Below are 144,179 nucleotides of genomic sequence, written 5' to 3' on the forward strand. Positions count from 1 at the left end.
GGATTTGCAGGATTGTAAAACATTACCGTAATCCTTTTTCAGAACATTTCAGTCACCTCAGAGAGTCCCACATGTGCATCTGTAGGCAATCCCCATGGCCCCCAGTCCCAGGCACCCGCTCTTCTCCCTCCTGCTGCTATATAGTTGCCACTTCTAGACGCCGCTGGTCACGGGATCCCACAGCCCGTGGTCTTTGGCCTCGGGCCTCCGTCACTCGGCCTGGGGGGGCCAAGGCTCACCGTGGGGGAGGCCGTCAGCGGTTGGGCCTCTTCGTTGCTGAATGATATCCCGGTCGGGTGGCTACTTAAAAGATGATGCTGATTGAATGAAAGATGGGAAGAGGAGGGAGTGCAAAGCCAGGGCACCTGCTAGACAAAGAAGGTCCGATGGGGCCCCTGGGTGGCCCAGTGGTTGAGCGTCTGCCTTCGGCGCAGGGCATGACCCCTGGTCCCAGGCTCGAGTCCCGCATTGGGCTCCCTGTAGGGAGCCTCTCTCTCTCTGTCTCATGAGGAGGAGGAGGAGGAAAGAAGAGGAGGAGGAGGAGGAAGAAGAAGAAGAAGGAGGAGGAGGAGGAGGAAGAGGAGAGAGGAGGAGGAGGAGGAGGAGGAGGGGAAGGAAGAGGAGGAGGAGGAGGAGGAAGTCTGAGCCACAGTGACAGTGGGGCTGGAGGGAGGGAGGGCCTCCAGGCCCTGGAGACTATGTGGGGGACGGGAGGAGCAGGGAGGTTGAGAGAGGGGTGGGGTGAGCTGATAGCACCCCAGGCTGAGGGGCAGGGGCCCGCGGACAGGCTGGCTCCTTAGCCCGGTGGGATGCAGACACAGAATGTGTCCGTCAACTGAGCTGAGGACGCAGAGCTGCGAGGGACAGCACGTCGGGGATGCCAAATTCAAAAAGAAAAAAAAAAAATCTTAGCGGCCTCAAATGATGAGCCTTCGGGACTGTGCTCTTCGGGATCCTGGCCTGACTTCCTGGGTGCCAGGAGCTTTGTGAGAACCCGGACTGCGCCTGCAGGGGTGCGAGGGGCATCGCGAGACACTGACCCCCGTAGCTGGCTCTGGGTTGCGGGGGGGCCTCCTCTTCCCAGCTTCCTAGGGCACCAAGAGCCCCTCTGCTCCAGCAAGAGGGTCTGGGCCTGCCTGAAGCTCCCACAGGTCCCCGAGGTTCCCAAGTGTAAGGCGACTGCTTTCCTCCACCCGACGAGCCTCGCTTGGTGGCTTGGTGGCCGCTCCATGGGACATTGGGAAGATGGGCACCTCGCGTCTCTCGTTGGTCTTTCCTTGCAGGTTTCCCCCCTTAAGCCTGTTCCTTACCCCTTCCAGTGTTGTGTGCGGGAATTCATCCCGGGCCCTGGGGCCCGCAGGGTAGCGACAGCAGCACAGGAGTGGTTCCCTTGCCCAGGCCAAGTGTTCAGTAGACAGCGGCGGGCAGGTGAGCTCTCAAGCCACCCGGATGAGGGACACCTGCCTTTCAAGAAGTCAGTTCCCATTTGCAAGTAGCAGGCGGGGATCCTAGCGCTCTCATGTAGTCATCGTGCCCTAATCCTTGAACATTGGAAATTCCGATAACGTTGACTGCAAATTTTGACCATAGAAGTAGCACATGCTCTCCAGGGCAGATGTAGAAACTCAAAGTTAACTCTGCAATGTTAACTTTTTGATTGATTTCTTTCTTTCTCAGTAGAGAATGTATGTTCAGAATATTCCTTCCTTCACACACGTATGTAGTATACGTCCACACAGCCCACCGATCTCTACTACATAACTGGGTCAATGGCAGGCTTCTCACTTTCAACAGAACATTTTTCTGTCATTAAAACTCTTTGGGGGACGCCTGGGTGGCTCAGTGGTTGAGCGTCTGTCTTCAGCTCAGGGCATGACTCCGGGGTCCTGGGATTGAGTCCCTCATCGGGCTCCCCGCAGGGAGCCTGCTTCTGCCTGTGTCTTTGCCTCTCTCTGTGTCTTTCATGAATAAGTAAATAAAATCTTTACAAAACTAAAAATAAAAAAAAAATAAGACTTTTTGGAAATGGCTTTTATAATCAGAACAAAATGTCCCATTACACATAGGTTACATGATTGGCACATTCCCCTCTCACTGCCTCTGTAGGTTGCTTCTGGGTCTGGGGACCATCTTGGGGGACCCCTGGGCCTGTGTTCCCTGCGTGGGGCTCATGAGTCCTTCCTCATGATTCTCTCGCCTTCAACCAACCTGCTCTTAGTACCAGCAAACCTTGCTCAGAGTGGAGGAGCAGCCCCTGCCTCACCCTGCTCCCCGCTGCAGAGGCCACTTTGCTTGGGTTCCCGTTTCCTCCCACCAGCTGGTTTCCAGAACTGCACACCTCCACAGTCCTGGAGGCCACGCTGGTCGTTCCTGGCTCTCTCCTGCCATCTCCTGCCCACTAGCGACATGTCGGGCGGCAGGCTTAACTCCCATAATGCTGGAACTAACCAGGAAAGGACAGGCCTGAGCCACCATGATGACATTTGATATTCACACTACAAGAGGCCTGATATCATTGTCCTTGAAAGTAGTCCTACAGGCTTTACTTGGTACTAAACCCAGGACGAATCAATAACGGAGTGTGGCTGTCAAAAAAAAAAACAAAAAAACAAAAACAAAAACAAAAAACTAATCCCATTTCATTCAGGAAATGGCATTTTTTTTTTTTTTTAAGCTCAGGACCCACAGGGGGATGTCGTGGGAAGGCGGTTTCAAGTCAAAATAAAGAAAAAGCTTTGTGACAGGAGTTGTCCTCCAATGACATGGGCTGGTGGTAAGTTGCCCAGAACTGGCCATGTTCAAGAAAAAATGAGATTCCCTATGCCTCCAAGATTCTATTGCTACCACCCCACACACATGCTTCTTAAGTGACTACAGAGAGAGAGAGAGAGAGAGAGAGAGAGAGAGAGAGAGGAGTGGTTCCTTTACCTTCTGGCCATCTGCACCAGCAGAGGGCCTGGCCCAGGCCAAGTGTTTGGTAGACAGCCGACGGGCACGTGAGCTCACAAGCCACCTGGATGAGGGATACCTGCCTTACAAGAAGTCAGTTCCCATTTTCCAACATCCATGGAAAGTGTGAGCTCTGGATGAATCTTTCATTTTGCAGCCCATGCCCTAGAGTCATAAGGGCTGGGAGCCCTTGGAAAGCCCCATGAGGTAGGGTTGTTGTTCCCCCGAGGCAGGTCCTTAGCAAGCCCTTGGCAGGCTCTTCAGGAGCTGCTGAGCCTCCCCAGAGTGGGGCAGCATCGGGTCTCATTCACCAGGACAATCCTGGGGTGGGGGGGGGGCACCGTGTCCTCCCCTCTCTCTGGCCCCAGCAAGCAGAGCTCCCAGGCCCTACATCCCCTCCCCATTGCCTCGGTGATGCCTTGTGGCTGTCCCAGCGCGGCCTGTGCTCAAAGCCCCAGCAGCTCCAGCTGACACTTGCCTACTGTTCACTCAACACATATTTCCTTCCTCTGGGCCTGTTGGATAGAACCATCTAGGGTAGTAGTAGCTCAGTGCCTAAGAGGACGGCTCTGTTTCCCTTGGGAAGAGGGATCAAGAGAACAAAATCAGAATGGCAGGGCAGAGGACCCGTGAAAGAATGTATATGCCACATGCAAAAGTGGGGGGAGGGCAGAGGGGCTTGGGACAGGTTGTTGGAGGAGAAAGCATTCAATATAGTGAGTAGCTGCCTGGCTGGAGCTGAGGTGGGCAAGACGTGAGGCCAAAGGGGCAGACGGGCTCCGAACGAGAACAGCCATGCTAAGGAACCTGGATCTCAGTCTAAAGGCCATGGGGAGCCACGGGCAGAGAGTAGTAGGAAAAGCCTGAAGAAATCAAGGAGCACGAGGTGAGTGGTTCCTTCTAAGGGTGAAGATCAATTGAAAGAATGAAAAGCATTGATTCCTTACATGCTTTTTAATTTTTTTTTTAAGTAGGCTCCACACCCAGTGGGGCTTGAACTCACAACCCTGAGACGAAGACCTGAGCTGAGATCTAGAGTCGGACGCTCAATGGACTGAGCCACCCAGGTGCCCCTGACTCCCATATTCTCGACCTCATGGGCCCGACTTGCCAGCAGTGACCAACCTGAGATGTCATACAGCACCATATAGAGAGGGCGATGCTTTGTTCTCACCAAAACACATTTGGATTTGCCCTCTATGGCCGTGGTGCTTCTGCCAGCATGGCCATCTGGAGACTCACCTTCTACACAGACTTCATAGCAAAGACAACCTCACTTCTAAGGAACTCATTTTTCTGCAAAATTAGAAAATTGGTCAATCTCGGGTCTTCATTCATTGGTTTTTACCATGTACCAAATCACCCAGAGGCAGTTGGCCTTACGGTTGGCCTATTGAAAACTCCAGTTTCAGCGCCGTTGGAGGAACAACACCTTTCAGCTGAGGGTGCTGATCAATAGTACACAATATATGTCTTGAACCGGCAACCCATACCTGGGGCCTGGAACCATGCAGCGGATGTGGAACTAGCACTTCCTGGCAGTGTCATGCCTACTGACCCATTCACAAGCTGTTTGCTTCCCATTCCTATAACTCAGAGCTCTTTTGAGTTGGTTGAAAGCTTTTCATCTTGAGAGAAGAATGTTTCCATCAGGAGACGAAGCAATGGCTTCAAGTACTTGACCATTTCACCTCCACCCACTGCTGTAACACGGCCGCTGCATAATGCAGGAGAACAGTAAAGAGAGAGCACAGAAGATCCCATGGGACTCCTCTTGACACTGCAATGATCAGTGGTAAAAGTGAATGGAAACTACAGCCGGTGGTAGTATTGTAGTGCTTGCATTTCCTTAGCGGAAAAACACCTACCGTGGCCAAGGTCAAGCTACTGATATGACATTACTGCATTAGGAACGTGTAAGTGGGGAAACAGGAGCGGAATGCTAGCACACCATTATATGGCATTTCTACCACGTACAGAAAAGATATAAACGATCTCCAAAGGATAGAGCCTAGTAAAATAATTAGGAAGAGGGTCAGCCTGGGTGGCTCAGCAGTTTAGCACCGCCTTCAGCCCAGGGCACGATCCTGGAGACCCAGGATCAAGTCCCATGTCAGGCTCCCTGTGTGGAGCCTGCTTCTCCCTCTGCCTGTGTCTCTGCCTCTCTCTCTCTTTCTGTATCTCTCATGAATAAATAAATAAAATCTTAAAAAAAAAAAGAAATCCTTAAAAAAATAATTAGGAAGGGATGTGTTTGGGGGATTTATTACATTGTTTTTAGTATAATGTGTTGCATTGTGATTTTATAGAATTTAACTATTAATAATGGCTGCTTTTAATGACTCTCTACATGGCCAAAAATACACCAGTCTACCTTGGGAGAACAAGGCAGGACAAGGTAAGTCCAGCACGCCACTGATAAGTAATTCCCTTGGAAGAAGGGTCATCGGCCTCAGATCCCTTGGAAATGAAAGTTTGGATTCACCTTTCCTGGTTAAGTAATCCAACCGAGGCTCTAGCTGAAGGCAAAGAGAATCTTAAATATTGTGTGGGAGAGAAGTCACAAACACCAAATCCAGCCTTGGGTTCGTTTGCAAAAACTAAGGCTGGACAAGGCCACCCATTTTTCCTTTCAGGCCATGTATGCATTTGTGGGTTGTAATCCTCGTCCTTGTCTTTGCTCCCTTGTCCTCAGCTGGGGTAGTTAACTTCACAGGTTAGTCTCAAGGTCAGGTCACAGAAGGGTGGGAAGAATGTGACAGGACTGGCAGAGGAGGGCATCCCCAGAGACCTGGGGTGTGGACTTGGGATTGAGGCACCTGATGGTCTGCCCTTGACAGATGGATGAATGCAATTTTTATCATATGAGGTGAGGACTGGGAGAGTTTTGTTTTGTCGTACTTTGTTTTTGAAGCAAAAATGTGCAAAGGAGGAATAATGTTGATATGCAATAACACACAATGACGCAGACCTGGATATAGCACGATTAGTAATTGCCCTGTCTTCCACCCAACCTCTGTTCTCAAATGGGGGCAGCTGTACCTTATCTTCTGTTTCTGCAGCAGGACTCGAGGAACACGGAAGGAGCATGAGGTCAAGCAGAGAAACAGCAGGCTACCCCCCCATAGAGTAAAGGAGAGAGATGGAGGGTATACTCCTCCATCATTGGTGTTCGTTCCAGAATAGGACAATGAAACAGGAACCAACTAAGTGAGGGGAATTTTAGAATCCCTGTGACTGTTCTGGAATCCCCTCCTGCTGCAGCATCCAGAATTATTCCCTTGATATTTAAGCTGGAGCAGACCCCAGCCCCAAATGGCACTGTATGGCCCCCGGGACCTAGACTCAGGTGAGTCACCTGATGGGGCTCTCAGAACTGCCACCCCTACTAACACACAACTCTCGCCCTGTTATGTAAGTTGTTTCCTGGTCATACAGCTCACACCTGACAAGGCTGAATTTTCTTGAGAATGTGTTTACATTTAGTGTACAATGGTATACACAGTATTACAACAGGGCTTATGGGATTGGACACCAAAGGGAAGTTAGTGGATACTTGTGTTCTGTTTGATTTTTGGCTTCCCAAAACTTGAGCCCCTTTCTAGAATTGATTCTTAGTTTGAGATGGTGCTGATGCCGCCCAGGACCCGATTTCCAGCCTCCATCCCACTTAGCACAGGCAGGGGCAGCCAGGATGCAAGCCCACCTGGGACCAGGCACTGTGATAACGGCAGTGGCATCAACACTCAACCAATTCTCCAACGTGGTTTGGCTACATAGGCTTTACACTTCGTCTTTCCATCTTTCCAGTGATTCTATAAGCTTCTTCATAGAATTTTTTTTCAATAAATTATGTTTATTCTTCAGTCAGACAACTGTGCTTGTAACCAAAACCCTTGGTGGATACTTATACATAATTTCTAAAGAGAAGTAGAAGAATCTCATTCTAACTTTCAGACTAGTGGCCCAGGACATAGGACATAGGGCCACCCCCCAACAGAGTTCTGGGTTCAAATGAAATGATGAGTCCCTTTGAGCTACTATGGAAACTTTTTTGAACGAGTCTGCTTCCAGCATCAATTTGCTACTTCCTTAGTGAGCTCTATGAACCCTCTGGCTTTAATCTCTCCTTCTTTTATATGGCTTGTCTCCCAGCCAGTATTGCAGAGGCAGGGGAGAAGCTCTTCCATCTGTAGCAGCTTACTTCTCCCCTGAATTTTTCATCTCTTGGTTAATGCACACAAGCAAGGAGTGACTGCATAACACCAGTGCTGTGGGGTTCATAGACATGCAAGCAAGCACACATACATCTCAACCAAAGTGTCAGAAACAGCAACCTGAAATCCATAACTCAGAACAGTAAGAGCATGATTGGTCCCAATGCCAAACCGACCAACAATTGCTCCAGGAATAGAATCTTTTCTATTAAAAGTAAGACCTTTATGCTGAGAAGTACTTTTGTAATAATCAAACCATCTCTTCTCCATTCAGGACTAGACACTGGAGTTATTTATCCAAGGTCACATCAATCGATCGTCAAGAGTGTACCCAAGACCCAGCAGCAAGTCTTGCTTACATCTATACATTCCACAGACTGCATGCATTTTCATCATTAAATGTGTTAGATATTGGGTCGCCTGGGTGGCTCAATGGTTGAGCCTCTGCGTTTGGCTCAAGTCTTAATCCCACATCCTGGGATCAAGTTCCGCATCAGGCTCTTCTCTGGGAGCCTGCTTCTCCCTCTGGCTATGTCTCTGCCTCTCTCTCTGTGTCTCTCATGAATAAATAAATAAAATCCTTTTTAAAAAAGTGTTAGATATTATCTAATGTGGTCACATACACACATAATTGTGACCAGTAAGATGAAAACACTTTCTACAGAAAGGCAAGTCCAACTTCCTGCTGAGCCCAATAATCTTTAAAAGACACGCCTCACCTGATTTACAGTTAATTTCTCTCCCCTAGACATGAAAGTCTTCTCCAACACAGTGTCATTTTGGAAGGATCTCAGCAAGCTTGGCACTTTGGAAATTTTACTGGGCTAGTTTTTCCACCATGGGGGCCTTGGCTCTTCCTGCTGCCCATTATAGCCACGGCAAAAATTGAGCCATCCAAGCTCTTCGGTACACCTGGATCCCGACACAGAAAAGCAAGGATTGACATAGGCCAACGTTTTCAATGTAACATGAAATGACAGAAAAGGCTCTTTGATTCACCCAGGTCCTAAAGGCATTGTCCTCTGGATCAGAGAAGTAGCTCAAGGGAAACAGAAAGCCCTAACAGACTAGTTTTCCTTTGGCCTTTAGGAAGCTCAGAGCTGATTTTGCTGGTGAAGTTTAGTTCTGATATGAGGACTTAACCCCTACCTTATCTTAACCCTCAATTTCCTACTGTAATTACCTTTACTTTGTCATATATGTTCGAGTCATTGCTCACTTTTCTAAAAAACATAGTGAATTTATTTTTATGGTTTCAACATCACGAAATAATTACAGAGTCACTAAAAGTTTTAAAGATATTACAGAGAGGTTCTGCTTACATTTACCTAATTTCCTCTGGCAGTTACACTTAATGTAAATACAATATTTTTGTATTTTATGTAAATACAGTAAAGTATCACAACGAAGAACTTGATGTTGGTACAATGTGTGTATATAGCTCCAGATCACATTATCGTGTGTGTGGATCCACGTGACTATCTAACTTCCCTGGCAGTCAAGGCACAGAACATTCCACCCCCACAGAGATCTCCTTTGCCCTACCCCTTTCTACTCACCTCCCCACTACTAACCCCAACCCCTGGCAACCACTTCTGTGTTCTCCATTGCTGTAATTTCGTCAATCTGAGAAAGTTGTATAAATGGCTTCATGCAGTATGGGAAGTGAATGTATTTTTAAAGTACATTTATTTGTTCACTCATCTAGTTCTCTAGATCATTTTCACTTGATATTTTATTCATACATTCACTTATTCAAGTGAATAAGTTTCTGGGCTGGGGAAGCCACTGCTAACAGAGATTCAAAGTTTTCTGAGTACCCCTACTGCCCAGAAGTTCATAATTTGGTTTTAGGAGACCAAAGCCAGTAAAACAACTTTGGACTTCTGGCTCCAGAACTGTGACAGAACAAATGTCTATTGTTCTAAGCCACTGTGTTTACAGTCATTTGTTATAGCAACCATAGGAAATTGTTATATGCCCCATCGACTTGGACAGCGCCTTTCTAATACATGGGAAGTACTCAAGAAATGTTTCATGGTTGTCTTTGAGTTCAGAATAAAAGGAAAGACTCTTCCAAAAGGGAATTCCTGAAAGCCTTCATGGAAATAGGATTTGGGTTGTTCCTTAAAGAATCAGGTGAATTATAATGGGAATAAATGGAGGAGGAGATATGTCAAGTGGCAGGATTAAGATGGGCAAAGCAAGGAGGCGGGCAAGCCCAGGACTATGAGGGCAATGGCACTGGCCCAGTTTGGCTGGGATGGAAGAGTACAGATGCTCTGGCTCCCTCATTTATTAGCCTATGTATGGGTTTTCAATGGCTTTCCTCCAACACAATCAATTCTACCAATGTGGGAAATGTGTACAGATTATTCTAAGCATTCTAAAAACCTAAGCATAAGCAAGGGTATTCTGTGGTGTGCTACAGAAATCCAAGCGGGTCTCCTTGACTCCCCTTCAAGAAAAGCTATTTGGAACCTAGTAGGACAGAAAGAAATTTTTCCCTCCTCTGGGAACTGGCTCTGTCAATTACTGACCAATTGTTTATGATGGTTTAGCTAGCGTTCTGTAATAGTTCTAACTCACAAACTCTATTCATCAGCTTCGTGTAGATGTGGTAATTCTCACAGCAAACTGGACTCGTCCTGTCTCCAAGGACCCCTAATACTCACTTCACTCCCAGCATCCAAAAAGGAAAATATAGTCAATTCTATTTTATCCAGTATTCTTCTCAGACTCTGTTAACAAGAACATCAGTGTATCTAATGATAGTACGTGTAGTACTGCTCATGACCCTGAGATACCGTAAGGTCTTGACAGGTCTTATGAATTCTCAAAGTCAAAATCCAATTAATTCAATGCAATTGCTTATTTACAAGAATTCTGCATTAACCAGTTCCATTCCATTAAAGAACAGAGTTTTCCACAATGGTAACCCCTAATTGATAGATTCCCCCAAACTCCAACATTGTCTCCCTGCCCCTCACCCCAAGAGCAACTGCAGAATGATTTGGAACTTGAGGGAATATATAGATTTTGAAGTGGAAGTAAGAGATAGGTAGGCCAATGGAACAGAACGAAAAGTCAAAAAACAGCCCCAGACAGGAATTTAGCACACTCCCAAGGTGGCATTAGAAATCAGTAGTGAAAACAAATTACTGCATTGAAGATGAAAGATAATTGAATTAATCAAACTGGATAGCAACATAAATAATAATTAAGCTGAATCTGTATGTCACATGATATAGTAAAACAAATTCTCAGTGGATTGTTTAATAGAAACAATACCATAAAAGCACTAGATAAAATGTAGATCTATATGTTGTCAAACGATGTTTAAAGCATGACATCAAAGCCACAAACCATAAAAGATGGACAAATTTGCAAAATTTAAACTTCAGAATGGGAGAAAAAACAAAACTAAAGTACAATGGACAAAATTAAAAGGGAAAAAAGGTCGACCTACATAGCAAAGAATTAACAGCCTTTTGTAGATGATTCTTTCATTACCTACAGGGCTTAAAAGCAATTCCTGCACACACAGTCCAACTCAATTAAGCACTCTTAACCCCAGATTCTTAAAACAAATGTAGGAAGGCTATTTATTGGATTCCCCATACAAGGAATAAAGTGGCCCCCCCAAAGAATCCCAGATCATTATTTTCCCACAGCACAGTCTTCCTTGGGATGGATGCATACAATGGTAGTAGAAGCATTAACAGTGTTTATATCTGTGTTGGGGTGAATTATGTTTTCCTTTTTCCTGACTATATTTTCTAAGTTTCTAAATTGAATATACTTTGCTTTGGAAATAAGGGAGGAAATTTTTATATTGGCCTGACTTAATTGCAAGAAACAGAAACCAATCCTGCCTGTTTTAAGCAAATAGGGGATTTATCATTTATCTCGAATATACTAGGTAGCTCACTGAATTATAGAGAAGGCGGGAGACCAGGCTCGGGCCCAAGCAGACAGAAAGAGCTTCCAAATCATACTCCAAAGTCTGTCTGGGGAGAAAACAGCAGCTGTCCCACCAAGCAATAGATGCTAATCTTCAGGCCACCTTTACCTCTGTACCAGGAACTTGATCTCAGAACAAACCCAACTGTCCCTGCTACAAGAAAGAGGTCAGTATCACCTCTGCCTCTTACCGTCATTTAGTCGAGGGCACAGTCAGCAAAATGAACTGGCCTAAGTCGTGTGCCTCCATCCCAAGATGTCAGGGAAAAGAAACATCTGGCATTTTAAGCCTCTATAGCAGGTGGATGTCTTTTCATCTTGTTAAGGCTCATAAGACAGACAACTCCCTAAACATAGAAAGATGGTTCATATGTTGGGTGGTCAAGAGGACAGTGGATATCCACTTCTTAATACACTTTAAAGAATTGATTTTGGGGGCACCTGGGTGGCTCAGTGGTTGAGTGTCTGCCTTCGGCTCAGGTCGTGATCCGAGGGTCCTAGGATCGAGTCCCACATCGGGCTTCCTGCAGGGAGCCTGCTTCTCCCTCTGCCTATGTCTCTGCCTCTCTCTGTGTCTCTCCTGAGTAAATAAAATCTTTTATAAAAAAAGAGATTTTCATCAAAAATATAGGGGGAGGCAGAAATCTGTGAAAAGTGGTAATAGAGGGAATCGTGAAGACAGGGTGAGCATAATTCAGGGAAGGATGGAGGCCTCCTCCACCTGCTGCAAACTCTCTTCCTCTTCCCTTAAAATGGGATTTCCCTTTAATTTTATTATTCCTCTAAGATTCTGTAATTAATACATTATTGGGAGTTAAACATGCTTTCTCTAAAGTAAAAATTCATTTGTAATAGTTACCAGGTTATCAATAATGAATAATGTGTGAATTGATCATAGTGTTTTTTTAATACACCTGCCTAAAAAAATGGCCCCATTTCCTATCTTGGAACGGAGGGGAGGGAGATGAAGGGAAACAGGAGTATGCAGCAGGCCAGGATGAGGGGTGCCAAAGAAGGGTTCAGAGTATGGTGAGAGCAGAAGAGGCCTGAAGGGACACAGATGATAAATGCAGAGAGAGCAGAAAGGAAAGTAAAAAATACTGGAGACACATCCCCACTTCGGAAATTTTCTTGAAACATCTGGAGATCAAGAGTAAGATGAGAGAAAAAACATCTTCACGGACTCAAATGGACCCCAAATGTGGGCTCTTATTGCTGAGTCAGTTATCTCACGGGCTACAAACGATTCCAGACTAAAAAGGTTATCCTGACCTAGCTTCCGTTTCCTACCATCCAGTCTGATGGAGCACTGTCCAATCCACTGGCTGCATCCCCAGGGGAGCGCACACTAGGGTCTGAGATGTACTGTGGGGGAAAGGCTGCCCAGCCTCGGAACCAGGGATAACTGTGCTCTTTATAGCGGATGCTACGTGCCTCATGCATGTGATGCTGTCCTTGCACCGGCTGCTAGGAAGTTGAGTCACATGGAGGCCAGCTCCAGAAAAGCGAGCGGTATATTATGGTGTCTATGACATGTTTTCTGGATTCCAAGCTGCTGCTTATTTTTCCTATCCTTTTTGGTATTTGCCATCCCCCTTCTCCTCTCCCATATTAAGGAAAACATTGCAAGCCACCTTAATTTCCTTTTTGTCATGAGGCAGGGCGAAAACAATAAATATGCATATTGACATTTGCTTGGGAACCTCGAATGGAAATTCAAGGCTCTTTATTCTGGTTAGACATCAGATCACAATTAAATCTTCCTCCAATTCTCTGTCGTCCTGGTAACTGCTCTCTACTTAGAACATGAGGGCGAGATTACCCAAAAGGGTCTGGAAGGGGAGCAAGAGCTTATTAAGGAGCTCTTTCGGATGCTCAGAACCACGCAAGCTGTGCCAGAATGGTAGCGTGGAGTCGGAGAAAAGCCCCCCTTCAGGTTATCCCAATCGCTGTGATGTATTTGGGCTTTGCTGCCGTTAAGTAGTTATGTACATTATAATAACAAGATTGGCTATGGCACACCAAAAATATTGACAATGAATAGTATTTTGGATAATCACAGATTGCAAATCCTCTTAAACGCATTCAACTCTAACAGATATATTTAGACTTAGATGAACAGTAGCTGGAGGAATTTCTTAAAGTGTCAATTGGTGTGAATGAATAAAGATGGTTTTAAAGGAGCCATATTGCTTAGGGATTAAGGCCAACTGGAACAATTCACGTTAAAAAAAAAAAAAAGCCTCCAAGCTCAAGAGAGCAGCTCCCCTTTATTCAATTGAGGCACATACACTGGAGTCCTTGAGGCCTGGTGCTGGCAGCACTGCCATGACGGTTCAGCTCTCTCCATCCATAGAAGAGTTTTTAATTGTGCATAAACGGGAACGCACAGCTCCTGTGAGACAATGTTTGTAGCAAGGAGGAGGAAAACAAAATTTAAGTAGCAGTCATTTTTATTTTGGCTTAACAGATTTTAGCAGGAAGACTCTGAATATGAATCGGCTTCATTTTTAAATCCTGAAGACAAATTCTGAAGCAGCCCATAAGGTGCCACTTTAGTCTGAGGCAATTAAAAAAAGCCTAGAATAGCAAGCAAGAAAAATCACACAATTTGTTTGGACATTGCAGGGGAAAAGTTACAAATTATATGAGCTCCATTCCTATATCCTCCCTACATCTCTTTGCTTTTATCCTCTTCCAGGGTTTTGGAGGTGGGAATGGGACAGGAGACATGGGCATAAAGCGTTAAGAAACGAAGAAACGTTTATAATACTTAAGATACTGCTTGTCGTGTTTTAATTGCCGTAATATAAAGCATGTTACAAGCACTTAATAAGGATTTATCCCCATAAGTGAGTGGGTCTTCTCAAGAGTTGATTCCCCTCTTTGGGGCACTTGATGGGATGAGCACTGGGTGTTATGCTATATGCTGGTAAATTGAACTCTAATAAAAAAAAAAAAAAGAGTTGATCCCCTCTTTGATAATTTGGGGCAACACTAAAAAAAATAAAGACTTACTAGAAGTCATTTCTCTCTTTTTTTTCCTTTCATGGTCCTTAAGGACCACCAGAGAAGGCATTTTCGAACTTACATTCTTTGTTATCTAGAGTGACCTGGAAACTACTAGGAACGTAGTTTCTCAAAGTGAACTACTGAGGGAGGGTGCCCAGGTACTGGGATTTCCTGTAGGTTCCACTTTTAATGTCGCCTTCACCATCTTCCTGTAGCCTGTAAGAAAGCCACTTAATGATGAACAAAACTCATTAGTATAAAATCAGGCTGAGTCTGTATAGTAGCTGTTCACAATGTGGAAAATCACTTTTTCATGGCTTATTTTCTTTTAAAATGTATGCCCCTTTCCCATCCTTAATGTGTTCTGTATATATGAAACAAATACTCTTCACAGCGGGACCTGGACTCAGGGGCCTCAAAACCCAATAAAAGAGTCCTGGAGCTTAATGGTCCTTAAACGCTCGACATCTTTGTCACTTAATGTAAAATCCATCTGATCTAATAGCCGTGACTGAATTATAGATATATAATTTTTTTTCTATTAAATGTTAATCTTCTGACTTGGCAGAGCAATAGAAGCTCTAAATTATTAAGAAGGCAATAACCTCTCTAAACTCTTTCCTGAATTCAGAATATTCCCAGGACTGCTATCGTGAAAAACAAATTGCAAAGCTGTTTAAAATATAAAAATCAGGCCCACTCAGTACAATTTGATGCCAAATATCTATTATAATGGGCATTATTTTTATTGATGTCTCTTCCAGTATTTCACAGAGTAGAACATATATAGGTAGGTACAGATACAGACATAGACGCACACACGTAGACACACACCACTACTGGGGAAGCAACCCTCACAAGTCTTGGCTCTTTCTCATTTACATATGACATTTTTGTAACCTTCCCTTTTTGGTTGAATCCATTCATCATCGATGTTTGTTCACGCGGGCATAAATAATGAACATGCCCCCTAATGCATAAGTGATGTCACATGACCAATTATGCTAACCACGAGTGCTCTTAAAGCCCAGGGAGCTTCCCTGGAATGCCACCTCTGCGGCAGCTTCTTCTTTCTTTCTTTCTTTTTTTTTTTTAAATCTCTACAATCATGGCTCTTGTGAGGCAGAGGCCCCTATATGTGGTCAGAAACAGAAGCCCTAAGAAGCAGGTTATTATTAATCTGGAGAGGTCCAATCTAGGCAGCTTCAAATAGCCAAGGCTGGGGCATGGAAATAATTTCCAACAACAAAGTCTTGGGATCCAGTTTAGGCGGGGTTATCACTGAATGAAAGGGAGCAGAGATGCCCATTTCCCGTTTTGTATTTTGTACATAATATGTTTTACAGTGCCATTTTTCTTCCTGCTTTCTGAAACGTAGTCACTGCTGAATATCGCTCACCACATTTAGCAGCCAGGAGTGAGGCCCAGTCTCTTCCTTCTCTGGCAGGCGCGTACCACCATATTTTTGCATGCTCATCGCAGGCAATTCTCTTTCCATCCTTATTTTGGTGCCAGAGGTACTGCTATTACTTTGATGCACAGAACTTGCAAGAAGAAAAAAGATCACGCGAAGTTGCAGAGTCCAGCGATGGGAATAAAGAGGCAGTAAGAAGTTTTCTTCCACTGTAGTGAAGTGGATGTCCGGAGAAGCTTGTAGCCACTGCCATCTAAGATTTAGCTTCAGTGGGAGTGGAGACTAATATACCTCATCATCCTGGGCACCCGAAATTAATGTGAAACTCTTCCCTTTTCTAGCTTGAAACAAGTAAACCAAGAACACGAACCCTTCAGGTAGATAAGAAGCATGTGTATGAGAACAGTTTTTATTTTTTTTTTATTTTTTAAATATTTTTTTTAAGATTTTATTTATTTATTCATGATAGTCACAGAGAGAGAGAGAGAGAGAGAGGCAGAGACACAGGCAGAGGGAGAAGCAGGCTCCATGCAGGGAGCCCGACGTGGGATTCGATCCTGGGTCTCCAGGATCGCGCCCTGGGCCAAAGGCAGGCGCCAAACCGCTGCGCCACCCAGGGATCCCTATGAGAACAGTTTTTAGATGTTTGTTCGAGGAAAGCTGGTAACAGTGGGGGGTGGGGAAGCACTCATGTTGGGAAGCTGCAAGGTTTTCAAAGCAGCAGCAATGATCCAATGCAGAAGAGAGTTTTAAACCATGTAATATTTGGCTAGGGTCAAGAGCAAAGGCTGAAATAAAAAGCAAGCCAGCAGAAAGATTTGGCTGCATTTATCTGGGGTTTTAGAACAGTGCAGGTATAGCTAGTGAATAGTCACTGTAATATTCAAATTTTAAGATGGTCATTAAATGAATATTCAATTTTAATAGTTATTTTATAACATGGACCCTCTGGCAAAAAGAATGAGCTTTCCTGATGAAGCAGGAATGATAAGAATGAAACTGAACAGTGGGAGAGTAATAGAGCTTTCAACAAAGGGACACATCCCAATAGGAATCTGGTGATTCTTTCAGAGAGCACTCACATCGCAGACACAACTCATCTTCCTTCAGATGTCATAATTTTTCTGAACACAGAATAGCAGAGAGACCAGCATTGCCCACTGTATATTCTACTTGTTTACCATCTAAAAAGCTTTAGCCTTCGGTGTTATAAATGCAATGTCTGCCTCTGATATCAAAATGTGGGTGAGAGAAACACTGGGATTAATTCAAGGAGGTTACTCGCTCCTCCACTCTGTATCACAGACCAAAAATGGGCAATACCATCTGTACGCTGGACCCCAACACTCCCTATTCCAAATTCTCCAAAGTGGCACATGCCAAAATTGGCCTTGTAAATCTTTTATGAGGATGTTCAAAACAATATTCTACGGAAAACATTTTATTAGTGATTGAAAACAAAATAAAGTACACACAAGATTCCCCTCCCACTTCTATTAAGGAAAATACAACACTGAAATGTGAGTATTCAGTAAAGAACATTCTCTACTTCAGAGCTTCAAAGGAGACCTAAATAAAACTCCCAACACAGAACTCATGCATAAGAACATGAAATATAAAAATCAAAGAATCCAAATATTACTCATGTAAACTATCTAAAGAATTAAAAATAAATCCAATTCTGATTTTTCACTGTTTCTACACTGAAGAAATATGATGGCTTCTGGTGGGAGAGGCTATTTTGAGGGCTGTTTGCCTTGTTATTACACAAAATCGGAACAAAAAAAATCTGGTTCTGGATGTTCAAAGATTATTGCTGGCATGGTCAGCGGAATATGCGACTCTTGATCTCGGGGTGGTTAGTTTGAGCCCCATGTTGGGCACAGAAAAATAAGAAATCTGGTTCAGGACGCTCAAAGATTATTGCTAAGGCATATTTTGCAATTAAAAGAAAATGTGTTTGAAAAGATTAATTTGTTCAGTTTATTTGCTAATGGTCAAAATAGTGATGTTTAATCTGGATGGTAAACAAAATACTAATAAAAAGAGCAAAAGATATAACTTTCCTTAATGAATGTACTCAGTAAAAATGGTTGGTTACAATAGAGTATTTACTAAAACATGGACAATTTTATTATTTCCTTGCAATCTACATTTTTACAGTTTATTATTGCGTTTTGTCTAAAACCTAAAAAATCTGTTTTCTAAAATCAGTTCTCTAATGTTGCAAGAAAACTGCATTTCACATTATTAATTTCATTAGTGCAATTTTCCTATAAATAATTACAAAGCATTTGGAGGATGTGTGTATAATGACTGTTTGGTTTGGTTACTATAGTAGCAAATGTCAACGTAATTGGTAAAAAAAAAAAAAAAAAGCCTAAAATTTTTGACAGTTTTTGAAAAATCTACTATCCCATTTATCATAGTTCTCAAAATACTGTGGCAAGAGAAATCACCACAATTGAAAATTAAGGTACTGTTGTGGATATTATGAGGCCATTTTAATACAAATTCCTGATACATTCTACCCTCATCTGTTTTTAATCTAAATGTAATTTAGCACTGCACACCACTTTATGAAAAGAAATGTATTTAAAGGGGCATAAAAGTTACTAGTATAAGAAGAAAAAATCTGTACTTCCAAAAGAAGTCAAAGGCACTCAGAAGTTACTTCAATAAAAATGCAACTTGGCTGGCCAAGTTACGTATGATGCGTTCCTTAAAATCACATTCAGTCTCATGGCTCAACCGAAGACCTGAAAGATCTTTTGATCCACTTACCAAATTAATTTCCCTGAAAGAAATCTTTAAACAATTATTTCAGCCTACCCCCTCTTCACATGCTCCTACAAAGGTGGCTTATGTTTTACTGGGGACTCAGCAGCTTAAAAATATGTAGCCTATCCAAGGCAAACTGTTACATTGTTTGCCTAACCATAAAATTAACCTATATCGAATATAAGATTTAAACCGATATGGAAAAACTCAGTAACATACCCATCTAATTAAAAAAAAAAAAACTTGCTGATGAAACAAAATATATTTTATTTCAATTATACTAGCACAAGGCCCAGAAAGGCCATGGAGTTGCAAGGGGAATGCTTGGCACCATCAGCCAAAGCACACACCAGCCAGTCAGCACTGCCTGCTAGCACACGAGCCCCTGCCTCATCTGTATGATCTGGAGTAAGGCCGCCTGCACATCTTCATCCATGTGACCCTTGAGAGAAAGAAGAAAGGCAGAAATATTTTATGTCATCTTCATTTATGCAAGAACTCTGAAGACTGAGGCTTTGAAACAGGGCCTATGTGGTTGTGATTCAGCAAATGCTAAAGCCTCATCATCCCAGTGATATTTTAAAGGATTTACTGGAAAAGAGGGCAGAGCTTTGTGAAAGAAAGAAAGAGAAAGGGAGAAAGGGAGAGAGGGAGAGAGGGAGGGAGGGAGGGAGGGAAGGAAGGAAGGAAGGAAGGAAGGAAGGAAGGAAGGAAGGAAGGAAGGAAGGAAGGAAGGGAAAAGAAAAGAAAAGAAAAGAAAAGAAAAGAAAAGAAAAGAAAAGAAAAGAAAAGAAAAGAAAAGAAAAGAAAGAAAAGAAAAGAAAAGAAAAGAAAAGAAAAGAAAAGAAAAGAAAAGAAAAGAAAAAGAAGGAAAGCAAAGGAAAGCAAAGGAAAAGAAAAAAGAAAAGAAAAGAAAAGAAAAAAGAAAAGAAAAAGAAGAAAGAAAGAAAAGACAAGACAGACAATTTAAAAGAAGCACAAACCAGCTGCTCTCAACACTTATTATCGGAAGACAGATGGATAAACTTCTCTCATTCCCTCTTTTTTAATAATAGCTGGAATAATAGGGGCAGCGTGAGTTATAGATGAGCAAGGTCAACTACAAGTTTTTTTTCTGCTCCTGATGAGATACGTTTTTGTAATTAGAAAAGTAATTAATAAAAAAAAAAAAAAAAAAAAAGAAAAGTAATTAATGAAAAAGACCCTTACTTACATACTTATCCTAAGTAGGATCACATGTATCATTCTGCAACTTGCCATTTCACCTAATGTCACAAAGTCGTTCCCCAGCTATATCCCTAATTATTTTAAGTTACTGGATAATACTGCACCATATGGAAGTATCATCATTTCTTTACTTGTTCTCCCACTGACAGCCATGTAAGGTGTTGCCTGTCTTTATGGGCAGATTCCTAGAGAAGTTGCCAGATCAAAAAGCAGGCTCGGGGCCCCTGGGTAGCTCGGCTGGTTAAGTGTCTGCCTTCTGCTCAGGTCATGATCCCAGGATCCTGATTAAGCCCTGCAATGGGCTCCCTGCAGAGCAGAGAGTCTGCTTCTCCCTCTACCTCTCCCCCTGCACCTAGTGTTCTCTCCCTCTCTATCTCACAAAAAAAAATAAATAAATAAAATCTCAAAAAAAAAAAAAAAAAAAGGCAGGCTCAATTGTTAATTTTGCTAAGCACCACAAAACTTCCCTCTATGGGCATTGTAATGATTTATACTCCCACCAACAGGGTATATACATGCCAATTTCCCAGACACCTTGGCCAACACTACAGAGTATCATCTTATTTAATATTTGCCAATCTCATAGGTGAAAAATGGTACCTCCTTGTTTATTTGCATCCATTGCCAATGAGGTTGAGATCTTTTTATATGAATGTTTGCCACTTATACTTAGGAAGAAACACTTTGAACTTAAAAAGATGGCAAGAGGTTGATTAAATGCGAGTCAATATGGTAGGCTTACAACACCCTCTTCCCCTTTTTCTTTGCTTGAACACTTGAATAGGTTTCAGCATAACACTTCCTATTAATATAAAAAGTTATGCTTCCAAAATCTGTTTCTATAACAGCAGGATGTTTAAATTTCAAACATTAGCCATAGTTGACTAAACTGAATTTCTTAGTTAACTTTATGATGCCAGAAGGCAAGACTACTTCAGATGCCAGTTGTTTTTGTTATGTTTCATTAGGAGTCAGTAGAATTTCAACTTTTGGAAGCATACATTATACAAAGTTGAAAGGCTCCTTAGTCTGCAGTGTCTTTTGGCAAGAGAATGCTCTTCCTCCTTTGGCCAATAGCAGGTCCAAATGAGTACCTCATCCTCTCTAATACACATCTACACTTTTCTACAATTTCCCTCCTACAGTTCCCATTCTGCCGGCCATCAACTGTCTTTTCTAACAGTTGCAATATACAGTTGACTCTTGAACAACACGAGTTTGAACCATGTGGGTCCACTTACACTCAGAATTTTTTTATTATTAATGCCACAGGGTATTATAGATGTATTTTCTCTTTCTTATGATTTTCCTAATGAGATTTTCTTTTCTCTAGCTGATTTTATTGTAAGAATACAGTATATAATAAATATAACATACCAAATATGTGTTAATAGATTACTTATATTATTGGTGAGGCTTCCAGTCAATGATAGACTATTAGTAGTCAAGTTTTTGGGGAATCAAAAGTTATATGCAGACTTTCGACCATGTGGGGTTGGCACCCCTAATTCCCACTGTTCAAGGGTCAACTGTATGTTCAAATCCCAGCTCACTCTCTAGCTCCTCAAAAGAAAGTAGCCAAGGATACTTTCTCTTATCATACCATCTTTTTCCATTTGTTTCCCCCTCACCTCTGATAGAAAAGAAAGGCTTTTTGATTTTAAGAATTTGACACTGTAAAGTTCTTCCTTTTTATTATTTTACCTAGTTCTTTTTATTAAAAAATGACCTTCTTGGAAGCTTTCTCTCAACACTTCAAAAAAAAAAAAAAAAAGGCAGCGTGGGCTGACATTTCAAATTCTAAACAAGTCCTATTATATTTCACCTGCCATTCTAACATTGTCTCTTTTAGTACGTCTTCTTGAAAAACCTATTCTGAGAATTTTAGAGATGCTGATCATAGGATTTCTACAGAGCATTAAGAATGGTATCCTTCATATGCTAAACATTTTCTTAGTGTGATTTATTTTTCTAAAAAGAAGCTTTCTCATCATACCCTCAAAGAAGGAAATTCTTAACATTATGCTTCACCGAGTTTAAGCCTTAATAAAGCCTCATTATTGATAATCTCCTAACAGAACCACTTTTTTCCCTTACATTTTTATAATTTTGTGCACACCTTGCCATTTTTGCACCTCTGTAGTATTTTTTCTACATTTCAAAGAAATACTCCTGAGAAATACTGAAGTCCTCTCTCTTTAGCTGACAGCCAGGTATGGATGTCAAGGCATTATCTCCAGCTAGCAGTACCATTAACATGTGCTGCCATCATCTGTTGCCAAACGGTCTAGAAAATGAGTGACAAGCAGATGGAGAGAACACGAAATTTAAGATGTTGTGTTACCATATAGCTTTGTAAATTTCTCTGCAAGATACACAAGCCATGATTAAAAGAAACACAATTATTTTTAAATAAGCAGATGGGATACAACTACTTTACACATCAATGACTTTCACATAAATTTACTTGACAATTAAAAAAATGTCTTCTCTAAAATGGGGATTAAGGACTGCAACTGTGTTGAGCACTGGGTGATGTATGAAACTGTTGAGTCACTATATTGTACACGTGCAACTAACATAACACTATGTTAATTCTCTTGGAATTTTTTTTAAAAAATTGAAAGGATTCTCATAAAGAAAATAAAAAGGATAAAATGAAATCTTTTCCAAAGGAGAAATAGTGTTTTACCTGTGCAGCACTCAGAAGGTGTGTCCGATAAATCGCAATCACCTCTTGGTGCTGTCTGTCAGTGTCCTAGAAATGTGGAAAGATGGACAGATCAGAGTACATTCACGTTTTCCAACACATGGAGGCTCGTGACAGTGATAATGCCACCTTCAGGCTTGATGCTACAAAACCGTATTGTGCTCCTGCCACTTTATGTTCCCGCCACATCTTCTAACAAACCACCTTGGGCCCACCAGATGCAAAACTTCATAGCATAATGATAGGATAAACTTTCCTAATCAATTGTGGGAGCATTCATAGTGAAAGTGATGCCACTTGTCCTAGGTAGAATGAAATTACCACCTTGGTTCACATCTAATGCCACGAGATCATGCACTTACCAACTTATATTTTGGATTATTGCAAAAGCTTTCCATCTTGTCTTCCTGCCTCTAGATTTTATTTTCTCTCACGCTTCTGAGATTAAGATAGCTCTTTTCTCATAGCACTTTTGGCTCAAAACCTTGGGAGAAACTTCATTACATATAAAAGAGAATCCAAACTCATCAGCTTGCTTCTCAACAGGGTTGGCAATTTAGCCACAAATACAGCTCCTACTACCAGCCAGGCTGATCAGCCTTTCACTGCCCCGTGGGTATGCCACTTGCATTCCACCTCTATGTTTTCTTTCATATGATTTCCCTTGCCTGGAAGATTCTCTGTTTCCCGTTCACCTACCAACACACCATCTACCTTACAAATTCAGGCCACATGTTCCCTTCCTGTTTGACTAGCTCCCACCACCACACCAGTGATCTTTCCTTCCTGTGAATTCATATCACTTAGAATCTGGGATCTTATTCTCAATTCTATATTTTACATTTTTGGTCTTGTTATTTTACTTTGCATGGATCTGTATTTTTGCTTCTTTAACTACCCAGAACTCCTTGGAGCAAAAACTATACTCTATCCCTGATGGTGTTTAACACAGTATCATGAACACACTAAATGATAAACAAATATTTCCAATTTTTGAAGGGACTACCATATCCTTTTGATAAGATCCAATCAATAATTTGTCATCATTAATCTGCAGGCCAGGTGAAAAATAGCTTTCTTCTATTCAAAAACAACTCCTTACCCAACTCCTACAGAATGAGACATCATTAGGAACAATTTACATTTGAGCAGACTATGTTTTCTTTAGCATTTCCATGTAATTGTATTACCTCATCAGATTAAAAAGGCAAGCAAATAAGTAATCAGTTCTTATTAGCCTATTTTACAGATAAGGAGGCCAAGGATTAAGGGGGATGGTCCATATCACTTGCTTTTAAGTGGTAGAGTTTAGAACTGAGGTCCAGTCTTCAGTTTCTCAATCCAGTTGCTTTCTTTAACTGCATATGGGATACCTATATGTGGATGGATATATATATATATATATCCATCCACATACACACACACACACACACACACACACACACGGATGTTTTCTTTGAATATACAAGGTATAAAACCAGAAGGATACCTACCTTTATTTGTAAGTATAAAATATTATTTTTTAAAAACCCTCCTTTAGTTTAACGGACCAATATTTTAGAGTGTGCTGCAGTTAGAAAGACACTAGAGTTGGAGTCGGCTAGTCCCAGGATTAAATTCTAGCTGCATGTCCCTAGGCACCAAGTATTTTCATCTTTGCTTCCTTAAGAACTAAAGGGGGGGGAACAAAAGCTCTTTGGGAGGGTGGTGATGAAGAATCAAGGTCAGAGTATGTAAAGTGTTTAAGGTTGTGCCTGCCATACAGTAGGCAGCAAATACACCATTTAGTACAAGTAACTTTTAGCAAAAATGATTAATTTCCTGGAGCTGAGCATAGCCACAAATTATTGTGATTTCTAAATAAACTTTAACAGACTAATATGAACCCGCACATATGGGCATGAAGGACTCAAGTCCAGGGTACTCACAGCCAGCTGCTGCTGTAGAGACTTCACTTGGTGCTGCAGGGTGTCAATCAGCTGGCTCTGCCTCTTGCTGGGACTCCCACTCGGGGAAGTGAGCTGTGAAAGGCCACTGAGTGCCTGTTTGAGTCTTTCCACATCATTAAGCAGTTCTGTTATCTTAGAAAGAAAGAAAAAAGGTATGGGAGAAACATAGATTATTCACTTATTCGATTCTAATGAACACCTTTACACAAAAATCACTCCTGAGGCACACAATTTACCTTCATACACCAGAAAATTGAGGAATGAATATTGTCAAGATTGTTATCAATGGTATATACAATATATAAATAATGTAATTTCTTTAATTAAATCCCTCTCAGCAAATTCCTTACAAAAGCATTACCAAATTGAGAATATATATCCTAAGATCTGAATGTGACCTTGGCCTTCTTACTCTTAGTTAATATTTAAGTACCTATTTGAAACATAGGAACTCATGGGGCATTGCCTCCAACGAAGTTTGAAATGCGAGCATGTAAATCTAGCATTAACTCAAGTGCCTTGTTCGTCTCAAGAATGTATGATTTTTAGACTACTTTGTCTTAAAGGGTGGGGAAAAAATCAGGAGGCTGTTCAGACTAGAAGAGAAAGCAAAGGCTTTAGTTAAAGTCAGACTGATCTATTATTAGCTATATGAGCTTGGTTAATTTCCTTCAACCAAGGGAAGGGGTGGGGGTTCTACCATAGTTAAGAAAATCAAATGCAATCATAAATATGTGCCTGGAATGTAGTATATGCTCAGTAAGTGGCAACAATTTTAAGTAGTTATTTAAGAACTTGCTACTACACTTATACACTCTTATATTCATAACAACCTTCTGAACAAGCAGAGAGCATTTAAATTCCCAGCCATATGAGTAGATGGATCAGGTTAGTGCTTGTATTTCTCCACTGAGGAGGGCTAGGGGTGTGCCTGCTTTTAGTTGTCACATTCCTCCGAACTGACCACAGCACCTGGCATATCATATAGAAAGCATTTAATAATTATTTATTGTACTGATAAAGACGCACCCAATCTTCCTGGTTTCTCGTCTTCACAGTACACAGTACTTCTCGTCTTCACAGTACACAGTACTTTATGCCAATTACCAGGTTCAAAAATATTGTTGAGCACCTATTCTGTAAATTGTATCATGAGAACGAATGAGAAGAAAAGGTCTGACCTTACTAGCTGGTTGAGAAGATCAACCACATAACTCTTGAGACAGAAACGTAGACATTTTAAACGGATGGCAATGCTAAGAGAAAACATGCATTTGGGGAGAGGAACAGTATACCGGAGGCTAGACTGGATGGTGAAGGCTTTTGGGAAGGAGGATACGTTTTGAGGTGGGCATTAAGGAATGTATGGGACTTAACTCAGTAGCACGGAGGGGCAGGGCACTCTGGGCGAGGAGACCAGTCTGTGTAAAGAATGAGGACAGAGTATACAAGGAATGGGAGGGCTCGGTTACTGGCATGGGTGAATGCCAAGATCAAGTCTGGGGTGCTCCCCAGTGTCCTTCGTTTCTTGCAGCCTCTCTCTCATCACCCTTCTGGTACCCTAAAACCCACTGGATCTTGACTACTCACTTACGAGGCAAGTGAACCTTGAATCTCCCCATCTTTCTTCAATTCTTGGCTCTATCAGCTGAGGAAACCAGAGGACAAAAGCTTTTGTCTGTAAGACTTTACTTTTTTTTTTTTTTTTTGATCCTGAATTTCTTTGCACACTAGTAGTCTAACCGGAAAGGTGGCATTGAGCGGTCACAGAGTTAATGTTTTTGTAACCCTGTCCTGTGGGATGCTGTGATAAAGGGCCCCGCTCCACCCTGGCAGCTCTGCTCTGGAGCTTCCAAAGCAAAGCCATGCAGACTACTCGGTGCCTACCTTATTATCTTTCGCTTCGATCTGTTTGGCAGATTCCTGTATTCTTTTCTGTAACTCTGTGATTGTTGTTAAGGACTTATCACACCGCTCCTGCTGATCCTTGATTTCTTGCTCAATGCTGAAATGTAGCAATTCCTTCTCATCTTTGGCAGACAGTTGCTTCCTTTGGGCACGCAGCACCTCCTCGCAGGCTTCTTCATACTTCCGATTCAGATTGGCCAGTTTTTCATTTAGGTTGGAAATCTGGGTCTCCAGATCACTTTTTGTTGCTTTATATTTAGACAAATCAACTACCTCTCTTGTCTCTAGTTTTTGTAATGCTTGTTTTGTGTCCTGAACCTCAGACTGCAGTTTGGAGACCTCTTCGGTTTTGTTTTGGCTTTCTTCTTCCTTTTCCCTCAGGCTGGCCTTTATCATGCCCACTTCCTTCTCAAAGGCTTCCTTAACCCGCAGATGCTCTCCCAGGGGCACTGAAGAGTTCTTTTGATTCTCTAGCATCTGATGCAGTTTGGCCACTGTCTGCTGCTCTTTCTCATAACACTTTTGCTTATTCTTCAGTTCTTCCTTGAGATGCTCAATTGTGCTGTTAAGAGATTTTTTCAGGGTCTCAACTTGTTCCAATGGAACATGTTGCTTTTGCAGAAGGGTCTGGGCTGCAAGAAGCTCAGAAGTCTGTCTGGCATTGTCGTCAACCAGCTTCTCCTTCTCAGTCTTTATCTCACTGTACTTCTGCAACAGGTCTTTCAACTGTTTGTTGAGCTCTTCTGCTTTTCTGTTGAGTGCTCTTTCCATGTCATGAGAGTTCTCGATGAGAACATTCTTATCTTCTAAATCCTTCTGAAGAGTGAAAATCTCCTTCTTCAACTTGTCATTCTCTTGCTTGTACTTCTTGGCCTCTTCTTCCCTGACGTGATATTTTTGCATCTGCTCCGATAACTGTTCTTTTAGTTCTTTCTCTGTGGCTTTAAATTTTCTCTCGCACTCTTCGAAGCTGATAATAGGAGCATATTTGAGCTTAATGCATTCTTGGATGGTGTCAAGTTCCTTTTTCTGGGCTTCAATTTCTGCGTGTAGTGTCACAATCTCCTCTTGGCCCTTTCTGTAGTTGGCCAGTATTTCTGCACTGTTATCCTGTACACTCTTCATGTTCTGATTTATGGCACTCATCTTCTCTTCATGCTCACGGAGGCTGATGTACTCGGCTTTTATTTGGCTCTGAGTGTTTTCCAGGTTTCTTTTGAGGATTTCATTCTCATCTTTTGTTTTTACAAATTCCTGATTGAGATCTTCCCATTTCTTCTTCGCATCTAGTAATTCTCTATTGGTCTTATCCAGCGTGCCACTCAGCGCGGTCTTAACCTCCTCGTGGGTCTTAGCCGGCACATACTGATTACTCAGGGTCTTTTTCAAGCTAGTGTTTTCCGACACGAGGGCGTTTATTTTCTCTCGGTCTTCCCCACACTTCTTGTTCAGTTCCGACAGCTGTCGTTTGAGGTCAGCGACGCTGGATTTCAGAGCTGTGACCTCTTTTTGGTGTTTCTCAGGAGGCACAAATACAGTTTCTAGGCGGCTAACGTTCTTACTTAAACTGTCATTTTCCAACAGCAATTTCTCCATTTCCAGCTGCTTGTCTGCGCATTTTTGCGTGACATCTAAAAGCTGTTTCTTCAGTTCCTCGACGGTGACATCATGTGACTTTTTCATTTCTTCACTCACTTGTAGGGGAACATAATGACTTTTTATTTCACTTGTTAAATTATGTACTTGCTGATTGAGGAGCTTATTATCCAGATAAACCTTTTCAACGTCCCTTTGCAACACCTGATTTTTCGACGTGAGTTCCGTGACCTTCTTTGCAAGTTCTCCTGCTCTTTGCTCCAGTCTGCTCTTGAGCTGCTCATGCTCCTCTGGCTTGACATGCTGAGCAAGTTTGGCCTTACAATTCTCAAGCTCTCTCCTTAACTGTCTGATTTCAGTAAGTGATTTTTCATACTCTCTTTCTGTCTCTCCAATTTTTTTCACCTTCTCATTTACTTCGCTTGATAATAAGCTCTTCATGCTCTCAAATTTTTCAGTTGGAACTGACAAGGTCAGCTTTGCTAAGAGTTCCTTTACCTGGCCTTCCACCTCAGCAACCCTCCTTCCTTTCTTGTCTCGCTCCGTTTCACACATACTGAGTTCCTTCTGCAATCGCTTATTCTCTTCCACCAGCTTGCCTTCATCTCTCCTAAACTGTTCTACTAGCAGCTCATTTTGTTTGATTTGGTTTCGCAGTTTTCCCACTTCTGCTGATGCACCCTCATATTTCGCTTTCATGTCCTTCAACTGATCCTTCAGCTCCTCCATTAGTCTGTGATTCCCTATAGCTGCTTCACTGGTCAGGTGCTCTTTAAGGGCAAGAAAGTGTGTCTGCATTTGTTTTACTTTACCTTCCGACTCATACATTCTCTTCTGCACATCTTTCAATGCGTCTTCTAACTGCTTTATCTGCTCATCAGAGTCCTCCTTGATGCGTTCACATTCTAGTCCTAAAGCTTTGCACTCAGCCACCTTGTGCGCCAGCTCGTTCTGGAGCTTGAGGCGGTCTTGTTTGGCTGATTCGCAGAAAGTTCTCATTGCTTCTAACTCTTTCTTTAAGAGGTCATTTTCAGAATATGAGGTTTGATTGGGTAATGATAGCTCCAGTGGTCTTAACATAGACCTGCTTTGCATGTGGGCTGGCACCCCTGGGGAAGTACACTGAAAAGGGAAACAAAAAAAAAAAAACAAAATACTAATCACAAAGGCATAAAGAAGACATTAACTTATTTGCCAGACTTATAAAGTTCCCACATCATCAATAGTCTGTAGCTTGCAGACTAACCTAGTGGAAAAATCAGTACTGATTTTTGAGGTAAGAAAAACAGTTCTGGGTATGATTCACTTAATACACTCTCAAGCAGTGATACTTTGAGAGTCTGTTCACTTTAAGCGTATTTCTGGCAAAAGAAAGAAGAAAGGGGTGGCCTGGGTGGCTCAGAGGTTTAACGCCACCTTCAGCCCAGGGCCTGATCCTGGAGACCAGGGATCAAGCCACGTTGGGCTCCCTTCATGGAGCCTGCTTCTCCCTCTGCCTGCGTCTCTGCCTCTCTCTCTCTCTCTCTCTCTCCGTGTGTCTCTCATTAATAAATAAAATCTTTAAAAAAAAAAAAAAGAAAGAAAAAAAGAAGAAAAATAGTTATGGTCTCTGGAACCTATTTCCTCTTCCTTTCTCTATTCACAGTAACTATCCACAAGTGATATCAACTTTATCAAAATACATGTATTATTTCTATGCTTTATAGCACATAATGTGCTTAAAACTTCCAATTCTGAAGCAGGTCATCAGAAGCCTTGAATCAAAATAAGTATTACAATTTTAAATCTGCGAATTATTTCATAGAATGACATATTATTTAACTTCTAATAAGATAATTTCTGAAAATCTTCATTAACTCCGATGTAATATTCTTCAAATTATATTTTTATAACCAGATTATATTTTCACCACCAAAATAAACACAGCTAGTATGAGTTGTTGAGAGAATATTAGTTAACTCATAAAAATGAAACCAGTTTTCTTCTCTCAAGGAGGATGAACTAGAACTTAGCATATGATCTTAGTACAAAATTTGATTGACATCTTATTCCCTCCACTAAGAGTTGACACAAAACAGAAGTATAATTAAACTTCCCATGAAATAGTTCATAAACATAACATATAACCACATGCAAGACTAAGTTCAATTATTTTATTTTTTCCCATACAGCCTATTACAGTAAGGGCTCTTTGCAGATACTAACTCAATAAAAGCCACGTGCTGTGCATAACATTCCACTATTTTAAGAGGCAGGTTTTATTGTTGTTCAGTTAAATCTACGTTGCCTTCCCCTGGATCCAAAAGAAGAAAATTAACAACGTGGAATAATTTCCCAGCCTCATTCTTCTTCTAAATTACCTTTCAATTTACCAATGATCTTTAGACTAAGACTGATATAATTTACCACTTACACAGCTTTACAATTTCCCTTACTTGTTTCATTACAATCAAATATTTACCTAATCTTAAATACTTTTCAGATGAGATTCATTTTCTCAACTTAGAATCTTAGAAGTTTCCAGCTTAAAGTGATCTTAGACATCACACAGGCTAACTCTCTCTGCCTATAAATGACAGAATGTTAAAAAGCCCTTAAAAGCCCAAATATTTATCAGTTCAATCCATGGCAGGTGCTAAAAATGCAAACTTATATATACTATAAAGTAAAAATAAGAAGCAGACAAACAAGAAAATCAGACACCGCTACCTCTTGGAAGCTTTCCTTATTTTGAAGTGAATTTCCAACACGTAGAATATATATTTGAATACAAGAAAAATACATTTCAAAGCTAAAAAAATCTACTTCTGAATTATTCATGTCTGTCTTCCCCTTTATATGGGCAAATAAGAAGAGCTGACCAAACACTGTTAATAAATACAAGCTTACTACCAAGGACAATGGAATTGTAATTCAAATCTCTTATTTAAGCTACTGTCATCAAAAACACTCTAGAGGGCACCAGAAACAGTAATATCTGCTTTTATTAAATTCAGAACACCAAGAACAATTTCTCTTTGATAATGAAAACCATATTCAATGTATATACACTGATATATAATGCTGCTTTCCTCTTTTTAAAAAGGCACAAATATTTTTAATAAATTTTTTAAATCAAAACAGAATTACCTGTGAATCTGTCATGTACATTTGACCCTGTTTGAGAAGCATATCTTCTTTTCCTACATAAATCCAAATAAATGATATCTTAACTTAAATATCCACACCAAAGTAGGCTAAGAATTGATTTGGTGTTATTATGTCTCTTCTATTACTCAAAAAAAAACCAAAGCCTGGGTTACAACATAAAATTATCCATGTTCTAAAATATTCCTGTTTTCCCCTATTATTTCTACATACATAAAGGAAGTAATCATATTCTTCTGCATAGATCCTAAGTTGATTTTTAGAAATATATGACTGTTAGACTACATAAGCTACATAATTATTATAAAATAATCTTACAATCAGTCACAATAAAAATGGTGTTCTTTACAATTTATGGAATAAATATTACTGTTGTACTTAGCTTGAGGATAATTTAAGATTTACTGGGAAGCAAAAAAAAATGGATTTTCTAGAGAAATTATATATAATCAGCAAATAATACACAAAAGTTATTAATCAGTCTTAAAATAATTAAGAAATAAGTATTTATGCAACTTCTAATTTTAAAATGCCTCTCTGCATTGAGACTATATCCAAAGATTTCTCCAACTCAGAAAACTATGTTTCTTTTCATAAAAAATAAGCTCCAATATCACAAGATAAGTGTCTATTAATCAACAAGGCAAGTTTGGTAACTCATACAAGATACAATTTAAAAATAGGTGGCTAGGGAAAACCAGAGCCCCAGTTTTACCAGATTTTATGTTAGAGGCTACAGTAGTATCTTCACCACTTCTACTTCCAAGTGTTTGGGCATAACACACAAGTAGTAGAAGTTTAGCGGCAAGATTCATATACAGTTAGATGAAATAAATAAGCATAAACATTCTTCTTTGTTTAAGCTAGGGGGACGGTCATGATAATCTATGCTTTTGTACTTACGGTTACTAAAATGACTTCCTGATCCTAAATGATCGCTCTGAAATCAGAAGCATAAAAAAAAATTTAGGTGAATACTGCTTCATTTTGTTAAATTCTGTATCTATTTTAACTCTAAGTGATCCAATCATTAAAACCACATTTCAATATTCCTTGTATCTGCTGAGTATTACTCTACTTGAAACCATAAAAAGACACAGCACTAGTGACAATTTGAGAGGCCAGGTGGGAATAAACTACTTCACTAAGCATTTTAATAAAAGCAGCCAAGTGTTTCAAGGAAAAACTTTATTGCTCAAAAGAAAAAAGAAAGTGAGCCTCAAATGAACTGAAACAACTTTCAATGCATACGCTGTGCTGCTTCTTTACCTCAAAAGGAAGAAAATGCCATTCATGCATCAAGTACTCACTTTCCCACTGTTAGGAGCAGGAAGCCTGCCTCACTGACTGTGAAATATTCACGAAATCCCTTTTTTTCAGAATTTATAAAATACAGATTACTTTTGGAAGGCAAAAGAAGACAGAGCTGGAGATGACACTGAAGCAAGGCCTACACACAATCAGAAATAAATCCATCAATGCATCAGTTAGGAGAAGGAGAATAAAGGAGAAACTTCAGGTATTCTGAATTGAAGTCTATTTGAACTGGTCCTTTTTTCAAGTCAGAATTGAACATATAAATTCAAATATTATACCTACGAGAGTAAAGACATACCGATATGAAACTTAATCAAGGAAGTGAAAGACCTGTACTCTGAAAACTATAAAACACTGATGAAAGAAATTGAAGTCAACACAAATGGAAAGATATTCCATGCTCACAGATTGGCAGAATTAATACTGTTAAAATGTCCAGACTACCCAAAGCAATCTACAGATCCAATGCAATCCCTATCAAAATACCAACAGCAGTTTTCACAGGACTAGAACAAATAATTGTAAAATTTGTATGTAACCACAAAGACCCCAAAGTGCCCATGCAATCTTGAGAAAGAAGAACAAAGCTGGAGGTATCACAATTCCAGATTTCAACATACATTGCAAAGCTATAGTAGTCAAAACAGTATAGTAATGGCAGAAAAACAGACACACAGATCAACATAACAGAATACAGAGCCCAGAAATAAACCCATACTTATACAGTTAATTTAAAACCAAGGAGGCAAAAGTATACAATGGAGACAATACTGTATCTTCAACAAATCGTGTTGGGAAAACTGAACAGCTATGTGCAAAAGAATGAAATTGGACCACTTTTTACACCATACACAAAAATAAACTCAAAGGATTAAAGATCTAAATATGACGTGTGAAATCACAGAACTCTTAGAAAAAAAAAACAGGCCATAATCTCTTTGACATTGGCCATAGCCACATTTTTCTAGATATGTCTCTTCTGGCAAAGGAAACAAAAGCAACGATAAATTGCTGGGATAACATCAAAATAAAAGGTCTTTGCACAGCAAAGGAAACCATATAAACGCCACCTAGCAAATGGGAGAAGATATCTGTAAATCATATATCTGATAAGGAATTAATATCCAAAATACAGGAAAAACATACACAAGCCCCACATTCCCCCCAAAATAATCCAATTTAAAAAATAGGCAGAGGACATGAATAGACATTTTACAAGAGAAGGCATACTGATGGCCAACAGACACATGAAAAGACACTCAACATCACTAATCATCAGGGAAATGCAAGTGAAATCACAATGAGATACCACCTTACACTTCCCATAATGTAAAAATATCAAAATATCAAAAAGACAAGAAATAACAAGTGCTGGCAAGGATGTATAGAAAAAGTAATACTTGTATCCTTGTGCACTGTTGGTAGGAATGTAAATTGGTGTGGCCACTCTAGAAAACAGTATGGAGGTTCCTTGAAAAATTAATAGAAATACCACATGATCCAGTAACTCTATTACTGGGTAATTTACCCAAGGAAAACAAAAATACTAATTCAAGAAGATAGATGTACCTCTATGTTTATAGCAGCATTATTTACAAAAGCTAAGATATGGGAGCAACTCAACTGTCCATCAATAGATGAATAGTTAAGAATATGTGGTGGACGTACACACACACACACACACACACACACTGAAATATCAACCTAAGAAAGGGTGAAATCTTGCCATTTGCAAAACACGGATGGACCTCGAGGAAATTATGCTAAGTGCAATAAATCAGACAGAGAAAGACAAAACTGTAGGATTTCACTTTATATGTGAAATGCCAAATACAAAACAAATTATCAGATAAACAAAAAGTAGAAACAGACCCATAAATACAGAAAATCATCTTATGGTTGCTGCAGGGCAACCAGGAGGTAGGAGAATGGGCAAAACGGATGAAGAGGAATGGGAGATACAGGCTTCTAGTTATGGAATGAATAAGTCATGGGATAAAAGGTACAGTATAGGGAATATAGTCAATAGTATTTATAACAGCGTTATATGGTGACAGGCAGTAGCTACACTTGTGGTGAGCACAACATAACATAGAGAGTTGTTAAATTACTATGTTGTGTTCCTGAAACTAATGCAACATTGTGTATCATCTATTTTCAGTTAGAAAAAAGGGAAGATGTAGTTCATGTTTGTGTATCTGTGTGTGTACTAATAGCTATGTGTCAAAATCAAATAGGTGACAACAATAAAATGGTCTATAGTTCTGTAACTAAGTTAATGCCACCTCCACTAATCCGTAGCGTCCCAAAGGTATGGAAATATGTCTAAATTTAGTTAAGCTCTTTGTTTTATATAATTTTTAATATTAGACTTTGCAGTAGCTACCAAATGAGCTTATACATATATAGGTTGGGGGAGACCTACACACATAAGGAGTTCAAAAAAAACTTAGTTTGGGTTTATTACTTTTACTTGATTACCCAAATAAAAATGAACAGATGAGTTGTAACATAAAATTAGCTTCATTCTAAAATACCCATATTTTCCCATATTTTTCCTATCAACATAAGGATACTGCTTACATATTATATATTACACATAATGCAGCATTCCTGTCGGCACTTTATGAGGAATTTTTATCATGTGAGATGATATAGCGGTAGGTACTCAATATTTATAAATAATACATTCTTAGCTTTTAATGGTTACTTTCATAAATACTGGGTCACATATAAAGTGGGCCTCTAATTTTCTTCTTGAAAGTAAAACACTCATTTCTAGTATAAAAATTCATCAAAATTAATTTATGTATCAACTAAAGAAAATGTCCCCATTGGATTATGGGAAGAAAGTTATAAAACAATATTTCCACCTGTTGAATGTGCATGCACAGGTTATGCACAAAGGAAGTTCTGAAAGATCAATCAGGGGCTGAGAGTGCTAGGATTATAGGTGTGTTTATTTTCTGCTCTTAGTTTAACCACATTTTCTCAGTATCCTAAAATATATGTGTTGTTTTTATAAGACAAAAACGTGTTGTTTTTCTACAATATATTATAACCTCGTTGAAAGTTATAGACTTGGCTCCCAAGTTTGTCAAAAGCTGCAGAAAAACATGTTATTATTAAGATGCAAGAGTCCACTCTTAGAAGAAAAGTAATACACATAAATAGTATCTGATTATAGATATCCAACTTTGATGGACACCTCAGGAATCTCATATACACATCTGTATTTTCTCATTCAAGCTATCTGAGCATGAAATTAGTCAGATCGCCTAGGTTCAAAGTTCTGGCTCTTCCACTTACTATTTACAGAGCCCCTCATAAATAGACTGCTCTGTGCCTCTGTCTCCTCATTTATGAAGTGGAGAAAAGAATAAGATCTACCATACAGAGTTGATGTGTCTATGAAATGCATGTACAGTGCACAGAGCAGTATCCTGGCACACGGTCAGTGCTATAAAATGTTAGCTATTACTAGTTTCACTATTAACCTTAAAAACAAACATCTTCAGAGAGCCTGGGTGACTCAGTCAGTTAAGCGTTCTCCCTGGCTCAGGTCACGATCCCAGAATCCTGGGATCAAGCCCCTTGTTGGGTTCCCTGCTCAATAGGGAGTTCGCTTCTCCCTCTGCTCCCCCCACCCCCACCCCATCCACGTATACACACAAACATGCATGGTCTCTCTCTCTCTCTCTCTCTCTCTCAATAAATAAAATCTTTTTTTTAAATTTCAAATGTGAAAGATAGAAGCCACTCTACTAGTTCATAAGCTTATGAACCTGTATTTCTGAATAATCTTCAGAATTCAGTCATATATATGCAAACATGCATCAAGGCATAATTCATCTGCAGTACAGTGCATGAATGTTAAATGTGCAGCGCAATAAATGTCTGCATATGTATACCTTGGGTAATCACAACCCAGATCAGGACATAGAACGTTCCCAGCACTCTCAGAAGCTTCTTCACGCCCCTAGTCGGTAACCGCTCACCAAAGGGTGGCCTCTACTCTGACCTCCATCACCACAGATTAGTTTTGTCTGATTCCAAATTTCGTAAAAATGAAATCATGAAATATATACTCTTTGTATCTGATTTCTTTTCAGGCAACCATCATGTCTTTACATTTTTTTTTTCACCACTGCACACATATTTTTCATCTCCAAAGAAAATAATTGCTTTTCTTATGTACTTTGGGGTTATAGTACCCAGTAAAGATAAAAGATTCATATTGAATTAGCCACTTTCTTCAGTAGCCCCAGGGATGAACAATATTTATTAAAATATTCATTATGGCCTTGCAAAACAAACTTTGCAGGTGAAAAACTCCACTCTTCAGGAGAGTGGGCATGTCAGGGCAGGAAGCATGGTCGTGAAGGAAGCAAGTGTGAGGAGGCTTCTAGGTACTGGGTGTATTCTACTTTTTGATCTTGGTGTGTTTGACTTGTCAAAATTCTTCAATGTACACACTTTAACATGTGCACTTTATAATGTACACTGTATTTCAACAAAAACTTTTAAAAATACCACGACTTTGGAAAAACTAAGAGCTAACTGATTCAACTAAAGCTGAGTATATGAACTGAGCCTTACTGATACACTACTCTCAACCAAGCATTGTAGTTAATGCATACACACACAAAACCCTTTCTGAGATAATCCTGGAAACACACTATTCATTTGACACTTTGTTCTTGTCACCAATCCTGGAAATACGCCATTCATTGTTTGACACTTTGTTCTTATCACCATCATAAACATTGCAAATAAGAGTGTGAAGTTCTATAAAGGTAAAGACAAAGAGGAAGGCCAGGGAAGAGGACAGGGACGAAAGGGAATGCCCAGCCCACGAAGGTCAGTTCAGTGGTCTCAATTAACCTTTGCAAACTACTCTGTGGAGAAAGGCACCATCACCCCAATTTTGCAAAAGCAGCAGCAAGTTCAGAGACTTTAAATAAACTGCCTGAAGTCACACAATAAGGAAGAAAGTAATCATTCAAATTCAAGCCTGACTCCAAGCTCCTTAGCACTGCCCATAATGTGTTATACAAAATAATTTATTTAAGCTTTCTATACCTCAAAATATTTAAATCTGTTTTTCAGAGACTCAATAGTTCTTAGGCTTTCTTCATGTTGCTTTTCTTTAGCCACCAAAAGAGACTTCAGCTTTTCTTTCTGAAATGGAAAGGAATGAACATAGAGCAAAATCACTATGTGCAACTGAGTTAAAAATGTGTTTCAGAAATGTGAATTAGAATTACTTTGATTTTTTAGTATTTTAAACTATTAGTAGAGTTCAAAATTTCTACAAATATACTAATAAAATATATAATATATACAAACAATACTGTGAAAATCACATTTCTGCTGGTTGTTTCAAATCTTAAATTTTCAGACATTTTATTTATAATGTTTAGAATTTTACACCTTTTCATAAAAGGTTTCACAGAAAATGAGGCATTCAGAGGCAATAACAACAAAATGCCATGCTTCTGTACTTAAAACATATTTTTATAGTCACAGTAGGTTTTGTTTTTCCCTTTAATCCTTGTGCCCATCCCAATTCAGGACTCAAACCTCTACAGCAATATCATCTTCAATTTACATAACATTTTACAGCTTTAGAGTAAAATCTATCATCCTACCTCACTTTCCAGATCATCAGCAACCATCACTTCCTAAATTTAAAAAGAAGAAATGTATTTTCATTAGTGAAAGTTTATTTTTAAAGGCATGAGCTCAGTGAATATCTTTGTAAAAAACTGGCACGTGTCTTTAAGATTGCGAACACGGGGGATCCCTGGGTGGTGCAACGGTTTGGCGCCTGCCTTTGGTCCAGGGCGTGATCCTGGAGACCCGGGATCGAATCCCGCGTCGGGCTCCCGGTGCATGGAGCCTGCTTCTCCCTCTGCCTATGTCTCTGCCTCTCTCTCTCTCTCTGTGTGTGACTATCATAAATAAATTTTAAAAAATTAAAAAAAAAAAGATTGCGAACACGGACGTAAGGAGAAAATGTCTCTGGATGACCAATTCTGTGGTCTGAGCTGTCACTCGTTCCTCCCACTGACCACGTTCAAAAGCACTTTGATTCTTCTGAGAACCCATTAGTTATCAACTCCTTAATCCTCTTCCTCACATCTTTCGTCTACTCCTCTCTCTCCAACCCTCCAACCATGGTTCAGTGCTTTGCTATTACCGTACACTAACAGTATTCCCTATTCTTATATGTGACACTGAAAGTTTCACGTAAAGATCCCAGTAAGATAGAACTTTCCTCAAGGGCAGTGACCTGGTTGTACTTCCTTTAGCATCTAGCACCATGACTTGACGTGGCAGGTGATCATTAATGATTTGTTATCAATGATGATCACGGATAGTAAAACAGTTTTTAATTTTTTAATATTATGTAGATTATTTACCTCATTCAGCTGTAGTTGTAAACCATTGACTTTATCCAGTAATATTCTCTGTTCTTGCTGAATTTTTCTCAACCTGTCTTTCAAATCTTCATTTTCAATCTCCAGCTCCTTAAATAGTAAAGATAACAGGTGCTAGACCAGGCTTAACAGAGCAATTCTTATGGAAGAAATTTTTAAAAGAAGTTTGTTATCCAGTACAGATATATACATACATAAAACAGCTTTAAGTCCAAAGACACGATAGTTTCAATGACATTGAAATGACTTAAAATTTATAGATCAGAAATAATATACACGCATACTAGTTTTATAGAGATTTGCTTTACTGTGCTTCGCAGAGATTGTGTGTGTGTGGTTTTTTTTTTTTTCTTTTTTTACAAATCGAAGGTTTGCGGCAACCCTGCATCAAGCTAGTCTATCAGCACTGTTTCTCCACCATCATTTGCTTACTTTGTGTCTCTGTCACATTTTGGTAACTCAAAATATTTGAAACTTTTTTTATTATGATATTAGTTATGGTGATCTGTGATCAGTGATCCTCAAAGATACTATTATAATTGTCCTGGGGCACCATGAACTGTGCCCATCTAAGATGGCAAATTTAACCAATAAAGGCTGTATGTGTTCTGACTGCCCTACCCACTGGCTGTTTCCCCACCTCTCCCCCTCTCCTCAGGCCTTCCTATACCTTGAGACACACAGTATTGGAATTAGACCAATTAACAACCCTATAATAGCTTCTACGTGTTCAAGTGAAAGGAAGAGTCACACATCTCTCACCTTAAATCAAAAGCTAAAAATGATTAAACTTGGTGATGAAGGCATGGAAAAGGCCAAAAGCTTGGCCTCTTGTACCAGTTAGCCAAGTGGTGAATGAAAAGAAAAAGTTCTTGAAGGAAATGGACAGCGCTACTCCAGTGAACAAATGAATGATAAGAAGGCAAAACAGATTTACGGCTGATTTGGAAAAAGCGTGAGTGCTCTGGAGAGAAGATCAAACCAGCCACAACATTCCCTTAAGCCAAAGCCTAATCCAGAGCAAGGCCCTAAGTCTCTTCTATGAATTCTATGAAGGCTGCTAACGAGACATCCATTCTGCAGCCTATGGCTCAAAGAGTAATTTCAACTTTTAAGGCTTATTATTCAAGAAATACATTTTGTATGGCCACCTGAGATGGAGATTCTTCTGATGGATCTGAGCAATGGAAAATGAAAACCTTCTGGAAATCTAGATGCCATTAAGAACATTTTTGATTCATGGGAAGAGGTCAAAATACCAACATAAGCAGGAGTCTGGAAGAAGTAGATTTCAACCCTTATGGAGGACTTTGAAGGGTTCAAGGCTTCAGTGGAGGAAGTAACTACAGATGTAGTAGAAATAGCAAGAGAACTGTAATTAGAGGAGGAATCTGAATATGGGATTGAATTGGTAGCAAATTCCATGATAAAACTAATGGCTGAGGAGTTGCTTTTTATGCAAGAGCAGAGATGGAATCTACTTCTGGTAAAGATACCGTGAGGATTATTGAAATGGTGAGAAAGGATTTAGAATACGACATAAACTTAGTTGATAAAGCAGCAGGGTTTGAGAAGATCTTCATTTTGAAAGGAGTTCTACTGTGAGGAAAATGCTGTCAAACAGCACACTACCAAGAAAACTTTTGTTAAAGGAAGAGTTCATCAATGTGACAAAATCCGTTGCTGTCTTATTTTAAGAAATTGCCACAGCCACCCCAACCTTCAACAACTCCCCACCATCAACATCAAGGCACCCCTCTATCCCCAGTAAAAAGATGATAACTCACTGAAAACTCCAATGATGGCTAGCGTTTTCTACCAATAAAGTGGTTTTTTTTTCTTTAAAAAAAAAAAAACATTTAAGTAATCTGTACACCCAATGTGGGGCTCAAACTTATGACCTCGAGATCAAGAGTCACACGTTCTTCTGACTAAGCCAGCACCCCAGCAATAAAGTATTTTTAAATTAAGGTATATATATATTGGTTTTTTAAAATATAATACTACCACATACTTAATAGACTACAGTATAATGCAAACATAACTTTTATATGTACTGGGACCAAAAAATTCATTTGACTTGCTTTATTGCGATATTTGCTTTGCTGTAATATTTGCTTTATTGGGATGATCTGGAACTGAACTGCAGTGTCTCTGAGGAGTGCCTGTAGAAGATTATGGTCCTATGCTATCTAACTAATACAAGTATATACAAGACAGCAAACCACCATGATTCTAATAAAATAAATAAAAGCATCACCTGGAAACAGAATATGCCATTTTAACTTTTGCTTAAACCTCTCAAGTTTATGAAAGTGTCCTAATGCTTTTACTACATTAATTATTTCAGTGCTCTGATAAAACATTTAAGGCTCCAATTTAGGGCTAGAGTTCACTTTCTTAATACTACATAGTAAAGTATAAAAGCCCAAATAAAATGCTTTTGCCTTATCATATGGAAAACAGCTACGTGATTTATATTTTAATGGCATTTCAGTCACAGACCATTTCATTATGGAATCCTCCTCCGACATAATCCATATAATAACTATTTTCTGAACACTCTGACGAACATAAAATGTATGGTTAAACAAAGTGGTTTCTTCTCATCAAAATAAAAAAATGCTTAAACAAAATAAATATTCATTTACGTTAACAATAACCATCATTTTTCATCACAGTACTTAGCTTTCTAAAATGAATACAAATTTAGGATTTATGGCCCAAAACAGATATATTTAAATCAATAAAAAAAAGTTATATAAAGTTGATAAATGATTTGCTTCCAGATACATACTAAAATAATACTTTCTGTAAGATAATGGGACACAAACATTCATATTAAAAATCAATTCTTTTATAAGGGATTGGGCAAGAAAACAGAATCACAAAATATAGCAGGCTGTCCTCCCTTCCGCTGCCCATTTATTTCCCCCACATTCCCTGCTCCTTCTCTTTCCATCCTACCCGACTACAAACAACATTGCAATCCTTTACAAAGAAGATACCATTTTTTTCCTTCTTACCTGAATGTTTCGATGCTCCCTCTGACTTGACTTCACATTTACTTCATCTAGCATGTATGGCAAATTTCGCTTTGGCAAAATATGAGAATACATGTTAGCAACTATGAAAATACAGAAAAGTACATTTTCCTCAGTAGGCAACATATCCAATTAGGGATCTGCAGCTTATCCAACATTAAATTTTGCTGTACATAACACAAGGTGGCAGTGTTTGCACTTAAAACTCCAAGTGGAAAGCATCTTTAAGGATAGAGGTTTTAAATAAATCGAGTGTAATTGATTTCAAAATACTAAGACATAATAAAATTTAAAATCCTTACTGTTAAGAAGGACTTATTTTAACTAAAGTTACCAAGATTTAAAAAGTAGAATTTGTACTAGATATAAAACTAAAGTTGAACTATATAAAGCATCATCAGCCATTCCCAAAGGAAAAATCTAGTACTTAAAAAGGAAGAAAGGGAGTTATATTAACTTTGAAAGGAAATATGGAAATCATTTATTTCCTTATGCACTGATAAAATATCAAAGGTATGATAAGAAAGAGACAGACAATCCTCTGACCAGCGCTATATAAAAAAGATCTCTAAATGACTTGGTTCAGTACATGCTCTGTTTTGTACACTTACTGCTTTGAAATCTTACTCCAGCCTAGAGATTTGCTTTAATAAAAACATAACACAATTATTAAACAAGAGAGCATATAACCTTCTTCTGGCCCAAACTGACATTTAAATCTACATAACAATTTAGAAAGCTACTGTCTTTCTTTCTGAGAGCTTAAAAAAAAAAAAGTGCTTTAATTCTCCAAGAAATTTTTTTTATGTTTTGCATTATATGTTGAGTTTTGTTTAACCACGTGTTTTCACTATCATTCAAATGAGTTTGTATTTAGAATTAGGTTGCATTAGAAAGATATTCCATACCCATGACTTGGCCCAAACTATATTTCTAGCCTAATTCCTTCCAGCAAAGGACTGTTCTTTGTGTGGGATCTGACCCATTTCCTCATTCTACCTTCATCCCCGCTGCCTTCCCTTCAGAGGGTCCTTCATCATCTGGCAATTGCTTATGTCACCCGCCTCTCCTCCTTGGTCATGTGCAGATCACTCCTCCGTGCTGACCTTCTACTGCCCCATGGATGTGTTAAACATAGTCCTATTTCAGGGCACTGGCACCTGCCCTGCCCTCTGCCCATGAGGCTTCTCCTACAGAGCCCTGTGGCTCCCCTCTTGCTTCCTTCAGGCCTCTCTGCTCAAATGTCACTTCCTGAGGAGGCCTCTGCTGACTGCATCATCTAAAATAGCTCCCTGCTTCTCCCCTCTTCATCCCCTAATCCTGTTCCACTTCTCTTCAAAGCAGATGCTATGATACCAAATACTAGCATTTGCTTATTGTTTTCATTTCTCTCAGTAGGCTGGGAGCAACAGGAGACAACAACTTTGTACACTATGATCCTCTAGCACTTAGAACATATACTAAGTGCCCCACAGAGGTCTGTTAAGCAAATAACCGAATAAATCTCTTTAAAATTTAAATTCAATTAATTAACATATAATGTATTATTGGTTTCAGAGGTAGAGCTGAGTGATTCATCAGTCTTATACAACACTCAGCGCTCATTACATCACGTGCCCTCCTTAATGCCCATCACCCAGTTACCCGTCACCCCATCCCTCAGTTTATTTCCTCAGTGTGTTAAGAGTCTCTTATGGTTTGTCTCCCTCTCTGATTTTGTCTTGTTTTATTTTTCCCTCCCTTCCCCTAAGATCCTCTGTTTTGTTTCTTAAATTCCACAAATGAATGAGATCAAATGACAACTGTCTCTGACTGAATTTGAGTAAGTCTTATTTTAAAAACTATACTGTAGTCTTCTTGATAACAGGGACTATATGTCCCTTAGTACAGGAACAAATCCTATTTACAGCAGATACTTTAAAACGTATTCAACAAAAAATGGAAGTACTGAGTGTTACCACTCCTAGCAGAATATTAACTCTGTGTATTCATTTAGATACCTCCTAGAACACTAAGTAGAATGCCATTCCCACATTAATACTCAATGATTCTTTATTTTAAATATATGTATATTTCGGAAATCACTTTTCTCTGATCCCATGTAAGATAACTGGCACAGACATAACATGGTGCATTTTTTCCCACTCTACTTCCACTTAGGTCATCTGAGGAATGGGGGAGAAGGTGGAAAGGGCTGCTCCAGATAGAAAGGTAAGGTGACAGCAGACATGACCCATGCATGAATGTATTACTTAATTCTGATGGACTAGAGAGGAAAACATGCTCTAATATAGCTTTCGGATTCCGGTGAGAGGTAGAGGAATGATGTGCAGAGAGAATGATGATCAGAATTTCTCAGAAGGTACCTGATTACTCTCCTCAGGGTTTGGAAGTGCTCAGGTTCCTCTCACTAGAGAAAAGCTGAAAGTCTGGAAGGGAACAGCCAACAGAAGAGGAAAGCTGCCTACACTAGCTCTTGAGCAAGATGGTGACAGTGCAGTAAACCAGCCCCACTTACGCTAACCTGAAGAGATTAGGGGAAAACAATAAGACATTTACTGAGACTAGGTGGGACACAAAACCAGGGTTACATAGTGATTTGATAATACAACTAGAGCAAAGTATGAATTACTTCATGTACTGTGTTTTTTCAAAGTCCTTTTAAATAACAAGGCAAAAGAAGCACAAAGAAAGCAAACTATTAACAGTGGTATTGAAATCACAATATTAATCACTTTTGATTTGTTTTCTTTATTTTTTACAGCATTGGAAGAATTTTCCAGGAACAGTAAACATTTCACTCTATTAGTAGGGGGGAAATGTTTATGTTTATGACCTGCTAGGCTAAAATTCATAATTTAAGAATCTCAACAAAGTACAATATCTCTTATTTGAAAGGACTAGATGTTCAAAGTCAGCAATCAGGAGGCTATTTATTTCCTATTGGATATACTCTTTATATTACTGTACTTGAGATCCACAGTCTCAAGCTGAATGATTACATCAAAGCCTCAGGATCTTAATACCAGGGTTCTACATGGGCATGATTGAGCAGAGAAAACAGCATGCACTTAAGCCTGAAACAGTTACATTTAATCATTAACTGATAAATACTTTACTGAAATTGCAAAATATATACAATTTTTAAAAATTAAGATCTACCTGCTGTAAAGATGGTCCTTTCTTCCAAAGTTCTCTCCCTAAAGATTTAGAGAGAGAGAAAGAGAGAAGAGAGGGAAACAGTAAAAGAGCAGGTTACCTTGGGTAGATTACAAATCATGGATTCCCTAACTATACAATTGAGTCATTAAGGAAATCACTTTTAAACTCCCCTCTAAAGCTTACTACTTTACAGTTAAAATGACAATGACTTATTTTTACCTGTCAAATTACAAAATTATTAATTTTTTTTTTGCTATGACTACATCTACGTAGATAATATTCAATGCTAGGAAGGCAAGGCAATTGCAAAATACAAAATTTTTAACACTCGAGAATTGGAAGGCAATTTGTCAATATATATCGAAAGCGTAAAATGAGTATTTCCCAAAACCCATGATTCAATTTCTAGGAATTGATCCTAAGACTATAATAAAAATATGCTAAAATATGTGTTCATAACAACAGTCATTAAGTTTTTATACACATTAGCAAAAACTCTAAACAACTTAAATGACATGTACAGAAAACTACTTAATTACATTAGACTTTAATATATGGAATTTTATGCATTAATAAAAATCATACTATTGACAAAATATTTATGAGGGAAAACCCTTCAAAATTTATTACACAAAAAGTAATCTGCAACTTACTACATGTGACCTCAACTTCACACATAGGGAAAAGACTGGAAGGATATTTCTCTTTAAAAAAAAAAAAAACATAAAAAAAACTATTTGGTACAGATATCTGATAAATACTAGTTGAATATTTTATTTTATTATTTTTTTTAAATGTTTATTTTTTTTATTTATTTTTTTTTTAATTTTTATTTATTTATGATAGTCACACACAGAGAGAGAGAGAGGCAAAGACATAGGCAGAGGGAGAAGCAGGCTCCATGCACGGGGAGCCCGACGTGGGATTCGATCCCGGGTCTCCAGAATCGCGCCCTAGGCCAAAGGCAGGCGCCAAACCGCTGCGCCACCCAGGGATCCCTAGTTGAATATTTTATATACATGTTCAAACAATGATTCTTTCTTTTAAAACTTTCTAAGTATAAAAGCCAAGCACTGCAACCCTCCTCATCAAAAATCCGGATACATATTAGTAAAACACACTTGATTTGGCTCTTTCTCCCCATTTCTTAACTTACTCCATAGTACGGAGGCTTTACTTGATAAACTAGCCAACACACGCAACATGCACAGCCTCAAAGCAAATGACTGCCACAATACAAATACACAATGCCATGGCATAGAGGGAGATAGACCAGTGATGTGTGGCATTAAGGAATGCTTTGCTTCTTACCAACTGCAGTTCCACCATCTGAGTCTTTAAAAGCTGCTCTTTATTAAGCTAGGCTTTTCTAGCTACTTTGCTACCTACCTTTGTTGGTATTTTCTGACGCAGTCTTCAATAAAGTTAGAATGTCCAGATTGTCACCAATTCTTGCATAGTAAGAACTATCATGGCCCAAGGCATCCAGCAGGCTTACATCAGCACCATTTTTAAGTAAGACTTCTACAGCATCCTTACAACCATACTCGCAACCAAGCATGAGAGCAGTTCTAAGAAGGAAGACAGAAGCAATAAAAGACCTTGAGAAGACCCAAGAAAATATTTCAGAAACATTCCAGAAGTCCCCTTCCTAAAGAATAGATACTACTTTTAAAAGTCATACTTGTTATACAGATTTTACTTCATATTTTTATCTTGCATCAGCTTACATACATTTGTTACTTCTACTACCAAACTAATCTCCTTTATTCCAGTCCTTCCATGTTCTACAAGTTACCACAAAAATCTTCCACCACTGATAAGGTCACCCCAACTGCTTAAAACCTATAGCTATAAACCCAAACTATTCAAGTCCCTTCATGAACTGAATGAAACTCATCAAGCAAACCTCTTCAACAAATCCAGATTCCAGTTCTGATTTCTCTCCTCAAAAGATCTTTCCTTCTCCTAACTGGAGACCTTCATATCTTCACACTTAATTTTAAATCCTGCCTCCTCGATAAACCTTTCTTAATTATCCCCATTATCATGGACCACTGGTTTATTTTGCCCTGACAGTATCATCAGCACTGAAACAATTAAAAGTACAAATAGCAATAATACCATGTAAACAATTGAATCATCATGGAAATTTAGAAGGACCCCTGAAATTATTTTGTCCCATTCCTATTTTAATTGTTGAGGAAACCAAAAAATATCTAATGAAATGAGGTTGACTTATCCTATATCTAACACAGTCCTTGACTGAAAATATTGGATTTCATAAGGAAACAGATTCTTGCCTTTATTCTATGTATATCCTATTTCTCTTTCATACTTCCCAATAATTACTGGAATACAATTTTATATACACCAGGTACCACCAACAAAGTTGTTTTTTTTTTTTGTTGTTGTTAGGGAAAGATATTACAGATAAAGCAAGAAAAAAACAGAGTTTTAACTTGTTTTTATATTAAAATTTTATTTGAGATTTTAATTATTTCTGAGATTTATTTATTTGAGAGAGAGAGCAAGAGAGCAGTGGGAAGGGGAGAGGGAAAGGGAGAAAAAGTCTTAAGCAGATCCTGTGCTGAGCATGGAGCCCAACGTGGGGTTTGATTGATCTCATGACCCTGAAATTACCACCTGAGCCAAAACCAAGAGTCTGGAGCTCAACTGAATGCACCATTCAGGCATCTCAGATTTTAATTTTTTTAAAAGCCATTTGCTACCTTGCCTATTTAATATACATTTCCCTACCTCATTGTGTGTGTGTGTGTGTGTGTGTGTGTGTGCGCGCGCGCACACGCGCATGTGCGGGGGGAGAGGGGAGCGTTCCAAAGTGCTTAGGAAAACAGAAGATCTATAGAAAAAAAAAATAAGGCATTATACATGGATCAACCCGATCATCCTTCTCTGATCCTAAACTTTATTTTTTAAACCCAATTTTCTCAGTCATGCTTGGAACCAGATTATAGTATCTGCAAAAACAAATGCCAAAAAGCCACTTCCTTAATAATCACATTAATGATTTAATTGCTTAAGAATTTCCTCCTTTGAGAGGTCTGAACAATAAAAACAAGGAAAGCTATAAAATCCGACATCTAAAGACTTTTATTACACGTGTATTTCCAGTGAACTACAAAAAATAGGATATATGTTTAGAAGAATAAAATTAAGTCAAAAGAAACCAACAATTTTACTAGCAATCATTTACAAAATACCAAAAATTTATTATAAATTACTGAAATGCTCCAACTAGGGGATGGGATATATTTCAGATATTCCATTGTCGGAAACATTGTAACTATGAACCTAAGAATTATAATAGAGCACCACCATACACTAGGCCTAGAGGAGAGGAAGGGGAGAATTATGGAAAGTATTAGAGCACGTCTACTAAAATGACATGGAACACAGAAGCAAAAATAAGCACAGTGATCTTCAGGGTGCAGAAATGAACTCGGTTTCAGAGATGGAGACAGCACTAAGCCCAGGCAGGGTAAGGAGAGAGAGTACATCGAGAAAGTCTACGGAAAAATGCCAAGCTTCAGGACACCCAAGAACCTTTATTCTCAAAAGATTCACTAACAAAGAAGCAGACCAGAGGTGTGATTTTTTAAAATTATTCGCCCTCATATCTTATCCAAGCCCATTTTTCATTAAAGATTGTTTTAAAACTTTAAAATAAATAACTGGAATGTAATTCCTCTTTCTTTGGTTTTCTAACCTGAACACAGGCTCCAATCACTGTTTGGATTCCACATTTACCATTTACCCTGTCATCTCCCCCTATTTTCCTCTCCTTCCTTCATCAGACTCTGGGGAAAAAAGAAAGAAAGAAAGAAAAAGAAGTGGGTGCTAATTCCAAGGAAAGAGATATCCAAAGGGGGATGGAAAGGACAAGTCACAGCAGCAGAGTTTCAGAGTCACTGTGAATCCAGCTGGTGTCTGCGGAGCTGTGATAAAAAAAATTACCTGTTTTGTTTGTCTCTGGAATTAATCTCTGCCCCTCGATCTATCAGCAGTTGACAGATTGCTGGCCTACACATCTGAGTAGCCAGAACCAGCGGTGTCCGCCCATCCTAAGCAACAACGAAAATAAAACAGCATTAAGACAACAAATCTCTCAAAACATAGAAGTTAGAATGCATGAGTTGAAATGACAAACATGACTGACTTACCACATCTTTGGCATTCACGGAGGCCCCATGGTCACAAAGCAGCTGTATGCTGGAAGGACAGTCTGCCATTGCTTTGAGGAACAAAGGAAAATGATAAATGGTGAACATCTGTTGGTAAGACACATGGTGCTCTGCTACGTCCATGTAAGGCATAAGCTCTCCAATTTCTAAACTACCAAGCTTCACATCGTCCACTCTCAGTGTAGCATTATAAGTCCCCATTATTGAATATGGCTAAGACCAGATCATTTTATAAATGTTGTATACAATTTACTGGGACCAAGGAATATTGTCACCCTTGCAGAAGACAATATACTGCTACCCTAAATGTAAACATGGAAATAAAGATATTTAAATTTTCTACTTATATTCTTAAATGTGGCTATAACAGACTTGATCCTCGAAGAATTAGCTCAATTTTAATGAATCATATTCAGGTCTTTATAGAAGAATCACAGTAAATAAGGTTCGACTCCTTTAATTCCTATTTCCTTTTAAAAGCAGAGATTGAGATGTCTGGCTTTAATGATGCAAAACAGGGTCATTTTGCTGAAAATTATATTATAAAACCACACACTACTTCCTCTCGACCAACACTAGGGTTCATATTTGTATTATGAAAAAAAATTGTTAACTTCATAAAATAATATTGTTTCAACTCCCCATGAGTTTTTATTAAAAGTTTTTATATTATTATTCAGAAATACTCCCCATGAGTGTTTATTATGAGTTGAGACTAGATCCATAACCACAAAAATATACTGACAAAGTCAGCATTCTTTTGTGTAAAATTCAATAAAATAAAACCAAATATACATAAGAAAATCAAGTAAATTTTCATTTCTGCTGTTTTTAATCCAGCAAGTCGTTTATATAAAATGCAGGATCAATCTTGAAAAAAAAAAAAAGGATAAACTGAAACTGAATACCTTAATTTGGGAATTGTAAAACTAACAACCTTTCAGGTCCAATTAAAAATAAGAATAAAAAAATGTAAAGCATAATAAATTCCAGAGCTACAATATATTGAACCAGTAAAGTCAGTATTAAAGGTGCCATAGCATAGTGGAGAGTGCCAACTGTTCACTAAACCGTGGTCACCCTTTCTTCCATGATAATGAAGCTGTGCTGGGCATACGGGGGCTCACCTGGAGACCACAGTTCCCAGACTCCCTTGCATGCAGGCACGACCACATGCATTAGATCTCACAGTGGAATGTGACAGCAGTGACGTGTGCTATCTTCTGACTCTAGGGCTTAAAAGGAGTGGTTTACACATTCCTTCATGATCTTTCCCCTTCCTACTAGCAGGAAGGCAGGAGTGCCTGCCATCAGCCACAGCTGTATAGACAAGGATAACCCCCCAGGCGATGGTAAAATGGCAAAATGGAAGAAATCCTGGGTCCCTGAATGGCCACAGTGACCAGAAGCACAAGCCAATCTGAACATCAGGACTGTGACATGAAAGAAAGCAATCTGTGGGGGTTTTTTAAGCCAGTGTTATTTTCTGGTGTCTTTGTCACAGCAGCCTAGCCTTATTCCTGAGACAAAACTGCTCTCAGGAGGTAGGTGCTGTTACAATAAATACCTAAATCATATGGCACTGGTTTAGTGATCGGGTACTAGGGAGTGACTAAACATATTTCAGGCTAGAAATCTTGTGATTTTTTTTCATGCTGTGGCAAAACATTTGAAAGAGCTATCATCCGTGATCATTTAAGTGTACCATATGACTATGGAGCCTTTCAAGCTGAAGCAATAGGAAAGAGCCAGAATTTTAGTGCATATTGGGCAGCTGCTTACTGCTTCTAGTAAGGTATGGAAAAGAAACAGAGGATGTCAAGCAAGAACCAGCCAGTTTATGAACACAGAGAAAAGCGAATAGAGAATGTCTAGAAATTTGGGACCTCAGAGATGTGGGGAAGCCAATTGTTTCTCTATGTCAAACAGCAAGATAGCACACTATTGTTGGTCACAACTTTTCTCAAGGACCTCCCAATAAGAATAAAAGAAAAAAAATCTAGTCTCAGAATGAACATCATCGTAAGAAAAAAAAAATCATCGTAAGGATATTATAATCCTATTCAAGAGTAGTATTTCAGATGGCTGAGAGGTAGCAGCCATTAGATGAGGAGGCAGAGAGTCATCAGTCTACAAACAGGACAAGAAATAAAGGAGGGTTAAAACTTTATGTTCAGAAAATAACTTTGGAGATGGACAAATAGAAGTGGCTGACCACAAATAAACTAGAAAGCCTACCAAGGTATTATGGGAACTGTATGACCCAAAGTCCCAGAAGGCCAATCTGCTAACGCTCATGACTTTTCCAGCCTTCAGCTGCCTCTACAGTGCTCTTTGATGCACAATTTATCTGTGACCCTAGAGAATAATGGACGAGTAAGAACCTCCCAGGAGGCAGAGCGAGGGCCCACAGAGAACACAGGATAAGGGATCTCTCCTTAAAACCAAAAACCACACAGGGGTCATCATTATGAGGCTCAAATGATAACATATATGAGAATGCTTTGCAAATACCACCACTTTATACAAAAATAAAAGAAAAAAACACCTCGTGTAAAAAACTAAACTATCATAAGAGCACATAAAACATAAAAAGAAAAAAGTTGAAATAAATTAAGGTACCAAAGTTTGAAGGAAATTTGCAGTATATTGCATTTTTTTTGTATATTGCATTTTTAACACAGACCACTTTCATCTACTGCAGATATATTCCATAAACGTGAAAACAGAGGGTAGCTACTTTTCTTTCCTTTGGCTTTCCAGTCAACTGTACAGAATATCAGACTTAGAAGAGTCACATCAGAGGTCAGACTGTGGTATTTAATATCTAACTTTTGTCTCTAAGACACTTGAAGAATAATGCAAATACATTTAAATACACAGTATGATTTTAAAAATCCATGAAATTACTAATATAGATCCTTTTTAAAAATACAGCACGTTACAGTGATATGAAATGTAGCACTGAGGCCTAAACCAACAACTACCACCACCATTAAGAAATGACTACACACCAGGCACTAATTACGATTTAATTATAACCACTTATTGCAGTAGTATTAACTTCATTTTGCAGATGCAAAAAATGATGGTCAGACATGTTAATTAGGCAAATGTACATTTTAAGGAGTAAAGAATCATCTTCCCCTTTCTCCTTCCTACCAATTCCACCCCCACCCCACCCCCCACACACAGTCACAGGGTGCTTGGAGCTCCTTGAAAGCAGGATCATGTTTATTTATCTTTGGACTTTTAGTATCTAGCCAACCAGCCTGTAAACGTTGGCTGAATGAATCTTTTTAAGCTGTACAATCAAACTTCACAATATTCCGTTTCTCCATGAATTATACAAATATATGCATGTTAAAACTTTGAAATTAATTTAAATGCCAAGCTGTTTCAACAAATAAGTGCTATGTCCAAGTGAAACCCTCACTCACCTGCGTCATGAAGTGCGGTTCTTCCCTGCAGGTCTGCATGTTCAGTGGGACAATTGTACTGTTAAAACATAGAAACCTGGTCATCGGGGAGGGTTTTATTTTAAAGTTAAACATCTAGACTCAAATGAACAGCTGTTATTTAATCTTAAAATGTCCCATTTATCAAAAAAGCTAAAGACTACCAGACAACCCACTAAATATTTTGACATGAAACAAATATAATAACATTATACTGTAAATTTGCGTTCTTTACCAAACAGGAAAACATACGGTACATTATAATAGCCTGGGATGTAGGAACTGTTATTGTTTGGTTTTTTATCTCACCAAGAGTTAAAATTTGAACAACTGAATCAGGAGGAACAATTTCGCCTGTGAAACTTAGCAGTAGCGATGTTTCTGGAAATGTAGGATGGGATCCTGTACTTACTTACTAACTTATTTATTAAAGATTTTATTTATTTACTCATGAGAGACACACACAGAGAGGCAGATACGTATGCAGTGGGAGAAGCAGGCTCCCTGTGGGGAGCCCAATATGGTACTCCATCTCAGGACCCTGAGATCACGCCCTGAGCGGAAGGCAGACGCTCAACCACTAAGCCACCCAGGTGCCCCTGGATGGGACCCTTTAACTGAAAACTTTATTCAGCCCACCTGTTCTAGGAATTTTGTAGCTGCCTGACTACAAGTTCAACTAATATTGTGGATATCACATAATCTAAGTGACTGATGTTTATATAGAAATATATAGCTCCTATGCTGTATCACTTTATGTCATAGACCAGACGGCAGAAAATTCCAGTCTCCAGCTAATGTCAACAGGAAGGTCAAGCCTTTGTTATTTATTTTTAATACACTGAGTTATGCGATTCACTTCCCTCAGAGTTTTTTCTTTTTATTGTTCACATTCTTTCACAAATGATGGAAAAGAAATTACGTAAGCTAACAGTCAAAATTAACCTACTATTTTCTTTGATCTTGAATTCCAAAAACACACTGAAAACACATCTATTATTTGCAGTCAAAATAATAAAGCCGAGCTATTAACCACTTTTACTACCTGTAGAAGTTTTTGTAGACACAATGCATGCCCATACTTTGCAGCCAAGTGAAGAGCATTTCTTCCTATAAAAAAAAAAATATATATATATGTATATATATAAAATTTAAGATACACATGAAGGGTTATTTTATTCACAAGTGAATTTTCCATAGAAATTTTTCCAAGATTAGTTGACAGGATACTTATTTTGTAAGCATGCTTGCATTTTGGTTGATATTTTAGTAAGAGATAAAGTACACATCAAAACAATGAAGGTGGAAGGAAAAATTAAACATATAAACCCATAAAGAGCAAGAACTCTTGTCTTACCACTGTATCTCCAATACCTAGAGCGGTGCCTGAGACAGGGTAAGTAAAGTCGACACAGGAAAGAAGGGAGGGAGGGGGAGAAAGTGGAGGAGAAAAAGAGAATGGGAATAGGAGGGCGAGAAAGATACATAGATTTCTGATAACATTTCTGAACAGGCAGTATGAACACTAAAATGCAGGAAGTTAAGAGACTGAAGGAGCCTCGATGTCCATCAAAAGATGAATGGATAAAGAAGATGTGGTCTATGTATACAATGGAATATTACTCAGCCATGAGAAACGACAAATACCCACCATTTGTTTCGACATGGATGGAACTGGAGGGTATTATGCTGAGTGAAATAAGTCAATCAGAAAAGGACAAACGTTATATGGTTTCATTCATTTGGGGAATATAAAAATTAGTGAAAGGGAATAAAGGGAAAGGAGAGAAAATGAGTGAAAATATCAGTGAGGGTGACAAAACACGAGAGACACCTAACTCTGGGAAATGGACAAGGGGTAGTGGAAGGGGAGGTGGGCAGGGGGTTGGGGTGACTGGGTGACGGGCACTGAGGGGGGTACTTGGCGGGATGAGCACTGGGTATTATGCTATATGTTGGCAAATTGAACTCCAATAAAAAAATTTTTTTTAAAGACTGAAGTCAAAGAAACTAAATTTCAACTAAAATTCAAAGTTCACTAGGACTGTGTCTCTGAAAATCAGACAACTTGTTCAAATATAATGTGTATTAAAATGTGCTGTTTTAAAGGAAACAAATCATCTGGAAGGTTAGCTCTGAATACAGAAAAAGGTAAAATTACAGAGAACATTCTACCTCCAAACATTATTTCTCCTCATTGTATTTCTTTACACATACATCTCATTGGATGGTGAAAGATAAAAGGGTGTCACCAGGCCATTCCAGCTTCCAATCTTTCATGCTCTTGCCTTTCCTCTTTCTTCACAATCCTCTTAAAAAAATGATCTAGACCCTTCTGCTAGAAAATAAGTCATTTTATGTTCTGTTCATCCTAGAGGAAGGAATATGCTGACTTCAACTTTCAACTCTCACTCAGTTTTATGTGAGTTAAGTGGATGAAATTTTCCTGGATCTGTTCACTTGTGTGTCCTGACTAATCAGGTTCCAGAAGAAACAGCAGTGAGGCCCAGGTACAACATATTCATTCATACCTAAACACCCTCTAGTTACACATAAGTCAGATGTGATGATTTCAAATTTCACTTTGTTACTGTTCACGGACAAGTTTCCTAGATGTTCACGGACATTTAACACTGTGAAAAGTGACAAGGAAAATGGTCCTTTACATGGAAATTAAGAGAGAGTATGGAGTAGGATGGTGGGGACAGTTCCTAGCGTCCTACACAATGCCACAGAAACTTGGGTCGCATAAAAATGTCAGAGGTCGAGTATTTCCTTAGCAAAATCCAGATCTAGCCACTTGAGATAATGCAGAAAAAAAATTAAGGAAACATCAAATCTAAAGTACAACACTATGAATTACACCCAAGAAGCCTACCTGGTAAGACCGGAGTCACAAACACCTCAAAGCCCAAACCACACTCACTTGAAATCTGGTTATTTTCAACATACTTTCATACTACTAGCAAATAGAGGAGTTAAGATAAAACACGTAAGTTTTTTTTTTTTATCAAATTGCTATTGAATATCTACATCTGGATTATAACAGACAATATTACAGCAAATAAGACAAGGTCCTTGTCCCCAGGAAAGGACAACTCTAAGGACAAAAATAGTAAAACGAATAAATAACAGCAAAAACAAAAGACAAAGAGTTTAAGTGGAGTATGTGGTGATGCAGCATACAAAATGATGTCTGGTGTGCCTGGGAAAGCATTTGAGCTTGATCTGCACTGAAGGAGGGGAGGGCAAAAGTCACAGATTGGCCACTAGGCAAAAATATCCAGAGCAGAAAGAACAGACAAAAAATAAGATAGATACTTAAGTTAGAATCAGAACAATAAATAAATAAAGTCTAAAGGGCTCTAAAAAGGCATATGGTTAGTGTAAAATTTCAACAAATATTCCTCTACATCAATGGAATGCTTTTGTAAGTAATTAACACATTTTTTATTCATTCAAAGGTGGCAGATAGAGTTTGCACTTCAATTCAAAATTTGACATATCTTTAGGTCAAGATTTTCCTCACTGTGATCTCTTTTCCTCTGCCTCCCCTCCATTTCTAAACACAGTGCTGATTTAACTATAATGTATTTATTTGTCTTTATATGGAATCACAGGATAAAATATTAAAGTTGTTAAGGAGATTGTCTGTTCTAGGTCACCTCCGTATTTAATTGAATAACGAAGTAGAACTGCAGAGAAATAAGCTGTCAAGAGAACAGAGAATGGTTAGCCTGAAAAAACTAGAATGCTCACTGAAGAAAAGCAATAGCTATATTCAAATATTTAAAGGTCTACCTTGTGACATGTCGACAAACTTATGCTGTAAGATTTTTAAAAAGACAGACATGGGTATAACTAAGTTTAAGCAGAAGGCACAATAAGAAACAGACTTAAAACTGTCTCCAAGAAATATATAAATATAGCTAACCAGATACAGAATAGGTTTCCTTGTAAGGCATCATGGTTAGGGACACAGACTCTGACCGCAGCTCATCCGGTTACTGAAGGGCTGGCCCAGTGACTCCCAGCCTCATTGGGACTGCGTGAGGATAGAAAGAGTTGCTATATGTAAACAGCTCAGCAGAGTAGCATGTACTGTGTCAGCTCTTCTTGTTATGGTCATTATTGGGAAGGCTCTTCTGGTTATGAGGCAGTTAGCTCCCCATCAGGAGAAATGCACAACTAAATATCGAATGACCTCATGATAGCATGGATTCACACATTCAAAAGTACATGAGTATAAACTAAAGGGCCTCTAGAGGTTCTTCAAACTCTTGAGATTCTAAAATCCTCTAATACTGATTTCTGTTTTGTAACTGACGCAAACCTACCTGCAGTGTCACTGGTTGTAATATCAACTCCATGTATAAGGATGGCATTCAAACATTCAAGATTCCCCTTTGAGGCCACAACATGGAAGCTAAACAAGAAGAAAATATTTGTTATGCCATAGAAACTACCAAACGTCAACTTAAATGTTATACTAATGTCACCTTCTATTCGACACACACACACACACACACACACAATTTTAAAGGCTACATTAAAACAACTATATATTTTATACCAGAAAAAAGAAACCTATCCCTTATTCTGAAAAACTAATTTTAACCCAGATTTACATAAGGAGCCAATACTGTCTAGAAGTACCTTAGAACCAATGGAATATTTCAACATTCAATAGTCTTTTTTTTTTTCCCCTAAAGATTTTATTTATTTATTTATTCATGAGACGGGGGAGGGGGGCAGAGGCAGAAGGAGAAGCAGGCTCCATGCAGGGAGCCTGATGTGGGACCCGATCCCGGGACACCAGGATTACGCCCTGGGCCGAAGGCAGGCGCCAAACCACTGAACCCCCCAGGGACCCCTCAATAGTCTTAATAACAGAAAATTTACACCATGATACCATTAACTCTATAGCTTATTATTATTCAGTGCTGAATGTACTGGTGCTGGGGGCTTGATAAATGCAGTGAAAATTTTCTATTAGATTATTTTGCTTCATTTCAAATATATTGAAACTGCCAGAACAAATGAAGTTATAGCAGAATGCTAAGGCCAAAAACAGATCCAAACATTTATCCCTTTTCTTTAGAATGATCAAATTAAACCGTACATAGAAAAGCCTTCAAAACAACAAACTAAGCTACACTTGAAAAGCTGTAAAAGACCTGGTGTCATCTTCCCCCAAAGCACCCGCAACTACCACCTAATTTTTCCCTTTGTTCATAGACCCGTATGAGTGGGCCAAGTTTTACACAAACAGCCATGACTATACAAGCTTGTTAATAAGGCAAGGAAAGCCTGCTTAACTAATCTTAAGCCATCGGGTATTCAAGATACAAGAGAAAATATCCCTTTGTTTCTTTGATCACCTAATACTTTATTAATCAACAAACATTTACAGAAATATCCTGTGTGCCGTAAGAATGGACAGGGACTGATGGACTATACTCGACCAAATCCAAAGTGGTAAGTGAAGACAGTAAGGTTTGCTGACAAAGGATGCTGACTTCAGGTCAAAATAAAACTGAACCCTAACCAAGTACAATAACCACTGTGAAGATGCCAGGAGATAAAGGCTGCACGAGTGCTCAGCAAGCGGCCTGGATACAGACAAACTCTGTATCACACTCTCAGGAGGGGTCTTCCCTGACCACCCCTTAGAAAATTTTTACGTTTCCTCATTCCCTGAGATCTTAGTACTCCTGCTTCTCCAATCCTTGTCTTTATTATTCTATACAGAACTACATATTTTCTAATATGAAATGTAAATTCAAGATTTATTTTCTTTATAGTCTACCACTCTCCTCCCACTCAACTATAAGCTCAGCGCAAGCAGGGATTTTTGTCTGTTTTGCTTCCTATTATATTCCCAGACCAACTTACATACCAGACAGATGATGGGCCCTTAAATATTTGACTAACTGAATGCTTAGAGACAAAATCTAGAGGTGGGTTGCAAATCCATTTCTAGATATTACAACACTTACACCAAGTGTCTTGTAGAGACACTTGGCCATGTGTCTCTATTACGATAGATGTGAATACAAACCAGAGACCAAGTACTACTAAGCAAAATAAAGGAAGTTTGTGTACAATTTGAATTCAAGAAACAGAAATAGTGTGTGCACAGGAATCAAGAAAGTTCTCCTTACAGTGGAATTAAATTGCTGTAAAGCTAAGGGTATCAACCTCTCCAACACCAAAATAGAGAACTGTACTATGCAATGCACTGTTAGAACCTTTGAAGAGGGCAGCCTGGGTGGCTCAGCGGTTTAGTGCCACCTTCAGTCCAGGGCGTGATCCTGGAGTCTCAGGATCAAGTCCCACATTGGGCTCCCTGCATAGAGACTACTTCTCCCTCTGCCTGTATCTCTGCATCTCTCTCTGTGTCTCTGTCTCTCATGAATAAATAAAACTCTTAAAAAAAGAACCTTTGGAGAAATGGTAATTTCCTTCAAGCAAAGGTTTTTAGTCTCCCAACAATCTCGGAGGGAACATTTTTTGTTTGCTTGTTTCCCTTTCTGAGCTCAAAATATTTGGAAGCCTTATTTCTTCAAGATAATCAGCATTATGCTGATGATGTACTGAAGGGCAGAAACCGAACAAATCTACAATGCATTATTAATGCTGATGTGCACTTCGGAAGGAAGACATATCGATCACTAAAGTGTTTGCAAAGCATCGTAAAGGAAATTCGAAAACTTACTTCATAGAAATACTCGTTTTCAACTTCAAGTTGTCTTTTTTTTTAAATAAGATGTGTGTTTGTGCTTCCATAGTAAGAAATCCAGGTAATGTGGATGACCTCTGACGACAACTAGAAAAGCTGAATAAACTATAAACATATGTTGGAAGGCATCAGTGAGCTAAGAAGACTGTGAAAAATAACTAGGCCAGGATGCAGGGAAGGGCAAAGACCCAGAAAGGTGAGCTTGGTATTTGAAGCCATTTTTTGCCAAGGTACATGTGCTGATCCCAGAGAAAACAGCTGGGAGGCCAAACATCCTTCTGACAGTCTGAGGGGACAAGGAGACAGGAATTGGCATCTGGCTTTCCAAGTGGCAGCAGAGATTCCTGGTGGATCTGCCCCATTTTGCTTTGGCCATGGGCTTTTCCTCGGAGAGAGGTGAACATGCAGAAAACAAATCCTTGTAGTAACTTTAGCTAGGCTTTAAATATTTCATTTTTGAAGCTGGATCAAGATCAAGAAGCACATGCTACTTTTGTCTTAAATTTCAAAATTAAAAACAAACAAGTCACTCAAAATAAAATTAGTTTTATAATTACTGCTAATAAAGTGTATTTGTAACATGTCCTATACTTGACTAAATATGAAATGCTCTAATTAAGGAAGAACAGAGTTTGAGTTTGTGTGTGAATAGCAAAAGGGAAATATTTTATCCCATGAATCCTAAAAGAATTCTATTTCCTACAGTGAAAACCTCAGAGACTAACACTACTCATACATCCCACCAAACTGAAGCCCATAGTTCATCAAATTACACCAGATGTTTCTAACTCTGGCCCTTAATACAAATAGCTTTACTTAAAACTGAACCTCACACTGAAAAACTATGAACAGAAACTCAAGCAACCATTCATTCAGAACATTCAAAGCACGGATGAGCAGAAGTGAAGAAGTAAGGTTTCACTGAAGATTTTCATCCCAAAGATTTCCTTCATCTTCTAACACCTTGGCGTTTGGGAAAAAAGAAACATGAAAAACAAAGTCGCGTGAGGATATTAAATTTTCACTGATTATAGTGTGAGCCCTAGATATAGCTTAAAATTTAGCAAAACTAGGAGCAGGACTCAAAATAAGCAATGTTTCTGTAGGTATCAAATTGCCTACTTGATAAAACTGAAACAGTATTAAAAACCTGGAACTTTTCAGGGCACCTGAGGGCTCAGTGAGTTACATGTCTGCCTTTGGCTCAGGTCATGATCCTGGAGTCCCAGGATCAAGCCCCACGAGGGGTTCCCGGCTCAGTGGGGTGTCTGTTTCTCCCTCTGCTCCTCCCTCCAGCTTGTGCTCTTTCTCTCTTCTCTCAAATGAATAAAATCTTTAAAAAAAAATGGAACTTTTCAAACTTTATTGGTATTAAGAACTACTTGGTTTTCACGCCATGCTTTGCTATTTTTCCTATACTTAGCTATTTAAGCATCTAAGGTAGTGCTCTACAGCAAACATTAACTATTCACTTCCTAATATTCATTTCTATATTTAGTATCTGGTTTCCAATTATAATATTCTAAATAAACTCATGCAAGACTGAGAGGAATTTTAGGAAATGAGACTTTTCACCTCTAACTTTGGAAGGTTTCCCAGATAAGGTTTTCACTGCTATAATTATAGTGGGCAGTAACAGAACATACACCTACCCTTTAACCCATCCTTGACAAGAAGGAAGTGAAGAAGATGGGGAGGGGTAGGAGGAAAGCTAGCATGGAAACAAGCCAGCAGTCCTTGGTGAGACAAAAAAACAAAGGGTGGGATCACTACCTATGCCTCCCTAAGCCACGCTAGGCATTCTTCTTTCCTTTCTGTTCTGAAAATTCTTATTTAAAATGATTGCCCAAATATAAAAATGGATTAGGAGCTGAGAAAAGTCAGTGTAATTAACAGAGAACTCTTTCAAGACAGAAAACTTGGGTTCACATCCCAGCTCTGTGACTTTTCATGAGATTAGACCAAGTTATTTAACCTCTGTATACTTTTTCCTACTGCTTTTAGAGGGCCCCTGAAAGGATCAATGACGGTAAGAAACATCAAAAAGCCGATAAACAAAAATGCACCAAAGAACCCAGGCTACTGTTTGCCATGGGGCCTAAACAACTGGATCACTTGACAGTATTTTAGTATTCTCTCTAGCTTGGATATCTTTCAAATTGGGAACAGTTATTTGTCCATAATGTTTGAAAGCAATGTCTGAAAGATTTTATAGTGTGGGCTTTGATAAATTGATAAGCTGACAGCCACAATACATGAATTTCACTTGTCTCAAGGGTCTACCCAAATTCTCTTGAGGGAATTATCAGCAATACTTACGCAGATCTGCCTTCCACATCTAGTTTGCCTGGATTGATGCCCTTTTTAGCAAGGATTGAGGAAACTTTTTCTACATCTCCCCTCTCCGCGGCTTTCATCAATCGGTCATCATATTTGTTCCAATCTGCTGCATGCTATGAAAAGGAAAAAAAAAAAAAAAGTAAATGTGGCCTACTCTACTATATTAGTAAGACTTTGTCAAGAAGGAAGGAAAAGAGAAAGGAAAGCAATACTGCATAATATATCACTCAATCTCCATTGCATCCCACATTTCCTTCTCCCTGCTGTGCTAACTTCATGAGAAGAGCCTCTCCAAAACACATGACATTCAAGCAATATTTTAAGTTCTACTTTTGAGAAAAAGCATGTTTCTCATTTTCTCTGTTTTCTTTGCCTTCAGAGCAAAGAAAAGAGATTAATAGCTGTTGAACTCCTACACTGTGCCAAGTTGAGTTACTCAAATGATCCCCACTAAACTAAAATTATCATCCCCATTTAACAGATGAGACAAGTCAAGGCTCCAGGGACATTAAAAGACCTGAGTGGCCAAACCCAACCAATACTTCTCATTACTTCCAAAATCAATGTGCTGCTCCTAGTCTCTAATTCCTGCTTTCCGATTTGGCTCTGATTACATATCTCCCGAGACCTTAGATGCAGCGGAATTCTGTACACAATTTAAGACACTCCCCCCTCCCCATTCACACACACACAAACACAAACACACAGCTTGTTTAAAAAGTACTGTTGGAAATATATTTATGGAGACAAATTAGATACATACATTCACACATTTACACATACTCTGTCTCAACAGAGGAAACAATTCATTAAGCTTATATATTAGAATAAAAAGAAACTTCTACATAGAAAAAACTGAAAAAACAGAAGAGACTCTAAAGTATTAACTACTTTAAAATCTTAAAACAAAAGGATTACAGGAGACTTTGATTTTCTTCCTTCTTTTTTACACTTAGCATGTATTTTTTTTTGTTTGTTTAAAAAAGGTTTTTTGTTTTAACAAAACTCAGTACATATATTTAAGAGGAAGGTCAAAGGCAATTTTTTAAATAGGAGGATGTATCACATGATATACATTTTAATTGTATCAAGGCTATTTTTAACTTTGGAGAAAATATATTCAAGACATTCTGAAGCCAATAACTTGGATTTTTTTCTTAGGAGGCAGAAATGTAGAACCCAGAACTAAAATACATACTATTTAATCAAGTAAGGTTTTAGCCTTTTAAAATATTATACAATAAACTTATTGCTAAATTCTGTACTAAGCCCAATACTATTTCTAGAACAAAGAAAGATGTACCTATATTTCACTGAAAGTTACAAAGCAATTCCTCTGTCCATAAATAGCATAACAAATCTCTGAGGGAGGACAAAAATGAATCTTTCATATGAAGCATATCCTCTAAATGACCAGTGGGATTACTTTATATTACCTATAGCCTTCAAACAGCAACACAAAATACCAAGTTTTGAGCTAAATAAGCAGTGTCTTCACTAAAGTGAAAATAAATATGAAAATTGAATATGAAAAAAGTGTAAAATCATTAAAATTTTAATCTACTCCTGAAAAGTAGAATTTCAATGGAATCTGGTTCAAGTACCTACACCAAGCTTCAGCATTTTTGTTGCCAAATTAGTTACATCTGGAGATGAGCCCACTTCCTTCTAACTCCAAAAACTCCAATTGTCAACTCTGAGACTAGCCCAATTTACTGGCTCAAAGTCTAAACTACATTTCAGGCAGTCCGCTTCTTTAAAACGAAACAGTTTACAGACTCTAAATTGGGGAGTGGTAATAGATGTAGGCTTAGGAGACTGTGTTTTCAAATGCCTTAGGGATTAAGTCGTGTTTTAACACACAGATACTCGCTCTAAATTGATTAGTCTAACATTGCAGTTGAAACGATCTCAACGTTATTGCCAAGTAAACTGGCTGCTGGAGAAAGGAGCTATTTAAAACACACACACACACACACACACACACACACCCCCAAAAACCTGTAAAGTCCTAGAGCAAGGCTTTTTAGAAGATAATCAAAAGTGATCCAAGTCTCATATGATCATGTGATTTTTCAGTTCCACTTCCCCAAGCACTGTTTTCCACTCCAGGTCACTGTCAGTTAACAGAAATACTGTTCAATTATTAAGATTCTATGATGTGCTTTTTTAAACCCGGAAAAAGAAACAAGAACTTTTGTTTTCTATCACTAGCCCCAACCTGCTAATCGAATACATCAGAAACAGAGGACAAAGAGACTAAAATTAATAAAACAGCAGTACATTTTCAAAGAACACAGTTGAGAAAGCCTAACCAAGAATCTTTCATCGCACTGGGCAGCAGGGATACCTACTCTGTTCTTGGGAGCACAAGAAAACCAACAGTTCATCATAGACAGGATTTGGTTTCTGGTTGCTAGCAGCAAACTACTTGGCATTAAGTTACAAATCTCTGCGGCTCACAAAGCACGCCCTCAGACAAACTCCTAGCCGGTGAATCCGTCCCTCTCTTTACAAATCTTCCTGTTCATGCTGGGCTACACTTAGCTTGGATCTCTAAGGATATTTTCCTCGTCTTCGGGATCCTTCTCCGCCTTCATAACGCTTGGAAAGTATCTTCCCGGCTGAGCAGCACTGGATTCAGAGCAGCCCCGAGTCAGGTACTGTAACTCCTCCTCTCACTGTGCAGAAGCTTTCAATGAAGCTGGCCCCTTCGGGGACTCCGCTGGAGAACCTGAACAGCACTCTACATCCTGCTGCCTCAACCCTGCAGCACAGACGCTCCGGTGCATGATAATAAAACTGTCCACCTCCGAATCCCCCCCGTAAACAGTGGCTAGACGGCCTCCCATTGGTCAGGCTCTATTTTAGATTCCATACGCCTTGACAGCTGAGTGATAGAAAGGAGCAGCTAAGAATATACTGTAAATGCATGCTTCTCCTCTGAGTAATAAATTTCAGGTCCACTGGGGACAAATGACTCAAACACATTGTATAACGTGCTTATTATACACCGCGTGACGTTAGGACAACACTGGTGAGGGGTGAATTTGGCTATTCCACGAGACAATGTTTAAAACCAGTTTCAGTCTTAGGATCTATCATGAAGTTATAATAGTCTTGATAAACAGAATATAAAATTCTATTTTAAGCAAATGTGTCACACTTTAACACACACACACAGAGTAACGTTTTCAAATTTTCTCCATTTTCTTTCATACCCCTATCAGGCTCACTGCATACAACCAGGTTTCAGTTTACAACTGCTGCCAGTCTGTCTCCTAACATGTTAAATGAGAAGAGCCAGAGGCACTGCCAAGATATTAAATAGACTGCATTATGATGAATACTTTCAACAAATTTTAAATTTAACTCAGTACTCTTAATTTCTAAGTTTAGCACCCTGCCCGATATGACAAGTAAATATTTTATTGGTGGAAAATCAAATTATCTGGATTCAGGAATTTTAAAAAAAATAAACAGATTAAAAGCTAAAGGAGGCAAATGCATATTAAACACTGGGCTAGACTGTAAATACAACTCCATCTGGGGACAAAGCAGACTACGTCTCTACATTCCTTATGATGTTTAGCATACTTGTGCCAATGTTCCTTACATTATTAAGGAATATAACAAACATCTGCAAATTCCAGGGTGTTTTCTTACCTTCTATTACCACAATAGCGTGACAATAATTTCTACTTCCTAAAAAGACAAATTTGGGAAAACTGTTTCATGGCAATGCAAAACACTCCCAATACATTCTTCATTTACAGGAAGGAGGTAACTGCTATACTATAGATCATGCTGCCAGTTAAAAATTCTGCTATGAACTTAAGCAATCCGCTCCCTACTAAGTTTAAAATATTAGATACATATTCTAATTATTAAATATGTAAGTTCATACACCATAATTTATTGTTTTTGAAACAATTATTTTTTCCCCAAAATCACATTAGACATCACAATGGATTCTTGGCTAGAGACTCCACTCACTCTATCTCACCCTTCTTCAGAGGAAATCTGGGATGAAACTCAGACCCTGTCCTTTGGTTAACAAAGCAAGCACATTCTTTCTAGAAATAGGACAGCAAAAGCAAAGGAAGTAAAAAGGAGGAAATCTGTAATGAGTAATAAAAGCCATATAAGGAACTGTTCATGCAAAGGCTCAGAAAGATGGGATTTACATGCCCTCCTATACTGCAGACGTCCTGAGCCTCTCCACCCACTCACAATCTCTTGTTCCTACTCTCACACCTTCCTTCCCAGCTATTTCTCAAAAGCTCTAAGTCCCACCTTTGCTGTCCCCCATGCCTGTAGGTTCTTCTCTCACTTTCTCAAAAGGTACTACCTCAGGGGGCTTCTCAAAACTCATATCTAAACAACCCCAGCCTTACTCTACTCTTACCACTTTTTTTTTTTTTTTTAAAGTAACATCCAATGTGAGATTGAACTCACATCCACAAGATCAAGAATCACACGCTCTGAGCCAGGTAGGTACCCCTTGCTACCACTCTTAACCTTCCTGCCCTGTTTTACTTTTCTTCATAATACCCATCACTATCTGCCATTATATCATATGTTTATTTATTAGCTGACTGCCTATGTCTGCTTTTTGCTTCAAAAAGAATCAAAAGAGGAGCGCCTGGGTGGCTCATTTGCTTGAGCATCTGCCTTCAGCTCAGGTCATGGTCTCAGGGTCCTGGGATTGAGTCCCATATCCAGCTCCCTACTCAGTGGGCAGTCTGCTTCTCCCTCTCCCTTGCCCCTCCCACCTGCTTATGCTCTCTTTCTCTTTCTCTCTCAAATAAATAAATAATATCTTAAAAATAAAGAATCAAAATAATCATGCAGCAGACTGAATTCAACAGCACATTACAAGGATTATACTCCATGACTAAGTGGAGTTTATTCCTGGAATGTAAGGATGGTTCAACATATGAAAAGTGACCAATGTAATACAACACATTAACAGAATTAAGGATGAAAATCACATGAGCATCTCAATTGATGTAAAAAAAAAAAAGAGCATTAAACAAGATTCAAACATCTTTCATGATAAAAACATTTCACAAACTGGAAATAGAAGGAAACTACCCAAACATAATAAGGGCCATATATGAAAAGCACATAGCTGACTGTAACATACACAGTGATGAAAGAGTTCCTTAGAGAGTTCTTAGTTCCTCTAAGATGAGGAATAAACCAGGGATGCCCATCCTCACCACTTTTATTCAACACAGTATTGGAAGTCACAGCTAAAACAATTAGGCAATAAAAAAAAAGGAAATTTTATAAAAACTGGAAAGGAAGAAGTAAAATTATCTGTATGTAGATTGTATGATCTTATATCTTAAAAAAAAAAAACCCTAAAAATTCCACAAGAAATTACAATGAGATAAGCACTGGGAGTTCTACTATATGTTGGCAAATTGAATTTAAATAAAAAAGAAGAAGAATTTACCTTCTGTGAAAGAGATCCTGCTGTTAATTCCCTAAGTTATAGAATTATAATAACGTATGGTTGAATAAATGAATGGTAGCTAAATTTTAAAAAACAAAAACAAAAAAACTTCTGTATAACAAAGGACACAATCAACAGAGTACAAGGGCAACCTATGGAATGGGAGAAAATATTTGCAAATTATATTAGATACAGGGCTAATATGCAGAATATATGAAGAACTCCTACAACTCAGTAACAGAGATACATATAACCCAGTTAAAAATGGGCAAATGACATGTATAGACATTTCTCCAAGGATAATACACAGATGACCAACAAGCATATAAAAAAATGCTCAAGATGGCTGACCAAAATTTAAGATCTGACCACAAAGCTCTTAAGAAATTATAGGGAGGAAGCTTCGTGACATTGTATTTGACAATGATTTCTTCCATAAGAGACTCTACACTCTGGGAAACAAAGGGTTGCAGAAGGAGAGGTGGGTGGGCTCAACATGATTAATCAGCAGAGAAATTCAAATCAAGATCATGAGATATCACTTCACATTCATTAGAATAACTATCAAAAAAACAGAAAATAGGGGGGATCCCTGGGTGGCACCTGCCTTCGGCCCAGGGTGTGATCCTGGAGTCCCAGGATCAAGTCCCACATCAGGCTCCCTGCATGGAGCCTGCTTCTCCCTCTGTGTCTCTGACTGTGTGTATGTGTCTCTCATGAATAAATTAAAAAAATCTTAAAAAAAGAAAAACAGGAAATAGTAAGTGTTGGTAAGGATGTGGAGAAACTGGAAACTTTGTGCACTGTTGGTAGGGACAAAAAATGGTGCAGCTACATGGAAAACGGGATGGCATTTCATCAAAAAGTTGAAAATTTTAAAAATTAAAAATAGAACTACTATATGATTCAGCAATCCCTAGTCTGTGTATGTATCTGAAAGAATTGAAAGCAGGGTCTCAAAGAGGATCTGTACATCCATGTTCACAATAACCAAGATAAGGGAAGTAACACAAATATCCGTTGATGAATAAACAGATAAACAAAATGTGATATATACATGCAATGGCATATTATTCAGCCATAAAATGGAAGGTAAATCTATTACATGCTACGACATGGATAAATCTTCAGGTCATTATGCTAAGTGAAATAAACCAGTTCCCCAAAAGACTGTATGATTCCATTTATACAAGGTACCTAAAGTAGTCAAATGATAGAAACAGAAAGTAAAATGGTAGTTACCAGGGGCTGGAGGAAGATGGAAGTGGTGAGTTATTGTTTAATGGGTGTAGCTTTTCAGATTTGCAAGATGAAAAGATTCTGGTGATCAATTACACAACAATATGAATATACTTGACACTACTGAACTGTACACTTAAAAATGGTTAAGATTGTAAATTGTATGTGTTTATCACAATTAAAAATAAAAATACTAAAATGAAAGAAATGCAATCTCTTCCAATAATGTTAGCATGATAAAAAATTTAAGAAAAACAAACAAGAAAAAGATTAAAAAAAAAAAACAAGACAAGAGAGTATAGACAAAACAAGATTAGCTATAGGCTAATGATTATTAAAGCTGAGTTATAGGTTCATCAAGATTCATTATACTATTCTCTCAACTTCTGTATATTTTACACATTTTTGATACATGGTCCAATAAATCTGGTTGTTGTATAAATGTGTAAACTATATTACATGCTTAACACCAAGGCCCTTTACAGACTCATTAATATGTAGGAAACACAACACATCCTTTCTATTCAGTCTCCTCTAGATTAAAATTAAGCTATTAACATTTCAACATATTTTAGTGAGTCCACAAGCGTATGCTAACAAGATAAGCCCTGTGATATCAAATGAAAGCATTCAAAAAGCAGCAGTAAATTTTTTAAGGAGCACTAATGTTTACTGGATATTATAACAAATACATTTCTAAAGTCCGGGATTGCAGTCTTTTGGAAAAAAAAGATATTCATCAAACTCAGAATGCAGCAAGCCAAAGTATGTACAGTAAATGACAAAATACAGCTGTTTCTAGAGAATAAATAGAACACTCTAACACAAGTAGTTATCTCGCTTTCTAGACCTAATGGGATGATAACTTAAAATTCCAAATTAACATAAAGGAAGTCACTTAAAAAGTTGTGACAATGACTCCGTCATATTAACATCAATTTCAAATTATTAAGTTTTTTGAAAATTATGAAATGTTTAATAAAAGTATTTCATGCTCAGTGCAGCAAATCTATAATGCATTTCAGTTTGTATGTTAAAATAGAGAACGTATAATTCCACCATGCAGAAAGATGATTAAAAATGTTGTATATGAACCTCTAATCTCTTTTCTATAAAAGATTTAATCAAGATTTATTTTAAACCTACATGAGTTCAACAGTTGCTTCATTTACTCAATATTTAGGATACAAGGTCTCCTGAGAAGAGATTTATAGATGCAAATAAAGATACTCTAACATATACGCAAATCCACAGAAAATACTTATATTTAAGAGGTAGACTCAACAGATTACAGCCAAAATGACTGATGGCCAGTTTTAACCTAAAGGGAATTTTTTAAAATTTATATAAATTTATTTTTTATTGGTGTTCAATTTGCCAACATATAGAATAACACCCAGTGCTCATCCCGTCAAGTGCCCACCTCAGTGCCCATCACCCAGTCACCCCCACCCCCACCCACCTCCCCTTCCACCACCCCTAGTTTGTTTCCCAGAGTTAGGAGTCTTTCATGTTCTGTCTCCCTTTCTGATATTTCCCACTCATTTTTTCTGCTTTCCCCTTTATTCCATTTCACTATTTTTTATATTCCACAAATGAATGAGACCATATAATGTTTGTCCTTCTCTGATTGACTTATTTCACTCAGCATAACACCCTCCAGGTCCATCCACGTCGAAGCAAATGGTGGGTATTTGTTGTTTCTAATGGCTGAGGAATATTCCATTGTGTACATAAACCACATCTTCTTTACCCATTCATCTTTTGATGGACACCGAGGCTCCTTCCACAGTGTGGCTATTGTGGATATTGCTGCTATAAACATTGGGGTGCAGGTGTCTTGGCTCTTCACTGCATCTGTATCTGTGGGGTAAATCCCCAGCAGTGCAATTTTTAATTTATTATTCCAAAGAGAAATATACAGGATAACAGTAAAACTTTCATTGAAAACTGCTTAAAACCATGAGGAGTCAAAATATCTAGTTAATTAACAAAAATATCTAATTAACAAATCTTAATAATTTTTGTGTCATGGACCCCCTTTAAGAATCTTATGAAAACCATAGATCCTCCTTTAGAAATTATACATATTCAGAAAAATTCACATTTCTTTTCAGAGAGTTCACTGATCTCCCTACAACATGGAGTCCATGAATTCCTAAATAGAAAACAAATCCTTAACGTAAAGAGAGGCAGCAAGAGAGTTATGTCTTTTATACAAGGTTTATAAAACAAGTACTGAAGAACTGCCAGAGGATTGGAAAATTTGGTTGTTCAATAAAAATTTACTGAGCATCTATGTATAAAGGGATATAAAAACTTCACTCAACTTTCAAATATGTATGATCATTTGCTATGTGCCATGGTGTATGCTGGGTGTTAGGTATACCATAGGGAGGAGACAGACATGAGGCCTGGTCTCAGGCAATTCACAGAAATAAAACCCTCTTATTGACGTCCCAGTGTAAAGAGACAGACATATATGTATGTAAACATGCATACGAGCACAATACACTGTGGTAATCCACAATAACTATGTGTAAGCTATAGAAGTAGTTCAAAAGAGAGAAAAATCAGAAAAGTTTTATAGAAAAACATAACTAAACCATCCACTGAAGAATGAGTAGAAAATCACTAGGTTTGAAACAGCACCACAAATTAGGAAAATACTGGGGATCCTTGGGTGGGCTCAGCGGTTTAGCGCCTGCCTTTGGCCCAGGGCGTGATCCTGGAGTCCCGGGATCCAGTCCCGCGTCGGGCTCCTGGCACGGAGCCTGCTTTTCCCTCCTCCTGTGTTTCTGCCTCTCTCTCTCTCTCTCTCTCTCTCTCTCTCCCATAAATAAATAAATACCAAAAAAACTTAAAAAAAACAAATTAGGAAAATACCAACTCAACTTGTAGCCCTTGATGGTTTACAAAGCACTTCATATTCATGATTGTCAACTAAAATCTAGACACGATTAACTCACATACACGCACGACCCAGACTTCTTTAAGCTCCAAGCCCACGTATTCAAATATCTTCTTGACAATTCTTCAGCATCCTAAAACCAAAAAACATGTTCTCCCTCCTGAAATCTCATCCTATTGCAAGCTGTGGTAACACAGCAAACGATCCTATGATCTATCTAGTTGCACAAGACAAAAATCTAGAAATAAGTCTTTTTTTAAGATTTTATTTATTTATTCATGAGAGACACACAGAGAGAGGCAGGGACATAGGCAGAGGGAGAAGCAGACTTCCTGCAGGGAGCTCAATTCAGGACTTGATCCCAGAACTCCAGGATCACAACCTGAGCAAAAGACAGATGCTCAACCACTGAGCCACCCAGGTACCCTAGAAATCAGTCTTGATGACCCTCCTTTCTTTGGTCCTCAATCACCAAATCCTGGTGATTTTACTTCCCCATAATTGCTCAAATCCCTCTGCTTCTCTCCATGCCTGTCAACATTACCTGACTTCAGGTAGCAGCATCCCTCACCACAATGAACACAGTGATGAACAGTCTGGCCATATTCATTTCATCCCTTCCCTGTATTCTCCACACTGTAGCCAGAATGGTTTTTCCAAACTGTAAACCTAGTCATACTACTGCCACCGGCATTCCCTTCCACGTACCCTGCCCCAACCCCCCACTCACGATCCTTCAACATTTTTCTATTCTTGTAGGATAAAGACAAAACTCCTTAATGGGGTCCATAAATCCCTCAACAGTGTTGCCCCAACAACCTCCTCACCTCATCACATGAGTTAACAGTGTTTCTCCTGTTATGTATGTAGCTACCAAGGCATAGGAGATCATGGAATTTTGTTCACTATAATTAGTTGCAGAATGATTTGGGAATCCTATCATTACAACTTCTTGTCCGGTGCTTTCCGATAATTAAGCTGTTTCCATTTCTCTAATTGTCTGAAAACAAATCTTTGTTGTAAAAAACACAAGTGGTATTTTAGAATTTTAAACATAAGCTTTTAGATCTCCTTCTAGCAGAAAAGGATGAAAGCTTCCACATTTGCATATCTACACTTTTATGAAGTACCTACTACATGTCATGCATGGTACTAGGGATACAGCAGTGAATAAACCAGCCTAAGTATTTTTTAAATACTTTATTAAAGTGTGACTGACATGTAAAAAGCTGTACATATTTAATTCATAAATTCAATGGGTTTGGGGATAAGTATACACCCCTAAAACCATCACAACCATCAGAGCCACAAATTACCAGTCACTCTTCTAATGGAATTTGATGTTCTAATGGGGTAAGATAGGTTAACAATTATGGAAAACAAGAAAGCATCAGGTGCAAACAGGGAAAGGAGATGTGATGGAATGCTGGAGTATGATTAGAATGCATAGACTTGGTAACTCAAAAGTTCTGAGAAGGTGATGCTGATGGTGGGATTCCAATGACAGGTAGCAACCAGATTGTGAGAACGGACATTTCAGATGGAGGGAACAAACTAGTGAAAGCATGTCTGAAAGAAGGCCAATATAGCTGATGTATAATGAGTAAGAAGGATCACAGAATGAGATGAGGGTACAGAGGAGATGAGGATCTAAAAGTGGGATTCTCTAGTTTTGTCTTAAACATTTTTCAAAAGAGATTTCCTCAAGAACTACGACAATTATTTTTCATAGGGTTCTTCTGGCCACTTTAGAATCAAGACAAAAAAAAAAAATTCATCCCGACATACTATCTTTTTTCACTTCCAAGAATTTATTTAAAAATAACCGGCTGAAGTTCAACTTGCCTTGAAATGTTTATAAGATTAATTATTTTAACATAAGAGATATTATAATCTAGCTCACCCACATCAGACCTAGAAACCTGAACAAACCTGGACATGAACTTCACTAAAAAATCCACCATAAAAGGAAAACAGCACCTCCAAAAAGTAGGATTTCATAATCACATCCACAAGATAAGGCTCTTCAAATAAAAAGATCACAGGAGCAACTAAATAGAGTCTTCTCCGAGGGGGAAAAAAATCCTAAATATAAACTAAACAACATGTACGTTTAGGCAAACTGCCCTAAATATCTCATTGAAACAAAGAACAGGCACTGATAGGACTCTACAATTGTCAACATTCCCCATTACTGAACCCAAGAAAAGCTCTGCCACAGCTGAACACTGAGCGAACAGCACAAAGCAAAGCTCATGAAGCATAAACATTCCTTGCAGATTAGGCTGTACAATTAAGAACTGTTCTACAGTTCATTGGATTGGTGATAATTAGAAATATTTCCCCTGTTCCATGTAGTCCAAAGGTTATTTATTTCCCTCCTCTTACATAACAGCAAATGAGAGCTTATGTAATCGAAAAGGCAACAAAGAATGCTAAAATAAACCAGGAAAACAAAAGCTCTACATCCAGCTTCTCTCTCCCTGGCCCCTCTCTTCCCTTTCTCATTTTTCCTTATCCTTATTTAATTATGCCCCATCTGCTTTTCTTGATTTCTCAAACTTCCACTGAACAATCTGAAAGTATGTAGTTATTACTCAATGAAACAAATAGAGGAAAAGGAAAATTATAAGCCATTGATCATTTTTCTGACCAAGACAATAACAAGTTTAATCCTTCTTTAATGGAATTTCTCTACATAAAAATATCATGGACCAAAAAAGTAATAATAGTTTCTATTATTATTGTTTAAATAATAAATGTAACATCTTCAGGATTAAAGGTGGCTATGAAATCGGAAGGGGGAAAGAAATTTTAAAGAACTCAAGTCGGACAGACTCAGAGAAAGCACTGCTTTGAAAAGATTTCCGGACCACCTGGTTTGAGCCTATTCTAGTCTGTTGTATAAATGCCTTCCCATATTGCAGGGGTTCCTTAACAAATTCCTATAACAAGTTCCTACAACAAATGTTCCTTTATTAAAACTGTCTAGGCACCCAAAAGAGTTTGAAAAATACAGACAGGAAATCTCCTCTCCAATTTTAATGAGTATCATTCACCTTGTAATATTATTTATCTCAACCTTCCTCACTAGCAGAAGCATTAAATTCCAAAGTAAATACATGCATAGATCTTAAACACAATAAATGATCATGTTTATCACGTAAGAATAGAGCTCTCAGGCTGCAGAAGTAAGATTTAGAATGTTAAGCAACTGATTATTGGGGAAAAATAAACTTTTCCCTAGAAAATGTTATGGAAAAATGCATTCAAATTAGAGTTAAGTGCCTAAACGCCATGAGTGAAATTATTTAAATACGAAGGCTAAAAACTGAGGAAGGTCTATAATGCTTCCTACCCAACCCTACACACACGAATGAACAGTTTAGTGAGTTTTAACATTTTTGCCAATGTCTGATATATATATATCATATATATATGTCTGATTATATATATTTTATATATATATGATATATATATATAAAATCTCAAAACAGGACAGATTTAGGAAGCATTCTGTGTTTATTCCTAACAAAGTCAAGAGCAAAACAGATACACTTTTAAAAAAGCCTCTGATGGAGTTTGACCGCAATGAAAAATAAGAGATATTTTTGTTCCTTTGGCTTTCTATTTTTTCTTGGCTTTGCAAGGAAACATTAGCTAAACAAAAATATGTTGCAAGTACTCAAAAGACTCTTCAAGAATTAAACTGATACAAACCTTACATTACAGGCCAATATTTTTTAAATCTAAAAGAAGAAATATAAAAACACACAGGGCTATGGGACAATGTATGTTTTGTAATCATATCATAGTTAATTGCTTTTCTTTTTACCTATTGAATAACATAGTTCTACAAAAGTCTAACTCTTCGTACACAGGTATTTTACAGAGGATATCCTTCCTCTGAGTCTTAATATGTCTTCCATATAAAAATACCTAGCCAAGGTAATAATGAGAGAATATATACTCTCAAAATATTTATGTCTATAATAAAAAGCACAATATTTAAAATAAAGATTCAATTTCGGAATTGTTTCAGAAATACCTCTGAGTGTTTTATATATATGTAATTGCCAAACTTTAGGAAGGATTCCTCATACTGGTATTTCTACTTTCCAAATGGGGTATAAAGAAAGTAAGTGGTGAATCTACAGCAGTGAACTGTGCAGCCATTACTCATTCTTATAAGTCCACCCCTCTGCCATGTGACTTTGCCATGCTTCCCAACAAGAGATGGCATTTATTTCTTCATCCCTTAAATCTAAGCTGGACTTGTAACTTATTTTGAAAAATAAAATGTGGCAGAAGACCTTGTAGGACTCCTGAATCCAGGCGTCAAGAGGCCTTGTACCTCCCCATCTTGGCATACTACGGGCACAGGGTGAACAAGCCATCCTCCTAGAGCACCAGAGATCTTGGGAAAGATCCCAGTCGCCCAACCATGACAGCTAGCCATGCTGGCTAGCATAATATGTCAGGTATATATCAGTGTGGCCATCTTAGACCAACCAACCCCTAGAGGAGCTACCAAATGGCAGCAGCCACATGAGTAACCCCAGACAAGACCAGTGGAACAACCATGTCACAGAGCCCAGCTCAAATTGTTGATCCATGCAGTCAGCAGCAAATAAAATAGCTGCTGTGTTACAAAGCCACTAAATTTAAACCTAGGACTGTCTGAAACCAAGGCCTAGACTCTCTCCATTAACTAAAGCTGCGATTTACTCTTTCGTTTGGAAACAAATACATCAAAACAATACATTATAGTCTAATTCAATTTCATAGATATTATATAAATATATAGATATTTTATATATTATATAAAAGCAATCAAATTGAGAAATAAGCTTATTTTTTCATCCATTATCTTAAAAAGGGGGATAAAAAATTAAAATTAAAAAACTAAAACAGAGGATGAGTTGGGCACACCAATACAACTTTTTACCATCTTAAAAGAAAATAGATATGTTAAAATCTATAATTATAATAATATGAAACTGATAAAATTTTGTAGAAAGAGTACTTTCTAAAGTACTTTCTATATTCCTAAAGGTACACAAGTATTCATTTAAAACTAACAGCATTCATATGCATTTTATCCACAAAAACTGAACTCTGTATGTGATCTAAAAATCTGGATGGTGGGATCCCTGGGTGGCTCAGCAGTTAAGCACCTGCCTTCAGCCCACAGGGCGTGATCCTGGAGTCCCGGGATCAGGTCCCACATCGGGCTCCCTGCATGGAGCCTGCTTCTCTCTCTGCCTGTGTCTCTGCCTCTCTCTGTGTGTGTCTCTCAAGAATAAATAAATAAAATATTTTTAAAAATAAAAATAAAAATAAAAAAAATAAAAATCTGGATGGCTACGCAATAAAGATTAAGAAACCATTAACTTTTATGAATCTAATAAAATTTGTGACTTTAAACAATAAAATATTGCTACTGTAGTGTTTAATGAGGACATACTTATTCTTGAATAGAGACACTGCACTAGGAGTAGGCCATGAAAAAGCAAGAACCACAAGATCTTTTCTCTATAGTAAGGATCAGCAAACATTTTCTGTAAAGGGCTAGATAATAATATTTTCAAATTTGCAGGCCATGCAGTCTCTATACTGAGACTGTAACTGAGTTGTAAATACTCAACCATTATGGCCATTATGGAATGAAAACAGCCAGAGACAACATATAAAGAATAAGCATGGCTATGTTCCAATAAAACTTCTTTTAAAAAAAAAAAAAAAAACTTTCTTTATAAAAACAGGCAGTGGGCCATAGTTTGCCAAGTCCTGTTTTAGGTGCTCAATTATCTTCAGCCAAAATATACTGAGTTTATTAGCTATGATCAAGCTAATTTGTTTGTGCTTTACATTGAAATCTGTAAGAGAGTAATCTCTGTGTTCACTCTATCTTCAAAATAGCCCTATGTATATATGACAGTAAATTCTGCATCACCTTGGCTCAGCTATGGTGCCCAGTGTTCTGTCAAACATGAATCCAGATGTTGCCAGGAAAGTATTCTGTAGATGTGACTGGCATCTACAGATGCCAAATACGTTGACTTGAGGTAAAGGAGATTACCCTTGGTAATGTGGATAGGCCTCAACCAATCACTTTAAGACCTAAGAGCAAAAACTAAAGATTCCCTGACAAGAAGCAAATCTGTCTTATGACTGTAACATAGAAATCCTGCCTGAGGTCCTAGGCTGCCGGCCTGCCTTACAAATTTCAGATCTTCTGGCCCCCACAATTGTGTAAGTCAATTCCTTTAAGTAAATAAATATCTCATAGATACATAGATATAGATATATAAAATTATATCTCTAGCTCTATTTCCCTGGAGAACCCTAGATACAGTATATTAAGGTAATATGCCATTAAATTAATATATATATGTGTGTATATATATATATTCTATTTTTTGTGCATCATCCAACACTACATGACAAAATTGTGATAGACTGTATCATTATTATTTGAGACTAGTCATTCCTCTGTTTCCTTGCAAGATTATACACACACATATTTATGTATCTCGCCATACGTAAATGTGTAATTTGTGCATCATCTCATAGTGAAAGAACAGCCACCCCTAGGTTATTGACTTGGGGATCACTCATGAGATATGATTCGGCCAACAGAATGCGAACAGATGTGACACACATCATGTCTAAGCAAAAACTTGAAGCAATAAGTGCAAGTTTCTGCCAGTCTTCTCACTTCAGTCAAGAGACTAATAATGTACCTCATGAAAGGGCTTTTCCGTTAGCCTTGATTCTGGAGGGGAGCCGTAGGCTGTATCTACAGAGCTGACTCACAGTCTACAACACATAGTAGGAAATACAAGTTTGTTGTTATTCTGAGAAGCCTCTGCAATTCAAAGCAATTGCTACCACAAAGCTGAACGCTGCATACATTGCCACCAGGAGCAGGATGGTACCTTAACAACCTACCAACACCAAAAATAATAACAATATGTGATGCAAGCTTTAAAGCTGAGTGATGGACAAGGAAATGGTTACTGGAGGTTGGTGAGATGGGAAACCACATCATGTAGTGGTAAATAAAACTGTTCATGTGTAAAAAATGACATAACTTGGTGAAAAGACTGGGCCTGTGATTATCATCCAAAGTGAGAGGGGCACAGTCTTATGGAGCTGAGCCCTTAACCTGTGGAGTCTGAGCTAACTCTAAGTAGTCAGTATCAAGATTCAGTTAAACTGGAGGACACCCATCTGGTTCTCAAAGAGAATCGGGGAATTGCTTGGTGTGGAAAAACACACACGCACTTGAGTACAAAAGAACCATTCAGTGAATAGTGAGTAAAGGAAACAAGTGTTTTCCTTTAACCCAATAAACCCTTTCAATGAAACAAAATGGCTCAGAGGGAGACTCCCCACAGGAAGAACCTAAGGATGTGGTCCCACAGAAGCCCAAAAAGCTCAAGGTAACTATTGAAATCTAGAGAAAAATGCACAAAGAATCAAGGATATAGTAACTAACACATGGATGGGACTCAACCAAATAGATAAAAAGACATAAAGTAACTTCCAAAACCACAAGCCCAGCCTGGGTTTAGATCCTGTTACACATCTAGACCATATTTCAGTCCCAAGGTTTCTACAGGCAAGAAACTGGCCAGGAAGCTGTTCAACCCCTACCTCATTTCCCAGCCAACAAGGGCATACCCACCAATGCTCTGTTCAAATTTGGACAAGGACTATATATGAAAGGAAACATCTCACGAAGGGCACAGCCAAAAGCCATGAAAAATAATGGACTAGGGAGCTACACACAGGAGCATAACGGGGGCCAAATCAAGGAACATCCCCTAGTGCCAAGAAAAGGAGCCCCATTACATTTACCCAACAGGATTTTTACAATTAATTGTCAGGGACCAGTTATGCTCAGTGCCTCCATTCTTCCCCCTTTTTTCACAGAAATGTCTACTGTGGATGGCCTATCTCTGTTCTATCACTATATGTTGGAGAGATGGAGGGTAGAAGAGAACTGGTCTCTGGATCAAGAAAATCTATATCTATAAAAGACATATAAATTCTAATGAGGTTCTAGACTTCAAAACTAATGGGATTGAAAGAAATTCTTGAAGTATTTTCCTTGACAAAGGGAGAAACATATTTTGTAAGCAGAAGAGAAGTTGGCATTTGTAATGAAGATGACAAATTGTGGTAGATTATATTACTGTTCACTATTTAGCACCCTCATCCTTGGAAGAAGCTTCCACATTCCTGCCTCTGATTTATAACTTGCTTATACTTCCAGTGGGAAGAGTATTTGTCCCTATGCCTCACTACTCAGAGCCCAGCCACGTAACGGGCTTTAGCAGTCATGATGCACTGCATACCTGAGCAGAAGCTTTGAGAGACATCACAAGTTTGAGCCAACCCTCTGAGTTCTCACTACCACGCAAATGGCAAGTCCAGATAGAGGCTGCTCCTTTGATCTAGGTCTAAGAATGAAAATCCGTGGAGTAGAGCCACTCTGTAGAGGCAGCTCAAAATCTATGTATAATGTAGCACTGTTATAAACCACCGAGATTTGTGGGGGTTTTCTAGAGCAAATTTAATTAGTATAGAACTTGAATGAAACAAAAGGTTAAAAGAGAAAATATTATGTGATTCATGGCTATTATTCTGGTAGCTGATTATAGTGTGGTATGCCCATGGTTGTAGGTAAGTACAGTTAGTGATGGATCTATGCTTCTATGGCAGCTTCTATTGGTATGGATAAATATGGGTTCTATAGAGGATAAAGCAGTTTAGTTGTTGGAAGTGAGGTTGTGGCAAAAATAAAACTAATGGGCAGCCCGGGTGGCTCAGCGGTTTAGTGCCACCTCCAGCCCAGAGCGTGATCCTGGAGATCCGGAATCGAGTCCCACGTCAGGCTCCCTGCATGGAGCCTGCTTTTCCCTCTGCCTGTGTCTCTGCCTTTCTTTCTCTGTGTGTCATGAATAAATAAAATCTTTTAAAATATATAAATAAAATTAAGATTGCAAACCTGATAAATTAACATTTATCATTAATAAACATTTCACATAGCCTTCAACTATAATCAAAAAAGACTTTTTATTACCATCTTCATTCCCCATATAAAGCAAAAGAAGCCTAGGGAGGTTCAGTAACTTGCCAACGTTAAATAACTACTAAGTGGCAGAGTTAAAATTCAATTTCCAAGACTAACTAATTTTAAACTTCAATTAAAGATAGATTATTTAGTAATCATTGCACTGAAGTGATAACTTGATTTTATAATATTTACCAATTCCATAACATAGATGCAAGAGAAAGCTGATACCATAAACTCAGTTCTAAGTCTGAATCCTATTAAACAAATTTAGTATATATAATGACTTTTTTCTATTATACTCTGTAATATTCTTATTAATGTGATGACCAGGAATCTAAAACAAAATATGTTTCATTTCTACTTGGTACATTTTCTTAAATTAGGCTATAGTAATTCAGAATTTTAAAGATTCAGATAAATTATGGCCTAGATTTACCTTGTCAATACAGAAAAGATGTCCCAAGGAAATTAACAATGCATTAAAATGATGGGTGATGCATATTAGACTAGAACACTTTACAAATCATTTATAGCCCTTCCACTACTCACATAAACGACAAATAAGAACTATTTTTTACTACATAATACATGTTCATTGTAGAAAATTAGACAAGACTAATATGTATGCCCAAAAAAAGGTGGCAAAGAGGAAAAGATAACCTAGCAAAACCAATGCTAAAAGATAACAATAACTTTATACTTTCTTTTATCTTTCCATACTTCTTCTCAACACCTAGATACACCTTTTAAATCAAAATTAGAACATATTATATACATACAATGACTGGTTTGGTCATATAAACAATCACTCTTAATAGGAGTTCAATAGAATTGCTTATGAATAAATACTCCTAACTCGCAGAATTCCAACACTTATTAAAGTATCAATCTTTCTGGCTCCCTCTGCTGGCAACTAAGAGAAGTTGTGTTGTTGTTTTTTTTTTCAATTAGGTATGAAAAAAATCAAAAGAAAAGAAGCATTAATTTATCATTATTAAAAACATCCTTAAAAACCTGTCTGAATGTACTTTGGCCAGAAAGTGTACAGTAGATAACTTTTGGAGTGAATTCCTATTAGCCGACAGGGATTTGGCATCAGAAAACCCTGAACTGAGTTCCCAGCTTGATCACTTATTTGCTAATGACCTTGGTTAAATTACTTAAACCTTCTGAACTTCAGTATGCTCATCTGTAAAAGATCAACCACGTCACTAGTTATAAAAATCAGTTAAAATATTTATACCTTGGGTATGCTCCAAAGTACTAACACAGAGTAAGTGCTAAGATAAGTGGCAGTGAAGTGTTACTACTACTACCAACTACTACTATAGAAAGTGTAAGTACTAAAGAGTTCGAGTAAGTCTACTTTTACAATATAAACTTACTATCCTTACACTTTTAAAAAACTTCCTGTTGCTCTCAGGATCTCAAAGATTCTGCATAGTCTGGCCCCCACTTGACCATATTCTCTCTCCAACTCTCCAATCTCTTTTCAGAGGGAAGTTCATCAGAAGTACCAAGTTCCTTCACAGGGTACCTGGGAACACCCTTCCCTTCCTCTGTGCTACTTAACAATAACCAGGTTTCTTAGATCTCAGCTCAACTCTTTCAGAGAAACTTTCTCTGACTTCTCAGGCCAAGTCAGGCCTTCCCTGTTACATATTCTGGAATATCTCTCCTTTACAGAGCTTACTACATAGAGCTGTAGCTTTATGTTTAAATGTGTTAGCATTGGAATAATGTCTCCCCCATTCACCTATCTACATGTTTCTCAGGAGCAAGGAATACCTGCATCCTCACAACCTAGCCACTTCTCTGCATGGAGGCAATTAAGTATCTGTTGAGTGACCAAATAAGCTAAAATTAACAAATATTGAAATTAAAGAATTATTTCTAAATCCAACTGCTTCAGATAGAAGGTGACCATATAAATAACATTTATGAATATTTGCCTTCGTACTGCTTCTCAGGCTAGCTGATAGAAAAGAATATACCCACACTCCGAAAAAGTTGTGTCCTTCAAAGAGAGGAATCGTTAAGAACACAGAAGCCTAATATATAACAGTCCTTTAACACTTCCAATTCAAATTTTTAAAAATTTTAATGCCTGTGGTTTTTTTTAACTAACCAACTAAAAACGTACCTCAATCTGAGTATTTCACACTGTAGCAGGGAGTTTCACTTTTCAAGGAAACCTGTGGTAAATGAATTGGTAGAGTTCACAATAACCAGCTAAAAGGTGTGCTTCATGGTTTCTCTAGGAAGTACCTATACTGCACTATTTTAAACCAATGATTGCCTTAAAAAGTTTGACCTTTTTTACAAATTAAGTCCTTTCTTTATACAGTAAGTATTCCCAAGTGTATTTGGTAAATTTTGGCCCCAAATGGCTTTTTCTTCTATTCATTTACACCAAAACCAGAAAATAAAATCTGGAAAGCCCAAACCAAAGAAAGCAACAAGGTCTGCAACACATCTTTCAGATTAAAATCTTTATCTTATAGATTATTTGATAGATCTATTTGGCCTAAATTAATAAAGGGAAACCTCACTAAAATAGGCAGGAAGCCAGAACGGGAACTCTGAGGCTCTACCACTCCTCAGTAGCAGACCCAACAGGAAAAGCACACCTTGCACATCAGTACTATTAGCTCCTGCAATACCACTTCAGCAGGAGGAAGAAAAGTTTTCCCCGGGACCCAGCAACAGCCAGCCAATGAGAGATTGTCAGGACAGTCTCAGCCAATGAAAAGCTGCTATACTTCAAACTCCACTTTATTCCAATGGACTTTTTTGTTTACAACAGTCCATATAACTGCACCTACCCCTTTCCTTTATGAAAGTGTCTCTCTCCTCTGTTCTCAGAACTTCCCTATGATTTGCAGTGGTTTGCTCACCCAGAATTGTAATTCTCTGCTATTCTCAAATAAACTCATTTTTGCTGGTAAAAGACCTGGCAGTTTGGTTTTTAAGGTTAAACATTATGATAGATTGTTAGCACATCCTATGGCTGCAAAATAGCAATAGTTATTTTCTTCCCCCACAAGCTGCATTATGTGTAGAAAATCCAGAAATTAATTTCTTCCATTGTTATGTTAAAGAAAATTAAATTTTAAAATATATCTCAGATTAATAGAATCAAGACCTCAAGGAATCATCAAGTCCAAGAATGTAAAAATTTGGCATATCTGTGGCCACTCCCATGGTGAATATGGATAAATCAATCTTAGCGCCCCTTCCTTTTGACCAAGGATGTGCACAGGCTCCCTGGACCCTGAGTATAAAGCAGTAGTCAATAATGTAAGAACAGGGAGCCTGGGTGACTTAGTGGTTGAGCATCTGCCTTTGGCTCAGGGCATGATTCCAGAGTCCTGGGATCTAGTCCCCCATCAGGCTCCCTGCAGGGAGCCTGCTTCTCCCTCTGCCTGTGTCTCTGCCTCTGTGTGTCTCTCATGAATAAATAAATAAAATCTTTTAAAAAATAATGTAAGAACAGCACAGTCATTTTAATTGCCACAGAGAACATCTGCTGCTAAGTGTTGTGAAAGGAGGTAGATAACTACTTCAGGCAAATCTTCCTCCCCACGGAGGTAGAGGGATTATGACAGTTCAACAACATATTTCCTTTGTGATCATTGAACTGAGAGTCGGGGCGCAGCTGAAGTACCTTTCAGTGTGCTTGAATGAGAGCAGAGGTATGCTGATAAGGCAGATTTTCAAGAATTCTGGCACGGACCATGCTGGAACAATCCAAGATGGCGAAGACATCTAGTCATCAAAACGCCATGGCCTTACACATTTATATCCTCCCATTCATTCCCATCGTTCTAATTCAACAGGCAAACTTCTGATAAACTTGCTTCCAGATTACAGAGAGACTGGACGGAAGTAACCAGCCCCCTGGTCAGCTATTTAGTTCTCCTTACACGTTAATAAGATGACACTTCACACCACAGTGAACTTGCAGTGTAACTCAGCATCTTTGAATCCAATCAAGATTGAGTTTCTGCTTAAACAAGGCTCAGGTGAATTTATCAAGGTAACAAAAGACCTTCACCCTGCAACGGGAAACTGAGTCTCCCCTAACAAAACTTGTAATTCAAACTTTTACAAGATAAGAGAATATATTAGAAGCACAGAGGAAACTGTAAAAACTGTAAGAAATATGTACTTTTTTCATTAGTTTAGACGCTTTTTTGCTCTTCTTTTCATAATGATAAACTAAATCTAAAATTCAGGTTTTAAAAATATATTCCCTACATAGTTTCTTCCAATTATTCATTTCACTTGGCTTTAATTTTCTTCTTAACTACAAATAAGATCACAGGGCTCAGTACATTGAAAAGGCATGCAAACTTTAATCAAGGTTGTAAAATCACAATTTTAAGAAGTAAACATTCAAAAAAAAAAAAAAAAAAGGCGGGGGGGAGGGGGGAGGAAATAACCGAAGAGTTAACACGTATGGAATGTAGTATTAGAGAACACTTTTTTTCCCCCTGTATTTTCTCAGTTTTCTATAATGAGTATTATTCTGTTCCGGCTTCTTATCTTATTAGAAACACCCATTCAGTTGCCTTAGAAAAACAGGATTTATCGTAAAGATACACAAAAAGCCACAAGGGAAATCTCACAGAAAACAAATAATGGGAACCACAACTGAACTGAGCCCCAGTCAGGAGCTAGAGGGTGGCCCTAGAGTCACCTGCTTTGTAGAAACCTCCTGAAGAGAACTGGAGCTGCCACCAAAGCTCTGTTATGGACACCACCCAGCATGAGTCTAGGTGATCTTAACCCACTCGCCCACAGCCAGGAATATTCTTTGCTTCCATCTTAAACTCTGAAAATCCGAATTTCTTTCACTTTATGTGTAGGCTGTGGCTGAGGTAAAAGAAAGGACAATAGGCAGCTTTTGCTTAAGGATTAAGCAAATGGATTTTAGATTAAGAATTATACATACACTTTTTTTTTAAAGATTTTATTTATTTATTCATAAGAAGAGAGAGGCACAGACAGAGGCAGAAGGAGAAGCAGGCTCCCTGTGGGGAGGCCGATACAGGACTCCATCCCCATACACATAGTTTTTATAAAGATCCAATGGTATAGGGCTGGATATATAAAAAGATCAAGTCTCCTTCCTGTTCCCTGGCATTTTTGGGATATGGATATAGTAATCAACACAAGGAAAATTTACATTTATATTTCTAAAAATCATAAAAATATCACTTAACAAAGCACAATATCTGTAAAGTTTTTTCTCATTGTAATACATAAACAATTATTGTGTAACTAGAAAGAGCACATAATCAAAACAGTTACTTCAAAAATATCAGATATCACTTCATATAGAAATAACAGAAAGCACTCTAAAACTGATTGCTTCTACTTTAAATACTTTTCTCAACCTTACTGTCCACAGGGCAGATAAACTTATATTGACAACCTATTTATAAATTATGAGAGATACTTCATCATTGTAGAAAGATTTCAAGTCCTATTATACTTTTCATCTGTCCTACTCAGGTTTAATTCCCTAAATTAAAAAAGAATTGTTGAAAGTGTTCTCAAAAATAAAAAAAACATCAAATAAACATAAGGTAGTGATGTTTAAGATTTTAAATTATTGAATACCCTCTTAGAACTTCTACTCGATATGGGCAGTTGTCTAAGATGGTAGTTTTCAACCTTCTTAATTTCAGATATTTTCTTCAAAGAAGCCCTGAAATAAAGAAAAGTTGCTGTTCCTTTACAGCCGTATTTCTTCCTTTGTCCCTGCACCACGGAAGATCTTTCATAGGGCAGCTCAGAGTACATGGCAGGCAAACCATTTGCATCAAATGCATGTGTTTATTCAAAATGCAGAGAGCCACCACCACTCCAAACCTTCTAAATTCATCTCTTCAAGTGTGGTCCAGGAATGTTTGAGACTCCATATTCTAAACTCTCCAATCATAGGAATTTATTTTTAAGAGTTTGGTGAAGAATTTGGCATATATTTTTCCAATTAAAAAAAAATCTCCACTAGAAAGGGGAACCCTCTTGCACTGTGGGTGGGAATGTGAACTGGTGCAGTCATTCTGGAAAACTGTGTGGAGGTTCCTCAAAGAGTTTAAAATAGAGCTAACCCTACGACCCAGCAATTGCACTGCTGGGGATTTACCCCAAAGATACAGATGCAACGAAACGCCGCAACACCTGCACCCCGATGTTGATAGCAGCAATATCCACAATAGCCACACTGTGGAAGGAGCCTCGGTGTCCACTGAAAGATGAATGGATAAAGAAGATGTGGTCTATGTACACAATGGAATATTACTCAGCCATTAGAAACGACAAATACCCACCATTTGCTTCGACGTGGATGGACCTGGAGGGTATGATGCTGAGTGAAATAAGTCAATCGGAGAAGGACAATCATATGGTCTCATTCATTTGGGGAATATAAAAAATAGTGAAAGGGAATAAAGGGGAAAGGAGAGAAAATGAGTGAAAATATCAGTGAGGGTGACAAAGCATGAGAGACACCTAACTCTGGGAAACGAACAAGGGGTAGTGGAAAGGGAGGTGGGCAGGGGATTGGGGTGACTGGGTGATGGGCACTGAGGGGGACACTTGGCAGGATGAGCATTCGGTGTTATATGTTGGCAAATTGAACTCCAATAAAAAAATTTTTTTTAAAATCTCCACTAATCAAACAAGGATTATACTAACAGACCATCTTCCAACTTGCTTTCTTCCCCATAATAAATAGATCTTGGACATCCTGACCAGTCTAAATGATAATTTCTAAAGATTTACAATTTTCCATGATCAAAGAAAACAAAGATTTTTTAAAAGGGTAAATAACAAATGCTTGAGTTTTATTATCTTTGTTATTTCAGGTATTCTAAATTGATTTTTTTAAAGATTTTATTTATTCATGAGAGACACAGAGAGAGGAGGCAGAGAGAGAAGCAGGTTCCATGCAGGGATCCCAATGTGGGACTCGATCCCAGGACTCCGGGATCACACCCTGGGCTGAAGGCAGATGCTCAACTGCTGAGCTACCCAGGGATCCCCTAAATTGATTTTAGAATTAAATGTTAGGTGGGTTATAATACTAATATTGTACTGGCAGACACCTTTATGACACCTCTGGTTTGGGGTTTGGAAGAAATTGCCAAATTTCTAAATTAGTTAATTTTCATATATTATTTATTTATTTGACAATTATTAGAAGCAATTTTAACTGTTTCAGTTCTATTTTACATCAAACGACTGTCTATGAAGAATAATTTAAATTTGGCATGGAGTAACAAGTAGTTTCCATATTAATTAGGATGCTTTAAATATTTTGTTTTTATAGTCAAATTCTTATTTATAGCAAAGTATTCTAAAACTTTTATTATACAAATGGAATTAAAATATTTTGTACTGATTTTAATAGAATGCCGACATAATCAGCAGGCCTTCAAATAATACTTTCTGTATTTGAGAAACGGAGCTTTAATATCTTTATTGTCAATATCTTTATTGATCTGCTTTATTATCATCTTTATTATCTATTTTTTTAAGATTTTATTTATCTATTCATGAGAGACACAGAGAGAGAGGCAGATACACAGGCAGAGGGAGAAGCAGACTCCCTATGGGGAACCTGATGTAGGACTCGATTCTGGGACCTGGGGATCAGGACCTGAACCAAAGGCAGATGCTCAACCACTGAGCCACCTAGGCACCACTATTTTATTATCTTCTTTAAAAAAAAAAAAAAAAAAAAAAAAAAAAAAAAACTTTAAGGAGTTTTTTGGGTTTTTTTTAGATTTTATTTATTTATTCATGAAAGAGAGAGAGAGGCAGAAACACATGCTGAGGGAGAAGCAGGCTCCGTGCAGGGAGCCCGACACAGGACACGATCCTGGGTCTCCAGGATTATGCCCTGGGCCGAAGGCAGATGCTAAACTGCTGAGCCACCAGAGCTGCCCTATTTTATTGTCTTTATTATCATCTTAACAGAGGGACTGTACTTATTTATATTGAGATGATTATTCTTTTATTTATTTATTTAGAGAGAACTTGAGCAGCGGCCGGGTGGGGGGGGCAGAGGGAGAGAGAGAATCTCAAGCAAACGTCCCCCCTGTGTGCAGAGTCCAACTTGGGGGCTCAATCCCAGGATCCTGAGATCATAACCTGAGCCAAAATCAAGCCTGATGCTTAACTAACTGAGTCACACAGGTGCCCCCTGAGGTGATTATTCTAATTGTAGTTAATAAATGCTTATGTTTGTAACTTTTCAGCTGATGACATAGCACACGACCTTTCCTAATGGCAAGGCCTGGCAGCGTGTGTCACAAGAGTTTCAGCTCACTGGTTCTCAAATGTTGATGAGTGATAATCGTAGGTATTATAAGAGGTATCTAACTATAGTGTCTCACAGACATATTTTTCTCTGAATTTCAAGGATGTGGGAAAGGTTTTATAATGAGCAGATCTGAGATCCTGAATAGTTGTGGTGCTTTAAAATCATTACTGTGCAGAGCTGGCAGGCTAATTTGAATCGGTGGCTCCCAAGGTGTCTGAGGCGGAATGTCTTGAAGATTATCCCTTTTGAATATAACAGTACCTATTTGAGAACCACTCCTATTTTGTGAACAGATTTTGAAGAGTGAGACGTTTCAGAGTCTTATGAGTGTCTACATTAAAGAAGAAAAATAGTGTTTTTCTTGAGGTCAAAATCTTATATTTTATGTTAGAGTCATTCTAATAAGTTTCATTCGGTTTTTAATTTGCACAGTACTTCTTCATTTAGAAACACTTCTTATTCTATCTGCTCATATATATTTATAAGATATAATAATTTTGTTATATAGAAGATGTCTGAATCTTTTAAAGGAATATCTTCTGTACCTCAATCACAGCCTTTTACTTAAAAAAAAAAAAAATCACATAGTCCTTAAACAGAGAAGTGAGCCACATTTAGAGGCCAACTTTTTTTTTTAATTTTTATTTATGATAGTCTCACACACACACAGAGAGAGAGAGAGAGAGAGAGAGAGAGGCAGAGACATAGGCAGAGGGAGAAGCAGGCTCCGTGCACCGGGAGCCCGACGTGGGATTCGATCCCGGGTCTCCAGGATCGCGCCCTGGGCCAAAGGCAGGCGCTAAACCGCTGCACCACCCAGGGATCCCTAGAGGGCAACTTCTACAAATTATTTGCTTAAGGCTTTTCCAACAACACAGTCTCACACATGCAATTTGTTATTCCCTTCTCAATCCCTCCTGGACTTAACATTAATGTGCTGGGAAAAGATGAGTTTTTAAATAGACCGAGGAGCACATTATTTTAATAGGCCAATTTTTTTTAATTGCGTGGTTTCTCAAGTGACAGTATGTAGATAATATAAAAGAAAGTTTTAAAAATAGCCTAGCATAAAATTAATTTAACCAACAGCAATTAAGACCTATTCTAGATTACATTTTTTCTGGTATCAGCTTCCTGGACTGGATTATGATAATCTACTAATTGGTCTCCTCACTTCTACCCTTGTCCCTCACCCCCCCACAGTTATTCTCCACACAGCAGTCAGAAGAGTTTATAAAACAAGTCAGATCATGTCACTCCTTTGCTTAAAATCCTCCAGTAGTTTATATTCTTGCCACAAATATTGAACCTAAAACTAATAATTAGGAAGCAATCAAACAAACCCAATATGTGGATGTTCTGTAAACAAATGAAAAAAATAAAAATAGTCTGCTGAACTCTTTAGATTGGGATCCAAATACAATCCAAAGCCATTACCCAAACATGACCCAGACTCCAAGAGATCACTGATTTAATCTCTTTGCACTTTCTCCCCTTTGCTCACTTGAGTCCAATCTTAGTGGTTTTCCTGTTTTTAGAACATGAAGATAACAAATACAATCCCACATTAAGGCTTTTTTAACAAGCCCTCTGCCTGGAATTATTAATAATTAGATGAGAAAGCAAAAAAGTCCATTCCCCCACAAAACTGTTACTATACTATACATAACGTATCAGTTTTCTGTTGCTGCAAAACCAAACACAGTGATTTAAAACAGCTACCATTTACTACTGTTCACAAATCTACAGGTCAACTGGGGGCAGTTCTGCTGTGCTAGGCCAGACGGCATAATCTCAGAGGCCTCTGCACGCGTCTACTGCCAACTCCTCAAGTTGGTTGGGGGCTGGCTGGTCTAGGATGGCCTCCTTCCCATATCTGGTGACTGGTTTGCTGACAGCTGGGGCAACAGAAGTAACTGCTAACTAGCTTTGGCATGGGCTTGTTCACAAGAGAGAACAGAAGCATGAAAGATCTTTTGAGATCCAGGCTCAACATCCATTTCCAAAACCTTCTACTGTCCAAAGTGAGGCACAACCTAGACTCAAGAGGCAGGAAAACAGTTACATTGCAGACTGTGGATACAAGGAAGGGTAGAGAATGAGGTAATTTTTGTAAGCTATCCAATATCATGATAAGAGCGCTTTCTCAAAAATTCTGGTTCACCTAAAGTGGAGGAATAATGGAAAATGCAAAGAATGACATGAACTATACTTTGTTAGGAGTATCTAGAAGGCAGGGTTTCTCTACCTTGGCACTACTGACATATTGAACCACAAAATATTTTGTTGTGGAGGGGCTATCCTATGTATTATAGGATGTTTAGCAGCCTCCCTGGCATCTACCCACTACACATCAGTAGTACCCCCCAAGTTGTGACAACCAAAAATGTCCCCAGACATTGCCAAATGTGCCCAAGGAAACAAAACTGCCTGCAGTTGAGAACCACTGCCATAAAGAGGTGAGTTAAGGTAAAGATAATCTGGTCTTATTTCTGCCAATATAAACTAATTTTGCTTATTTAAAAAGCTCAAATGATTCTAAAATGCGAACTTTATAGATATGTAAGTCATAAACCAAATTCTCAAGGGACTACATATTAAATATTCAAAAGTCCATTGATAATAGATTCCTGCTAATCTATATAATTTAACCAAAAATTCAACCATATTTTTGAAGTCAATATGAAAGAGAATTGTGTTAGAAGTTAAACTAAATTAATCTATTGGCTCTAGAATTTGGTATGTAATGTGTACCCAAGCCCCAGGTTGATTTTTATTTCTTTATTTGAATACCAATCAATCATGCTGTTTCTCTCCCAACCTCCAAACATAAAATGGAGTCTCTTCCCACTTCATGACAATGGCAATTTACGTCCCAATTCCACCTCTTAATCTAACACCAATTACAGATATGAAACACACCACAGAAAGCTTCTGTAATAAATTACAGGAATAGAGCATTAATTTTAAAAATAAGCACAACATATCAGAATATTGTCTCAACAATTAAAAAAAACCCAAATAACATATTAGAAAAGTCATATTAGCAGTTACAGTCATGAAATACTTATGATCGAAACTGTTTCCACAATACTTAATTGCTAAAATGGCCATATACAAATCAAACTATTTCAACTGCGTAAAAAATCTTATGAATCTTTTTAACTGAAGATTCTCTTACATTTATGTATAAATCTAGGATAGCATTGACCAAGTCAAGTCATATATACAAGAACCAATTTAAAGACCCTAGTTGTATATTCTCTGGGGGAAAAAGAATAGTTTCGAGAAGAGGAGAGGAGAGGGGAGGGGAGGGGAGGGGAGGGGAGGGGAGGGGGAGGGGGAGGGGAGCCAGGATCAGGGTTTGGGGAGAGATTTGCGTAGGGTACCAAATTTAAGGAGAGACTCATTCTCAGGGCCAGCAGATGAGCCAAAACACGAGGCAAGAACCTGCTGTTTTAATCTCACCTCCATCCAGCAGGAAATACATTTAGCAGAAAATGATTCCCACATCCCTAGGGTCTATCCTGTACTAAGCCATGGCACTTACACTCTCCCTGCTCATCATCTGTGCCCCCCCCCCCCCTCCAACAAAGAACCACAGGGTCTGCTTAGCCTGTTTAGAGTGATAGTACAAAACGGGGACAGGGAAACTCAGCAGGAAGGGTCACCTACAAGCATACAATCGGACCACTTAGATATTTTGAAATTATGAAAGTGGAAAAGTCTATAGACATTCCAGGAAGTTTCCTAAACTGTCCTTTATAAAGTTTGCCTGGTGTTTAAAAGTGGTTTATGGAACCCTTGGGTGGCTCAGTAGTTGGGCATCTGCCTTCAGCTCAGTGTGTAATCCCAGGGTCCAGGAATTGGGTCCCGCATCGGGCTCCCTGCATGGAGCCTGCTTCTCCCTCTGCCTGTGTCTCAGCCTCTCTCTCCCTGTGTGTCTCTCATGAATAAATAAAATCTTTTTTAAAAAAAAAAAGTGGTTTATAATTTTTAAGCATGCGTATTCACACTTTAAATGGAAATGCTGTCATTTTTCCTAATTATTGCCATTTAACTGAATCAGTGTTATCACCCAGGAACAATGAAAAGCAACAGTATCCCATGTGGTTAGCAGTGTTAGGTTCAAGAATCAGTCTGATTCAAGAATAACTTAGAAGATAGGGTTTCACCTTCAAGATGCAACAACATTCCCTCCCTCCTTATTGTGCTCTTTGAGGAGGATCAACTCTGCTAAGCAGTCAGGAGCAGACCCACTAAAGTTTATCTTACAGGTCAGAACCAACAAGAACAACAAAAACCCTCCAGGATAGCCTCATTGTGTTAAATGAGACACTTCATTTGTCTTAGGAGTACACCCAAACACACCACACCCAAAAGTCTTTATAATGGGTCCTAAGTGCAGTTCCTTCCTCCTTTGTGACTCATCCTTTCCCACGCCCTCAGCACAGTCCCACCACAGGAATGTAATTAGATCTCAGCAATTAGGAAAACTGCTGCTTTACTTCCTGTGTGTATAGAAAACATCCTGATTAATAAGTGTTTAACTTACAGGACCCCTTGCAACAAATCACGCTTTAACTTTAATAAAGCTAAAGGACTTAAAGTGGCTCAAAGACAAGTAATAATAAGCAGAGATCCTTTCACATCTTTATTTTAAAGGCCATACACAAGCAGCTTTAAATCTACCTTTCCAGTGGCCACTCCTAGACCTTTAGTCAGAACCTCTTCAAAAAACATACAGGCCTGTGCATTCTCCTTGTCAAGTCAAGAGGAGCCAGCAAAAGCTATTTCCTCAGCAAATGAGTGATGTGGTAAATGTTAGGAAATACAGGGGGTTTAGTTAACTACCTACAGGTTCTTGCCACCAATGAGTTTTTGTGACATATTCGGTAATTAAGCAAAATTAGGGGGACCGTTCAGAAGTTTTTCACATTTAACATTTGCCAGCAAAAGTCTTTCAGGCCTACGAATTTGCATGTTCCCAGTAATAAATTCCCAAATAAAGTTCTTAGCTTTACATAAATAGGTTTATTATAAAGTCTAATAACATAAATCCATTTTAATTATAAAACATAACAGGACAGAAAATGGAAAATAAAAATTTCATAATTCATAACTGATCATCTTTGTATATCCCCTCCTGGTCTCTTCCCAAGTGAATGTTTTATGACTATTATCAGGTTGTAACTACACTTTTTATTCTGATTTTTTCACGTATAAGAATTCTCTCTCTTCCACAGAACTTCTTTATGGTTGCAAGATAGTCTTGCATATTAGTTTTCTACTGCTGTGTAAAAATACACCACAAACTTAGAGGCTTTAAAAGGACACTTATTTATTAGCTCAAAGTTGTGTAGATTAGAAATCCAGGTGGGATCGGCCAGGTTCTTTGTTTAGGATCTCACAAAGCCAAAATCAAGCTGCCAGCCAGGCCCAGCTCCTCCTACCTGGGGACAAATGTGCTTCCAGGCTCATTCTGGTTGTTGGTGGAATTCAGTTCCCTACAACTGTAGGACCGAGGCACCTGTTTCCTTGATGGCTGTCAGACCAAAGCCTCTCTCTCACAGCTCCTTGAGGCTACTGGCATTCCTTCTCCCACGGCACTGTAGACCTTCAAGCCAGCAACATGACAAGTCCCTTTTGTCCTTCAAACCTCTGAGTCAGAGAAAAATCTTTAAGAGTTTGTGAAGAGTTCATGTGATTAGAATAGGTCCACTTGGACAATCTTTTATTGGCTAACTCAAAGTTAAGTGATTACAACCTTAAATTACATCCACAAAATTTCTGTTGTCACACAGCAACATAATCATGGGCATATTATCTCACCATAGTCAAAGTCCTGGGGATGCAGGTCATTTTTAGAATTCTGTCTACCACCCCTCTGCATCACAACAGAAAATATAATTCTAACTGTGGGTTGTAGCTGAAAAGCTTGAAGATAATTTTGCCAGTGGACCAGAAAACCTTTACGGTCCTTTCCAATTCTAAACTGCTAAAAATCGAATATTTAAATGCATTAAAGAAATAAAATGTAAGGTTATTTTAAAACTTGGAAAGAAAATAAAATTATACGAATTTTTCAATTAGTTAAATAAAAAAGAGACCTAAAGTTTCTTCTAGTTTAAAAACAGAAGTTGTTTTGCAATACTGTCACCTTTTAGGGGGCCAATTTTCTAGTCACAACAGGTGGTTGAACATTTCGGAAAACAATGAACCATTAAAGTGGAAATAAAGGTTAGTGCCACTTACATGCCAAATCATAACTCCTAGGGAAACAAGAAGCAAAGAACTCTGAAACCAGTGACAATTTCCATAACACAAAACTCTAGTTTGATTCTAGATAGAAAGATTAGAGGAAGTAAATGGACCAAATGAAAAATTAGTTCATATACAGACTCTTCCACCCAAAGTTCATTAAAAACCAGGATTAAGGATACAGCTAAGGATCAGGCTGGCAGGGCCTTCTCAGGAGGGAGTCAGCTAACCGATTTTGGTATAAGATGGTTCCCATTCTCAATACACAAACCTAGTGATGGAGGAGGAAGAGAAGGGAGTGAAAAAGAGGAGGAGGAAGAACCAGGAGAAGGAAAGAGGTCTCAAGGAGAGGAAGAAAAAGAAAGGAGAGGCAGGCAGGCAGGAAGAAAGGAAGGAAAAAGAAGAAAACCTGGCATATAGTTGGTGCTAAATATTTGTTGAATGAAAGTACAATGCAACAGATCATAAGCATGTTAGCCTTCAGAAAATTCACCCCCTTAGCCAGAGAAGAGAAGTCTTTCTAAATCTCCACTACTCTTGGGCTAAAAATTACCCACAGCCTACCAGGAGGCTGACCCTGGATCCAAGGTAGGATAGTCTGCAAGAGGCTGGATAACAGTTCCTAGGAGTCACAAGAAAATGAACACAGGCAATAAAAGTGTTAAGGAAAAAAAAAAAGTATGTTAAATATTGGCAGAACTGAATTTTGCTGAAATTTTTAGTCTCAGTGTAATTACAACTTACATAGTGGCAAATATACAAGTAGACAGAGTGTCCCTCAACAGAATTCCAAAGACTTGTTTCCAGCAAAATAAGCCAGGAATCTGCCTATTGGTACTAACCAGTAGAAAGAACACATTGATAGCTGTGAATGACACCATGGAATGAGAAGCTCCTAACAGTCATAAATACAAAATACTACCCATAGTTTCAACTCGTATCAAATGGACAAGTGTCACGTTTTCCACCATTTGCAAGGTTCTCATTCACTGTGCTACTCTACAATGAAAGTTTAGTGGGGAAAAATATGCATTTTGTAACCTTACAAAGATTTTACCCTCTCAAGTGTGTTTCTATTCAGCTAACCAACTCAAAACTCCTTTGTACAAAAACAAAAGTTGTACTCTTCTTATTCTCCACTCATGCAATCAATAGGAAAAGCATTTCAAATCAGAATTCAGAAGATCTTTTCATTCTACATATAACAATAAACTTGACTCTTCACTTCATCAAGATATGAGCAACGTCTTCTATGTTTTCACAATTGGATCAGTACAATTTTAGGTACACCAAACAAAAACTAATGTAATGTTTTAACTGACAGATAACAACCACTGCTTAAATTTCTATTTATATTGTTCTACAGCTTCCAAAATGTGCTCATTCTTTTTGTACCTAAAATCCCTGGTGAGATAGAAAGGCAAGTAAAATTATCCCCATCCTACAAGAGAAAGAATTGAAACTTACAAAGTAATTTGCCCAAGGTCACACAGCTTTTCAATAGCAGTGCCTGGACTCAAACCAAGCTTTTGTTGTTATTCCTGGTTTATTCCCAATCGTTTGCCTATAGAATATCTCTTCTTAACTGGTATGGACACTAAAATGAAAGATGCTTCTAAAATTGCATCACATTTTCCTTCTCTTTAACACAGGGAAACGTAAAATCATAGAAGAATTTATGCCAAAGCACTGATTTTTATAAAAATTCTTACAAACAGACCAATATAAGAAACCAAAAGCTACAAGAAATAAAAAAAAAAAAAAAAAAAAAAGGCCATGTACCTAATATCCTACACTAGAATATTTATTTAGTAGTCAAATAAAATATTGGACACAGGGACGCCTGGGTGGCTCAGCGGTTGGGCGCCTGCCTTTGGCTCGGGTCATGATCCTGGGATCTGGGATTGAGTCCCGTATCGGGCTCCCTGCGGGGAGCCTGCTTCTCCCTCTGCCTGTGTCTCTGCCTCTCTCAGTCTGTGACTCTCATGAATAAATAAATAAATCTTAAAAAAAAAGAAACTTAAAAAATATATTGGACACATTAATAATTTACATGTTCATATAATCTATTTGAATATTTCAATAACCTACTTGCCATTCAAAAATGGTCCTTAAATATAATTCCAGGTGATAATTAAACTTAGAGAAAAGAAACTGAAGAAAAACTCCAAATAACCTTGAATATACACTAAATTATGTTTACATTCTGTAGCAAGGCAGCACCTGGGATAAATACTTAAAGAATGCATGATTTTTTAAAATGTGCATTCTCCAATTTTAATGACTGAATAATTAAGAATTTGAATAAATTATCATCCTTAGCTATAAAGGAAAGTTGGGTTTTTTTAAATCGCAAACAGGATAGTGGGAGAATACTGAAATTGAGCATTTCTCAAGTATGACCTATTCACCCTATACATATACATATCTCACTGGCACAAGGACAGTCTTCAGGCAGCTCCTTCTAAGGTTCCAGATCATTCAGGATCAGCCTGCAGGCAGGGACAGATATAGCAGTGGGGCCTGGACCATGGAGAGAGAAATAAGAGAAGCCCAACATAAGAAAAATAAGAAAAGGTTCAATAGGAGGAGCCAGCATCAAAGCCATGATCCCTGGCTCAACTTCGAGACTGAACAAGCAGAGCACAAGTACTCACACACTGCCTGCAACCACGTACTTGTACACCAACCTGCTCTTCCCATCTGCCTCTACCCCTTTATTACTGCTCCTTCCCTAGAGATGCTCATCCTTCATCCAGTTTTCTTCTAAATAAATCATTTTAAAAGAATATTAACCATTAGCAGGAATGTTTCAAGAAAGTGACAAAAATCATCAAAATAATGCATTAAGGGGTAGCCCTAGTGGCCCATTGGTTTAGCACCACCTTCTGCCCAGGGTGTGATCCTGGAGACCCGGGATCCAGTACTGGGATCGAGTGCCGCGTTGGGCTCCCTGCATGGGGCCTGCTTCTCCCTCTGCCTGTTTCTCTGCCTCTGTGTGTGTGTGTGTCTGTCATGAACAAATAAATAAAATCTTTAAAAAAAAAAAACCCTAGCTCTACTCAGATATCAGAGTGAGCTGCCTTTGGCTATGAATGACTTGACTATGAAAATTTGGTGATAGGGATACTTAAAAAAATTTTTTTTAATAATGCATTAATATTACTAAAATTTGAGATAGTATTATCACGTACAATATAAGAGAAAGGAGTCTGAGAAATTGCAAAACATTATTTCTTCCAATTTTGCTTCAACCTCATATGTCATATAATGCCTCAGTTTCCTTATCTATATTCAAGATACCACTATTACACTGTAGATAAGTAAAATGTCTTATTCTTAAGTGATAGAGATGCTATAGTATTTAAAGGTAAAATATAATAAATAAAAATAAAGGTAAAATATATTGTCTACAACTTACTTTCAAAAGGCTTTGTGAAAAATGTGTGTATATTTTCTATACTTAAATACATACACATATATAGATAGAGCAAATACAGCAGAATGTTAACTTTTGAGTCTAAGTAGTGAGCAGGTATATCTTACCTAGTTAACTGTGTTATTCTTTCTTATATTTCAATTTTTCATAATAAAAGTTGGAGTAAACAAATTAGATATGTGCTCAGAATCTGTGCTTATAATGATTATTAGCATCATAAGTAAACTTTCAAAACTATTTTTGCAAACATCGTCAGAACACTGAGTTCTGCATCCAAATGGGTATATATCAAGTGCACGTGAAAACAACGCTAACTCGGTAGCGTACAAGACGACACAGGCAGTGTTTGTTTTGGTTTTTTTTGTAATAATTTTATTTATTTATTCATGAGAGACACAGAGAGGCAGAGACAAGTTCCCAGCGGGGAGCCCGATGTGGGACTCGATCCAGGAACCAGGGATCACAACCTGAGCCAAAGGCAAATGCTCAAACACTGAGCCACCCAGGTGCCCACAGACAGTGTTCTAGCACGCAATTACCTCCAGTCAGGGACCGCACGTCCCACACACTGCATCATACCCAGGGGGCTTACTGGGGCTCCCTCAGGGTCAGCAGGCAGGGTTCTTCTATGTGTTGATCGTGTGTTACTTTGACAAGTCACAACTTCTCTGGGGCTCAGAAACCATGTTCCTCTCATGATGCCCTCCTCTCCATCCCCTGCAGCACTGTAACAATTCAGGCCTCAAGAATTTCTACCTAGACTATGGCGGCAGCCTCATACACTGTCCATCCACTGCCAAGCTTGAGCCCCTCAACATCCTGAAAAGAGCTACCAAGTAATGCTTCCAAAACACATTTGATTGAGTGGTTCCCAACTTCTGCATATGCAGTACAAGTCCAACGCTCTGAATATATGGCGTATTTTAAGCCATTCCAATATTTAGCCCCAACCTCCCCTCCTATCTCCTGCTCAATCCCATTGCCTATTATTCTAGGGTTCACCAAAGCTAAGCTGACAAACTAACTGCCCTCTCCCCCAACTCCAGACACTTCACTTCCATGCCTTTGCTCTTGCTGTTCCCTTGGATCACATAAGCTACTGCTTAATGGATACTGAGTAATTCCTTCTAGGGTGATGAGAATGTTCTGGAACCAGACAAAGTAGACAAAGATGGTGTTACACAACATTGCAAACATACTATATGCTGCTGAACTGCTCACTTTAAAATGATTAGATTTAAGTTATGTGAATCTCACCTCAATTTTTTCAAAAAGCAGCAGCAGCTCATGCTGTAAAAAAAACAAAAACAAAAACAACAAAAAACAAAAAACAAAAAAAAAAACACCTTTACCAACTCCTCAACCCCAGACAGGATCAGCACTGAGAACACTCCCCTGCCACAGCAGTTATGACTCTGTATTACCTGTTCATAGAATTTCCCACCATATTTTGAGCCTCTTATCTTCCTCATCTTCTCATTCCCTTGTGCTTAGCCTAGTCCCTCATGAAACATTTTTTTTTTTTAACAAATGAGAAATATAAACACCACTTATTTCCTTTGGTGCAAGAGGCTAGAGCATATGGTCTTTTGAAGATCTAGATCTACAAGTCTACAGGGGCATGTATTAATTGTAAAGGAAAAGATCAGGAAAGACTTCTGTTCACCTGGTTATAAAGGATAAAAATGGAAAGACCTTTGGTGAGATTTTTCAGTTAATACTAATGAGGACTAACATTTTTTTGAGTTCTTAACCATAATCATTAGTCCCATTTTCCAAATGAGGAAACAAATATATTTCAGTAACTTGCGTAAGGTCACAAAGGGGCAGCAAGACTCAAATCCAAATAGGCTGACACACCGCCCTGCCTCCATTCTGCCCCAGGCATGGTTACAAGAGCTATGAATGGACATTCTTTGGCCCACAATTTGGCTTTTCTAAGGCTGAAAAACACTCCATTTTCCACATTTATGTACGTAGCCACTGCCACAAATGTTTATATTTTATAATGTGCTTTTTAAAATATAAAATGTTAATTTTTAAAAAGAATCCAACCGTAAAAAGAGATGGATCAGGAAAAAAGAGCTCTCATTAAAAAGATCTCTCACATGTAAAATAGCAAGTGCTTGTGGGAGCTTCCTCACTGACACAGCTGACACAGCTGAAAAGATCAGGGCGTACTGTGCTCACTAGAACACAACTATACCCACTAGGCTCACCCACTGGAGACCCATTTTCAAAGTACCCCAACCTCTGCACAAAATAAGTACCCTGCAGATGAGAAAATCATAGAATAACAAAAATAAGCTAGAAGAAAAACTATACACTCACTTTTTTAGTTTAGAAAGCATGATGTACATGTCCTTCCCCTCTTACCCTCTCTTTCTTTAATAATGTGACAATCTGGTTAAAAAAAAAATGAACTAAAAGTCACTGAGACATAAAAGTATTTCTGCGCCTGAATGGAAAACCTTACCACAGCGGTAATGTCAAATCTTGACAATATATCAATAAGGTCAATATTAAAAACATAACATCCCTCCAAAAAAGAATATATCCTATGTTATACACTTGTACACTCACATTGCCAGATAGTTAGCCCACAATTTTCAGTTTTACTGGATTCTCAGCACTTGCTTCATCCATACGTCCTCCTAAATATCTAAAACCAAGAATGGTAGGACAATATGTTGGGCAAATAAACACACACACACACACACAAAAGCAAAAAGGAAGAAGGGATAATAATATCATAGATAATATGACAAAGTAGGATTCAAGACAAAAGTTGGATTACAAATTAGATACTTTTATACCACTAGTTACACACCACGGTGAATATAAAATAGTCAATATCAATTATCATAAAATTAAGTACATAAAACAGAAACTGGAATATAAATAAGGGAAGGTGTCAGTAACACAGCTATAGTGAGAGATATACACTACTCTCAAAGCTACAATAAATCAAGTAGCAAAAATAAAGATGTGAAGCCCCTAAAGATTAATATGAACAAGGCTTTGAAAGGAAAAAAAAATGGTCAAAGAACACAGTTCCTAAAACAAGTGAAAATGGCAATAGGCATAGAAATATGTCCACACTCCCTAGAAATCAAAAACACACATTAAAGCTGTATTTTTAAAGCTATTTTTTTCCAATCAAGTTGACAAATATGTTCTAAATAATAGTGTTCATTACTGAAAAGGTGTAGTGACTGCAACAATTTTATACACTGCTGGTCATGATCCCAGGGTCCTGGGATGGAGCCCCACATCAGGCTCCCTGCTCAGCGGGGAGCCTGCTTCTTCCTCTCCCTCTGCCTGCAGCTCCCCTCTGGAATCTTTTTTTTTTTTTTTTTTTAAGATTTTATTTACTTATTTGTGAGACACACACAGAGAGAGTCAGAGACCCCAGGCAGAGGGAGAAGCAGGCTCCCTGCAGGGAGCCCGATGCAGGATTCAGTTCTGGGGCTCTGGGATCAGGCCCTGAGCTGAAGGCAAAGGCTCAGCCGCTGAGTAACCCAAGCGTCCCCCCACCCCTAGAATCTTTAAAAAGAGCATAAACCAGTGGTTTATGGCATGGCATGGCGACTTGTTTTATTCTTTATATTCAATTGTATTGTTTTCTATACCGGACATTTATGACCTCTATGTGGGGGGAAAGATTTTTAAAACAATAAACAGCCATTTATCTTGACTGGTTCAGTCATATACAGAGAGTCTCTCTCAAGGGTACTTAGCAGGGCTGATTCGATTATATAATTACATCTTATCACATCTCAACCTTTGCCAGAACTTTAGTAACTCAACTATATGGGTTCATCTTTTGCACATTTCAGAGATTATACGATTTAGAAATAAATTAGTCAATGTTGGTAATATTCAAGATTTCTGAGGATAACAAAAGTCCAAAAGACAAAACCATTTCTGTAACAACGAACAGGTAAATTTATTCTTGTATTTTTGTGTTACATATTTAAGCCTAGAAGAGGAAAGCTATACAAAGCTTTTAATTATTTTATGATTTAGAAAAATGAGGCAATAAGCATATATTATCCCATCTTTCTATTTACCATTTCAGTAAGTGCATTTCAATCATCATTCTTTGGCAAATTAAATTCCCTCTAGAAATCAATTTGATTGCTCTTGCATAAATAAGCTCGGGCAGGTGGAAATTTTCAACCATTTGTTATATTCCTTAGGTGTCAGGGCAAATGTTTGCATGATTACTAACAGGACACTTAAGTCCTCCATTACAATAGAGATGTAATACATGAATTATAATGTTTAAATCTAATATTCTTGGATGTAGATTCCTTCACCAAGTGTTAGCCTGTAAATTAAACAGGGTTGTTAAGAATAAAACGTTGCAGGCTATCAGCTAGCTCTAGGGAGAAAGGGAAAAGAGGAAGGGAGAACTTGTTACCTCCCCAATAAGAATCATTTCTTTAGATGAAACTTACCCACTCCAGTAAGAAATCTCTCTGAACAAGGATTTACACTTGCTGAGGAATACAAAATTTTAATTCAGGTTACAAAACAAAAAAAAATAAAAGCCTTCCTTTAACTATTTCCCCCTAGCTGGCCCCCTCTCCACCTCCTTACTCTGACCGAAGTTCTGCACCTCCTCTGCACCACCCCCTACCATATACCAAAGTTCCTTTCGAAACCTGGAGTTCCCTCAGTGCACTATATAATTTCACAAATCCACACCACTGCACTTGCTGTTCACCGTCTATCTGGCCCAGCCTCAAGCTTCACTTTCCTATCTCCTCCCTGACCCCACCCTATATATTTGTGCTCCCACAGCAATTTATATACACCTCTGTCAATGGCTTTTAACATAAGATATTATTATTTTATGTCTAGCTTTCTTAAACATCTGAAGGTTGTGATTAGATTTTTCTTACTATAGAAATTTTAGAACATATGCAAAATACAATAGCATCACAAAAGTAAATATGATTGTATCATGAACCCACCACCTACAACAATTAATTCATGATCAATCTCTCTTTCAACTATATCCCCTATTCACTTCTCCTACCCCCTGTTCACAGGTTATTTGGAAACAAATCCCAGACCTTACATCATTTCATCTGTAAATAGTGTTTCTCTGAGAGATAAAAATGCTTTGCAAACATAACAACATTACAACCACTGTCACATTTAAATATTTTTAGGTAATAATTCCATAATGCGGGACGCCTGGGTGGCTCAGGGGTTGAGCGTCTGCCTCCGGCCCAGGGTGTGATCCCAGGTCCTGAGATCAAGTCCCACGTCAGGTTCCCTGCAGGGAGCCTGCTTCTCCCTCTGCCTCTGTCATGAAGAAATAAATAAAATCTTTAAAAAAAAGAAAAGAAATCAAAGAGAGAGAGAAAAGTAATACAGGGTGTAGTAAGAGCATCACATTGCTCTTGCTTGCTCACATACACAGCTGGAAAGAATCATTCCAAAATGTTAGCCTGGGGAATGACATGGAATTGGGGCTTTATCCCTTTAAAAAAAATAATAATAATAATTCCATAATGCCATCACATATCACAATATTTACATTTCTCAACTATCATAAAATATTATTTTTATTTTTTAAAAGATTTTATTTATTTATTTAAAGAGAGAGAGAGAAAGCACAAACAGGGGGGAAAGACAGAGGGCAAGAGAGAAGCAGACTCCCCACGGAGTATAGAGCCTGAAGTGAGGCTCAATCCCAAGATCCTTAGATCACCACCTGAACCAAAGTCAGATGCCTAACCGACTGAGCCACCCAGTCAGCTAATTAAAAAATTAAGCATTTTAAAATTATTTTATTATTAATAATTTTTATTATTAATCAAGGTCTACATGAAGTCTATCATTGCAATTGGTTAATGTCTCCTAAATATCTTTTAATCTTCAGATTTCTCCTTCATTTTCTTCTTTTTATAATTTATTTTTGAAGAAACTAGGCCATTTGTTCTAAGAGTTTCTCATGATCACAATTACATCCTTTGCATCCCCATGTTCCTCCATCCCTGTATTTTCTGTTAAATGAAGGTAAGATCTGGAAGCCAATCATATTCAGGCTTGGTTCTTTTGGCAAGACTATTCATAGGCAGTAATAAATATTCCCATCAGGAAATAAATTACATCTGATTTTTTTTTTTATTTTTGAGACATTAGTAGCCGCTGATAATCACTGTCTTTGCCCTAGATCCATCAATTTTTTAGGAGCTGTAAAATTGTGATATACTAATTCCATCTCCCTTCTTCCTCTATTAGCTGGGATAAAACACCTTCTATAAAAGAGGAACTCCCCTTCCTTCCTTGGTTAGCCTGAGGAAAAGCATAATACCTTTGTCTTTAGTTTCTGAGTTTTTTTTTTAAAGATTTTATTTATTCATGAGAGACCGAGAGAGAGAGAGAGAGAGAGAGAGAGAGAGAGAGAGGTAGAGACACAGGCAGAGAGAGAAGCAGGCTCCATGCAGGGAGCCTGACTTGGGATTTGATCCCGGGACTCCAGAATCATGCCCTGGGCTGAAGGCAGGCACTTAACTGCTGAGCTACCCAGGGATTCCCCTAGTTTCTGGTTCTTGAAAGAATACATCAAAAAGTGACAACTATCTCCTTTTCTTGCAATAATTATTATGAATTCACATACTTAAAAGATTTTGGCACATTGACACATTATCCATATTGATGATGGAACTACCCCATTGCTGGATAGTGGGAACCTCTTCAAGTTGGCTCCTGAGTCCTAATCTTTGATAGCCTCCTTTATTTCTAGTGTGACAAAGGATTCCAGGCTCAACTTGCACATTTTCTGTTTCCAACTTAGAATCATCAATTTCCTTACAAAGGACTTAATTATTAATACATTCTTGAGCCTAACTTATGTGTTCCATTAATGTTTTCCAAATTAAATAAGGCAACTGCTTAACAAGATCCAATTTCTGAACTAATTTTAAATTTGAAAAAAAATATGTATCATGCACAATAAAGAGATACAATTACTATTCCACTCTTACTAAAAGAAGGAATTTAAATGGTTAACTACTCATCATTTGGTACACAATGAGTTCTTGGACTCACTGTATACGAAAAGATGTACCAAAGCAACTCAACCATTCTGCTTTGTATTATAATAAAATTCAGCAATTCAAATAACCATGACAACCTGGGATTGACATCAAAAATATAAAGAGACAGAGCTTCTTTATTGTGATCTTCCTTCAAGAACCACAAGAAATGCAGTGCAGAGATGACTCTAGGAAACTGTTCGAATAAAACTTTAAGCTAAACATTCTTAATCAAAGGCTGGCATCTTTAATGAAATTGAGTAAATAGTGCTCAATTAAGTATCATGAGTTTAAATTTAACAATTTCTCACCTTAATTATTCACATTACCCAAAAATCATTGTTATAATATTAACATCTTTTCAAACATACTCTAACCCCTAGAAGGAAAACACAAAACTCCTTTTCAAAATCACAACTGAGACAAAATTTAATCCTTTATGCTTTCTAAACATCTCAAACTTTTTTTTTTTTTTCTTTTCTAAAGATTTACTACTTTGAACGAGAGAGACAGAGCATGTGCACCAAGGCAGGATGCTGGGGGCGGGAGGTGGGGGCAGAGGGAATCTCACTTAGCAGGAAGCCCAATGTAGGCCTCCATCTCAGGACATAACCCGAGCCAAAATCAAGAGTTGGACACTGAACCAACGGAGCCACCCAGGCGCCCCAAACATCTCAAACTTCTGTTCTTAGTGGGAACCAAAGGAATTTTGTTGAGGATATTTTTCAGTTGCTATATTTGTAACTCTAAATGTTTTTAGAAATATCAGTATTTTTTCAGGGTCCTGAGACATTAACAAGATGCTTTAGAACATATTTGATTGCTCCTATAGAATTCATTGTTCCAAAATCAGAGTCACTTAGAGAAACGGCGGCAAAAATAACTACAGAGCCTCCCCATATCAGAGATAACTTTAACAATCAAGCACTGACTCCACTACAAATGTCAAGTGTAGGTACAGTTTAAGTGAAGCCCCCTTCCAAAATGTCTGCTTACAATATCTGTTTGCAGTATATCTACTAGTTCTTGAAATATAGCCCCTTAATTTTAATTACTCAATTTTCCTAGTCTGAAGTAGGTGAAAACGGAATAGCCTATTCTCACTGTACGTATAATCGTATACATAATTGTACATATAATTGCACACATAATTGACTAGATTTGAAATGGCATTTACAGTCATTTAATTACCCCTTTCTGAAATCTGAAGCTCCAATTTAGTGATTAAGATAAATGTCAACAACAAAATAGTCTTATTTTATGATTAAAAGAGGCAGTTATCTCCAGATTCAGCTAGAACAAGATAAAAGTCTCAAATGTATTTTAATACATTTATGTATACGTGTATAAACATAACCTCTGTTGAGTGAACTCTAAACTCACGGACATATTTATAACCATGGTACTATTCAGAATATTTTAAATGATTTTTTCTACATATAATTTAGCATGTTAAGCTAAGATTCTATATTTCACATACTATAAAATATTTACATACCTTAGACTATTGCTAATGCATCTCTTTCAGATGCATAAGTTTAAATAAATACGAGAAGAAAAATATTCATGAAATACACATTTTAAGTTTTTTTTCCCCTCAAATCAAAGTTGTGCAGGCCATATTGTGATTATTTCCATGATAATTAAAAATGACTGCTTTGGGATTCAAATTAGGTAATCATGGAGAAAGCAAGATATATACCCCTTACCTTATGCCAAAATAGATCCTATACAAACATTTAACTTAAAATGTTAAAAAAAATGAAACGAATTAAAAAACTAAAAGAAATGGGGTGCCTGAGTGGCTCAGTGGTTAAGTGTCTGCCTTTGGCTCGGGGACATGATCCCAGAGGGTCCCAGGATCAATCCCACATCAGCTTCCCCACAGGGGAGCCTGCTTCTCCCTCTGCCTATAGTATCTCTGCCTCTCAGTCTGTGTCTTACATGAATGAATAAATAAAATCTTTAAAAAAAAAAAAAAGCTAAAAGAAATGAGGTGGGGAATTTTTTTCTTTTTTGCTTAATATTGCAGAGTACAAAGGGCAAGATATAACTTAAACCTAAAAGTCACAAAAGGTTGACAAATTCAATTGCATAAAAATAGCCACATCCTGCATAGCAAAACCCACCATAAAATCATAAGACAAGTAATCAGTTAAGAAAACATATTATGCATATTAAAATGACTAATTTCCTTGATACGGAGTATGTACAAATGAATTTTAAAAATCAACAATCCCATGGAAAAATGGAAATGATAAACTGCTCATGAAAAATAAAGAAGAACATGCTGTGGGCTCTTAAAAGCCCAGAAAAGTAATTTCTCACACTTTGGGTGCATGATGTATGGAAAGAAATTTAACATTCTTCAGTATTACCAGTGTTCCATATCCTTTAACCCAGCAATTCCACTTTTAGGAACGGATCCTACATGTGTGCCTGCACACATGCACACACGTGCACACACAAACTTTAAATATACACAGGCTTATTCATCATTGCATATTACAGCATGGATTTGAAGGGAGATGTTCTAAATGGGCCTAATTATTTACAGTTTTTAAAAAAGATACAGAACAAGTACAGTGTCCTAACCATTCCCATAAGGGTGAATATTTATATTCCCATTTGCTTGTAGTTACTAAACTCTTTCTGGAAGAACATATAAGCAACAGATAACACCAACAATACATACCCATGTGACCAAATCTGACATTAGGGATTACGGTACAGATTGAAAGCAAAAGGAACCTATTCCTCCTGCACATTCATTTTATTCTATCTTGGTTTGGTTTTATTAGTCATCACACTCAATTATTTTCTTTTTTTTAAAAAAGATCTTATTTATTTATTCATGAGAGACACAGAGAGAGACTGGCAGAGACACAGGCAGAGGGAGAAGCAGGCTCCATGCAGGGAGCCCAATGTGGGACTGGATCCCCAGACCGGAATCATGCCCTGAGCAGAAGGCAGGCGGCTCAACCGCTGAACCACCCAGGCGTCCCATATTCAATTATTTTCATGGAAATATTTTACAAAACGTATTCTAAGATTTAACTTAAACAGAGATTAAGTTCATGTTTTCTAACAAATCTAGTTCTACCTCTTTATACTCTGTATTTCTCTTTATTTTTACGGACTTAAAGAAAAAGAATGCCCAGTTTATTAAGTGCTAAGATTTAAGTTCAGAGAGATGCACTTCATGTTCCAAATGTATAAAATGCAAACTGGCATGCTGATAATAGCAATAACAATTAGATACTCTGCCTTTCTAGAAGAGAAAACAGGATAAAATCAAGGTATAAAAACCTCCAAGTGGGGTGTGGATATGTAGTGCAGGCCAAAGAAAATGGGAAAGTGGAGCAAAGAAATATTAAAAAGCATGTCTTTTATAAAGCTACACACACAACCCGCACTACCAAAAAAGCTACACACACAACCTGCACTACAAAAAAAAAGTTGAATCTTTAACTACACTGACCTCTGACATCACTAAACGACATTTGTCAATTATTATCTAAAAAAAAAAACAACAATGTGAAACAAAGTAATCTCTATGTGCTTATAAAACAATTTCATGCTTTATTAAACAACATCAAATCATCAAATACCATGCCTCCTATAGCTTTCCTTTTTTAATTGGAAATTAAAAAGCCTACTTTTGCTACAGTTTCCTGTTAAGTCCAACTAACATCATCCCAGAAGTAGGTGGAGAGAAGAGAAGAGTCACAAGCCTGAATTAACTCATAACCAAAAGCAGATTAATTAGTATTCTCATAAAAGGCATGTACTCATTCGGTAAAACTAGTGAGAAATCATAAAGGTTCTTTGCAATTACTCCAAAGGGGCAAGTGGAGCTGTCTGAGCATCCTATCTCCTTTACCTTTCTGACTCTTCATGGCTTTTTAAGGGACGTAGAATTTTCCTAATAACGTAGAAATGCTGATGACACTGCCCTTCTTCTGACTCGCCAAATCATCTAAATCCCCAGCATCTGCAGTCAGGCTGTTTCTCAAGAGCTCTGATCTGCTGCCAACTTAGAGAGAGGCCCCGAGGACCCCTCAGGGTGCACAGGGAGGCCGGGCTGCAGATGGTCACGCACGCCTGTCCCGCAGGTGAAGGTCGGCCGCACAGGACCCCCACGTTCCCAGCTGCACCGCCGCCTGCAGGGTCAGCACGCACCGGGCTTCGTCCGCGTGGACGCCGCCCTCTGCAACCCGACCTCCCCGCGACAGGGCGAGGGCCACCCGCCCCAGCCTCGCCGTCCGGGACGCACGGAGCCCGAGCCTCCCAGGGTGCAGGGTGCGAGTCCTCCCCGCGCAGGCCCGCGAGCCCGGGATGGAGGACGCGGGGCCGGGGGGACCCCGGGGCGCTCGGCGGTGTGACCCGCCCCGGGCGGGGGGGGGGGTGCCCGGGGTCTCCGCGCGGAGCCGAGCCCCGGCCCCGGCCGACCCGGGAGGCTCCGGGGAGCGCAGCGCCGGGAGCCCGGGACGCGCACGGGCCGCGGGACTCACCGCGCTGGCGGCGGCGGCGGCGGGGGCGCCGGACGAGGCGCCGGGCGCGTCCTGCCTCCTCAGCCGGGACTTGAGGCTCTTCATGGCCAGGTGTCCGCGCTCCGGCGCCCGAACCTTCAAGCGTGCGGGCCGCGAACGCCCGGGGAGGCGGCGGCGGCGGCGGCGGCGGCCCCAGCCCCACCTGCCACCTGGGGACTCGGGGGCGGGGCGCCCTCCCGCAGCCAATCCTGGCGCGGCCTCCGAGGGGGCGGGGCCGGCCGCGGCCAATCGGAATCCGGGAAGGGGGTGGGACTTCCCTTTCAAACTTACTTACAGACCCCCTCCCTCTCGCAGCTGCAGAAGTTTGGGGCCGCGGCTGCGCGGGCGGCGGAGGTGAGCGGCGGCGGCGGGGACCCGCGGGAGAGCAGGGCTCCGGCCAGCGCACTTCGGTGACGGGGCCTCAGGTCAGAGGAGAGCGAGGGGTCCGGCCGCAGCCACCTCCCTCCCCCCACCGCCGCGCACGTGCTCTTCCCTAAGCTCAGGTCCCTAACTCTGCTCTGCTTCCCAGCAGGACGCGCAGCAGCTTTCAGCTTCCCTTCCACCCGCCGGCGTTTCATTGCAGCTCCTGGGAAACAACGGCCTCTAAGGAATAAGGCGCTGCCGAAGAACGTCCAGCTACGACCGGACTTTGAAAGACATGACAATAAATGTGAAATGATCGATAATCAATTTGATGAGTGAAGAACCCGCTGCTTTGGAGAGAGAAAGCGAGAGAGATGGGGTGCGGGTGGGGAGAGCATCAATAAAAATATGGTGGTAAAGCCTGGCTAAAAGGAGTGACAAAATTTTTGAAAACCAGAAATATAAAAAAATAATAATAAAAGAAAAAGAAAACCAGAAATAAGTATACCTGGAATTCTTTGGGCTGTGCCAAAGAGGAAACAAGGTCTAGCTCTTTCCATATGGTCACATGCTGCTATACTTTTTGCTTTCCACACTTGACCTTTCCTCTCTGCTGTAGTAGTTCCTATTTAATCTACTGAATTAATTTGTATATCTCAAAAAAAAAAAAAAAAAAAGACCTGGCTGTTTGAACGAGAATCCAGGCTTTCAATAATATTATTTCAGCTAAAAGTTTATAAATTATTTCGAATAGTAGTATATTTTGTATTTCTCAGCTATATTGTCCTTCCCCCCCCAAAAAAAGATTATTTAACTAATATCTGTTGATGCTTTTAACAGCAGTCTGTACAGACATCTCATTTTGTTTGATCATCACAAATCTTTGAAATAGACAATCCAATCCAATCCATTCATTCATTCATTCTTTCTTGCTTTCTTTCAACCTACACCTATGTTTAAGGAGTACTATACGCTGCTAGTTACTGGAGGAAAAGTGATTAACATGATAGGTCCTTTGCATCCAGGAAGCTTACAATCTAGTGAGTTAGACAAACCATAAAACCATAATATCACTAACATATGCAGAGTTTGCCTCAGTTGCTAGGAGATGATATAGATAGCCAAGTTCTCCAGTCTACGGGGTTCAAAGACCTGATGGAAGAAGCAAAGCCTGATATATATATATATAATTTTTTTGCAAAGCCGGATTTTGATACTTATTTATTTTTTTAAAATGACCCATAATAGCCAAAGTGATACAGAATGTCATCAAAGGAAAACATATCATGGTCTTTTCTGCAAAATATTGTGTTTGCTTTCTGTAGAAACACATTAAAGCTAATTAATTCATCCTGCCCAGAAAATTTGGATTAGTGAGAATCATTTCAAGGAAGGATGAAGAAACAAGTAGGTGAGGAACACTCAATAATTTGCTTTTAACATGACATCTTCAAAAGTCTTCGTTGGAGTCAGTTTTTCTCAGCAAAATATTTATTCTAGCATGTACCCATTTGAAAAGACAAACAGTCCATGTTTCCAACAAACAATGGATTCTTTTTGTCTGAAAGGTCAGTTGCTCTCTTTAGAGTTTCCTTAGAGTAACTCAGGGTTTTATTTGAATACTGTAAATGGGGCACCTGGGTGCTCAGTCAGTTAAGCAATCAACCCTTGATTGATTTCCCCTTGGGTTGTGACTCAGGGTTATGGGATCCATGCCTGAATGGGGCTCTGCTCAGCGGGAAGTATACTTCTCTCCCTCTGTCTCTGCTCCTCCCCCCACTTGAAGGTACACATGCTCTCTCTCTCTAAAATGAATAAATCTTTAAAAATAAATAAATGCTGTAAAAACATTTTTTCAGAGCTCTCTTGGAGAGACAGCATCCAAGTAAATGGCAGTGAACTTTGAATAGTCTTTGAAAATAACACTGTCTTTGAAAATAACAGAAAATTATTAAATGTTGTCTTGATTAGTTCTATGGAAGGAAATTTTCTTGAATCCTCCTCCTTCCTCAAGATCCACAGTCATTCAGATTTTAGTGGCTCTTTATAGTACCTGGACGCTGTGTCTCTGTCCTCACCTACCACTGCAGGACCAAACTTCTATCTGGATATTCTATAAATTTCCCAATGAGACACCCAACCTCCAGTCTCCCCTTTCCCATCACCAGTAAATTATCAATCATCAAAAGCCTTACAAAATATTCCTCTCTAGCTCAAAAACCTTCAGCAGTTAATGAATAAAATCTAACTCTTTTACTTGGCGTGTAAGGCTCTACTACATGGACCCAACCCTGTTCTCCCTGTGGCAATCCAAACAAATTACTCCTCGTCCCATTCCTCAAACGTGGGTCATGCCTTTCAATTTTCACATCTTTATGAGGCTATTACCTCCTCCGGTAATTTTCTATCTGCATTCATCTAACAAAATCCTACTTCCTCCAGGAATGATTGGAAGAAGACATAAGGAGGCTTCTGGAATACTGTACTATTCCATCTGGTTACATAACTAGAGTTCTGGTTATGTAACTAGTGTGTTCAGTTTGTGAAAATTCAGTTATCCTACAGTCTCTATGATATGTACACTTTTATAAGTGTGTATGCTATACTTTAATTTAAAAAAAGCCTTTTTGGGCAGCCCCGGTGGCGCAGCGGTTTGGCGCCTCCTGCAGCCTGGGGTGTGATCCTGGAGACCCGGTATCGAGTCCCACATCGGGCTTCCTGCATGGAGCCTGCTTCTCCCTCTGCCTGTGTCTCTGCCTTTCTCTCTCTCTGAATAAATAAATAAATCTTTAAAAATAAAAAAATAATAAAATAAGCCTTTTTAATCATAAATCTGTTCCAAGTGCCCTCCTCTCTAACAGAGGCCTCTCTGATCACTCCACTGAGAGTGATCTCTCCATCCTCCAAATGGCTGAATTGTACATCTCAAATGATGCTAATACATACTTTCTGAACAAGCATTATTTCACTACTAGACTTCAAACTCCTTAAAACCAGGGAATAACTGGTATATGTTGGAATTCCCTTCGATATGTAGCATGTAGTAAGTGCTCAATGAATACTCCTGAATGAATTGATGCATTCTTTTAGAGTGAATTATGGTTGTTTGTCCCATGTATTCATGTGATGCAGGACTGGTACTCCCGCTGTTGTGACTACTGGCTGTCTTCTGGAGCATCCAAGTTCTCACTGGCTCCTTTTCTGTTGTTACTGCATAACATCAAGGAAACAGACAGAGACACAACTCCAGCTTGCATCAGTTTCCAAAAATGTTGGGCAAGTTATTTTTATGAACTGTCTGCATGATGTCCCCATGGTGTCTGTGTCTAGTGGCCTTTATGGATTTTTCCAGGCGAGAAACTTGATAGCTGATGTCTGCTTATTCCCATTTGAGAACAGCTAAGTAAATAGCAGTGGTTTGAATATGGAGTAAGGCTTTTTATATTGATCTGGAAGCCCTTACATGAAGTAAAGTCACTATTATTAGAATTCAGCCAGACAGGTTTGGTTTGGTGTTGTTAACTATTATCACTACTATTTATTCTTATCTTCCCTCCAGAGCAAAAGGCACTTATCAAACCTAGATAGATTTTTTTTATTTGTTACCATACGGAATCTCAGTGAAAGTTTTTGTTTTGCTTATGTATTGTAGTTTATGAAACCAGGAAGGAAAATGAAGTTCTAGAAATTATTTTCATAGGTTATACATGCACAATGTAAAGAAATCTCAAATCATACAAAAAGGTGAAGTTAGTCTCCTTATCACCTCTATCCCTTAGCCCCTGTTGTCAAGGAATTTGTGTTCTAGACCAAGCTACAAAGCTCAATTGAAGAATGACTACTTAAGACATGTAGAGTTGGATTGCAGATACAGATGGTATTCAGGGAAGGAAAAGGGTAGGTAATAAGTGTGCATAAAGGGATGGTACCCAAGGTTGGATGGAGCTTCAGTGAGTGCACCCAGATAAGAAGCAACACCAGGTGGGAAAAGGATACCCAGAAGGACCAGCCAGAGCAGGTAAGAGAGCACAGTTGGGAGATGCTCACTGAAAATAATCTGATGATAATGGCAACAAGATGACAAATACCAGTCCTTAGAAGAAGAATAAAGAAGTGACACACAAAATCAGAAACATACACATAAAAAGATCCCTTTTGAAACAGAAAGATCTTCCAGACAAGCTCCAGTTATGAACTTCATGTGCAATGACTTCCCTCTTCATTTTTAGAGCTTCTTGCCACTCCTGGTATCTCAGGGAACCTGGCCAAAAAGCCCGTCAATAATTCCATGGAGGAACCATGGTGGCCCAGCTCAGATGCCAGGGCCATAGCTGCCAGAGCCACGTGTGGCTATGGGGTCACAAGGAAGGGCACCCCCAGCCACAACCCCTACAGCATCCCCAGGAATGTGAGACCTGAGGCAGTTCTCACACCCTCGTCTCTTGCCACATTCAAAACTAAAACATATTGCATAAGAGAGCTTTTAAAAAATAAATAGGTCATCTTTGGCACTAATTTAAAAACATCTGCATTTCTAGTGAGCTCTCCAATGTCTCCATCCCGGAAAACTAGAGTGGGAAGGAAAAAAGCAGGAAGAAGGGATCATTCTGCCCTATAGAACCATAGACACTTGTGTGAGTTTTCTTACTCCACTTAAAAACTTCTAGAGATGTCAATTCCCTTTTAAAGAACCTTCTCTAATTTCTCCCACAGAGTTGTTTTGTGCTCTGCTATAGCGATCTCCCACAGAGGGCTGCCTTCCATCTATCTCTCTGTCCTCCGTGGCATTTACAGACCACCATCCAAGTGTGTCATTGGGTTCAATACTGAAAGAGGGAGCAAAAAAAGCAGGGAGGGGCATGGTCAGGAACTTCCTCCACATGTCTGAACTTACACCTAAAGGCAGTTGAGATACTCAGTTATTTCTCTGAATGCAGGTTTAGTGTAAAACAAACAAACAAACAAAAAAACGAAAAAGACCAACCCATTTCATTTGGTGAAAATGAACTTTTCTTATCAAGTTTTGATTACACAAACTCTAGAAATGCCATTGGCTTCACTGTAATGAGATGGATGGCCCTGTGTGTGCATGGTTCAAAGGCAGAAGCCCTTGACTGCCTCTTTTAAAACAGTCTTACTCATCCCAGAACCCAGATAAACATAAGGAATTTGGTTCAGGGATCAGTAACCGTCTGACTCCGTAGTAAACTTTCCTGGACCTTGGAGTTCTCTTATCTTAACTAGGATGCCAGGATATGCACAAACAATGAGCCAAAAGACTCCCAAGATTCCAGCATTCCTGAATGAGTAGAAAAGCTTCTTGCTTTTGAGTTGAAAATATGGCAAGTAAAGAAGATCTCCATAGAATTTAAAGGAAAATTTTGTCCTTCTTATAACTTCCCCTTCTGGATCAGATCTCCAGGGGGGAAATTTTTTGTTATTAAGGATTTTATTTATTTATTCATGAGAGACACAGAGAGAGGCAGAAACACAGGCAGAGGGAGAAGCAGGCTCCTCACAGGGGGCCTGATGTGGGACTTAATCCCCACCCTGGGATCACACCCTGAGCCAAAGGCAAACACTCAACCACTAGGCCACCTGGGCGTCCCCAGAGGGACTTCTTAAATTCTGGCAAGGTATCAGTAAATACTCTTCATTGAATTGTTAAATTACTGGTAAGTTATATGACTAGTATACCACCTGTTACTCCATGCCAATCTTTGCTACTCATCCTAATGAAAGAACACTGAAGACAAAATAAGTCAAGGTAAATCTCATGTTCAAGGGCACTTGGTAAATGTCCAGGCTTTATGATGTACATTTGACAATGATCATACTGTCACTTAAATTAAAATTACTGTTGATTTTAGTGAGGTTTTTCTTAAAGATTTTATTTATTTATTCATGGGAGACATGGAGAGAGAGAGAGAGACAAAGACATGGGCAGAGGGAGAGGTAGGCTCCATGCAGGGAGCCCGAAGTGGGACTTGATCCCAGGACCCCAGGATCATGACCTGAGCCAAAGGCAGGAGCTCAACCCAGCTGAGGTGCCCCAACTATAGTGGTTTAAATTCTGATAAAAGGAAGTCTATAGGCAATATACTAGATATGTAGATGTTCTAACAAAGTTGAGTATAAACACAGTTTATTGCATATATTTTACATAAGATTGCATATTATATTACATATTTCTAACATACCATTTGGAATTCTTTCATAAAATATCTCTACAATTTAATATATCATGTAAGTCCTAATTTTTATGTAAATATTCAATCCATATAAGTGTAGATGAAATGTGTAATTTAAAATGTTAATCTTGAAAATTAGTTTCTTGCACAATACCACACAGGATTTGTGGATGGATGGATGGATTTGGTTACCAAAAGACTCAGACTTTAGCTTCCTGGAAAACAGTAGCTGGAGAAAAAATTTCCTGCGTTCCCCTTCTTCAAAACTACTTTCAACAATGTTTAAATTATCATACAATGAAAACATAATTTGTATCAAATTGGCAAGTAATATTTAATTACAATGCTGGTTTGAGAGAAAAATTTTAACCAATGTATCATTCTTGTATACAACAGCATTATTCCACCTTGCGTATGAGTCATTAGAGCAATTTTAAAAAGCATACTTTATGCAGAGAGATGTATCCACTACTCTACCCTCATGGATAATCTATACATTCTTTACATCATCTACACTGGTTTAATACAAGCATCAAAAAATATTCATCCACCCGATCATTGATTGATGTATGCTTTTCCTTTTTTTTTTTTTTTTTTTGATGTATGCTTTTCCTATTGCTGTCGCCACAAGCAAAATGTGTAAAATAGCTAATAAATTAAAATACCAACTCATTCTGGACTTCAAAAGAGTTTTCATTTTGCTATGCTAGAGAGAAGCATGTATATATTATGCTTCATAAACTTCAAAACCATCCCTAACCTAAACAACAATTAAGAACAGTTCCTTTGAACCTTAGAGGGTGTGGTCCATGAATTTGCCAAAGACCAAGGCACAGCCTTTTAAAGATAACCTAAAAGCATGTTTCTTCCACTACTGAGAGTGGGGCTCTGAGAGAATAATAAACTCCAAGATCCATCACCTTCTTAGCCCATAACTCTGAAGTGTCACTCATCAAGCCAGCAAATACAAAGAAACCTGAAAGCTCTAAAACCAGAGGGTTGGGCTCTTATCAGATAAGTAAACCCTAACTGAAGTAACCTTATGGAATTTCCCAAATATGAATCACAGCAGATCACCTAACAATGATAAAGTTTCCTCACACTGCTGCATCAATACTTACAGCCAGTCATCTGTCGCTGGACATCTGGGCTCTTTCCATAGTTTGGCTATTGTGGACATTATTGCTACAAACATTGGGGGGTACAATGAAATATTACTCAGCCATCAAAAAAATGAAATCTTCCCATTTACAATGCCGTGGATGGATCGAGAGGGTATTACTCTAAGCAAAATAAGTCAATCAGAGAAAGACAATTATATGATTTCATTCATACTTGGGGTTTAAGAAACAAAACAGAGGATCATATGGGAAAGGAAGGAAAAATAAAATAAGACGAAATCAGAGAGAGAGAGACAAACCATAAGAGATTCTTAACTAAAGGAAGCAAACTGAGGGTTGCTGGAAGGAAGAAGGGTGGGGGTATGGGGTACCTGGATGATGGGTATTAAGGAGGGCACGTGATGTAATGAGCACTGGCTGTTCTATGAAACTGATGAATCACTGAACTCTACCTCTGAAACTATACACTATATGTTGATTAATTGAATTTAAGTAGAATTAATTTTTTTTAAAAACTTAAAGCCAGAAAGCCCCCATTTGCTACCACACTACCCAAGTCAACACTATCCAGCCTATGCAGGAATGTTAACACTTTACGTACTTTTGTTTAAATCACACCTCTCCAGAAAGAAATCAAATGACTTCTAACAAATGCGGTTACCATACTTCCCATAACAAAAGTAGGAAATGAATCTGAGGAAGGGGGAATTTATGTTTACTGTTAGAACAACTATTATTGCTATCCTGAGTCTGAAAGTTGGCTTTCAGCTTCCTAAGAGCCAGGGCAAAACGAAACTGGGAACAATCAGTGACAGCTTTAATACTAGAAAAGGAAAAGGCAGGGCAGGTTCTCCATCGAGGTAAAGTTTTCCTGATGTTGCATTCTACAATAAATTTCTCACATGGGTGTGGCTTTCTATGTAGGGCAGTGAGCGGTGTAGCAGATGGTCTCCTCGACTATACTTACTATTATAATATTTAGAAATGCCTTTGTGGGATGCCCAGATTGTTCATTCAGTCACACAGCACACACAGAGTTGGTTAGTCACAGGTGATGTGTGAAGCAGCCCTGGGGGAAATGGCAGGGCAGACAAGTTAGACAAAGCACCTGCTAGCTCTCATGGAGCTGGATTCCAGCAAGAGTGGTGGGAAGCAAACAAACTAAACAAATAACAGGAGCAAGATAAATGTAGATAGTGGACATAGAATGTGCTAGAAAACTGGCTACTACTATAGATTGGTGCTCAAGGAAATTCTTTCCAGAGAAGTGACTGAGCTAAGAAGGTCTGAAGGACAGAAAGGAACCTGCCAAGTTTAGATGTGGGAAGAAGAACACTCCAGGCAGAGGAAAGAGCAAATTCAAAAGCCCTAAGGGGAGGTCCAGCTTGGCAATGTTACAGGAACTTAAGTGTGGCTGAAGGATAGTGGTAGAAGAATATGAGCCAGACGAGTTTGGAGAGGCAGCCTGGGGCTAACAGGAGTAGGAATTGTAGGCCAAACTAAGGATTTGGGATTGTTTTCTCACAAGAAGCTAATTAGGTTTTTCTTTCTTTTTTTTTTTTTTATAAATTTCTCTTATTTTATTTTTTTTTAATTTTATTTATTTATGATAGTCACACAGAGAGAAGAGAGAGAGGCAGAGGCATAGGCAGAGGGAGAAGCAGGCTCCATGCACCGGGAGCCCGACGTGGGATTCGATCCCGGGTCTCCAGGATCGCACCCTGGGCCAAGGGCAAGCGCTAAACCGCTGCGCCACCCAGGGATCCCTAATTAGGTTTTTCTAATGGGAAGCTAATTAGGCAGGGGATGATGGATCTTATTTATATACAAAAAAAAAAACACAGATTCCAGCTTCTAGGGAAAGAATTGATAATAAATGAGTAAGAGGAAAAACAGGAGAGCATAAACAAGATTGAGATACAGACTAGAAATGAAGGTGACTTGTTAGTAGAATTGATATGGAGAGGGAGACATCAAACCACTAGATGGGTGGAGATACCGTTTATTGAATGGGGAGGACATTCTATGTTTTGCAAATTACTTTTTTTTAAATTTTCATTTATTTATGATAGTCACACAGAGAGAGAGAGAGAGAGAGGCAGAGACACAGGCAGAGGGAGAAGCAGGCTCCATGCACCGGGAGCCCGACGTGGGACTCGATCCCGCGTCTCCAGGATCGCGCCCTGAGCCAAAGGCAGGCGCTAAACCGCTGCGCCACCCAGGGTTCCCGATATGCTATGTTTTGAAGGGAAAACGAAGGGTTCTATTTTGGTCATGCTGGTTGGAACTGCCCATTGAGGAGCCAAGCAGGGAGATACTACAGAGGGGGCCTAAACAGCAAGAGTAAAACTCATTGGAGAGATGAGGCTAGAGACACAGCCTTGGGAATCCTGGGCAAGCACAGAGAGCTTAAGGCCGTGAGACCAGATAAGATCTATTATGGAAGAAGAAGGCCAAAGGCCAAGACATGGATACTGCAACATTTAGAAAGCAAACAGAGGAGAAGGCACTGCATAGAAGATGGAGAAGAGACTCCTAGAGGGCAACCAGGAAAAGAGTATGGTGCTGCAACAGCCAGGAGAGGGTGGTTTTTCAAAGGCCAGCCCTGATGAATACTGCTGAAAGATGGACAAGCGTGAAGACAGATGAGCAACCATTGAGTTTGGCATCATGTGTGCTTCTAATGACAAAACAGCATCCATGGATTTTGGGAGAGAAGGCTGAGTAAACTGGGTTCAAAGAGAATGGAAGGTAATGAGGTGGAGATTATGAACAATGTGGTGTGAAGAGAAGCAGAGAAACGGGGATAGTAGCTGGAAGGAGGCAAGAAATCAAGAGAAGTCTTTGTATTTTAAGGTGGGAACTACCAAAATTTTTCTGCAGGCTGGGAGGAGAATGAGCCAATCCAGGGGAAGGACTGAGGAAACAGAGTAGGTGGACATGTGTAGGAGTTAAGCCCTTAAGAAGGTAGAGAAAAAGGATGTGATCTTTTAGCTAAGAGGTTGGACCCGGCATCTGTAATAACATGAGTGAAGGCAAAAAATACAGGCTCAGATGTACATTGGTTGGTATATTTAGTGGAAGGTAGAGAAGAAGGTCTCAACTGGATTGCTTCTGTAATGATCACCAGCCAAAAGGAAGATAGGCAATGAGAAAACAGGACTTTGGGATGTTTGGGGACAATAAGGAGGTACAAAGTAGCCAATATTTTTCAATCTTACAGCTCTGAAGTACCAACCTGGTCTGCTGATCTCTGAAATCCTCCATGTTATCCTGAGAGCATGATGATAATTCTCAACTGATATTGTTCTATCACAAAATGATGGGCTTAGATAGGGAACCCCACTATCTAAACTACCAGGCAGCAAACATTGGTTAATTTGTGTTCCTAACCTACATAGGGATTGATCAAAGTATTTGTTCACCAAGCACTGCATCTCACCCTTATTGTGTGTGCACCCCACCACACCGAGTACTACTACCACCATGACAACACAACAACTAAGAGTTTTGGGCATATTACCATGTGCTAAGCATTCTGCAAAATTCTTTACTTGTATTATTTCTCTTAATATTCCCCATAAGTAAATAAGCAGTGGGCACCATTATCCCAGTTTTATGAATGATGATGAAGCTTACATAGGCTAAATTATATCAATATTAGAGAGGGGACAGGACAGAGTCAGCAATTACTCATCATGCCATGTAGTTATAAATGGAGTTGTGTAAACAATTGTAAAACCAAAGCCTAATAAGGGATTTACACTAGCAAATCATCCACTCATAGAGGAAAAAACAAAAAACAAAAAAACTATAGAGCCAAAACTTAAATAAAATGACCTGTAAATGGAAGGCACCTGGGTGGCTCAGTCGGTTAAGCGTCTACCTTTGGCTCAGATCATGGTCTCAGGGTCCTGGGACTGAGCCCCCAGTTGGGCTTCCTGCTCAGCAGGGAGTCTGCTTCTCCCTCTCCCTCTGACCTTTCTTCCTCCTTGTGCTCTCTCTCTTTCAAATGAATAAATTTTTTAAAACTTTTAAAAATGGCCTCTAAATGATTTGCTATAGAAAATTAAAATACTTCACAGGGAAAAAAAAAAAAAGTCCTTTGAAATTTACCAGTCAGCTCTTGTGAGAGCTGGAAGCAGCTAGTATGAGTCCTTTTAGGACCATCAGAACTCACATTCCCTCAGGTAGTTTTAGCAAGAATAATGATGAGACCTCAGAGCATCAGTTGGTCTGAGATTATAGCCCCCCTCCTATGAGCCAAGTGAATGAAATAAAAAGGAAACTCCAGCTGCAAATTATGTGGACTCTAATATATTTTTGGTATTAGGGTTAGGAATACGTGTAACAGACCATCTTGTTTTTTGTTTTTGGTGTTTTTTTGTTATTTTTTTTAGTCTTAAGGTTTTTTTTAATTGAACTCAAGAATTTATTAAGAAACCACTCTGTGCTAGGAAATACGGATGCAAATCAGACCATCTTGTTTTAGTCTTTGCATTTTGTTTGTATTTTCTCTTTTTTTCAAGATATCGAAAAGGTTAAGTGAATAAGATATGATTGCATGTAGAGATTCAGAGTGGTCACTTCCTGTGTTTCAACATGCCTATGAAATTGCAGGCCTATGTTCCCAAGCAGTAGTTATATGACTTCTTCAAGCAAGTGCCCAAGAAGTCAGTGTTGATTTATTGGATAATATAAGTGACTGAGTTTTCTGAATGAAAACAATTCTTACACAAGAGACTTAGCTTAATGCCATTTTAAACAATGGATCCATTGACCTTCTGGTTTCAGGTTTAAGAGTATGAATAGTCCCGAAAGTGAAGCATTTATAAAGTCATGGGTGATTGTCATGTGAACTTTCAGAATCATGTCTTTCCAAGTTCATCTCTGATTCAAGTCAGAACAAGCATGGTTTAGAGTGCCGAGTGGAAACGAGACTCTAAGGCAGAATCAAGCTTCCAGACATGTTCCCTAGGGGGCTTTTCTGGGTTTGTTTTTTGTTTTTAATATCACTGTTCCTGGTTTTGTAGGAGCTTTGCATTCTAAATCAAAAATCAAAATATTCAAAAGTCTAGTCAATGCTATCCAAAAAACCAAGATTCTAGATACATCTCTTATACAAGTGAAGTGGTAAAGAGCATCATTAAAAACAGAGAGAATCAGGCAACATGAGAGCTTGTGATTAAGAACATTCATTTGTTCACTCATGAGATGTTTACTGGGTGCCTCGTAAGTGCCAGGCACAGTTCAGACTCCTGAAGACTGATCATTGTTCCTAAAGACAAAGATCCAGAAGTGAAAAGTATCAGTGTGGTGGGAACAGAATGAAACAAAGGAGGAGAGATCAAGATGGCCTGAAGGATGGGAAGTGGAGCAGAGATCTAGGTCATGTAATGCCTGCTAGGATATTGTGAGGGCTTACAGCTTTTCGGAGGGATATGGGAAATCATACCATGGCTTTGCAGTAGTCTAAGCAAAAGGAAATGGTGAGCAACCAGACCAGGATAGTAGCAGCAGATCCGATTCCAGATATACCTTGAAGGTTGAGCCCATAAAAATTCCTGATGGATTGAGATGACATGTAAGAGAGTTACGAATCTGAGCACCTAGAAGTTGTATACAGAGACAAGGAAGGCTGTTGGATGAAGCAAGTTGTGGGTGCCGGGGGGAAGATCAGGGGGTCAGGGTCAGACATGTTTAGTATGATATGTCTATTACACATCCAAGTGGAGATGGCAGGTAGGAGACTGGATGAATCTGAAATCCAGGAGAGAGTTCGGGGATGGAGAGATAAAGTTGGCGATCATCTGCACATAGTTAGCATGAGACTGCATGAGGTCACCAAAGAAGGAAATACTGATAAAGAAAAGAAGGTCAAAGGCACTCTAAGACACTCCAGCATGAACAGGTTGGGAAAAGATAAGGAACGAAGGAGACAGATAGGGAGACGTGACGAGTGAAGAAGGAGAAAAACCAAAAGGGTGTGGAGTACTGCAAAGCAATGGAGCCAGTGCATCCGGGAGGAGGGCATGGTCAGCGACGTCAGTGCTGTTATGTTAACCAGACGTCTGACCACGGACTGAGAGCTACCATTGGATTTGGCAAGTAGTGGATGGGGTCATGGGTACAAAGGCCTGACTGCACTGAATTTAGGAGGAAACAGCAGAAGCACTGGAAACTATAATAATAGATAATTCCCACAAGGGGTTTCAGTGCAGGGAAGAGCAAAGAACTGGGGAGTAGCTGGTGGAGCAAATAAGATCAAGAGAAGTTTTTCTGAAATTGGAGAGATTAATGAGAAGTCTCCAAATAAATCTTGGGTATGTGGCTCCATGAACACACATCAGTCTTAGCACTCTTACTATTCTGCTCACATGTTTCTCTCAATAAATTGTGAATTTCTGAAAGGTGGGGACCTCATTTTACTCAACTTTATATATGCCCACAGACTAACCCAATCTATTGGCTTACTATTGCCCCAATAACAAATAACCAGAAATTTCATGGCTTAAAACAATACAGCTCGGTAAATTAGAGGTCTGACACAGGTCTCAATGGGCTAAAATCAAGGTGTCCATAGAGTGTTCATTTCTTTGCTTTTCCTGGCTTCCAGAGGTGGCCCTCCTCATTACTCAGTTGGTGGCCCCTTCCCCCCTCTTCAAAGCCAGCATCATTGCATCTCTGAGACCATTCCTCCACAGCCACATCTCCCTCTCACTCTGAAATCAACTGGGTGACATCCTCTGATTTATTTTTTACGATTGTATTTATTTATTCATGAAAGACACAGAGAGAGAGGCAGAGACAGAGGCCGAGGGAGACGCAGGCTCCTGGTGGAAGGCCGATCCCAGGACTCTGGATCATGACCTGAGCAGAAGGCAGATGCTCAACCACTGAGCCCCCCAGGTGCCCCAACATCCTCTGATCTTAAAGAGGCATCTAATTACAATGCCCCCACATCCCCAACTATCCACAATAACATCTCCATCTCAAGGCTCCTAGTTTAATCACATCTGCAAAGACCCTTTAGCTATGTGATGTAACATATTTACAGGTTCTGAGGAGTAAGACATGGACATCCCTGGAGGTCATCATTCTGCCTATCACATCAAGGGACGGACACCCAGATGAACGAACATTTGGAATGCACGTGTTACACAGTTTTCCTTTTGACATCTATCACGCCGCATTATAAAGCCTAAATTCTTCAAAATCCTGCAGTCTCTATGAGAGCAGAAACTACTTCACTTTTGTCCTTCACTATATTCCCAACACTTAACACAGGGCAAGAAGTGGCTGCTTCATTAATATTTGTTGAATGAATGAATAAGTGAGCAAACCTATTGTTTTATGTGAGCTGCTATAGGGGAAATCTCTTCTTTGGGCTTAGCAGATAATATCTGAGCCTTCCAAGAGAAATGGGGCTCCTTCTCTGGGAGCAGGGTGCATCTCTTCCTAACAGGGTATGCAAAATCTACTTCTGCATAGACAATTTTTCTATATAAAATGGATGTGTCCTGGGGCATCTGGGGGGCTCAGTCAGTTAAGCACTTGCCTTCAGCTCAGGTCAGGATCCTAGGGTCCTGGGATCAAGCCCATCTGGGGTTCCCTACTCATCCGTTCCTCCCTCTGTCCCTACCCCCTCCCATGCACTCGCTTTCTCTCTCTCTCTCTCTCCCTCTCAAATAAATAAAATCTTTTTTTAAAAAAAAAAAAAAGGAATTTCTAACATCTTAAAAAAAAAATGGAAGTGTCCCAAGACAAACTTCTGTACACCTTGATTTTTTCTTTGACGATGTGAATCTTTCAGACAGCTGCTCAGGATGCAATAAAATAAAAATGCAAGAACTTAGGACACCTTTATAAATAGGGCCCCAAGGTGGTGACTCGAACGTGATAGAATTTCGGGCATCCAAGGCAGAGGGAATGTGACTGGTCCTGCAAGGGGACAAACACGGAGGGAAGTGGCATGTAGGTGGGGCACCTGGAAGCCCAGACGTATGTCCCAGGCAGATCTTAAAGCATGCAATGGGGAGAGGGTTGCAACAACCAGAAGGCAGCCAAAGAGGTCTAGATGTGAGAAGAGAGAAGGCCAAGAGGGCAGAAGGAATGGGCTCTCAGGGCTCTTTACAGCCTGGTCACCCACTCAGACAGGTGCACCTGCCTCTGCCCACTAGAACCGCTCCCATCCCTGCTCCCATCCCTCAGCGTGCACATTCCTGTACATGTGCTCACATCCTCCTGCTTCCTGGGATGCACCGGCAACCACGGAGCACACCCTCCTGCCTGAGCTCTCACCTATCCAGGTTTCTGGGTCACCTCGCCCAACCGGCCAGTCCTGTCACCTCTCTGAACTTTCTCCAATCATTCCCTGGATCCTCTTTTGCATTCATTCCCTAAAACTGCTGTCACAAGGACCACAAGCTTTGTAGGGCTGGAAGCAACAGAAATGTATTGTCTCACGGTCCTGGAGGCTGGAAGTTCGATGTCACGATGTCCACAGAGCCACGCTCCCTTTGAAACCTGTAAGGGAGGCTCCTTCTTGCCTCTTCCAGCTTCTAGTGTTTGCTGGCAGTTCTTGGCTCATCGATGCATCACTCCAGTCTCTGCTTCCCTTGTCACATGGCCATGTCCCTGTGTGTGTCTCTACATTGTCTTGTTTTCCTTAGCGTCTTCTCTGTGTATAAGGACACCAGTCATAGCGGGCAAAGGGCTCACCTGCTCTGGTGTGATCCATCTTAATTAATTTCACTAACTACACCTGCAATGGCCCTCTTTCCAAACATGGTCCCATTCACAAGCCAATGACCCTTTTTCCAAACGTGGTCACATTCACAAGCACAAGGGGTTGGGACTCGAATGTATCTTTTTAGGGGGGGGACACAGTTCAACATATAACATACTTTCATAAAACAATGGTCTGCGGGGACCCCCTCAGAGTGCAGGGGATCATCCTTTGAGGAAAGAGGGGAAAATATTAAAATTCTATTTCTATGTGATTTTTCTTTTTAAAAAAGGAAGCAGGCCTTATTGATATTTAATATGTGGATCGATACTGGTGATCTCTTCTATATTCTATTGGCCAGAGTCCCATGTCATGCTCCAAGAGTACCAGGCCCTGAGGGAATAGTGGACTCTCCCAAGTGCTGACAGCATTAATGGAAAGGCCCCCGCTTCTCGTGTAATTTTGGTGTTTCACCACATATTGCAATTTATGGGATTCAAGGGGACATCAATATGACTACTTTTGTGAAAACTATTTAGATAGTAGAATCATTAGAGTACTTGGTGTTGAGATAAAGCGCGATTGTGGTGTCACTCTAAAATCCAACAAGAGAGGCACCTGGGTGGCTCTGTGGTTGAGCATCTGCCTTCTGCTCAGGTCATGATCCTGGGGTCCATGGCTCGAGTCCCACCTCGGGCTCCCTGCATGGAGCCTGCTTCTCCCTCTGCTTATGTCTCTGCCTCTCTCATAAATAAATGAAATTTTTTTAAAAGTTAAAATAAAATAAAGCCAACCAGAAGATGAGGTTATACTTTATTTTACAAAATTACAGATTTTCCAACTTGGCTAACCTTCTCTGTGATGACAGTAATGGTACATAGTATGCTACCCAGCAAATACTGTTGGGAAAAAAACAAAAGTGTGGGAGTTGGAACTAGAAAGCCACCGTAAAGCTGGGTCTTCCGTAGAAGCACATACTGGAAGAGAGCCACCCCCTGGCAGAGACACATGGAGAAAGGTATCAGAGTCAGCCTGGTCATCAGGCAGGAGAAAGGTAGTTCCAATAAGGATTTTTAACTTCATCCCGGCCCCACACCATCTGGGCTTTTGAAACTATGGTAATCGCACGACCCAGACACCCTGAAGCCAAGAAACTGGCATTAAAATTGTTCTTAAGCCACTTTCCTCCACTGGCAGAAGCAAACTAAATGCAACTCAGAGCGACACTCCCTCCACCTAGGTCTGATGTGATTCCTTCTAATACCGTTTTTGTTTTTGTTTTTTTTTTAAGAGTAAAATATTTGCATGGTTTTAAGCTAGTCAAGTAGTTGTGGGAGTCCATGTTAGAGGTTCTGACGCATGGACTGGAGTGGGGTGGAAGCTAAGAGGTGGGTTTAAAGACTTTTGGAAAAAATAAAATAAAATAAAAAATAAAGACTTTTGGAGAGTCAGCAATAGCTTTGATGACAATGTGGATGTTTGGTTGGGGATGGGAAAGAAAAGAAAGATAAGCACGGCTTCTTGGTTTTTAACTTGCACACCTGGGTGAAATACTGTTGCCTTTTAGGAAAAGGACAAGCAGGAGAAGCAACAGCTTTGTAGGGTAAGAGAGTTTGTTCAGCTTGGGTTATGCTGAGCTGGAATTGCCCCTAAGGCATCCACATCCAGCAGCAAAGAGGATATTCTGGGCTGGAGCTGAAGGTAAAAATTCGGATGTTGTCAGCAGTAACAAAAGGTAATCTGAGCCATAAGAATGAATAGGAAGGTCCAGGAAGGGTGTAGAGTGACCCAAGCCTAGGAAGAACCTGAAGAATGGCAGCTTTTAGGGGATGGGTGGAGAAACACTGTCCAGCAAAGAGAGCAAACTCTAAGGTCACAGAAGCCAAATGTCAGTAAATAGTAAATGCAAGTGGTATTGACGGGAGTCAACAGCCACTTTCCTTCTGTCATCCTCACACAGAACACGGCTTGTCCAAACACTCAGAACACTTCTGAGCCACACCTCTGCCCAATTTGCACTCATGAGAGAACAAATAAACCCAAAGCACCCAACACAGCAAGGCGGTGTTTGCACAGTCGATCACGATTATTTGGGACATTTATTTGCTCTCCTCTTTTTGGTATTTCAGTATTTCGATTAACCAATGTGCAGAGCGAAAGTGATTACTATAGCAGTGAATCCTCTATACTAGCAAGAGCTCAGCCCACTGCTATGAGAACTACGGGTTTATCTAAATGATGGGGAAGGTCTGTATAATGATTTTCCTCCAACAGGGCTATGTGGCATCCAGTGACTCAGATCTCCCTGGCATCAGCCTGTGTGTGAGACACATGTTGGCAATTGACTGGTTCGGCTCAGACACTAGGCTAGCAAATTTGGGGTCATGGGACTTGTGGCCACACCTTGGCCAATTCAGAAAGTTGCACTTTCTGTGCAACTTTTGCCCATTGCTCAACATTCATCTCAAGTTGGGATGCTGGGGGCTGGGTGGCTCAATTGGTTAAGTGTCTGCCTTTGGTGCCCCCGGGATCGAGTCCTGCATCGGGCTCCCTGCTCCGTGAGGAGCCTGCTTCTCCCTTCCCTCTGCCTACCATTCCCCCTGCTTATTCTCTCTCTCTCTCTCTCTCTCTCTGTAAAAAATAAATTGGGATGCCATCACAAATCTTTCCTTGACCATTCTAGCCTGTGGATATTTCTCCTTCCTATGACCTTTTATCATATTTTGTCATTTGCCTGGTTCTTCATGGCATTTGGCTTGAAATGAACTTCACTCTTTATCTCATTTCTTCTCTGAGTTATTTGCTGTCATATTGAAGGCCTTGACAACTTGTATTCATTCCTCCGAAGCTCCCATGGACCTACATCCTTGGCATAGTTATTACTAATAGCTAATCACCTCTTATATAACTGTATATAAAACACAGACATATTTACAACTGTATGTAAACATAATTATGGCATCCTTAAATGTTTTAAGGTCAAAGGTCTTCCTACTCAGGACTGGTTGGGTTTTGTTTTATTTTTCTGAAGCAGTTCATTAATTACTGAAGAATAGAGGTGAGGAGAGCACAGAATGGGCTAAGATCATGTCTGGTCTAGGGGTGCCCTGGTGGCTCAGTGGTTGAGCTTCTGCCTTTGGCTCAGGTCATGATCCCGGGGTCCTGGAATCGAGTCCTGCATCAGGCTCCTTGCATGGAGCCTGCTTCTCCCTCTGCCTGTGTCTCTGCCTCTCTCTCTCTCTCTCTCCCTCTCTCTGTATCCCTCATGAATAAATAAGTAAAATCTTAAAAAAAAAAAAGCTCAAGTCTTAGGTACAAGTGATTTTCTTATTACATACATTTTAGTGTTAAAATGGAATGAATCAAAGAATCATATATTATAGAATGATAATGTACCAGTTATGGATTTGTTGCTTCTCGTCTGCTTTATTTCCTTCTTACTCCTGTGGCTTTCCTGTGGCAGAGGTCAGGGGGTGGGGCCTGTGTACCTCAAGGGAGTTTCCGTGGCACCCCCACAGGAAGTTTCTGTGGAGTTCTACAAGCGCCCTAGCTGGCTTCTCAGCAAGACCGGCAGCACTATGGGGCAATTTCTCAACAAGTTCTACTACTGGTCCAGTGGATGATGACTCCTTGCCTCCCCACCCAGCCCATAACACCTGTGCCATTCACTGGATTAGCCTTGGGTCAGCTTTGGAGGTGGACACTCTCCAACTTGTCCCTTCCTTGGGTACTCTGCCAGCCCGAGGGTAGGCCCTAGGCTGCTCCCTCTGCGTGCTATTCCAGTACTCTTCAGAGCTCGCTTCAGCCCTCAGTAACTAGTTCTCTGTTACTGGTTAATGATTCTTTACGTGGCACTTACCTTGTTCCCAGGACCGTGTAGTGTCTGTCTCCTAACTGGATCCTGAATCACGCGGGCAGAAGAAAAGGAAATCATTTCGAATGACCCTTTCATTTTATAGATGTTGAGATTGGGCCAGAGGTACAAGGAGGTGGACCAGAGAAGTAAACGCCTTGCTCAGGTCACCCCGCCAGTGAGCAGTAGAATCAGAGGTGGAAGTCACACGGTGGTCAGTGTAAGTAGTGACTGCACTATACTAATCTGGCCCAACAGATACACATTGAGTGAATGGATTAGTGAATTAAGGCTCTGAGAAAAGGCTTTGTTGGGGAAGGTCAGGAAAGAGAAAGCATGAAAGCCCAGAAATCTTTGATAGTGATGAAAAAAGTTATCACAGAGATAAGAAAAGTACACAGGAGAGGCCAAGACCCCTTAGCTAAGAATTTGCCTGTTGCTTCACACAGGAGCGGGTTCAACCGATAGCTTGACTTCAGTCCACAGATGGTGAGGGCATTTGCAGCATAATTTCTTGAGGGCATTTGCCCCCCAGATTCCTGAGCCTCGCACCTCCTTGGCAGAAGGCATGTCTGTGTATCCCAGTGCCCACCCACTGACTTTTCAGATCACCAGGGTGCCTAAATATTTACCAGATGGTGGTATCTTCCCTGGCAGCGTCCCAACCTAATTGCTTTGTGGTATTGTAGGGGAGGCAGCTTTCTGTTGTGGGTGAAAGCTAATGGCAGTAAAGAGGGCCCTTCCAGAACTACCCCATCTCCCACCCAGGCTCACAAGATCCCTACAATCCCCAAAGCAATGACTTGGGTTCTGTAATTAACAGTCTGTCTTTTACAGGGATGGTTTTGGCCTAGAGGGTGCCAATACACAGTCTCTTTGAAGCTTTGGCCCGGGCTCAGGAGTTCCTTCGGATTTCGAATTAGAGCATGTTTAGACAGCAAGAGAAGAAAGGCCAGTCTAGCATTGTGATTAGAATTAGAAGGTGATGGGACGGGTTAGCCTCAGGCACACTTATTTTAGACAAGTTGTTTTGACAAGTTCAGTAAAAGAAAGGGGATTTGGGGGTAGCAAGATAGAGTGGAAAGGCTACCAGTCTGAAGTCCAGCTCCCAGAGGTCAAGTCCCAGCTATGCTAGGAACCGGTTGTATGATCCTGGCCAAGTCACTCTGCCATTGGAGCCTCAATACTCTCACCAATGAAAGGTTGACCTAAGTGATTTCTGGATCCCAGCAATAACATTCTAAGAGAGATTATGGGATTCAGGGACTCCAGGAAAGAAGTAGGAAAATACCTCTCCTCTTCAGCCACTGCTCCTTTCAAGAAATAGACTCCTGTGTGTTTCAGAGTAATGTTATTCTTTTTTTTTTTTTTTTAATGAGGGTTTCACTTTGTACCTGTGTAGGAACAAATAACCCAAAGTACTTTTCTTCTGCATTAATTCATTCAGGTCTTCTCTGAGCACCTTCTAGGGCTGAAAAGGGGGCAGCCAAGTCCTGATCATTTTCATTTCACACTCAAGGCTCTGCTCTCCTCTACAAAGCTGTCCTGTTCACAGGCACACACCAACTTCTCTTCTGTCTTCCTAGCACTGTCTGTACCACTCCGTGCGTAATTGATCCTACACCCTGTAGAGTTCAGCCATTAAAGTGCTACTTGCTCTCGGAGCCTTAATTCATTAATTCATTAATCCAAATACAGAGACATTTGCCACATCTTTATAACTAGACTATCAGATCTCAAGGCCGAGAAGTGGATCTTATGTTTTGTATCTCCCAGAGTCAAGTTCAGTGTCCTCCATGTGGTTAGGGGTCAGTTAATGATGCTTAATTGATGAGTCTATTAGCATGATGGTGGTACAAAGGCATGTAAGAGGATCTTCTGGTCCCCCCAAAGGATTAGGTCTAACTGTGGATATAATCCAATCTGAAGAGTTAAGTGACCATCATTTCTTGGTCTGTGATTCTTTGATATAAATGAAATAGATGAATGGTTCCCAAACTTTGAACTTTGGTTCCCCCATAATCAATGGGTTGTACGAAGCATCACAAATTCTTTTTATTTTTTATTTATTTATTTTTTTGCATCACAAATTCTTATATCTGTAAGATAATTCAGACACAGCTCAGAAGGTACATACACTTGTTTTTTTAATGTATATTGTGATTGTAAAACGCATAGCCCCTTATAAGCCTAGGGTTTCATGCCATCCTTTGGTCTTCATGAACTTTTATTTTTTCTTAAAGATTTATTTATTTATTTGAGAGATAGAGACACAGAACATGAGCTGTGGGGAGAGGCAGAGGGAGAAAGAGCCTCCCTGCTGAGTGGGAAACCTGATGCAGGGGTTCCATCCCAAGACCCTGAGATCATGCCCTGAAGCTGAAGACAGACACTTAACCAACTGAGCCACCCAGGCGCCCCCTTCATGAACTTTTAAAGAACAACTATTGTCATGTGGGTGCATAAACAGTTTTTGAAGTTAAAAAGGAGAGACTATCATACCCAAATAGGGTTGTTCAAACCACTGGCATAGGTAGCCAAAATTTAGAGGAGAAAGTGAATACTTAAGCATAAGCAGGTCAAAGGACTTTTTTTTTTTTCCCTGAAAGAAATGGGATTTGAGTTCAGCCTCGAATAATGATTAAGTTTTTAACTGCCTAAGATCATAACTAAGGTTAAACCTATGCCAGGTGCCCCAGTATATATGAAAGGAGAAAGGCCATGAGACTCATATCTATGTGCTTTAATTCTCTCCATGACAGGGCCTGATACTTCAAGAGCCGAAGGTACAGAGGTGAACTGAGGTGCAGGTAGATGCTCACCTCCTATTCATTAACTTACTTTAAGAGCATCCAGAAAATTAGCAAAGACCCAGGAAACCATTCACACTCATAATGAATGCCAATCAGCCAGGAAATTCTGAACCTTACATTATTGGAATTTTTTACAGTGAGCCTTCTAAGCCACTAGGGGGGAAGTGTATGTACGGGGAATCATGTATACAAGGGTTGTGCTGAACAATGGTGGCTTCTATCTGTCAGCAAAGGTGATGAGATATGGGTATTAGTCCAAGATTTGCCAACAAACTAGCTGTGAATCACTTCTGGGGCAAGTCAGGCTTCGATCTGATAAAGTGAGGGCTGGACCAGAGAATCTTTAAGATCTCTTCCTTTTGGATAGTGGCTATGGTGGGCAAAGCAGAGCCGTCTGCCCCCAGGGAAGCTGTTCGCTGCCACTGCTCAGCCCTCCATCCTAGGTGAAGTGGGCAAGGGAGCTGCCCAGGGAGGTGAGCAGAGGAAAAGCATATGACTGTGTCCCACATTTATCTGGATAGAGTCCCCAAAATCTGTCCCTATAACCTTTGGTCAAAGTCAATCTTTCTGCAAAAATTGACAGTCACATTTTCCCTTTCTAACCTTTTGCTTTAGGCTAAAATTTGCCTGTGAATCTGATTTCTTTCTTGGTTTCACTCACGTCGAAATGCTGCCTCTTCACTCCTCTGCACTGCTCAGAGGAGGTCAGGAAAGATGATCCGGCTCGTTTGGAAAACATTTTGGCACGAAAGATCACAATGCTCAAAAATATTCATTGCCTTTTATCTTATAATCCTACTTCTAGAAATTGATCTCAAGGAAGTAATTCTAAATGTCGTTAAAGATTCAGGCATAAACCGTGTTCGTCATCAAGTTGTATAATTTATAATTGCAAAAAATTGGAAGCAACCTCAGAAAAAGGGAATGGTTAAGTAAGTGAGAGTTCACCGAGACCATAAAATACTGTGCAAACAAATGGTCTTTAAAAGTTTGAAGTAAAAAATTGAAAACTGCTTATTTTGCAGGATGAGAAGTGGAAAAATGAGATACAAAACTGATTGCGTGGTGTGATTTCAACTCTGTAAACAAAAAATGAGTTGAAAAATATTGAAAGGCTTTTATGATCATCAGAATAAAAATATGATTCAGATATAAAGAGATAAGGCTTGACAAAATATTACAAGGAAACCTCTTAGTGAAGGTAATGCAAATCTTGTTTATTTTCTGTTTCATATCTGCATTTTCCAAATTACATATGATTTACATAGGCTAAGAAAAGATTTTAAGAAAGCCCACAGTGCAGGAAACCCCACCAGGATGACTACGGTGAGGCTCCCACACCACACCAACTCACTACCCACCCCCACCCCCACCCCGTGGTCCCACGTCCCTTAGCGGCTCAGTGGCCTGAGGCCAGGCAGAGGGTGCTCTCCTGTGCTTGTCACTAAATTTAGACTACAGGTGACAGGAAGGACACAGGGGGAAGGATAAAGATCCAAGGGGGTGGCTGCTTAGGATATCTCAGGAACTTAAATCTGGGTTGTGCTGTTGAGTGGAAACACCATGTCCAAACAGCTCGGCCACCACTGCTGCATGCACCGTTCATCCTGAGAAAAGGAGGTGGACTCGCTCGTCCCCACAAATGCCCAGCCCGTGTGTCACCAGCAAGAGTCAGTTGAGAGCAGGAGCCAACTGCACAGAGGACCCCACTCGAGGCTTTGGGATGTGCTCTGCCCCTTTACCTCTGCTGCTCCCAAAGCTGGTGGACTCCACCTGCTGGGAGGTCAGATTCCCGGCCGATTCCAAGCTGGACAAAACCCAGGGAATGCGTAGCTCTTCCCTCCATGTCAAACATCTGGCATAGAGGTAAAGAGTGGGGGCCGTGGAGTGAGCTCGGTCTTCCAGCTCTTCCACTGACCCCCTGGGGGATCTCGGGTAAGCAGCTTGACCTGTGGCTCAGTTTCCCCATTAGCTTTCAACATAGAGTTGGAGCTCAGTAAAATGAACGACAAGGAATAAGATGGGGGGGGGGGGCTTGTCAAGCGAGCCCTGGGGAAGGTTCACAGGGGCTTCTTCCCATTCAGAAGAGACATACAGTGCGGGGTTGCTTGCCCTCCCACACCCATACCCCACTTATGACAGGTAAATCCCCTTCTGGCTTTCCTCTTGGTGGCTGGCACGTGACAGTCCAGTCCACCATTAGGGGTGACTCTTGTCTCCAGGATCAACCATCTCAACTTCATTCAATGTCTGTTCAAATGCATGTTAAAGAAATAGATGCTAAGTGGAGCTGGAAACCCCATAGATCTAAAACGCCCAGTCCTCATCTTTTCCAAAGCTCTTCCTTGAGCCAGGGGCAAGGGAGCTAACTGCGACTCAAAGTGCTATGTGTAAAGGAGAAGCCTGAATCCAGTGCCCCGAGGGCAGGGGGGGGCCCAGGCTGCAGATGGGGGAGGCTGGTGGGAAAGGTGAGGCAAGCCTTCCCCTTTGTGCTGATGCTGCAGGAGTAGCAGGTAGCCTGACAATAGAAGGAGAGTTAAAGGGAGGAGGAATCAGGGCCCCTCCGCAGAGGACTGGGTGAGAATGGGACAATCTGTCCTGGGGACAGAGTGCAGAGATGTAGCGGCAGAGAGAGGAGTCCTTTAAGGTGGGCAAGAGAGTGTGCAGGGGGCAGAGGAAGGAGTCCGGTGTGGGAGTGGAGTGTCAGAGCTCAGGGTTTGCTGCTTGCAAACCAACAGAGGCCCGAGGTTAGCCTCGGGGCTATCTCAGGGTTAGAGATACACTGCAAGAGAGATTCGAGGTGCAGGTAAGAGAGGGCGTAGGGCATCTCTGCGAAAGAAACCCAGGGCTCTTAAGAACTCACCAGAAAGAGCTTCGTTGTCTCAGGCGAAGGGGTGGTCAAGAGCTAGGCTGGGGGGAGCGGCTCTGGGTTGGTGGGGTAGTGGGAACTGCTTTTCTCCATCTGTCCCACAATCTCGCTTCCTCTCGCATAGTTGCCTCTTAGTCTCAACCGTGATGTTGTTGTATTATCTTTAAAAAATGTGGAAAAGCCCCGCACCCCCATTTCCCACCACCCCAACCCTACTACGCTGCCTCTGGTCACACACAGTGGAGGCCAGGCCCAAGCCAAGTGCAACCAGCCCACAAGGGTCAAGGCAGCCCCAGGGGACCTCAGCCATTCAAGGAAAAACATCCAGGCATCCCCACGGGGCCAGCCAAGAGATGCTGAAGCCCACACAAACTTCTCCAGGGGTCGAGAAGGGTGGGAGAGCTTCCCCTGAGTGGGCCCAAGGGGAAGATAAACAAAAAGGAAAAGTAGCATCCAGAGGAAAGGAGGAGAGAGCAGAGGCCACCCCCAGATGCGGCCCGAATGTCTGAGTACCCTGAGGGATAGGACGGTTCATCCAGAGGGCCCCCCAAGCCCGTCATACAGAATTGCTCCATGGCCGTCGAGCCCACACTGATGGGGGTACCGCAGTGCTTTCCTTTTGACCACAAAAGCAGAGGCCCAGCCACACAAGGAGTGTGTCCACTGGTCCCAGTGACCAGTCCACGCTGGGGATTCAAGCAGAAGAGGGCACATGTAGTCGGTTTAATGCCTGGCTGGGCTTTGTGGATGTAGGGGTGAGTGTGCCTGTGTAGGTGTGCATGCACGCTTGTGTGTGCACGTGCATGTGTGTGTGTGTGTGAGAGAGAGAAACAGAGCTTGCCCGCAGCAGATCAGACCCACCAGCAACAACTGCACCGGCAGTTGGGGATTAGGGAGCTTCCTGCAAGGCCAATGTAGCTAATTTAAGTCATCTGTCTTCTGAAACTTAGTGAAAATGAAGTTTTAGTAGGATTCTTCATGTGGGCGCTGTGGTTAAACAGAAATTCCTTTGAAATGATGTCTGAAGAGTGAGTCAAAATAAGGCCGAAAGCGAGGGATGAGTAACCCGGGGATGGAGTGGAGCCGAGGCTGGGTGGAGAGGGTGTTTATGTAGAGCACGCAGGCCTAAGTGGGAGGGAGATGCTGGCCTCCCCAGCTCTCAGCCCAGGGCGTGGGGCCCCCCTCCCCATCCCGCCGCTCTTCCTGGTCCCCCTGCATGGAATATTGGGGCATGACTGGACCTCCATAATCACAGCCAACCCCCACCCCCACCCCGCTTTGTCAGAATAAAGTTTCTTTCATTGCTTTCTCTCTTTAAAAAGCACCATTACTCATGATAGAAAATTAGAAAATACGGGCAAGCAACAGGGGGAAAAAATAGGTAAAATACCTATAATCTCACTCGCGTTAAACAATCCCTGGTAACACTATGTTGGATAATTAAAATAGCCCTCTAGGTAAATAGCATAAATTCCTAATGCTTTCTTCGGATACATTCCCGGAAGTCAAATTTTGGTTCTACAATTTGGATAATATTTTGCACCATCAACACCATGTTAGATCCTTAGAATGCTCTCCTAGGTAAAAATATACGTCTGTGCTATTATACATAATATAATACAGATTATGAAATATGCATCGTACAGTATGTATAATAAATGCTATGCTATACATAATCCGCTATATATATTTTATACACACATGCAAATGGACCTTTTTTACACAAAAATGAATTCAACCCATATGTACCATTTTTGTGATTTTCCCCCTTTTACCTAACATTTTCTGTGCCGTAGATACATTTATCAACATCATTTTAAGGCCTGTGTGTTATCCTATTATCAGAACCACTGAGCGAATGTAACCAGTCCCCTGTGGTTGGACATTTAGGTTATTCCAACGTTTGCTCTATTAATAACAGTGTTGTAATGAACATTCATGCCGCTAAATATTTGCATAAATTCTTAATGCTTTTTTTGGATACACTCCTGGAAATGAAATTGCTTGCAGCCCCTTGATTTTCATACATGAGGAAAATGAAACCCAGAGATTGGCCTGAAGTACTAGAAGAACAATATAAGGTGGTGGGGCCAGGGAATGGACAACCCACGAACCGGAGCCCAGGCCTATTGGTTCCAGATGCGGTGCTCTTTGCACTGTACGAGATCAGAAAGGAACTCTCCAGATTCCTCAGACAGCTGGAAACAGCAGCTGTGAGAATGAGGGCCACAATTAAGATACGATTTCTTGTAAAAACAGGGGCTCTTAATTCAGTCACTTATGGGGGTTACTCAGCTTCTAGAGCCTCCGGTCTGGATGCTGTTGAAGTGTGTGCGACAGACAGCAGACCTGTCGGCCTTCACCCCACCATCAGCGTGCTCCGGCGCCCCATCTCTCCCCTCCTTCCCTCCAGCGGGCCACAGGTGAATTGGGAGATGCTTCTTTAAACTCTGCAGGAATTTCCTGGCCCATTATTACACGGAACCCACTTCTCGCCTAACATCTCTACCCTGAGATCCAGAGAACAATCCAAAGGCCTCAGAACAGAAACACAAATCGTCCTGTTTATTAGGAGGTAGGGCGAGGTTGCTCCGCTCCAGATCCCCCCCACACTTGGGTGGCACAACTTACACTGAGCCTCGTAGTGGCTGACTCCGCAAACTGGGCATCTTCCCCCGGAGCAAGGAGGTGGCTGGGTGGCGAAGGGGTGCAGGGGCAGATTTATAGAGGACTACGGGGGAGGGTTTAGAAGAAAGGGGAGATTGTGCTGTGAAGTCAAAAGACTGCTGGCCTTTGAGTGAGAATCCTGGGCTCCGCTTCTGCCGACAGGCGGTGTGGCTCTCGGGGAGGTGCTTTCCTGCTCTGGTCCCGTCGATTCAGCAGGTCACCAGGGCACCAAACCAGTTCGGCTGGACTATCCCTTCCTGCTTTAGCTGCTCTGCTGTTTTCCTCACTCATTTGATGCGTGTGCTTAGTAACACTGCAGAGTATTTCTTTTGTGACCCTTGACAGTCTTTTGTGTTTTCTGAATCTTACAGATGGATTACCCATCATTGATCCTATGTTAAGACCATGGAAAAAACTTCCGGGCAAGCTCTGATGGTCTGATGCCAGTGCCAAGGCCCTCCAGGCACCTTTCCCATAGCAACAAGCGCTTTTTCATAGCTGACCATGCCCCTTGTGTTTGCAGCCTGGCTCAGGGGCTCCAGGAGCTCGAAAGTCCACCGCACATTCACTTCTGTCAAGGCTTTTGGGTCACCTGGACTACTGAGTGGTAGAGAGAGCCGCTCCCTCTTGCCAGCCTAGTCAAGCTGTAGTGGCTTCCTCGACGGTCATACTACGCAGGACTCTAAGCTTCTCTTCCCAACCAGAGAGACCGCTGTGTCTGCCACACACGGGGAAATGTGGGGAAGTAGTAGCATCACTATTTCACACTCTCCCAGACCTACACCGTAGGATCAGGTGATCCTACAGGACCCTACAGGATCAGGATATTTCTCCAGTCTCAGCTTTCTAGAGGGTTCCTGTGCTCCAGGGTGGTGATAAAGAAAGTCAGCTCTCCCAAGGAAGATGAACTTAGGGGGAAGGAGGTAATAGGTGCCATCCAAGCAGGCCTGCATCTCACCCCAAACCTTCTAGAAGCATGGGGGCAAGGGCGCTCCTGTCACTTGTACACTGAACTTCCTTCAAAGGCAGTTCTCTCTCCAAGGCTTCTCTTGATGTTCCCCTTGAATTTCTCCTGGTTCACGTTTTGTTTTGAGGGGGCAGGGTGGGTTGTCACCGTGAAATTGGCTCTGGGCCTCTGGTTTCCATCAGGAGGACGCTGGCTGTATCATTTATGGGTGGAAGTTGGAACTTCAAAGGGAATCCGCTATCTCCTCCCGGCAACAAAAGATTTAGAAGTTAGGCCCCAGGGAAATGTTTAATGTTTTCCCCTCTTTCCTTCTCTGTGAATGAAAAGTAAAGCAAGTTTGAAGTGGGGATTCGTACGTAAGGTATGGGGTGGAAAACCCCAGAAGGGTTATTAGAGTAGACTTCCTAGGGCTGAGGAGAGCAAGCAGCTCTGTCATGGTGGTGTGACCGCTGGACGAGCCAAGATCTGGAATGGGAAACCGGAGCTTCGCTTCCAGCCTTGTCGTTCCCGGGGAAAGTAACTTCCCCTCTCTGGGCCTCAGTTTCCCCCCTCTGTTACCCGCCCTGCCTAACTCGAAGGGTTTGGGGAACAATCTGGTGAGGGAAAGGACACTTTTCTTTGAAAAGAAGGCCCAAGAGCTGTGTAAATGGAAAGGATGACTGTTTGTTTTCACAAGTGGAGTTGTCTCTTTGCCATCACCACTGGAGAGGCTGCTTAGGCCGTAAGTATTTGGCCTCTGAACTTTGCTCAGACTGGAGCAGCTGTGGGTGGCAGGAATGTGGGGAGGGAGGAAATATCAGAGTCAGCGAGCATGAGCCTCAGTCTCAGAGTTGGCCAGGTTTCTAGGGGGGAAAACAACCTCAAGTGGCTCTTTGTGGTCATGAAGAATACACTTATGTGATTGTCTTAAATGTTTCAGAGTCTGGGGAAAAAAAAAGCTGTAAGGGGCATATCACAATGGACAACAACAGAGCTACTCATTTAACCTAGGCTGCACAGATCCACATGAAACGGAGAATAGAAGAAGTTATCTAAATAATTCAATGCCCCTCTTCCGTCGAGCACACACTACAAACACGCACGCGCGCACACACATGGATTGTTGCACCCGCAGTGATTCAGATCATGGTTTTAATTCTTCCCTCTTTGCTTCTAGCCACAGCCTTTCCAGTCTTCAAAGTGCTTCCCAATCCTTTTGTCATTTTACCACAGTGCCAAACACTGTTGCTGGCTCATAGTAGGCACTCAGGAAGTTTCTGGTCAATGAAATGCCACCTAATCTGGAGTAGACTGTTAACAGAAATGGCCCCTCATGAATCATGCCTCCCTGAATCCAGGTCTTCATGGAGCCCTCTCCGCACTGACTCTGGGCTTCCTTTGCCTGCCTGGTGAGACCTTAGTAAATGTGATACAAACAGAACTTGTAAAGCACATTGGAGCATGCACACCATATGAGGAACCCTGGGCCAGTCTGCTGGGGCCACATGGCCCAGTCAACAGGCAGCTCCAACTATGAGTCACGTGAGCAAGGCTGTTTTCGACCCTCCAGTCCCCATCGAGCTACCTGCTGACTGCAGCCAGGCGAAGTCAGAACTGCCCAGTTGGGCTCAATTCAAGTGCTGGCCCAGAGAATCATGAGAACATATATTGTATTTGCAAGCCACTGAATTTTGGGTTGGTGTGTCATACAGTCATAGATAATTGAGATACTACTTCTTGAAAAAGTGCATAGACACCTTTGGAGCAGAAATGATAAACATGCTGCATCTCATCTAACAAATTTAATGGATTTGTCCTGTCTTCCTGGAAGGCCAAATTCTACCTCCATTTTGCTAGAAAAGAAAGCCATGATTCATTAGTAATGTGCGCAAAGAACGTGGGTGGGAGTAGTGGCGATATGTATGCCTTATATTTGCCATCTTTGTTCCATTTTATATAAATCAGGGGTCAATAAACAAGGAAAGAAGAAATATCAAGGTTAAATGTCAAGAGGGCCAATTGGTAAGGGGATTTTGCAATGATTTAACTCTCATTTCCTAAGCATGGTGATGGTGAAGATAGGACTCCTTGAGTGAACTCAACCAGACATTATGTCACTGGAGAACACAATTCTGTGACTGCAGAAACCAACAATTTGGGACTCAAGTTGGCTTCCCAGGTTTGCCTGGGACAGCGTACAAGTGACTTTACTCTGATTACAGATCTGGTCATCAGCCTCATAGGCACAGAAACTCAGTGTTGTTGGTGCATCCGGAGCTGATAGGGCTCTTGGGAACAATCTTATGAAAAAAATCACATTCATGAGATATTGTTAGCAAAATAAAATCCAAGGACTTTCCAAGGATACAACAATTCTTATCAGTTCCCCAGACTAAATTAGTCATCAGAAAAGCTCCACCCCACAAAGAGGATGGAATGAAAAGAAAGGAAGTGTCAAGGCTCAGAGGAATATTTCACACAAGTTAGGAAAATATCTGTCTGATGACAGTGCCCTCCTTCTAGTAGTGGGAAGCCCTGAACCTCAGGCCCAATGTCTCTCTCCCTTGAAAACAACTGGACACTGACCAATTGTAGATTTTATCTTCTGACGTCTCTACAGATCCCATTCCTTCTGGGGAGATACACTTCCTTGACACATTAACATCATTGATTAAGCCATTGCTATTTTTTTGGTTCAGAAGCACCTTCCGGGGATCCCACCTTCCTTACAGTTTGCCTACCCATGTTCCTGACTGCCCATTACCACCTTGATTTACAAGGCATCTTTCCCCTTCAAAGATTTCTACATAATACATTGATTTTGTCCATCCACCCATCCATCCATCCATGCATCATTTGATCTATTTATCCTATAAATCATATGCACTCAGTTGGTGCCGGGGGACACACACACAAAAATAAAGCACAGACTCTGCCTTTAAGGAGGCACCTCGAAGGTGAGAAAGGAGACAGGAGTCTAGGTGAAGATCAGTCCTAGACAAGTCCAGGGAAGAAGTGAGGATACTCTAAGAGCAGAGGTGATTGGAAAGAAGGAGCAGATTTCAGAGAAAAGGAGTGTTACAGAGAGAAAAGGGACTGTGACTGGTGAGCGGGCATCAAGAGAGAAGGAAGAGACCAGAATAATAAAAATGATTGTTAACCACTAAGTATTTATTAGTGTCATCATTATTATCATCAATAACTGCCATTTATCAAGTACTTCCACCATGCCAAGTGCTACTCTCTATATATATACTCTTATATGCACAAATTCATGTAATTCTCACAACCAAGTGAGGTAGGTACCATCATTGTGTCCATATTTCAGATGAGGAAGTGGAGGCACAGAGAGATCAGTAACTTGTCCAAGGTAACACAGCTAGCTCGGCAGGGACAGGATGGCCCTCAGGCATCCAGGTTGGTGTCCCAGTGGACACCTCCCACAAATGCAGCAACTAGAGGAGGAAGAGCCACAGAACAGTTTTGGAAACGTGTGACTTGGGATGCTCATCCCAACGGAGAGCTCCAGCAGGGAGTTTTAGGTAAGGGATGGAGGCCAATGAGAGCATCTGTGCTGGAAACATCGACTTAGACTCCATCCGTGTTTGTGTGCCATGGTGGGAGCCACAGGTCTGGTATGGCCTGCCAGGGCCATGGTCAGGACCTGGATGAAGATCCAAGGCCCCTCATTAACGGGCACTTGGAGGAAGAAGAGCTTGGTAGGGAGGTGGAAATGAATGATTACAAAGTTAGGATATGAACCAGGAATAGGAAGTGTCAGAGCAAGTGAGCCAGTCTAAAGTTTCAAAAAAGGAAGCTACATTCCAGTGACTCAAACGCCACCAAAGACAGGAGACAAATCCGGTCTGAAAAGCAACCACTCAGTTAGACATTCAGGCAGTTTGATGAGTGACCTTGACAAGCACAGTTTTAGAGGCATAAACACCAGCTCCCAGAGCACGTGGATCAGTGGTTCTCAAACTCTGGTGCAAAGAATCTCCTGGCAGTCGATTAAAATTCAGATTCCTGGGACAACCTCTAGAGATTTGAATTCATTTGAATTCATAAGGCTTGAGTCAGGGTCCAGGAACCTAAATGTTTATTTTATTTTATTTTTATTTATTTATTTTTAAAGATTTTATTTACTTACTCATGAGAAGCACAGAGAGAGAGAGAGAGAGAGAGAGAGAGAAATACATAGGCAGAGGGAGAAGCAGGGACCCCGCGAGGAGCCTGATGCAGGACTCGATCCCAGGACTCTGGGATCACAACCTGAGCCGAAGGCAGACACTCAACCACTGAGTCACTCAGGTGTCCCAGGAACCTAAATTTTTAAAAGGCACTTTTCCCCCACCCCAAAGTGATTCTGATGCGGTTGTTTCCAAAACTCTATTTTTTTTTACAAGATTTTATTTACTTATTCATGAGAGACACAGAGAGAGGGGCAAGAGACACAGGCAGAGGGAGAAGCATGCTCCATGCAGGGAGCCCGACATGGGACCTGAACCCAGTACCCCAGGATCACGCTGTGGGCCAAAGGCAGGCGCTAAACCGCTGAGCCACCCAGGGATCCCCTCAAAACTCTATTTTGATAAGCACTCCCTGAAGACATAAGCATTCCTTCTCCACTTGCCCCAGGTTCTGGCTTCCTGCGAAATGATCCACAAGCTCCCTGTGGCAGGTCAACACTGAGTGGCCAACCTTTTCAGATCGT

General features: G+C 39.8%; 1 protein-coding gene and 1 long non-coding RNA gene across 5 annotated transcripts; one reads left to right on the plus strand and one right to left on the minus strand.

The window, feature by feature from the left end:
* Positions 1-18,583: 18,583 nt before the first annotated feature.
* Positions 18,584-110,067, minus strand: UACA (uveal autoantigen with coiled-coil domains and ankyrin repeats). Of its 4 annotated transcripts, none has more exons than XM_072809438.1 (19): positions 109,897-110,067; positions 61,564-61,697; positions 56,840-56,928; positions 53,548-53,612; positions 52,485-52,542; positions 49,024-49,094; positions 48,818-48,924; positions 46,229-46,410; positions 44,840-44,877; positions 41,660-41,728; positions 38,616-38,723; positions 37,842-37,874; positions 37,273-37,371; positions 31,777-31,813; positions 30,856-30,908; positions 26,110-28,848; positions 24,202-24,354; positions 22,256-22,321; positions 18,584-18,778 (listed from the first exon to the last, which is right to left on the minus strand). In XM_072809438.1, exons 1-19 carry the CDS (start codon positions 109,978-109,980, stop codon positions 18,707-18,709), a joined length of 4,257 nt encoding a protein of 1,418 aa, XP_072665539.1. In that variant the 5' UTR covers positions 109,981-110,067; the 3' UTR covers positions 18,584-18,706. The 4 variants fall into 4 exon arrangements, with proteins under 4 accessions (XP_072665539.1, XP_072665540.1, XP_072665541.1 ...); XM_072809439.1 differs by lacking the exon at positions 109,897-110,067 and adding an exon at positions 63,939-64,376; XM_072809440.1 differs by lacking the exons at positions 30,856-30,908; positions 31,777-31,813.
* Positions 110,068-110,200: 133 nt separating this feature from the next.
* On the plus strand, positions 110,201-110,708 carry LOC140623223 (uncharacterized). Its single transcript, XR_012022889.1, has 2 exons — positions 110,201-110,339; positions 110,447-110,708. It is a non-coding gene; the product is annotated as an uncharacterized lncRNA (long non-coding RNA).
* Positions 110,709-144,179: the final 33,471 nt, after the last annotated feature.

Source organism: Canis lupus, chromosome 32 (assembly GCF_048164855.1).
Source record: "Canis lupus baileyi chromosome 32, mCanLup2.hap1, whole genome shotgun sequence".
NCBI classification, from domain to species: Eukaryota; Metazoa; Chordata; class Mammalia; order Carnivora; family Canidae; genus Canis; species Canis lupus.

Coding starts and splice junctions, on each gene's coding strand:
- UACA (XM_072809438.1), bottom strand. CDS start 109,980: ATGAAGAGCCTCAAGTCCCGGCTGAGGAGGCAGGACGCGCCCGGCGCC. Junction 56,929..61,563: donor GATGTGGAAGGCAGATCTGC/GTAAGTATTGCT, acceptor CTTCTTGTTTAG/CTTCCATGTTGTGGCCTCAA. Junction 31,814..37,272: donor ACAGATTTAAATATTTTGAG/GTATAGAAAGCT, acceptor TTCTGATTTCAG/AGCGATCATTTAGGATCAGG.